We start from the raw sequence: 144,179 nt of genomic DNA, 5'->3' as shown, positions 1-144,179 counted from the left end.
TTTATGATAATTAATCAGTCACAGTATATATTTGGTTTGCGGTAACACCATGTGTGTATCTACTTGCCAGGTAGAGTTTGTTCTTAGAGAACTGTCTTGCTTAATTATAGGTTCAGGTAATCAGTCACAGATTGTTCGGGTAGTCAGTCACATTTATGCATGTGATGTAGGTGTTTCAGTTTACAAGCAGGCTTTTTGCTGAAAATACTTTGGGTAGATTCCTTTGTACAATAACTGTTGTTTCTCTTATTTTGAAGGCAGTGGACACTATTGGTAACTACTCAAAATAACTATTAGCATAAAACCTTTCTTTGTGACAAGTAATGGGGAGAGGTTGATGGTATAAAACATTGTGAGAAACGGCTCCCTCTGAAGTTCCATAGTTTTCGAGAAAGAAGTAATTTTCCAAGAATTTGATTTTGAGACCTCGGATTTAGAACCTGAGGTCTGGAAATCAACCATCTAAAGGCACACAACTTTGTGTGACAAGGGTGTTTTTTCTTTCATTATTATCTCGCAAGTTCGATGACCGATTGAGCTCAAATTTTCACAGGTTAGTTATTTTATGCATATGTTGAGCTACACCAACTGTGAAGACTAGTCTTTGACAATGACCAATAGTGTCCACTGCCTTTGAGTAGCCCTAAAATTTCTAGCCCTTTTTTAAAGCAATTAATCTATGCTCTTCATCGCAGTATCACCCCCTTACACATTGTACTTTTACGACTATACCCCTGATGTACTTAGGGTTTTCTCTGAGGGTGTTGTTGTGGCCTGTTGTTCTTGTCTGTGAACTTGTCTAGCGCTGAAAAAGGAGAAAGGAATTCTTAGGAATTCTTGAACTTGGTAGACTTGGACACACAAGAAGCAGTGTATAATAAAGCTGTCAGCATTTGAGTGGACGTGCACGCTTTTTTTGCTGAAACTACTTTGAGTAGATTCGTTTGTTGCTGGGTTTTGTTTCAGTCCAGTTATTGTTCCGAGTTGCGAGACCCCAGTTCCAGCATTTTAGTCAGAGGCAGCCATTTCTGATTTAAAGAGGCTTTTCAGATTGTTGTGTATTCCATTTGCAAATTATTTGTACCTGCCTGGCCATACATGTAACTGCTCCAAATTTTCAACAATATCTCAAAAACGCTACCACCTATTAAAGCCATTGGACACTTTCGGTAAACAGTATTGTCCAAGGCCCACACTTCGTGTATCACAACTTATATATAAAATAACAAACCTGTGAAAATTTATGCTCAATCGGTCATCGGAGTCGGGAGAAACAAATGGGAAGACCCATGCTTGTTTCCGCACGTTTCGCCGTGTCATGACATGTTTTTAAAATAAATCCGTAATTATCGACAACGAGAATTGATAATTGTTTTAATGTTTTCTCACAAAGTAAAGCATTTCATTGAGTTAGTCTTTCACCATTACCTTCTGTGAACTCTGTGAGTTATTTGTAAATCTGATAACCTTTTGTTTTTTCTGTTCCGAAAGTGTCCAATGGCTTTTAAAATAATTTTTTTGCAGGTTAGTTTTTTATTTCTAACTTGGATTGAAATAAACAGTGGGTTTTTATTACCAAAAGTATACAATCCCTTTAAAGCGAACGGTTGTTTGAAGTACAATTGAATGTACATCAACACCTCTGAATCTACAGATCTTTCAAGCCACTTTCACACGAGAGCAATTTAGCAAGGGTCCCTTGCTAAATTGTAGCACAGTTATCATGTACAAAATGTACCTCGTGTGAAAGGACAACAATCTTGTCTACTGTCCAAGTTCTCTTGCAAAATCTTGTCAAACATTGCTACATTTTACAACCATGCTAAAATTAAGCAAGGGACCCCGGTTAAATTGCTGTCGTGTGAATAGCACTTAAGAATGACTTCACCTGCGGAATTACCTGCTATACCAATACAGAGCTAAAACCCAGACTTTATTCCTTCACCCTTGGTCTGAGAATAGAGGTATGAGATTGCTGAAGTTCGTGGCATACATTCAATTTCTTGTCTGATCCATCTGATCCATCAGACGCTTGTACAACAATGTGTAGGTCTGTATTTTAAGTGACTGCACATTGGGGACTGCTGTGGATGATTACTGTCAGATTGGTTAAAGGCAGTGGACACTATTGGTAATTGTCAAAGACTAGTCTTCTCACTTGGTGCATCTCAACATATGCATATAAAATAACAGACCTGTACAAATTTGAGCTCAATTGGTCGTCAAAGTTGCGAGATAATAATGAAAGAAAAAACACCTTTATCACACAAAGTTGTGTGCTTTCAGATGGTTGATTTCAAGACCTCAAATTCTAAATCTGAGGTCTCGAAATCAAATTCTGGGAAAATTACTTCTTTCTCGAAAACAAAGTTCAGAGGGAGCCGTTTCTCACAATGTTTTATACTATCAACCTCTCCCCATTACTCATTACCATGTAAGGTTTTATGCTAATAATTATTTTGAGTAATAACCAATAGTGTCCACTGCCTTTAAAGTGAAGGTATCTGTTTGGTAATCACTTCTTATAAAAAAACAACAACAATAAAAAATTTTGGTTTGAAGCCTACAGCAGCTTTTGATAGATCCAAGGCAACGCGTTCCTTTAAGGAACTCTGGCTTGATGTGCACTCTTTTCAGTGAACCAAAAACTCAGGGACTAGAAAGTCTCATCAGGGGAAGTCAAGTGTAAACTTCTGTATCATCCCGGCTGGAAACTCATGTCTGAAGGAGGAAGGTCACTAATGTCCCCAGGGAAGAACTCTCCTGTAGTTTACAAGATACAACAGCCTGTGAAATAATCTGTGGAAAAATAAACTTAGACAATTACTTTTTGATTGCTTTTACCTGGAAGCTCGCTGCTTATAATGTTTAGACCTGTAGACATGTACCACTCTTCGTGAGAAATTATTTCATCTCAAACTGTGTCAAAGTGACTGGAATCTGGGTCTTCATTCTCAGAGCAAAAACAGCCCAAAAGTTAAGCTGCAGATAGCAGGTCTGGAACTTCATCTTTGAACATGTTTAAAGGGCAGGGCAACTTTCATTTTGTAAAGGGCACTTCCATTGGCAGGCCTGGAATTCCACAGAGGCCACAAAGGCCCTTGCCTCCGTTGCCCCCTGGTCTTGGGCTTGGTGCCCCTTCAAAAGTGTCCCATAGACTTTCAGATTTTACAATGAAAGTGCCCCTTTGCAAAAAGAAAATGGCCTTGCCCTTTCAAAGATGAAATTCCAGGCCTGCTTGGAGTATCTTAAAGTCAATGGGAATCTTTTGAAGGGCACCAAGGCAAAGACCAGGGGCAATGGAGGCCATGGTGTACAAAGACCAGGGGCAATGGAGGCCATGGTGTACAAATTCCAGGCCTGGATATAGTGTTACTTCTCATTTTGATACCGGTCTTGTATCACATTTTTTGGTATGTAGTAAAGTTTTGAGCTACACAAGCCCTGCAGTTATGGATTTACCCCCCCCCCCCTCCCCCCAATTCAAGCCCTTTAGAAAGCCATACTTCCTGCAAATCACATTCAAAGCAAATTTTGACGACAGGTTTTTTTTTCCCGCTGCAAATGTATCGCGGAAGTTGAGCACATTTCATGTTTGTTGCGAATTTGTATTGTATTCACATTCGCAGGAAGTAAGAACCGGGCTTTAGACACTCTGTCTTCCCATTGGGCTTGTTTTTCATGTGTATGGGCAGAGGGTCTCCCACTCATAGTCCCTCCAGTATGAACCTTTACTCGTAGCTCCCGCATCTTCGCATCCCTTCACTCACCGTCGTCCTTTCTTTGTGTAAAGGCCACTACGGTGAGATATTCAACTAGCGTTTTCCCTCGTGCTGCTGCACTTTGGAACTCCATACCTGTATCTTGTTTCCTACCATCTTGTAATCTACTCCAGTTGAAGACAAATGTCCACAGATATCATGTTTCTCTGTAACTTGTCTCTAATTTTGTAGCCTTCACCTCTAGGCGCCCTTTAGCCTCGGGTGATTTTTTGTTTCAGTTTGCCCGTTTGTAAAGGCACAAGGATTAAAACTGTTTTACGGTTACTCACTCAAAATAATTGTTAGCATAAATACTTACTTGGTAACGAGCAATGGAGAGCTGTTGATAGTATAAAACATTGTGAGAAACAGATCCCTCTGAAGTAGCGTAGTTTTTGAGAAAGAGGTAATTTCTCACTACAATTATTTGAATTTGAGAGAGACTTCAGGTTTGAAGCTTTCTCAGGCGTCTGAAAGCACACAATTATTTTTTTACCCATACACCGATTCTATCCTTTCGAACCGTGCACAATTAATCAAATAATGAGAGTTCCACATGGCAACACAGCTATAATTCTGGTATTCAATTCATACACCCATCAAAAGGTACTTCAAAACAAAATGGTCCATTGCTTTTGTTAAAAAAAAAAAATTGACTGTCGGGAAAAATTCCATGGCTTCCATGTATACAGAGATGGAATTAGCTCAAGTTTTAAAACTACCCTGTGTTACAAAACAAAATGGTCTAGTGCCTCCCGCAAAAAGAAAGAAAAAAGTTGGTGAAAAAATTCCATGGTTTCTATGCGGTATACAGAGATGAAATCAACTTCATGTTTACAGCTACTCTATTTCTTTGATATGATGTATGGCGGTGAAAGAAAAGCAAGAAAATTAGTTCCAGCCTTTGGGAGTTGTTGAGTAGGTCTTTATACCTGTAAATCTCTCTAACCACCCACTGTTCCAGGCTAGGCAAGCCAAAGAGGATTCCGCAGATCAAAAATGATTATCAAACATTTTTAGCAATATGCATAAATACCAGCGTTACTCAGTCAACCCACTTTAGCATCCCAGATATGCCAGGACTTTTTTCATTAAACAGGACCCGATTATCACTCTGTGTGAACCCAAGCAGGCCATACCTGTCTAGATTAAAGTTTATAGTGTCATTCACATGTTCTCTTTATTACACACGCTGTTTTTTTTTTCTCTCCTGGGTCAAGAAACCCTGTGTGTTAGGCTGATTTAAGGTGTTGTCAGAACTTCCGACTGGGGATATATATTAACATGCCTGTGGCTCTTGATAGGGATACTTTAGAAACAATATGTGATTGATTGCTGGGTCTCCTGATTGGTCTGAATAATTCATAGTTTCAGTCGGTCGTTTGAATATTCTGAAGAGGGGGTAATACATTAGGTAGTTGCACTTGAATTATACTGAGCACATCTGGTCGCGAGCCGTGCACGCTTGTGGACTTGACACTGCATCGGTCATAGTATTGCCTCTCTACTCTTCCCCTTTGATACAAAGGCTCTTGATTACACCCGCTGTGAGGAAAAGAGCATCTACATGCCAGCAATTTCACCACGGCTTCACTTTTCCATCAAAATCTTATTAAAAGCCGCTGCTGACTTCTCAAGCGTCGACCCAATCGGAGAGGCATGAAAAAGATAACTCTTGGTGTTAAAACTGCTCGGCGATAAAATAAGAATAAAAACAACGTTGTGTTTGTTGAACAAGCACTCGGCTGAGCTGAACGTGTTTTTTATTCATGGACTGAGGGCTCCATCCATGTGGAAAAAAGTTAGTGACGTCTTTTGATGAGAGAGGTTGACACTGACAGCATGGACTCACAATCAGTTTGTGTCCCTAGATTGCAGGACTTGTTTTGTTTTCACTAAGTAGGTCAGAGTCCAGCGTTCTCCTGAAGACGATCAGAGGATACTAATCGAAACGTTGAGTCATTAAGCACCGGTTCTTTTCAGAAACAACACTACTCAAAAGAGATATTCACATGGTGTTATCGCAAACCTTAAACCGCTAAGTCAGACACAGCTACTTGCTGAAACAACAACTTCAATTTCAAATGTGGGAGTTTACGCTTCAGATCTTCAACACTTGCTCCGTCGCAAATTGTCAAGGTTTTGTGGATCAATAATAGTGTGTCATCATTGATTGAGTTATTCTTGAAACAGCAAACTCAAAGATTTATCGCCATGGGTCGAAGCACTGGGAAGAAGCGCAACGCTAACTCCACAAACGGATTTCAGAAACAGTGTAATAACAACAACTACAGCAACCATAACTCACACCTTAACGGAAAGTCAAACGGATTTGAACCCGCGAGGAATGGACGACCGCATTTTCAATCGCGGAGTGCGAAGCAAAACTCGCAGCAGTCGTTTGCATGGATGAAATATGCATCGTGGGCGTTTGGAGCGACCCTGGCTGTGTATTTGGGATATATGAACGCTTGGTATTTCAACACTCTTCACGAGAACAGACTGTGGTTCTCAAACATTAAGGTAAATATTTCTCAGAAGTTTTAATTATTTTCTGTCTTGTAAACTTTATTTCTCAATTAAAATTATTTGAGTTAAAAAATACACATCACTTTTTATCAGTGTTCTCCAACATGTAAAAAAAAAGCTTGGTGCACCACCATGCTTTCTCTGTAGCACCATGGAGGAATAAATTGTAGCACCAACCATGTTTAAAATCCATTCCTCCATCTGCCACTTTTTGTCTTCACTTCTTTTTTTCAAATTCATGCTATTCCACTGAACCCCTATAAATAAGCCCACTCTTCTCTTACCTCTTCAGTCTCCTGACGATGACTAGAGCAAGCTAGTCGAAACGTTGAGACCAATTTCAGAACTGACTCCGCGGCAGTACAGTTAATTACGATCCTATAAGCTAAAGTAGTAGTCCAGTCTAATTTCTATACCATCCGCCCGGGTAATAGTTAAAAAGCAGGACAGTTCTTTTTAGAACTGAGAAGTCTCCCGAACCTCCGATTATCTACTCCACGGCAGTAGAATAAAGCAAGACAGTTCCCTAAGAACAACTCTACCTGGCAAGTAGATACACACATGGTGTTACCGCACACCAAATATACATTCATGCTATTCGTTGTTCAAAACCTTTGCCAACGGAAGTCAGGAGGAAGTGGCCAATGGCTTCTGTTGCACGCTGTCTTGGCCTTGGTGCTCTTGAAAACTGCCACACAGACTTTCAGATTTTACAATGGAAGTGTCCTTTGCACAATGAAAATGGCCTTGTTCTCCCAAAGATGAAGTTCTAAGTTCGGGGAATTTAGTAACTTGAGCATTCATGCGCAAAGTTTAAAAGCACCACATGTTTTTTTTATAAATAATTTAGTTCATCAAGTCCTCAGCATTAAAGGCACCCGACACCTTTGGCAATTGTCACAGACCAGTGTTCTCACTTGGTGTACCTCAACATGTATGCATTAATTAACAAACCTGTGAAAATTTGAACAAAACTGGTCGTCAAAGTTCCGTCCGAGAGAATAATGGAAGAAAAAACACCCTTGTCGCACAAGTTGTGCGTTTTCAGATGCTTGAATTCAAGACCTCATCAAAATCAATTCAAATATTTTAGTGAGAAAAAATTCTTTCTCAAAAACTATGTTACTTCAGAGGGTGCCGTTTCTAACAATGTTTTATACTATCAACAGTTCTCCATTGCTCGTTACCAAGTAAGTTTTTATGCTAATAACAATTATTTTGAGTAATTACCAATAGTGTTCACTGCCTTTAAGTTGACATGGTTTTGTCTGGAAATATTAAAGATGGAGTGGGTGATCATCAGCCCAGGCTTGGTGATTATTTTGCCTCATTAATTATGATATGGTCAAAGGGGAAGATTAAATTTAACAACTTGGTCTGTAAATATTCCAGAGGGTGCTAATGGTAGTAATAAGCAGGTGCAAATGATGGATGCATATTACACATTGCAGAACATATAAACAAGGTATAATCTGGACAATTTTATTTGACGGGGCAAACTTCAGGTTTTGGACGAGCGAGTTCAAAACTATTTGTTTTACTGGTTTCTTATTCCACCATGCCGGAAAACCTGCCCGACACTCAGGATTCTCCAACCACTACTGGAAGAACTTCCTCTGTTTCAAATTGTTTAAATTACTCTTGCTATTTCCTGTTCAACAAAATGTAAAATTGTGTATTTACCAGTAACAAAATTGTTTCTGAAGCCATTAATTATTTTGAGCACTTCTTTGATTTGAGTCTATTTATAAGATCTACCATGTGTATGTAACTGATGATCCATCTCGCAATGGTTTCCAGGGGAATTTTTTTTTAAACCACTTAAGAAATACTGGGCGTTACAAATGTTGTGCACCCTTTAAATTACTGAATGTTCCTCCCTCTCTGTGTAAACAACTCGCTCTTACTCCTGGGTCTTACCCCAAGGGTAAACTCATACCAAACATATGTAAAAAAAAAAAAAATTCATGAAAGATGGTAAAAACCTTCGAATCTCCTACATGTATGTCTCGCCCCAAGGGCGTCAATAATATCTTCCCTTATTGAGGATGTTTTTTTATCAAATTAAATCAAAACCGACCCAGAGAGGTTTGCAGCTGAACGTGAGCCAGTCAACATTTATGTACATCAACGCTGATCTTAAAGGCACTGGTTGGTCAGGCCTGATACTGCACGGAGGCAACGAAGGCGATTGCCTCCATGCCCCCTGGTCATTGCCTTGGTGCCCTTGAAATGCTTCAGTAAAGATTTACAATTTCCTCATGGTGCCCTTTACCGAGGAGAAAATGCCTTGGTGCCCTTGCCCTTTCCAAAACAAAGCATACAGGCTTGATTGATACTTGGTCCAAATCATTATTAGCAGAAAAACTTACTTGGTAGCGAGTAATGGGGAGCTGTTGATAGTATGAAACATTGTTAGGAACGGCTTCCTCTGAAGTAACATTCGAGAAAGAAGTTATTTCTCACTCCAAAAATAAAAGACTTCAGGCCTGAAGCCTTTTATTAGGCATCTGAAAGCACACAAATTTGTGCAATGTGGGTCTTTTTTCCTTTTTTATTATTCTCTTGCAACTTCAATGACCAATTGAGTCAAAATGTTCACAGGTTTGTTATTATATGCATATGTTGAGATACACCAAGTGAGAAGACTGCCGTTGATTTCTCAAAACTCTTCCTAACTTAGGACTTTGGACGAGTCCCAACCCTGGACTGTAGCATGCAGACCTTAAGATTAATCCTAAGTTAGGCGTCCTAACCTGCCTAACTCGAGATAAGACGAGTCCTAACTCTTTGTGAAATCGACGGCTGGTCTTTGACAATTACCAATATGTGTCCAGTGCCTTTAAACCCATTAAACCTCTGAAGGAAACCTTGGACTTGTTGATGTGTGTATACTGTGGAAAGATTGATTTTGATGAAGATTGATAAAGAATGTAAGACAACAGGGCGAAAGGCCCTTGGTGTTTTCATTCTAAATTCCTGTTGATACAAACAGAGACGTCAAACAACATCAAATGCCTTGAACTTTGTTTATTATATATAGAGTAAATAAGAATGATTGATATTTGTTGAGATGGGTTCAAATATTTAGGAGCTAAATAGGCATTTTTTGATTTTGCAGACTCCCTACCAACCAAATTAAATATCAAATAATAATTAATAATATTATTCTCTTGCAACTTCAATGCGTTCAAACCACTTTTATGGTCCAGTAATCCATCCTTTCATACTAAACATCCTTTGTCCTCGCCACTTTACTCCTATTGGTTCATAGCCACCAATTGTTTCTGAAATAGAAACTTTGATTGGCTGTTATTTTCCCGCTTCTTTCTGGATCCTTCCCTTAATCCTTTTCCCCTCTCTTTTTCTATTAATAGATATGTGTTTGTTTGTACTTGTTTTATGCCTCTAAAGACGGTCCGGTTTGGATCGAAAGCTAAGGCCATGTACCCTATTCATTATTAAATAATAACAATATTTACATAAAAAATTAAAAATTAAAATAATAACACAGATTTGTATCCAAAATCTATATTTATGACTACAGTTATACATATTCCAAGGAGCTTGAAAAAGGAAAAAAAACAGAAAAAAATGTACATTACAAAATACTCTTAATTGTACACTACATTATATACAGTCCTTTGAGTTCAAGAGATATCAAGTATTAACGTCAGTCAAAAACAGTGCTGAACAAAATTGCTTTTTCTTTAGTTTTAGTTTAGTTTTATTAGACTTTACACTGGCATAACAAATATAAATATACAGATCGATACATAAAGAAACAAAGAAGCAAAATAGCTAAAAAATACCAAGCCAGTGAGTGGCGAGGAGGAACAGTAGACCAGCACCTCTACAAAGCTGTCCTCTAAGAATGTCCCCTAATACCCCCCCCCAAAAAAAAAGGCTCTTCAGTTTAGGTTCTTCAGTTTTCTACCCTCCAAAAAAATCAAACAATTTCCAAATCTAGCTGTTAAAGGGAAGGTACACGTTTGATAATTGTCAAAGACCAGTCTTCTCGCTTGGTGTATCCCATCATAACCATAAAATAACAAGCCTGTAAAAATTTGGGCTCAATTGGTCATCGAAGTTGTGAGAAAATGATGTGAAAGAAAAAACACCCTTGTCGGACGAATTTGTGTGCTTTCAGATAAGAATAAAAGACTTCTAGCTAGAATTGTTTTATTATTTTAGTGAGAAATTACCTCTTTCTCAAAAACTGCATTACTTCAGAGGGAGTCGTTTCCCACAATGGTTGATACTATAAACAGCTCTCCATTGCTCGTTACCAAGTCAGTTTTTAAGTTTATATTTGTTTTGAGTAATTACCAAGCGTGTACCTTCCCTTTAAACTCTGTATTCACATTTGGGTGATAGTTTAGCTGACTGCCAAAGGCACCTTTGCATGCTTATGGCTCAAACGCATTGAAGCCCAGCATTTCTGAAATCAGCTGTGCGAGTAAGGATGATTAAGCTCTCAATTTATTATTATTTTCGCAAAAACATAGGATTCAAGCTGCCTCTAGCTACAGGGCAATCTCGGTAGTCTAGTTGGTAAAACACTGCTCTAGAATTGCAAGGGTCGTGGGTTCGAGTCCCACCTGAGTATCCCTGTGATATTCTTTTACAGGACTCGGGAAAGTACCGAGTATATAGTGCTAACACACATTAGTGTATGGGTAAAAAAAAACAAAAAAATTATTTTAAGATTGCATCGGGGATAAAGAATACTAATTAATTTTTTTATCCATACACTGATGTGTGTAGCACTGATACACTCAGTACTTTCCCCCCCGAGTCCTGTGAAAAAAAAAATCACATGCATCCCACCCGAGTGATATTTGTTTTCACAGGACTCAGGAAAGTACCGAGTATACAGTGCTAACACACATCGGTGTATGGGTAAAAACCAAAACTAGTATCATATTATTTTATCAAGTCTGTCTTACTGCCATAAACATAGCACTGTCAAGTACACATTTCTACAAGTACGTTTTGGTTCAGCAGTGATTTTTAAAAGCTTTTTTATTAAACTAATATTGGCGGCAATTTCAAAGTCCGAAATACTTAAACGCGACCACTTTCGGGATTTCATCAAGTACATGTAGACTAAAAGCATATCATTGTCAGATTCTTTGTTCTTGAAATTTACTTTTATTCAGAATTTATCCCAGCCTCTATGCTTCATTGAGCATTTGATTTGTCCATCCAGTATTGTCAATTTTCAATTATCTTTTTTTCTTATAGAACAGAATTTGATGCATTAGTAAACACATTTCTGAAACCAAACTAGCAACATTTCTGAAACCAAAATAGCAAAATTTAAATGCCATTAAACCATGCATATCTTGTTATTTTGTTCATCCAGTTTTGTCCATTTTCAATTAGTTTTTTTTTAAGAACGGAATTTGATGCGCCAGTAAAGACATTTCTGAAATCTAAATAGGTCAATTTAGATGCCATTAAATCATGCATATCTTTGTTTTTTTGTTTTTTTGGTATTTTAGTTGTCCAGAATTGTTTATTTTCAATTATTTTTTCTCTCTTTAAGAACAGAATTTGATTAGTAGTAAAAAACTTCTGAAACCCAAATCCTAAAAATACAAATGCTATCAAACCTTGCGTATCATCCTTTTTTGGTCATCCAGTATTGTTCATTTTCAATTAGATTTGTTTTCTTCTTTCAGAACGGAATTTGATGTAAACACATTTCTGGAATCTGAACAGTTTAATTTAGATTCGCAGCCATGTTAAACCCACACATGTTTTTGTTATTTTTGGCATTCAGTTTTGTCAATTTTTAATGATTTTTCTTCTTCTTTCAGAAAAGAATTTGATGCGCCAGTAAACACTTTGGCAGTAAACACATTTCAGAGACCTATAAATAGCAAAATTGAAATGCCTTTAAAACAAGCATACAATGTATCATTGTATTTTGTCGCAGTGAGATTCCTTTTTATAAGTTGTTGATAATGACCTTATCTCGAAAAACAAATTTTTCTAAAAATAGATTCTTCTGTTGCCACTGAGTTGGATTCCTTTATTGTACTCTAACTATGCATTCAGTCGTGTTTTTAATCAACAAAATATATCTGTTTCTTTGCAGTTGGCTAATTTCTCATTTTGTCTGCAATTCTGGGTGTAAACTTATACTTTGAATCTACCTTTTTATACTTTCTTTGAATATGAAACCATTTATAAGCATGTACATTTGTACATTTTTTATTTTGTTTATATTCACCAAGTACATGTAAGTGTTCCGTGTCCCTCTTTTATTACGTGCTTGATCAAGAAAAAGTTGCATCCCTTTTTAAAGGTGATCCCATTTCTGCTGCTTCCCAGGTTGTATTGTAAACCTCGCTGTACTGCAGTGTCATGTTGTTGAACCGCTGACAGGCAGTGGCAGGTTTTTTTTTTTTTTTTTAAGTGACCAGTATAGAACAAACAAATTCTAAAAATCCTGTAAGGCTTAAAAATTCAGGTGTATTATGATCGTAAACTTTAAAAGAAAATAGTATGCAGTTTCCTTGGAAAAACAGTTCAACTTCAAACATGATTTTCTACAACACAAATATATCTTGGCTTCGGGACTAATTTGTCACTTCATACAAAATTGTGATGATATGGCAGGCAAAATACGGGTTTCATTTATCCAACTACTTTCTTAATAGACCTCCTGCAGACATTGCAACTGCACTGACGTCAATCGTTAAAGGCACTAACCCAAAGTTACTTGTCTTTAAGCCTGAAGCCTTTTAGGCATCTGAAAGTACACAAATTTGTGCAATAAAGATGTTTTTTCTTTCATTATTCTCTTGCAACTTCACTGACCGGTTGTTTAAAATGTTGACAGATTTGTTATTTTGTGCATACATGTAATGTTGGGATATACACCAAGTGAGAATACTTATCTTTGACAATTTAACCAAAGGTGGCATGTGCTTTTTGTAGTCCCCTTGCGTACATTGCCACAGCACTGACGTCAAACGTTAAATCAGATTTCATGAGCCAATCAGCAATGTTTCTCAGTACATGTACCTCCCTCCCAGGGGTTAGTGACGAGAGGTATCGATACGGCGTGCTGCCCATGGTAGCGAGGCTGGTCCAGTGCCTTTGATAGTCCCCTTGCGTACATTGCCACAGCACTGACGTCAAACTTTAAATCAGATTTGTAAGTTTCTATAAAGCTCAGTCAGGATGTCTTTATTTTCACAAGCCTAGAGGAGATCCACAATCCTAGAAGAAAGCTAGAATCCATTGAGTTTTTCTGGAACGAGCAACAATTTTTATGTCTATGGGAATGTTCTCCCACGTCAAATATTTTTGTCACTTTGAAATATTGCTATAATAATGGAAACATTACAAATGGTACTTTCTTGGTATATTTATTGCAATCAGCTACCAAGAAACATAAAGGGATGGTACGTCATTGGTTGTTGGAATAGTACTTAAAGGGTGACTGCTGTGTTTTTTTTATTCATTTAAATGATTAAACATTACTTTTTAAACCTGAAATATGTTTTATTATTTGTTATTAAATGCGCAAGTCTTTTAAAAATGGTTTTCAAGAGATTAAACGTGACGTCATGTCGGTAACCTGAGCCGTCGGGCCCCCTGGCTGTGTGCATATAGAGACGTGTGCACTGTGTGGCCTGGTACCTAGGCGCGCGTGTAGTTAGGGACCAGACTCTTTTTGCCGACGATATGTTTGAATCCCGACATGACGTCGATGGTAGGGGCGGTAACAATCCACAAAAGGGGGGGGGAGCATGACTTATTCGCTCATTACGCAAGTCAGATATGTCGGGAATAAACAAAACACATTTTATTGACGTTCAATACATATATCAGAAATAAATGACAGCAAACTTAACTGTTTTATTTTAATTCACTGTGACAGCATCCCTTTAAACTAGATGATTGGAATGAATGTACTCTTTCAATAGCCAATGATGTACCATCCCTTTATGATGGGGTTCTTGCAAGCTAAAAGATTGAAATAAATGTACGCCTCCATAATTAACGATCCACCATCCCTTTTTGATATGTTTCTTGATAACTATAGAGAAATGAATCGAATGCATAAACCATTGATAAGTGAATGACGGATGGTTGGTATTTATACGTACATGTGTGATTTTATACATGTACTGGTCATAAAATATGTTTTTTTGTAAAACTAGAAGATTGAAATGAATAATGTACTCTTCTGAAAACTAATTATTCAGCGTCCTGTTATGATAAGCTTCCCCAATACTAGACAACTGAAATAAGGGAATCAATGTGTGGTGAAGAGGTTTTCAACTAGTGGTTTAATCCAAACGAGGCCTGGTTCTTGATAATTTACCGAGACAAAGTAAAATAAATGCAAAAACACACCCCTCCAGCTATGAAATGTTAGAGCCCTCCGCTGCCCTCGCGTAAACAACTCCTTGTAAGGGAATGCTGTGCGCGTCGCGCGTATCGCGTGATGTTGCACAACTGTTTCAGCCGTTGCTCTCGACCAATAGGAATGAAGAAACTGTCTGATAAGAACAGGTGCAAGGTCGCGTGTCACGCTTATGAATTAACACTTTTTACCGGTCATTAACAAAAGGTTTGTGCACACCTACGTGACGCGCTCTCCACCAATAGGAGTAGAGAAACTGTCTGGGGTATTTATGAATATTATATAATGATTGGTTTGTGGTAACACCATGTGTGTGTCTACTTGGCAAATAAATGTTCTTCTTTAGAGAACTGTCTTGATATATCTACTGTGCGGAGTAGATATTCGATATTCTGAGACTTTTTTTCTGAAAAGAACTGTGCTGCTTTTTAACTTCTACTTGGGCGAAAGATAGAAAATCGGCTGGGACTACTACTTTAGCTTATTGAGGACCGTTATTAACTTCACTACCACGGAGTGAGTTCTTATTTGGTCTCAATGTTTCGACTAGCTTGCTCTAGTCATCGTCAGGAGAAGTATACTCTCATGCTGAAATCTTTGGATGTACAACTCCTTTAAAGACACTGGACACTAAGAGTGTCGTGGCCGAGCGGATAAGAGCACCGAACTCAAGCTCTGATGCTTCTGTTCAGCAGAGTGTGGGTTCGAATCCCGGTCGTGACACTTGTGTCCCTGAGCAAGACACTTAACTATAATTGCTTCTCTCCACCCAGGGGTAAATGGGTACATGTGAGGGCAGAGATGGTTCTTGTGATTGATTTAGCCGAGTAGCGCATATTAATGTTGCACAGGCTGCATACTCCGCACCGGGGAGCTGAGATGGTTTAAGGAGTGAATTAAGGCCCAGTGACCAGGGGTAATAATGTGAAGCGCTTTGGGCACTCTCCGGGTGTGAAAAGCGCTATATAAAAATGGGTTATTATTATTATTATTATTACTAATGGTAATTGTCAAAGACCAGTCTTCTCATTCGGTGTATCTCAAAATATGCGTAAAATAACAAACCTGTGAAAATTTGAACTCAATTGGTCGTCGAAGTTGCGACATAACTATGAAAGTAAAAACACCCTTGTCACACGAAGTTGTGTACTTTCAGATGCGAGATCTCAAAATCTAATTCTTAGGTCTCAAAATCAAATTTGTGGAAAATTACTTCTTTCTCGAAAACAACATCACTTCAGAGGGAGCCGTTTCTCAAAGTGTTTTATACTGTCAACCTCTCCCCATTACTCGTCATTACCAATTAAAGTTTTATGCTAATAATTATTTTGAGTAATTACCAATAGTGCTCAGTGCCTAAAAACTAGACAGCTGAAATATATTCTCATGCTGAAACCAGTGGATGTACACATTGGATGGGCAATCCCTTTAATATGGACAGAGGTTTTATCCAGCTGGGAGTAAAGTGAATGGGATTAGGAAGGAATTCCTTCCCATGGCGCGGAAGTGTCCACACTTCAGAAGGTCCATCTCGGATGCTTTTTCTTTCTTTCTTTGAAGCCAACTATTCTTAGGGCGCAAAATAAGAGCAAACTTTAGCTTGTTTAGCATAAGACAATGTTTGTCTTGCTAAGAAGAATCAAAACATTGAGTATAAGTTTTATTCTTCTGCACACACAAGTCCAGTGTACATGTACATACATGTATGTCAATAAACCATTGCTGGTCCTACGAATTAACTTATATGTCAACCATTACTGTTTTGTTATTATTATTTTTTTTTATATATATTTTTTTTTAAATGCAAGTCGCCAGACTCACAAAGCCTGAAGGCCACTTCAAGGTGTGGGCTACAATTATTATTTTCCAGAGGCCATTGCCACCTACTCCTAGGGCTGAAACAGGGTTACCCCTTATACAGTCCATACGGATATAGGCTTGGGTATCTACTATCATCAGTCCAAAGCCTGGCCGGGAGAGCAGAAAGCTCTACCTCCCCAATTTTACGTAGCAAGTGTCACGACCGGCTTTCGAACCCACACTCTGCTGATCAAACACCACAGCTTGAATCCGGTGCTCTTAACCGCTCGGCCATGAACATGCCAGACACATTTTGGCAAGTTTCTGTACTGTAATTAATAGTTTCTGAATGACAAAAATTAGCAGTATTGAATCACCAGATTTGCTGTTTGTGTTTCCACAACATGATGTATCGCGATAGACCACTTTTAATTGGATGAACAACCTCCTTTTGACCTCTAGGTGAGGGCGCCCTACTGAAATGACGTCATGTGCATAAGGTCTATTGCAAAGTTTAGTCTGAAGCTTTCCCAAAATCCAGAGAGATATAGGCCTATAGCCTTTTCTCCAGGCCTTCGAGAGAGCTTAGACAGCTGTTTAACCACTAAGAGACTGGGACTGGAGACTACATTCAGTAGCGAAGCCATAATGACCTTTTCCAACGTAACTTCTTGATTGTTGCTACCTGCCCTAATTTAGTAATTGAATGTTGAAACAAAAATTTTTTATATTTTTTTCCCCTTTGCTTTTCTTGCTCAGGAGGTTGAGCGAGAGATTTCCTTCCGGACAGAGGCCGGTTTCTACTACTCGTACTTCAAACAGATGGTGTTCGCCCCGTCTATCTCGGAAGGTAAATCACCAAGGGGGGGGGGGGGAAATTGGTGATTTTCGTGGCTTCACCATATTTTGTGTTTATAGTTTTAAAAGGCTAAAAGTATAGGGGTACAGATTGCTTACTGAGCCTCGAACGTGGTTGCGGGCACTTCTCAATGGGGAGGTGGATGCATGCTCTGGGTGTTGTGGTACCTCAATTTTTGCGGAACCCTTACTTCCACATAATAATGGACATATAATATTGCGTTTAAGGGTGGTTAAAGGCAGTGGACACTATTCGTAAATACTCAAAATAATTATTAGCATAAAATGTTACTTGGTGACGAGTAATGGGGAGAGGTTGGTAGTATAAAACATTGTGAGAAACGGTTCCCTCTGAAGTGGAGTAGTTTTCGAGAAAGAAGTAATTTTCCACGAATTTGATTTCGAGACCTCAAGTTTAGAATTTGAGGTCCGGAAATCAAGCATCTGAAAGCACACAACTTCGTGTGACAAGGGTGTTTTTTACGTCATAGTTATCTCGCAACTCCGGCGACCAATCGAGCTCAAATTTTCACAGCTTTGTTATTTTATGCATATAATGTTGTGATACAGCAAGTGAGAAGACTGGTCTTTGACAATTACCAATAGTGTCTACTGGCTTTCAATGGAAGGTACACGTTTGGTAATTACTCAAAACAAATATTAACTAAAAAACTGACTTGGAAACGAGCATTGGAGAGCTGTTGATAGTATTAAACATTTTGGCAAATGACTCCCTCTGAAGTAACGTAGTTTTTGAGTAAGAGGTAATTTCTCACTAAAATAATAAAAGACTTCTAGCTAGAAGTCTTTTATTCCTATCTAAAAGCACACAAATTCGTCGAACAAGGGTGTTATTTCTTTCATCATTTTCTAGCAACTTCGATGACTGATTGAGCCCAAATTTTCACAGGCTTGTTATTTTATGCATTAAGATGGGATACACCAAGTGAGAACACGGGTCTTTGACAAATACCAAGCGTGTACAGTGCCTGTAAATTGCTGTATATTTTTGTTGAAAACCCTTTTCAGGAAAGGTCAAGTTAGTACATCAGATGAGTCCGCCGAATTTTCTAAGGACATTTTTGTCCTACAAAATTTAATATTTTGTTGTACATTCAGCTGAAACGTTCACATGTGACTTTTAATAAGGGAATCAATGTGTGGTGAAGAGGTTTTCAACTAGTGGTTTAAACCCTAGAGGCCTGTTGCTTGATAATTTTACCGAGACGAAGTCGAGGTAAATTATCAAGAACCAGGCCTCGGTGGATTTAAACCACTACTTGAAAACCGAATCAACACACTTTGATTCCCATTCATAAATACCTTTTCGGTCAAAAACATCTTCACTTTTTGGTCAAAAAGTAAAATAAATGCAAAAATTGTAATTGTTCAATGATTTCTTTCAACATAACACCCCTCCAGCTATGAAATGGTAAAGCCCTCCGCCGCCCTCGGGTAAACAACTCCTTATAAGGGAATGCTGTGCGCGTCCCACGTATCGCGTGATGCGGCACAACTGTTTCAGCCGTTGCTCTCGACCAATAGGAATGAAGAAACTGTCTTATAAGAACAGGTGCAAGGTCGCGTGTCACGCCCATGAATTAACACTTTTTACCAGTCATAAACAAAGTTTTATACACACCCACGTGACGCGCTCTCCACCAATAGGAATAGCGAAACTGTCTGAGGTATTTATGAATGTATTTTTCTGTATAAGTATGCCTTTAAATCAGGATTACGTTGACTAAGACCAATCTATCTATGACTCTCTCTTTAATGCTGTAAGCTGTCAGTACAATGTAAGCTGATATAGTAAGCTGTTATTAAATCAAATCCCCTATATTATATTTATGCAGATAGGCCATTCCAGCGTCACGTGCATTTCACTTTTTAGCATAGTGATGTATCTTTTTAAATACTGGGAATTACTCTTTCATTTTTGGTATGGATATACATGTACTCAGTATCTAAGGCATCAACCTAATGGTATCAAAAAAATAACCCGATACTAAATTTGAGCAGGACACTGTTGGACAAAATCGTCACTCGCATTTCATGAAAAGGACATGCCAAAATATGTCTCTGTTTTATTTGAAAAGTTTCCTCAGACGAGATGTACTACAACCAAATTGTTATATCTACTAAATACCTACCCTACTGAAGTATAAATGAGGGTAACACGAATCTAAAACAATAAACTGTATTTAAGTTAGAGGGGAAAAGGGCCGTCACTCGCATTTCACTTTGTCCGCTCATTGAGTTGCTTTGCCTCCACAATTCTGATCAAGTCTTGGCCAAGTCTTTTTAAAACAACCTTTCTAAACATTTTAAGGGAGCTGAGTGCTCAAAATACTAATTACAATAAGCAAAATGTATTTACTTAAATATTTACAAAACAATGAACTGTAATTAAATTATCCGAGCAAATGGTTTGGCATTACTCAATATAAGGCACTAACACAATGGTATTAGAAAAATTAAACAACACTAAATATTCATCAGCAAGACAAAGGTCACACATTCACATTTTTGGTTCACAATCGACCAAGGAAAATTTAGCCAGGATGACTTTGGAAAAATGGTGCTTCCGACCTAGGAATCTCCCAGAATCATGCGAACTCCTCTCGTGTATCTGCCCATGCATCGAAAGGAAGCTTTTATTTTTTGTTTGCCTTTACTGTGTTTCCCTGTGTTCTTGTGATCATCATACTTTCCTGCTGATTTCTTTTTTTCAATGTAACGCTTCTGCCTCATTTTGCCAGTCAACGCCATTTCTGAAATTACATGGGATAAATGTAATAAGATTATATTAAATACAAGAATTTATATAGGCCTAATACAATAAATGCAGAAAGAAATTAAATCGTGTAAGTCATCCCATAAATACCAAATTATCAAATTATATTTGTATTAAATCAGAGCAACTGTTTTACTTACTATAGTTTTTAACACCTAAAATAATATGTGAGGGCGATCTGAACAATGAGAATATTTGCATTATCCATTTTCAAAGGGCTACCGTTTTTAATTTTTACAACCATCAATACCACAAATATTATCTTGTAATTACAACAAATAATATATATTTATTTACTTTGGTAGTAAGCTTCTACATACAACGTACTACACATATTAATGATCAAATTAAATTACCTTTTGTTTCAATACAACCAGACTGGGTAGCAGAGAATTGTAGAAAGCGTAAGGATCAGTAAACTGCAGAAGCGCATGTCCTAGTTAGTGCTACATGCGGCTTTGCGATGACGTTCCTGTTGAGATGCAATGCATCCTGGGTACCACAAATTATGCCTGCCCTCTATAGGCCTAAAACAATAGGCTGAAGTAATGCTAGTACATGCAGTATACTTTTTTACACATTACTTCCCTCAAATCTATCTTTGAACACATTCTTATAATGGAAAATGGTACCGTCAGTCGCATTGCATGTCGTCGCACGCATTTCTCGCCACTCACCTTTCAAGTTTCAAGGGCCTCCTATTATAATGTGGTTGGTATTTTGTTTTAATACTTGGTGCTTTTATACTTGGTATTGGTGGGAGAAGCAAATTTTCAATTGCCAACAATACAATCACAACCAGTTGTGAAAAAATAAATAAAAAAGGGAGCTTTCCGTCACTCGCATTTCATACCTCTCTGCATCCAACAACTGTGCACCTACAAATCTTAAAGAAAAGTCATGGGCAAATTTTGTTTTGATTTGTTTAAAGGTTTAAGGTCAAACTACTAAATTTCATGAACATTTTGTAAAACTGCTTTTTTATGGGAAAAATGCAAACAAATGAAAAAAGTGCACAAAAATATGTTATTTTTTAAGCCAAACAAGGAAGAAACAAGGAAGAAACGTGACATATTTCATAGAAAAACATAACTATCTGACTAAAAAAGTTATTTTCCTGGTCCTTACATTCGATAGCAATAACTTAAAAATAAAAAGGAAGTTCAGGGGTGAATTTGATTTTGTGGGGCTATGTCCCTGTTTGCTTGGAATTGCCCAGAAGCTTAAGAAAAGAAAAGTAACGAAACTACAGCATAATAAAAATCCAGCATGAAGCCCCACAATGAACTTAAAACCATGTAAATCCCTGTACATCAATCCCCCTACCAGGGGCAGTGAAATTGTACCCACCACCCCCGCCCTCTAAATTATATTCGCCAGACACATAATGGTTCAATGATCCTTGTCTACCCCTGAACGACATTTCGAACCCCCAGAAGCTTAACCCGTCAAGAAAGAAAGAGTGACCCTCTCTGATTCAAATTTTGGCAGTGACAAATAATGCAATTACATCTCTTTTCAGCTTTTTTTCCCTTCATTTTCTTTATTTTTATATAACATCTTGGTGCCAGAAGTTGAAACTGACTCATTCCTAATTTGATTTGTCATTGTGTATTTCTAGCTGATAACATTCACCTACATAATGCCAAATCTATAATTCCTATTCAGCTTTTTTTCTCATTCTCATTTTTTTGTTTACCTTGGTGCAGGAAGTTGAAACTTACTCATTCCTAAGTTTATTTGTCAGAGTGTATTTCTGGCTGATAATGCAAGATCTATAATCGGGAGGAGAAAAACCCCAGGCCTGGTCTAGTGTTGGCCATTTCAAGACACAATGAACTTGTTTAAAGGGAGGGTATACTGTACCTTTGGTAATTTCTCCAAAACTTCATGACCCTGTACAGAAAGCTTACTAGGTGAGGACCTCTGTCACTTGAGGAATTTTTTACAGGCGACTTAGAGGCAATCAACTGCAGTGCTTGCTACAAAATCACTTTGGTAGCATAATTATTCAAACAATTTGTGACCAACCCCGAGAAAAATCTGTGAGATTTCAGATGTTAATGCATTTTCTTCATGGAGATTGCCTTGAACTGGTTGCCTGTTGATTGCGTCGTGTTACATGGGCCTTTTTTATTTTGTAAATTGTCCAATGCACCAGAGGCATTGGACAATTTACAAAATGTTATGGCATGGAAACACTTGAACAAGACCTCAACAATGGCTTTGTCAATTGCTTTCATTAAAGACACTGGAAACTTTTGGTAATTGTCAAAGACCAATCTTCTCTCTTGGTGTATCTCAACATATGCATAAAATAATAAACCAGTGAAGCTTGAACTCAATTGGTCGTCAAAGTTGCGAGATAATAATGGAAGAAAAAACACTTGTCACCAGAAGTTGTGTGCTTTCAGATGCTTGATTTTGGTACCTCAAAATCTAACTTTGAGGTCTTGAAATCAAATTCGTGGAAAATTACTTATATCTCAAAACCTACCTTACACTTCAGTGGGTGCCATTTCTCACAATGTTTTGCTCGCCTCCATTGCTTTGAGTAATTACCAATAGTGTCTACTGCCTTTAAAGGCGGTGGACACTAATTAGTAATTTACTCAAATCAATTTTTAGCATAAATACTCACTTGGTTACATGTCATGCGAAAGAAAACAACCCCAACAATTTTTTCCAGAAATGTTTTGCTTGAAAGCAGATATGAACAAATTAGCATTTCTTATTCACGAGCCTTAATTTACAAAGTAGGTGGTCTGCGGCTTTTGTCACATTTTATAAGATACTTCCACGATTTCTTGAATTCTGACCCAAAACACTCTGTAAAAACCTTGGACCGAAAGTCATTTCCAATTCCATTGATAATCATTTATTTATAAACATTCAGCTAAGTAAGACGATTAACTGGTCCTAACTCGAGATAAGACTAGTCCTAACTTTTTGTGAAATCCACCCCTGGAAAGCCAAATCTTGCTTAGCAGGAACTGGTTACCAGCCAAAATTCCATAAAGTTTACATTTGCTAAACAGCTTTATAAAATTGAGCCCTGGTGATCCACAGATAACTCGATTGCAACCTGGAAAGCCTAGAAGTCTTGTGATAGCCAATGGACCCGGCCCAATAGATATTGTGTGTGTTTTTAATGGTGATGGGGAAAATTGTGTAACGTTGAAATTGTGTAAAATGATACCTAATATTTGTACTACTTCTATCTTATTTTCTTTGATTGTAGGTTTGTACGCATTGACGCACGACAATGACACTGAAAATTGGAGGACAATTAACACGCTTGAACGATTTAACATTTACCAAGAAGTCATCCTCAGCATCGTCTACAAAGCTTTGTCTCTCGTTCAGGTAAAAATTGTAATTTTGTCTTGAAATTGGCTATGAATCCGAGTAAATTATTTCCTGTAATTCTTTTTTGATTAGCTACAAGCACAAGGTTAATGGTTTGATCGGCCATTTCTTTGTGAACAAGCTAGAATCTCTGTAGAAAACTTTCTTGTATCATTTCTACATGAACATGCTAGCACCAGACAACCACTTTCAAGGAATGATAAGGCCAAGTGACCAGGGTAAAAATGTTGAAACCCTTGGAGACAACTTTCAGGTGTAAAAAAAGCTATAATAAAAAAAAATTACTATTCTTGAAGTTGTTTTTCTTTGTGGACCAGCTAGCACTTATATTGAATTGCCATTTAAATGAACATTCCTGAAAAGTTGAACTGGGTAAAAGAAACCTTTCTTCTTTCATCACCTCACGAACAAGTAAGTGTCCCTTGCTGCTGAGTTTATTAAACTTGTTAGCGCAAACATGCTTAGCACAGAAAAGTCATGCTAAGCAAAAATAGGTTACCAGCCAACCATGTCTTGTGTACTGTGCAACTGGTTTCCTGCTTATTTTTTTCTAAGCAGCAATTTGTTAAGAGGTGTGCACAACATTGGTAATTAAGATTGTCCAGGTGAAAAACATACATTGATTTTGATTTCTGAAGACTCCTTTTGTTACCAAGTAAGGTTTTATGCTAATAATTATTTTGAGTAATTACTAAGTGTCCAGTGCCTTTAAAGGCAGTGGACATTATTGGTAATTACTCAAAATAATTATTAGCGTAAAACCTCACTTGGTAACGAGTAATGGGGAGAGGTTGATGGTATAAAACATTGTGAGAAAAGCTCCCTCTGAAGTGACATAGTTTTCGAGGAAGAAGTAATTTTCCACGAATTTGATTTAGAGACATCAAGCTTAGAATTTGAGGTCCCGAAATCAAGCATTTGAAAGCACACAACTTCGTGTGACAAGGGTGTTTTTTTCTTTCATAGTCATATCGCAACTCTGACGACCAATCAAGCTCAAATTTTCACAGGTTTGTTATTTTATGCATATGTTGAGATACACCATTTGAGAAGACTGTTCTTTAACAATTACCAATAGTGTCCACTGTCTTTAAGACTTTTCTTTATTATCCCCCTTCTTTTAGAATGTTCAAGCACCCATCTTCTTTTATGTCAACACTGTGTTCAACCTTCACGGCCTGTACCTCATCTCTCTCTACTGCACTGCCTGGCTGCTCAGTGGATCATGGCTAGCTGGGGTCCTAGCCTCGGCATTTTATATCCTCAATCGGTAAGCAGGGATGTGATTTCTCTGTTTTTAACAGGAAACCCGTTTGTTTTTCAAACCCCCACCCCCTCAATCAACTGCCGCTTCCCAGGTTGTATCGTAATTTGGGTGTGATCCCTGGCTACACGGCAGTTAACGGTTGTATGGCTTCTGACTGGCAGCCCCGAACAAGGATATTGACAAAATATGGACACTGCCAATATAGGGCTAGATAGCTCAGTTGGTAGAGCGCCGGCCTGTTAATCCAGAGGTCATTGGTTCGAATCCCACTCTAGTCAATTCTTTGTTCAACCCAAAAAATCAAAAAAATAATAATTTAAACATTCACGTCGGTAGTACACAAAAATAATGGTGAAAACCAAAATGAATATTCCTTATCCACGATGCAAAATTAACATCTTTTCAATCGTTTGCAGTACCTGCTGCTAAAACATACGCTTCGAACTGCCTCTAGCTACCAGGCAATCTTGGTAGTCTAGTTGGTTGCAAAGGTCGTGGGTTGCAAAGGTCGTAGAATTGCAAAGGTCGTGGGTTCGAATCTCACCAGAGTCATATGCCTGTGTTTTTTGTGGTTTTTTTTTCGCAGAGCTCAGGAAAGTACTGAGTTTACAGTGCTAACACACATCGGTGTATATTATGAGTAAAAACCAAAATGAATATTCTATCTATTACAAAAAATCACCTGAACAAAATGTTATTTTTTTTTAAATTAGTAATTTTAGAACTAAGATCAAATTCATGAGAATATGAAGATAAAACCATATGGAACACCCAATATTGCAGGGAAGGCCTTTCAATATTAAAGATAAATGTATGTACCTACATAAGCAGGCTTCGCCCTTTGAAGCTTTCACTCTAGCAAGCTTTCAGGCTTCGCTCTCGCTTTGCGCACATTTATTATTTTTGTTGCCTATCATATCCCTGGGTAAGAGAACACCAGTAGTAATATACTTTCACTATACACTCCACTGGGGTCCAAGTTCCAGGGAAATTTATCTGCCAGGCAAAACGCAGCAGGGCATATAGTCCCAGTGACAGCTGTGGAAAACAAATGCCAGTAGAATTGTTTGTGGGTGTTGTGTTGTCATTTTAGCATTTGAGTAAGACTCTGCTTTTGACCCAATTCACCTGACGTCATCATCAGGGCCCAATTTCTTGGCTCTGCTTGCCATAAGCACAGAATTGGGGCTTACGGAAGCTGGGAATTCTGTGCTTACGGCAAGCATATTAAACGGGTTAGCGGCGAATTCGGGCTTCTGCACGTGTGTACTCCACGTTACTAGGCATTCTACGCTTCCACGGCTAGCGCAGAAATTCGGCGCTGGCAAGTAAGCGGGGAATCGCGATCGTGAGCGCAGAATTCGGCGGTAAGCAGAGCCATGAAATTGGGCCTGTAGGATTCGAACCGCCTCTAGCCTCCCCGCAATCTCGGTGGTCTAGAATTGCAAAGGTCGTGGGTTCGAATCCCACCGAGAAACATGCCTGTGATATTTTTTCACAGGACTCAGGAAAGTACTGAGTATAGTGCTAACACACATCGGTGTATGGGTAAAAAAAAAAAAAAAATATTTTTTATCCCCGATGCAAATTTAACATCTCTTATATTGTTGCGGTACCCGCTACCAAAACATAATGTAGGATTCGAACTCCCTCTAGCCTGCGGGCAATCTCGGAAATATAGTTGGTATGACACTGCTGTAGAATTGTAAAGGTCCTAGGTTTGAACACCACCCAAGTCGCATGCCTGTGATATTTGTTCAAAGAATTCAGGAAAGTTCAGAGTATACAGTGCTAACACATACATGTATGTGTATTACAGGGTTAAAACAAAATTAATATCCATTATTATTATTACTTTTATTTTATTACTGTTTTCAGAGAGTTAATTTACACTTTTGTTTATCGCTTGCAGAGAAGACACAACACGAGTCGACTTCACCATCCCATTGAGGGAGAGTTTTGCAATACCGTTCATCCACATCCAGATGGCGTTAATCACGTACTACCTCAGACCGACCTTAACGATCGCTAAACAGGTGCGTTACACTTGTAACATAATAACGTCTGGAGTAAATGAAGTCGAGATGGGGTGGTTTTACATCTGAGCATTGGCTGTGACCTCATTTCAAAGGATATCAAATGAGAAATGTTTTAAGAGGGGCTCAAGGTCAAATTTAGTTTTGTGATTCATTCATTATGTGAGACATAAAGTGCCAACCAACAAATTATCAGTATTTGAAAAATGTGTGTATGATCACACACTTGAAAGTTACTTCAGAAGTGTTTTATCATAATCAGCACAAATTAAAGTCGGGTTTGGTGTAGTGGTGTCTTGCCTCGCCTTCCACCTCTGGGACCCTGGTTCAGGTCCCACCTGGCAATGCCTGGTGCACTATGTAGTTTGGGTTTTCAGTCCCTACTTGACAAAAACACACTGGAGCAAATGGTGAATGCAGTAACGTTATTAGATTATCCTCAGGTTTGGTGTAGTGTTGTCTTGCCTCACCTTCCATCTCTGGGACCCCGATTCGAATCCCACTGTGGGCACTATGTGGTTTGGGTTTTCAGTCCCTACTTGACAAAAACACACTGGAGCAAATGGTGAATGCAGTCACGTTATGAGATTATCCTCAGGTTTGGAGTAGTGGTATCTTATCTTGCCTTCCACCTCTAGGACTCCGGTTCGAATCCCACCAGGACACTATGTGGTTTGGGTTTTCTGCCTCTAACTGACCAAAGACACACTGGAGCAAATGGTAAATGCAGTCACAGTATGAGATTATCCTCAGGTTTGGAGTAGTGGTATCTTATCTTGCCTTCCACCTCTAGGACTCCGGTTCGAATCCCACCAGGACACTATGTGGTTTGGGTTTTCTGCCTCTAACTGACCAAAGACACTGGAGCAAATGGTGAATGCAGTCACAGTATGAGATTATCCTCAGGTTTGGAGTAGTGGTATCTTATCTTGCCTTCCACCTCTAGGACTCCGATTCGAATCCCACTGTGGGCACTATTTGGTTTGGGTTTTCTGCCTCTAACTGACCAAAGACACACTGGAGCAAATGGTGAATGCAGTCACAGTATGAGATTATCCTCAGGTTTGGAGTAGTGGTATCTTATCTTGCCTTCCACCTCTAGGACTCCGGTTCGAATCCCACCAGGACACTATGTGGTTTGGGTTTTCTGCCTCTAACTGACCAAAGACACTGGAGCAAATGGTGAATGCAGTCACAGTATGAGATTATCCTCAGGTTTGGAGTAGTGGTATCTTATCTTGCCTTCCACCTCTAGGACTCCGGTTCGAATCCCACCAGGACACTATGTGGTTTGCGTTTTCTGCCTCTAACTGACCAAAGATACACTGGAGCAAATGGTAAATGCAGTCACAGTATGAGATCAATAGAAGGTTGGCTTAGTGGTATCTTATCTTGCCTTCCACCTCTAGGACTCCGATTCGAATCCCACTGTGGGCACTATTTGGATTGGGTTTTCAGTCCCTACCTGACTGCGTTGGTTTTCCATGGAATAATTCTCTGGGGTTTTCCTCCCACATCTAAAACTAAAATTTCTTCATGATCTTATCTCTTCTTGGTGGCTCTAATAAGAGCGTTGAGAATATATATCCGAATTCAAAAGATAGAAATCTCCTTCAACTGAGAAAGAATTTGGCTTTGGAGACGGTTAAAGACACTGGACACTATTGGTAATTGTCAAAGACCAGTCTTCTCACTTGGTGTATCTCAACATTTGCATATAACAGCAAACCTGTGAAAATTTGAGCTCGATCGGTCTTCGAAGTTGCGAGATAATAATGAAAGAAAAAACACCCTTGTCACACGAAGTTGTGTGCTTTCAGATGCTTGATTTCGAGACCTCAAATTCAAAATCTGAGGTCTTCGAAATCAAATTCGTGGAAAATTACTTCTTTTCTCGAAAACTACTTCACTTCAGATGGAGCCGTTTCGCACAATATTTTATACTATCAACCTGTCCCCATTACTCGTTACCAGTTTTATGCTAATAATTATTTTGAGTAATTACCAGGTGTCCACTGCCTTAAACACATTGTGATTGGGGTTTTTTTTGGAAAAAAAATGTCCTAAGGGCAGGCCTTGAACTTTGAGCTTGAAGGGGCATGGCCATTTGTGATAAGGGGCACGCTATGAGGAAAATGTAAATTTGTATTGGAACTTTGCAAGGGGCACCAAACAAATAGCACAAAGCACCATGACATTTGCTGTGAGTGCCGAACACTATTTCAAGGCCCACAAGGATTGAAAAAAATGTTCGCTAATTTGATAATCTTTCATAAAAATGTCTAAGGAAGAACAGGTGGGGCTTGAACACGAAAGTTTGTTTTCTCAAAATCCTCATGTTGGAACATTCAACACCAAAAACGAAACCGACATGAAGAAATTGTCCTCCGTAATTTTGTCCAGAAACTCAATTATGTTGGGCAGTAATTCCCAGGTTTTCTCTGGCTTACCAACACCTGCTGCAGCTGCTAGGAGAACTTGGGGGAAAAACATCAACTGGAAAGATTTGAGGGGAATTGTTTTCATCAAACAACTGAGATTTGTTAAATTAAATTTGGAGAATGTTTGGACAGGTTTGACCTTGTGTACTGAGAGATAATCAAATCTTACAGCATGGAACTTGGGAGTTGCATTGCTGGAGAGAGGTAGACTCTGTTTTAAAAAAAATCGCGACTGAGAAGTTCTAGACCTGATATTCCTACTTTAGTCTGATTTCCGAGTAGTTTTTCGCTCTTGGAAAAATCAGACAAACTGTGACTAACTGGCTTGAAATGGCTGTTCAGGCCTATGCATGTGAACATGTGGTTAGCCCTTAATCAATACAGTGTTTCTACTTTTTCCAAGGACCAAATATCATGCCAGAAGTTCATAAAGACTTAGTCTTAGAATCAAGACCTTCGCTTTTTGCTTTTAGCCAAGCTGGATCCATTCCAACCACAGAGGGCACTATATATTTTTATTTGACTTGTATAGCGGTTTGTGAGTGAGAGCAGTTTGTCATGGGATCACCATTTGGACCTCAGTCAACCATCATAGTCTGTGATAGTTGGTGGTGCTACCTTACTTGGTCCAATTTTCTCAAAGCCTGGAAGCACAATAACCAGATAATAGTATCGGTAAGCAGAAACAGGTTACCAACCAAAGTTACATAGTTTGCATTGTTGTGGCTGGTGCCCCACTCAATTTTTGCTTAGCAAAGAAGTATTTTCTGCTTAACAACTTTTCGAAATTTGGCCCTGGCAGCACGTTCTCCAGTCATTCCTGTCGCTTCAAAGAATCTTTCAACCTCTGTATCTTCATTTACCACTCGTCTTGAGTGGCAGATCTTGACAGTGTACAATGTATGGCAAGTTGGTGGGGAATATAAAACCGGAATGTAATAATGCATCTAATGTGGATTGTATTATCAGTGTGTGGACTATTTTCCCATTTGGCTTTTCCTACCACATCTAAAACTGAACATTTCTTCTTGATTCCTATCCACCCTGTTAGGCCCGGCTCATACTTCCTGCAAATACGAATGCGGTATGAGTTTTGACGTCACGAATATGCAACAAATAATTTGCATCAGTTGATCTTTTAGCGAAAAAAGCCTTGTGACGTCAAAATTGGCATTCGCATTCGCAGGAAGTATGGACTGGGCTTTATTTGCTTGAATGCGCTGTTGGATGTGTAACAAAATAAATAATATAGAATAACAACAATGTTAAATGACAATATCTTTTTTGCAGAGAGTGAGTCTGGTCCTGATTACGCTGAGTTCGTTTCTCTTCGTCCTAACCTGGCAATTCTCCCAGTTTGTGCTCTTACTCCAAGCCATAGCATTGTACGGCTCCTCATGTCTGGGTATGGTCCCAACAAACAAGGTACCAGTCAAATTCAGTTACATCACATCAGCAAGTTCAAGTGCACACATTTGGTCAACCCATGATTGACCACTAGCTGACAGCAACGGACATTGCGCAGTGACGTACTCACTCGAGCAACTTGTCTGAAAGTTTAGTCAGCCATCAGGAACACTCCATTGCCTATCCGCATTTGTTGCTGTATTGTCACTGGTTCCCTTCACCGCTTTAAACATATTGGCATTGAACAGGCTTTTGGGTCCATGGAAGAAACCAAGGGCTCGTGGCTGGTACCAAATGGGCAACCACAGTAGTCAACCAATGGTCGACCAGCCTGGGTTTGAGTCAAACTTTTAGTTAACCACGGGGCGCACTCGAACTTGTTCTGTGCTGTACCCACTGCTAAATATAGTGGTTTCAGGAAAACTTTGTGTTCTTTTGGTTAAAGGGACACATTGCCTGCGCATTTGGTTTTTATGAAATGAATATTGTTTGGACGACGTTTTAAAAGCAGAACATAATGAATCACACAAATGTCCTTTGAAATATTGTGCGGTTTTCCAGTCAATTTCAGTTACATGGTACATCATCTTAGCTTCAGTAAATATTATTATTATTATTCATTTTACCAATTCCAATGGATGAAAAATGGTGAACTAACTCACAATTTTTTCAGTGACGTTTGAACACCACTTCACTAGTGGCTCCATTAGACTGGCAACTCATCACAGCTGGTTTTCTCCTTTCATAGTTATCAGAGACATTTATAGAGGGCATGATGAACTGGTTGTAAAAGTTTTGTCGGCTCCCCCTCAAAGTTGCAGAAGCCAGAAAACATTTTTTAAAATGTTCTCATCAGTTCAAACAAACTATTCGCAGGGTGAAATTCATCTGAATCAACTGACCTCATTTTCCTTAGGACACGTTTGTAAACTGGCACATATACTTTTTCCAAACTTATTGATTGATTATGTGAAGCTTCTCAATAATAATAATAATAATAATAATAATAATAATAATAATAATTGTGGCTTCTTATACAGCGCACATGTCCGTCACCCAGTGACGCTGTAACATACAGTATTTCCTGCCAGATGTGGCACTACGTTAGAATTATGAGACCTAGTTCTGATAGCAACATGTATTGCTTTTACAAGGTGCTGTGGCGCAATTTGCTGCCGATCGGACCAGGAACACCGGGGCGAACCCCACCTCTTTTCGATAAGTGCACTGGGTTCTTTTACATGCGTTACATAACACATGGGACCACTGGCTTAACGTCCCATCCGAAGGACGAAGGTATTGTTAAGTGTCTTGCTTAAGGACACAAGTGTCACGGCTGGGGATTCGAACCCACACTCTGCTGATCAGAAACACCAAAGTTTGAATTCGGTGCTCTTAACCGCTCGGCCACGACACTTCCTCAAGTAGAGTCTCCTCTGTCGATTGATAATTGTATCACTCTGAGGTTAAGAATTTGAGCAGATATTTTTGTACTCGTTATCCCCTTCTCAGGTCAATCGTCTTCTGTTGATCCAAGGCGTCTCAATCCTCTCAGTGTGTGCGCTGCAGTTCTTCAATAAGATGCTCCTGGGATCTCTCGCCTTCAGTTTCATCTTAGCAGCTCTTCTAGATCTCCGGCTCCAGGTAGGTGCTTAAGATAATGGTTGGGTTTAAACCCTTGGAGATACCTCCAGCAAGATATATTGACTGGTTTAATATTTTCACATCTTTAAGATTGTTGTGGTGCCCACTGCTTACACATAGGATTAAAACTGTCTCCAAATCCCACCTGAGTGATTTGCCTGTGGATTTTTTGACAGAACTTGGGAATGGATGTCATGGCCGAGTGGTTTAGAACATCAAATTCGAGTTTTGGTGGTCAAGTCATCGGAGTGTGGGTTCGAATCCCGGTCCTGACACTTGTGTCCTTGAGCAAGATGCTTATTGAGGTGTTGGTAGAGGTTGATATTGTGTATGAAAAAGCCTTTTGAGCGCCACGGCAGCCCGGGGCTTTTTACTCCTCAGGGAGCTGAGAAAGATTTTTCAGAGTGCACAACCTTTTTAGGCATTCTTTGCTTTACACAGCGAGCACAGTGCTTGCAGAGTAAGTGGAGAATGGATCAGTCTTAAACCCGGACTTTGGCGGTAAACAGAGCCATGACATTGGGCCCAGGTGTCTAGAGTCTTTTCGAACACATTCTTACATGTAAACTGATTATTTTGTTTTACAGGAACGACGCCCATCACCCGCAGGGATGTGCACCCGGGTAGCCAAACTGCTCTGCCACATTGTCACATGTCTAACTCTAATGGTCATCATAAATGTCTCCATCAAGGTACATGTAAAGGGGTATCAATATATTTCTCAACCCCCCCAGTGAAAATACACATAATTTGATACCACTAGCAACCCCTGGCATGAAGATACAAAATACAAGTACCTCTATAGTGGCGCACTTTTAAAGCTTAAACAGGATCTCTTCTACTAAAGCCTAAGTCTACTTGTCAAAGCCTATTCAGCATCTAGACAAGGGTGCGGCTGCCGATGGTGGATGGTTTGTGTGCTCAGTGGGTGCCAAAATATATACAAAAATAGAGATACATGGAAGTAAAAGACGACGCTGGCCTACTCGCATCTGATGGCCTCCTTGAACTGCTCCAAGTTGGGCAGCTTCATGATGTCTTGAGGAAGCTCATCCCAGTCTTTAATGGTGCAAGGAAAGCAGCTGTATTTGTAGACGTCTGATGATGTTCTCAGTAAATTGTAGGATAATACAGAACTGTATGAAACTCTAACTATCTCAAAATATCACAATCCACAAAACTCGGATAGATAATAGAGCTTTTTTGTAACAGCTGACCAGCTCTATGACAAATCACTTACTTTCTTCGTTGTCTGTTCTTTAGTTTACTATTGGTGTGGACGCGGACGAACACATCTTCAAGTTTTTGAAGGCAAAGTTTGGCATCGATAACACCATGTAAGTGAGATCCCTTTCCTGTAATGTAAAACTTCCTTGTGGAGCTTTAACATGAAAATATTGACCCCCCCCCCCCCCAGCACAAACATATTTTTGAGTTCTGTATTTTGGAAGTAAAATGTGTGGCGAAAAGATCTTTTAAAAACAATTTGAATGAAAAATAGCCTTACATCACAATGCTGGATGGTCACGTCAAAGTGAGGGCTACACTTAACTGATTTGGGCTCTCAACCAAATTTAACTGTCACCAACTCCTGGGGATGAAACAGTGTTAACTCCATTCACAGTCTGTAAGGATGTAGGCATGGCTATCATCCACTAGGAGCATGACTGGCAGAGCAGAATGCACTACCTTCCTAACCTTTTTACAAAACAATTACAGTTAAAGGGAAGGTACATGTTTGATAATTGTCAAAGACCAGTCTTCTCACTTGGTGTATCCCAACATAAGCATAAAAATAACAAGCCTGTGAAAATTTGAGCTCAATTGGTCATCGAAGTTGCGTGAAAATGATGAGAGAAAAAATAAATCCTTGTTGGACGAATTTGTTTGCTTTCAGATAGGAATAAAAAACTTCTGGCTGGAAGTCTTTATTATTTTAGTGAGAAATTACATCTTTCTCAAAATCTATGCTACTTCAGAGGGAGCCGTTTCTCACAATGTTTTATACCATCAACAGCTCTCCAATGCTTGTTACCCAGTCAGTTTTTAAGTTAAAATTTGTTTTGAGTAATTACCAAACGTGTAACCTTCCCTTTAAGTACCTTGCTCAAGGGCACAAGTGACATGACCAGGAATGGAATAATAACATAATAATAACTTTCGATTTATATAGCGCCTAAAAACTAACACTTAATTTTCTAAGCGCTTTACATTAGTGCCCTGGTCGTAGGGCCAATAACATCCCTTTTTAATGTTTCTCAGCTCCCTTGGGAGTATACAACCTGGGCAACAGTTTACATCGCTCCAAAGGCTTTTTCATTCACTATATCAACCTCTACCCTCGCAGGTACCCATTTATTCCCCTGGGTGAAGAGAAGCAATTATAGTAAAGTATCTTGCTCAAGGACACAAGTGTCACGACCGGGATTCGAACCCACACTCCAGTGAAAACGCACCAGAACTTGAATTCTCTTAACCACTCGGCCATGACACTCTACAACACTCTGCTGCTGATAACCCCAGAGCTTAGGTCCAGTGAACTAGACCCCCCCAGCCAGGACCTACCACTTGATCTCAGCTTGCCCAACCGAAGTGGCCTCCATATATGCAGGGCCCAATTTCATAAAGCCTTTAAGCACAAAAATTTGCTTAGCATGAAATTTCTTCCTAACAGGATTACCAACCAAATTCCCACCTTTTTTTAGGATAAGCAAGCAACAGCTGAATACCAGTAACAAGCAATGTGCAACAAATGGAAATTTGGTTGGTAATCCTGTTTTTATAAAGGAAGACATTTCAGTTTTGTGCTTACAGGCTTTATGAAATTGGGCCCAGGTGACAAGGCCTTCTCAGTAACTGGACCCAGATGCTGGAACTCACTACCTCTCAATATTCATACTTGCAACTGTATTTATCAATTCAAATGTAAACTCAAGTCATGCTTGCATGCTTTAGTCGAGTGGTGTCTTTGAATCACGATGGTTCCCCAACCCTTCCTGTCCCCCATTGCCGACCTGAAATCTGTTGATTCAAGTCCCGTGTCCATTTTGAGAATGTCAGTGTAATTTAGTGCCGGTCTACCAGGTTTCCTCCTCCCATGCTTAGGGGTCCACAGAACAATATTGGACACTGGTTGGTTGTTGCTCCTGTAGCAGTGGCCAGCAAAACGCATCCTTCTCTGTCTGATTTTTGCTTAGAGTTTGGGTAGTCAAGTCATACAAACGCAATTTATTAGTTTTTTGTTCTCGAAAGCCTACTATATCTGGCTCTATGAGCAGCAAGTGTTGGATTGGTGTCTTATCAATTTAATGATTTAATTGATTGATTTTATTTCGAGTACTACTTTGAAGGTATCTTTGTTCCATGAGATTCCATGCTTCTTTTTTGTTAAGAATGTTGTACCAGTAATTTTTGTCCCCTTTTTTCCCTCAGGGATTTTGATGCTCGTTTATACTCCTGTAACGGAGCCTTTGTCTTCTTACCGATGGACACCATATGGCGGCTGACTCGGAGACTAGTCTTCCCTCTCTATGTGGTTACACTTACTGGTTTGTTGATGACTCTAGCCGTAGCGGTCTACCAGAACTGGAGGTTAGCAAGTTCACTCTTAAAGGAACACGTTGCCTTGGATCGGTTGAGTTGGTTTTGCAAAAAAGCGTTTGTAACCATTTGTTATAAAATGCACGTTAGAAAGATATCCACACAATCTTGTGATCCACACAAGGATGACATGAAATTGCGTGGTTTTCCTTTTACCTCGTCGACTAACAGAGTCGGCCATTTATGGAAGTCAAATTCATCTTTATTTGTAACAGAAGTATGTATCATGTTTTCTCTGCAACAGAAAACAAGCTGAGATTGCCAAAGGCAAGAAAGACGACGAAGCCCCCATCATAGACACCGACTCCTCCCACGTACTGAGCGACCGTCCAGAGTTAGCATACTTGACCATCCAGACGGTACTCTCAGCGGGCCTGGCTGCAACCATATTAAGACTCAAGTACCTCTGGACACCGCACATGTGCGTCCTGGCTGCGTTCGGAATCTGCGATTATCGGATATGGAGGGCGCTGTTGCAACGATTGCGCATCAGTTCAGAAACAGCGGTGAGAGAACATTTTCAAACATCTGCTGAAAACTTTCCTGTTTACTCATTAACTTTTGTAAAGCGCTTCGGGACTGTCGTGTGAAGCGCTATATAAGTGCCGTTCATTATTATTGTTATTAACAATTCCTTACGGGAACAATTTGATAAAATGTTGGACAAATGTTGACCTGTCTTGCATTTATTTGTTTAAGGGTTGGGCATCACTAGTTTTGCTGAACATTGAAACAGAATGAGATTCAAATTTCAAGGGTGTCCATTTGGGAATGCTAGAGATGCAGTTGGTACCCTCTGTCACTTTGCTCAATGCTGGGGAAATTACTGGGCCATTCCTTTTTTGCTGTTACTCAACAAGTAGACACTTTATCAGTCAAAATCTTTTGAGAATGTTGCCTAGAAATGAGCATTATATTGGCAAAAACCAAACCGATCTATGAACCTGGTTGGAGAAAAGTTAGGAACTACACTGCAACCCCTTTCTCACCGAAGGTCTGTAGCCAGCCTTTGCGAGTTTTACAGATATTTCCATGGTAAATGTTCCACCAGTCTATCTAACCTTGTTCCTCCTGTCAGGGTGTTTGAGTGCGAGACCAGGCTTTCTGCTTGTTCTCATCCTTATACTGTGGCTGTGCCGAGATGTAGAACAAAGAGCTACTCCAGTAGTTGTTTCCCTCGCACTGCATCTCTTTGGTACTCCTTGCCTGGTGCATATTTCCCTTCATCCTATGATCTTCCATCTTTTAAGAGGAATGTCAATTCCTACCTTCAGCTCCACTGAGTTTCTGCATGTCTATCTTTTCTTCCTTGTAGCCCTTAACCTAGAGTGGCTTTTAGCCTTGTTTTGGGCGACTTGCATAAAAAAAAAAAAATTAAAAAAAAGACCCTACCTTTAAAGACCATGGATGAAGTAATTTAGGTCTTCTAAAAGCATTTTAGAGGCAGTGAGTTCTGACCTACAAGTCGTGTGTCTAGTGGACATTTTCTTGAAGCAAGAGTCTTGTTCTCCATTGTTGTGTCCCGTCATTAACAGATCTTTTTTGTTGTCTTTCATCACTCCTAGATCCAAGGAATCAGACACACCGCTACGCTGATTGTTCTAGCTGCACTACTCTACATTGTAAGACACCATTTATCATATTAACAATAAGGGAATAAAAGGGTAGCGACGAGTTCTTCAACGTGCGTTTAAAGCTGGCAGGGTAGGCGCCCGTGTGATAAAGCATGGCAACGACCCTGCAAGGTTTAAAACAGACGTTGAAGAACGAGTCACTACTCTTTTATTCCCATTCATAAATGCCCTTTTGTTAAAAAACGTAAACAAATACAGTTATAGACACTTAAACAATTGAAAATTCAAGGTTTGAAATATTTCTTTCCAAAACTCTGTGAAGAATATGTTGGAGGCACGTGAGTTGTTTGTATGCGCGCGCGCTTAGATTACGCGCTGATCGCTATGATTTGCGCGTTCCGCGTGATAATCTTGCGCGCCCGACACGCGGAAGCCAGCTCAGTGTGCATAAACAGAGCTCCAGTGTGCATTAACAAAAGGTTTATGCACACCCACTTGACACGCTCTCCACCAATAGGAGTAGAGAAACTGTCTGGGGGTATTTATGAATGATTATTTAAAGCCATTGGACACTTTCTGAACAGAACAAAATTTCAAAGTTCACAGATTTACAAATAACTTACAGGGTTTACAGAAGGTAATGGTGAAAGACTTCCCTTGAAATATTTTTCCATGAAATGCTTTACTTTTTGAGAAAACATCAAAACATTTATCAATTCTCGATATCGAGAATAACGGATTTATTTTAAACACATGTCATGACACGGCGAAATGTGCGGAAACAAGGGTGGGTTTTCCCATTATTTTCTTTCGACCCCGATGACCGATTGAGCTAAAATTTTCACAGATTTGTTATTTTATACCAAGAAGTTGTGATACACGAATTGTGGGCCTTTGGACAATACTGTTTACTGATGTTGTGCGATTGCTTTACCATTAGACCAATATAACATGAATAGTTGAGGGTTGCGATAGCACCCTGTGTAAATCTGATTTGAGTAGTTTTGGTTCTTCTCAGAACACTTTCACTTATGCGACAGTCTACTCTGAATGTGTATTTAATAATAATAATAATAATGGACACTTAATAAAGCGCCGGTATCCGCCGCAAGCGGCGCTCATGGCGCTACTCTACAAAAGAACAACAAGCAATGAAAGTAGCAAACAACAAAATAAGAAAATAAACTTAACAAAAAACGCCTCTATGAAAATGAGTTTTTAAACTGTTCTTGAATGTGTTAAGTGATTTGGAGAGTTTCACAGTGTCCGGGAGGGAGTTCCAAAGCTTTGGTGCTGTGCTCTGAAAACTTCTCTCCCCCCATACATGTACATGTTTAGTTGTTTTTTACCTGGAGGAGTTTGTGTTTTGTAGATCGTAAGCCACAATGTCCTGGGGTGTATTTGTGTGTTTATCCTGTGCGTGATAACTGGCGTCAGCTATGGCTAAATATACTGACCGAGACGCTGGTATGCGTAAAGCACTGGACACTAAGAGCCTTCCAGAGTCCTGTGAAAAGAAAAAATTCACAACTCGGACTGCTTCTAGTTACCGTGCAGGCTCTGTGGTCTAAAATATCAAAGGTTGTTGGATCAAATCCTTCGCAAATAATAAGCCTGTAGATTTTGTCCATAGGACTCTTGGAAATTAGTACTAAGTTTACAGTGCTTACACACAATGGTGCCGCGGTAAAACCAAACAATTATATTGTTTTAATTTCACTGTTATTATTTTGTGAGTGGGTGGTAGTGGACACTCCTCCCTTACCGCCTGGGCCCAATTTCATAGAGCTGCTAAGCACAAAAATTTGCTTAGCATGAAATTTCTTTCTCGATAAAAACAGGATTACCAACCAAATGTCCATTTGTTGCATGTTGCTTTCTCACTGGTATACAGCTGTTGGTTGCTTGCCCTAAAAATCAAGTGGAAATTTGGTTGGCATTCCTGTTTTTATCAAGGGAGAAGTTTCATGCTAAACAAATTTGTGTGCTTAGCAGTGTGCTATGACAATGGGCCCTGGTCATGCACCCCTGCTTTTTAATAAAATATTTTGTTCTGCTATGATGCTGTCATCACATCATTCCAATTCTTATGGTATATTCTCGTCGTTGTTTCAGACTCTTGACAAAGTCTACGCCGATCTTGAAGAATTACGTGAATTCTATGATCCTGACACTGTGGAACTCATGAACTGGATCAGGTAAGCGATTGCCAACATGGCCTGTCATGACAGAGTGGTCAAGGGCACCGGACTCAAGCTCTGGGCCCAATTTCATAGAGCTGCTAAGCAGACAAATTTGCTGAGCATGAAATTTCTTCTTCGATAAAAACAAGATTACCAACCGAATTTCCATTTGTTGCATACTGCTTGTTACTGGTATTCAGCTGTTGTTTGCTTATCCTGAAAATCACGTGGAAATTCGGTTGGTAATCCTGTTTGCATCAAGGAAGAAATTTCATGCTAAGCAAATTTTTGTGCTTAGCAGCTCTATGAAATTGGCCCCTGGGGTTTCTGCTCAACAGAGTGTTTGTTCAAGTTGCAGTCTGGACACTTGTGTCCTTAATGGCAGTGGACACTATTGGTAATTACTCAAAATAACTTTTAGCATAAAAACTTACTCGGTAACTAGCAATGGAGAGCTGTCGATAGTATAAACATTGTGAGAAACGGCTCGCTCTGAAGTAACATAGTTTTCGATAAAGAAGTTATTTTCCACGAATTTGATTTCGAGACCCCAGATTTAGAATTTGAGGTCTCCAAATCAACCATCTAAATGCACACAACTTCGTGTGCCAAGGGTGTTTTTTTCTTTCATTATTAACTCGACCAATTGAGCTCATATTTTCACAGGTTTGTTGTTTTATGCATATGTTAAGCTACAGCAAGTGAGAAGACTAGTCTTTGACAATTACCAAAAGTGTCCAGTGTCTTTAAGCAAGACACTCACAAGCATTATAACACTGGCTCCCTGTCAAGCTACGCATCATCTTAAAACGCCTTGGTACAACGTACCCTTGTATCACCAACACCTCATCCCTGTTGTACCTGCAGAGGCTTCTCCCACCGTTCAAGCCCGTTTGTCAACTAAGATCCAGTAATGCCGACTTGCTTGTTGTTCCACCGTCCAAGTTGAAAGCTCACAGGGATAGACGGTTTTCAGTTTCAGCCCCCTGCCGGTAGAACGGCTTGCCTCTCACCCTAAGATTACAACCCAACATTCTTTCATCTAATCTCACAACCTACCTCTTCAGCCAAGCCAACCATTAAGTTTTCCCTGGGTCCTTTAGCGCAGTGAATGGTTTTTCTAGATACAGGCCCTTTAAAGCCATTGGACACTTTCGGCAAACAGTATTGTCCAAGGCCCACACTTCGTGTACCACAACTTATATATAAAATAACAAACCTGTGAAAATTTAGGCTCAATCGGTCATCGGAGTCGGGAGAAAATAACGGGAAAACCCAACCTTGTTTCCCCACGTTTCGCCGTGTCATGACATGTGTTTAAAATAAATCCGGAATTCTCGACATCGAGAATTGATTTTGTTTTAATGTTTTCTCAAAAAGTAAAGCATTTCATGGAATAATATTTCAAGGGAGGTCTTTCACCATTACCTTCTGTAAACCCTGTAGGTTATTTGTAAATCTGTGAACTTTTGATTTTGTTTCTGTACCGAAAGTGTCCAATGGCTTTAAAGCGATGAATATTTATCTGTTTGTATATATCTGTAAATTGTAATTTTATTCTTGTTGTCTATTTTTGCTATGCCTTTCTTGTATGTAACGTATAGTCTCCTTTACACAGGGAAGACAAATTTCATGTTTTTTATCATGACAATAAATGTTTTTAATCTTAATCTTTGAATAATGTTGTCTTGCAGGCAGCAAACTCCCAAAGCAACCGTCTTCAGTGGTAGTATGCAGCTCCTGGCAGGGGTCAAGCTTTGTACGGGACGTCGTCTGACGAATCATCCTCACTACGAGGACAAGGAGCTAAGAGAACGTACTCTACAGGTGAGTCAGCAATCAGGGTTTCGACGCAAGACAGGCACTGTGACAAGTGTATCATCTTGTCTAGCGCCCTCAGTTGGCAGCTTCTTCAACTGTATAGTTTCTAAATTTCAATATAAACCACAAGGTAAACTGACTGAGTAAATTTTGAAATGATTTTTGGGGTTGAACAAAGAATTGACTAGAGTGGGATTCGAACCAATGACCTCCGGATTAACGTGCCGGCGCTCTACCAACTGAGCTATCAGATAGATCAGTTGGTAGAGCGCCGGCACGTTAACCCGGAGAACCCCTGACAAGAGCTTAACGAACAACCACTCACTGCTCTCACAGTGACGTCGTTTACCTGGGGCCAGCCCCCAAGTGACCCACTCCACAAGCAGGGCACTGGGGGCTGACCTGGGTGATCCCCTGGAATGACGTCAAAAGCTTTTTAAATGCACCGGGGCAGACCAGGGATGACCCAGGGAAGCTAAACGAATGCACCCAATATAGAATTTGAGGCATTGCATGGTGAGGTATCAATATATATTTGGTTTGCGATAACACCACGTGTGTATCTACTTGCCAGGTAGAGTTTGTTCTTAGAGAACTGTCTTGCTTAATTCTACTACCGCGGAGTAGATTGTTCGGGTGTTCGGGCGACTTCTCAGTTCTGAAAAGAACTGTCCTGCTTATTAACTATTACCTGGGCGGATGGTATAGAAATAGGCTGGGACTACTACTGTAGCTTATAGGATCGTAATTAACTGTACTACCGTGGAGTCAGTTCTTGAATTGGTCTCAACATTTCGACTAGCTTGCTCTAGTCATCATCAGGAGACTGTTTGAATCCTACTTGTCTTATTTGTACATGTACTGGGAAGGATTTCACAAAGGTAGTCCTAACTTAGGACTAGTCCTAGGCAGTGCTAAGAGATAGGACCAGTCCTAAGTTAGGATGAGTTACTGGTCCTAACTTAGGACCAGTCCTATCTCTTAGCGCTGCCTAGGACTAGTCCAAAGTTAGGACTACCTTTTTGAAATCCACCCCAGGTGTATGTAATAATTTGTGTGAATTGCCAAATAAATAATACTTATAAAGTCTTGAATTGTTGTTCCGCTTTGATTCAGTTGTATCAGTATTACGGTCAGCGTACACCCAAAGACGTCTATGACATTCACAAAGCCACGGGGACAGACTATATCATATTGGAAGACAGTATCTGTTATGCAAGGGCCTCACAGCAGGGATGTAGGTTACCAGACCTCATTGACATGACAAATGGACATGTAAGTACATAATATTAGTCAGGGGTCAAAATTAAGTGTTTTTTCACGGTAGTCAGCAGGGCTAGTAACCAAGAATTTTTAGTATCCATCCGTCGATTTCACAAAACTCTTCCTAACTTAGGTTAATCTTAGGACTTAGGACGAGTCCCAGCCCTGCACTGTAGCATGCAGACCTTAAGATTAATCCTAAGTTAGGACGAGTTACTCGTCCTAACTCGAGATAAGACGAGTCCTAACTCTTTGTGAAATCGACGACAGATGAGATTTTGGTAGCCCGAAAAGCACATTATGTCTTGAGTGACGGCACAAACTTTACTATACATCATTAGCACAGTTCATTGCTGTTTGTGGTATTGATTTTTGCGTAAGTTTCCCACTAGTCCGCTGGGCTATCAAACTGGAAAAGTTAGTAGCCCAGCTGTACGGTGTAAATCTGGTAGTCGCGGGCTAGTGGCAATTTCCACCCCTTTTTGTTTGTAGAAGTGGGATCAAAACTTCTCTACAAAACCCTAGGCATTTTATTATTTGGGTTGAGCCATACGCTGATGTGTGTAAGCACTGTATACTCAGCACTTTCCTGATTCCTGTGATAACAAATCCACAAGCATATGTCTCCGGTGGGATTTGAACCCGTGATCCTTGTCATTCTAGAAATGTATAACATGTACCACTAGTTCACCAGGAGTGCCCGGTAGCAAGATGAGTCCTATATATTAGCAGTGGGTACGTCTGCAAAAATTAAATAAATGTACAATTTGCTTTAGGGGATACAGATCATGGTCTTACCCTTTAGAATGACAAGGATCACGGGTTCAAATCCCACCGGAGACATATGCTTGTGGATTTGTTATCACAGGAATCAGGAAAGGACTGAGTATACAGTGCTTACACACATCAGCGTATGGCTCAAACCAAATAATAAAATTCTTAGGGTTTTGTAGAGAAGTAATTATGATCCCACTTCTACAAACAAAAAGGGGTGGAAATTGCCACTAGCCCACTAGCCCGCGACTATCAGGTTTACACAGTAGTATATTGTGAGTATTTTTCTGATTCTTGCGCCTGGCATCCCTGAACCTTATGTGCGTTTTGGTGGCACGGTTGGCTTGTGCGTAAAGCGCTCGCCTCTCACCAAGGTGACCCCGGTTTGATTCCCGGTCGGGGCCATATGTGAGTTGAGTTGTGCGTTAGTTCTCTGCTTTGCCACGAGGGTTTTCCAGACCATCTGATTTTTCCCCCTCGGGGAAAAAATCGAACACTTTCGATCTCTGGCTCGGCTCCGTGGTCATAATGGGTTGATGTGGCTGGCTGCCATAGGCGCCCTTGCATGCCTGCTTCTCGAACACGTTGTAGCCGCGTCCTTCGCAATTCAGCTCTAGCTGTGAGTAAGGACGATTAGCCCCCCCCCCCTCCCCAAGTGTCTTGCTTAAGGACACAGGTGTCACAACCGGGACACGAATCCACACTCCGCTAAACAGAAACACCACCAGTACAGTGCCTATATCATGGAGCTGCTTAAGCAGAAAATATTACCTAACGTTTTCTGCTAAGCCGAAAAAGGGATACCGGTCACAAATTGAACATGTGACATGATGTTTTGGCTGGTAGCCTTATTCTAGTTAGCAGTCTTTTGTTTCGCTTAGCAACTTTTTGTGCTGAAGCAGCTCCATAAATCCGGGCCCAGGGCTCAAGTCTTATCCGCTCGGCCACCACACTCCATTACATGTGATCATACTCTCAACCCATAATTTGCTTCTTTTTATTTTTTTTATAGATGTACAGCGGAGCCAAAGCTGATGAACTACACTTGCTCAAGAAAGCGGAGGTCGGTCGATTCTGTGACGTCATTCAACGCCAGCAACCCGAGTATACACGTTATTTTGTTTTGGTGTTCCAGAACAAAACATTCCGTGTTTACCAAGTGTTATGACATCGCTGACAAACCCTCAAACCATTCTGGAATTTCCTCTTTTATTTTTTAAAGGAAGGGATTCATTTTTGGTTTTGGAATGAACAAGGTGCAATCTTGAAAACTAGGAAATAGGCCTTTATGAAAAAATATTAATTGATTGAAAGTGTTTAAAAATGCTTTATATGGATTTAATTCATTTTGGGTTTGAACATTGTGCTGTTTTTGAAACTGAACTGAAGTAACTTGTTGTTAATATTTTGTTCTTGTTTAATTCCTTTTTATATTTAAAGAGTTTTTGCCCCAAATTAGTTGAGTATTTAATTCCACTTGGATTGGGCATAATTATTATGTTTTATTGTTCAGATGTAAAAAATATTATATTGTATTTCAATGTTATGAATTTGTTTTGTTCGTCCAAAAAATGCGATAATTATGTGAAAATTCTTCACATCAATTGGTTCACTCTTTGAAAATGAGCATTTTCAAATGAAATCAACATGCAATCAAACTTAAAGTAGGTAAGACACTGCTCTAGAATTGCAAGGGTCGTGGGTTCGAATCCCACCCGAGTAATATGCCTGTGATATTTGTTCACAGGACTTGGGAAAGTACTGAGTATACAGTGCTAACACACATCGGTGTATGGGTAAAAAACAAAAATTAATAAGCATCCAATTTAGTTTGAAAACTGTTTCTAGTGAGAGTTGTTGAGTCGCCATGTACACGAAACACTCTCTATGAATTGTAATGGTCCTGAACAAAAAAAGGCGATTTAAAAACTAATGGTGTCGATCAGTGTGCTCTTATTTTCTTCAGGGGAATGCTGGACTTTGTTGCTGAGAATTTAACTAATGTAATCGAAGGAGGGGCCAAATGTGTGCTGCACTGTTTTTCCATGTTTATGAGTTAGTTTTGAAACAGGAATGTACAAATTCGACAGTCTATAGGAATGTATATTTATAGGAGTATTTCTGGATAAAGTGTGATGTTGCAATTCTTTGTTTGTACATAATACGTTAAGAAGAGATTTGAAATTGTTTATTAACCATTTATCATTTATTGTTGTTTGTTAATATTAAAATTAATATTCTTTATCCCCGATGCAAATTTAATATCTCTTATATCGTTGCGGGACCCACTGCCAAAACATAGGATTCGAACTGCCTCTAGCTACCGTGCAATCTCGGTTGTCTAGTTGGTAAGACACTGCTCTAGAATTGCAAGGGTCGTGGGTTTGAATCCCAACCGAGTAACATGACTGTGATATTTTTTCACAGGACTCGGCAAAGTACTGAGTATACAGTGCTAACACACATCGGTGTATGGGTAAAAACCAAAATTAATATTCTTTATCACCGATGCAAATTTAAAGGAACATTACAGAATTGGTTTTTGCTAACAAAACAGTTGCTGGCATTGTCAGCACTTTATGTAATCCATCATATACATTATACTGACAAACCTGTAGAAGTTTGAGATCGATCGGCCATCTGGGTCACGAGAGAAAATTGAAAAAACTATTACAAATTTTGCATTGCATCGATGCAAAATAAAAATGAAAAAACACTCACTGAGCGAGAAACTCCAAACGCGAAGTTAGATTATTTATTTCTCATCAAATATGACATTTCAGACAGAAATACTTCAAGGGATGTTTTCAACTATCATCATCATTAGACCTTGTTAGTTTTATGTAAATCTGTGATCTTCACGATTTTTGTGTCTTACCAATTCTGTAACGTTCCTTTAACATCTCTTATAAATCCATTCACATTACAAACACTGTACTCTGTCTGGGTTCAAAGGAAATGTTCATCAGCAGCAATTACAGTTTTCATCAACTTTACTCACCATCAACAATGTGTTGTTATTGTTGTTGTTTTTAACCGTAAAGGCAGTGGACACTATTGGTAATTACTCCAACCAATTATTAGCATAAAACCTTTCTTGGTGATGAATAATGGGGAGAGATTGATGATATAAAACATTGTGTGAGAAACGGCTCCCTCTGAAGTGAAATAGTTTTCGAGAAAGAAGTAATTTTCCACGAATTTGATTTCGAGACCTCAAGTTTAGAACTTGAGGTCTCGAAATCAACCATCTAAACGCCGCAACTTCGTGTGACAAGGGTGTTTTTTTCTTTCATTATTATCTCGCAACTTCGATGACCAATTGAGCTCAAATTTTCACAGGTTTGTTATTTTATGCATATGTTGAGATACACCGACTGTAAAGGCTAGTCTTTGACAATAACCAATAGTTTCCACTGCCTTTAAACCCCACCAGGTTTGTGGTGAGAATGTTCTTCAGAGCTGCCGACATATTTGTATCTCGGGGCCTTTTTCAAACCTCAGTTTTTTGGCTCCAGCTCTGCTTGTTGTGAATAGTAAATGAGCAAACAAGAAAATTTAATAAAAATAAAACATTTGAACACAAATTTGTTAGTTTTGGTTCACATTTATTTAATTAGCAAATATAAATAGGTGTGGCACAGTTCTTACCAACCAAATGGACCTATATTTTTTTCAAGCGAAAAGTTCACAAGGAAGCCTTATGATTTTTTTCAAGCCTTATGATATTTTTGGAGCGAAAAGTTCACAAGGCTATAACCTTGTGATTTTTTTTGGAGCGAAAAGTTCACAAGGCCTTATGATTTTTTTATTTTTTTTTTTGGAGCGAAAAGTTCACAAGGCTATATTTTTGGGTTTTTTGGAGCGAAAAGTTCACAAGGCTATATATAGCCTTGTGATTTTTTTCGAGCGAAAAGTTCACAAGGCTATAAATAAGACTTATGATTTTTTGGAGCGAAAAGTTCACAAGGCTATTTTTTTTTCGAGCGAAGAGTTCACAAGGCTGTAGCCTTATTATTTTTTTCGAACTTAAAGTTCACAAGTTCACAAGGCCTTATGATTTTCAAGGCTGTAGCCTTATGATTTGTTTGGAGCGAAAAGTTCACAAGGCTATATAACCTTATGACTTTTTTGAGCGAAAAGTTCACAAGGCTATATTTTTGGGTTTTTTTCAAGCGAAAAGTTCACAAGGCTATAGCCATATTATTTTTTTTCGAGCAAAAAGTGATTTTTTTTTTAGCGAAAAGTTCACAAGGCTATATTTTGGGGGTTTTTTTGGAGCGAAAAGTTCACAAGGCTTATGATTTTTGGGGTTTTTTTTTTGAGCGAAAAGTTCACAAGGCTTATGATTTTTTTTTCGAGCGAAAAGTTCACAAGGCTATAGCCGTATGATTATTTTCAAGCGAAAAGTTCACAAGGCTATATATAGCCTTATGATTTTTTCAAGCGAAAAGTTCACAAGGCTATAGCCATATTAATTTTTTTCGAGCAAAAAGTCATGTTTTTTGAGCGAAAAGTTCACAAGGCTATATTTTGGGGGTCTTTTTTGGAGCGAAAAGTTCACAAGGCTATATGTAGCCTTATGATTTTTTTCAAGCGAAAAGTTTGTTTGTTTGTTTAGATGATCTTTCCATCAAGGGAACTCGGCAAACTCCCACAAGGGGGTAGGCTATAAACACCAAGTTCACAAGGCTATATGTAGCCTTGTGATTTTTTTCAAGCGAAAATTTCAGAAGGCTTTATGGTTTGGGGTGGTTTCTTTTTGAGCGAAAAGTTCACAAGGCCTTATGATTTTTGGGTTTTTTTTTTTGAGCGAAAAGCTTATTATTTTTGTTCAAGCAAAAAGTTCACAAGGCCTTATGATTTTTTTCGAGCGAAGAGTTCACAAGGCTGTATACCTTATTATTTTTTTCGAACTTAAAGTTCACAAGCTCACAAGGCCTTATGATTTACCATATTATTTTTTTTCGAGCAAATTTTTTTTTGAGCGAAAAGTTCACAAGGCTATATTTTGGGGGTTTTTTTGGGAGCGAAAAGTTCACAAGGCTATAATGTAGCCTTATGATTTTTTTCAAGCGAAAAGTTTGTTTGTTTGGGTAGATGATCTTCCCATCAAGGGAACTCGGCAAACTCCCACAAGGGGGTATACACACCAAGTTCACAAGGCCATATGTAGCCTTGTGATTTTTTTCAAGCGAAAATTTTAGAAGGCTTTATGGTTTGGGGTGGGTTTTTTTGGAGTGAAAAGTTCACAAGGCCTTATGATTTTTGGGGGTTTTTTTTTGAGCGAAAAGTTCACAAGGCTTATGATTTTTTTTTCGAGCGAAAAGTTCACAAGGCTATAGCCTTGTTATTTTTGTTCAAGCAAAAAGTTCACAAGGCCTTGTGAGTTTTTTTTCGAGCGAAAAGTTCACAAGGCTATAGCCGTATGATTATTTTCAAGCGAAAAGTTCACAAGCTATATATAGCCTTATTATATTTTTTTTCGATCGGAAAGTTCACAAGGCTATAGAAAAAAATCATAGCCTTGTGAACCTTTCGCTCCAAAAAAATCATGAAGGCTACAACCTTATGAACGTTTCGCTCGAAAAAAATCATATAGCCTTGTGAACCTTTCGCTAAAAAAAATCATATCTTGTGAACTTTTCACTCGAAAAAAACCCACAAGGCTATAAAATTATAGCCTTGTGAACTCTTGCTTGAAAAAAATCACAAGGCTATATATATATAGCCTTGTGAACTTCTCGCTCGAAAAAAATCATATTCTTGTGAACTTTTCGCTCGAAAGAAATCATAAGGCTATATTTGGTAAAAATGTTGGACTTTACCCCTTATAGTTTTTTCAAGTTTTGCCCCAACTTTCAAGTAAAAATACAAAATAACAACTCCCTAGTTATTGCTTCAAATATTATTATTGGCTTCTGTTCAATAAAAAGGCTTCAGAAAAGCCTACTGCATCATAAAGAGAGCACAACATCGCACCTTAAAAACAAAATAGGCAAAAGTTGAGAAAAGTGCTGGCCTCACCCCCATGATCCTTTCAAATTTCGGCCAAAATAAAAGGATGCCTCTCGTACTACGTTACGCACATGCAAGGCATGATGGGAAAAAATGGCACGGCGAGATTGATCACCCCTGGGAACGAGGTTTGTGCACCCCTTTACCCCCCGCGGCCATTTTCTTTCTGAGCGCGGGCATCGTGTGTTCAGTTCCACGTGTGTGGTGAAAAAGCAGATTTTCTGCAACATTTTACATCGAAAACCGACATCAAAATTCAATAACTTCCACGATGATAACTGCACGGATGTTCATAGAATCTTCTTAATCAGGTAAGTGATTCATGTGTTGATGCAAACGAGGAACTTTGAGGGGGTTTCTAAGACAAGATTGTCGTGGCAATACCATGGAGGTCTACATCCGTGGCAATACAGTCAAATTATTGTCCAGCTAATGATATAACCCAAGACAAATCGAAGAAACGTAGATTGTGTTAAAACCACTGAATTCTCGCTCAATATAAGTGAGGAAAATATTGTTAGGGGCAGATATTTTCGTTGAAACATTGACCCACATCGATTTTGCTGATGAATTATAACGCTTTGCACGAACATTTTGTTTCTCCAATTCCTTCAATGCAAGTGTTAGTTAGAGCGCAAATAGTTTTCTTTGAATTGTTTTCTTGTGTGTTGGGAATAAGATTTGACGACATGAAGTACTGTACAGTTCATGTATATGTGGAGACAATTTAAAGGTGCCCTTAATTAACACGCTGTCCTGAAGTAGTTTCCCAATGCCGGTACTTTCTATATCCCCTCATAATGTATGAACACTAATTTACATCCATACTCTAAATATAATTTTGTTCTTTTTCAGAGTTCGTGGAATCTGATGTTTCCCTTTCATCAAGTGTATGCCGCCTCTCCCTGCATCTTAGCAGTCTTTCCAGCCACAGCAGCAGTCACTGAGGTACAAAGCCTCAACCATTCTGTAAGGCAACCAAAATGTATATTTCTATTACTAGATAGGGCCATAATAATTTATACCAACACATTTGCCAACATTTCTCTCATACTTTTTTCTCCTAAGACCCACATTATTTATGACTTCTTCTTTTTTGTGGGGCCTCTGAAGAATCAGTTAAATTTCTATTAAAAACTTTCATTTAGGTCAGCCCCAAGGATTTTGAGAGAAAAAAATTAGCTTAATAATAAAGCATTCTATTAAATAGCAGCACAGTTTATCTGAAACATGGTAGTTACTCCAAAAATTAATTACCATGAAAACGTTAGAGCACTGGTCATATTACAAAAATGTTGTTGGAAAAACACACTTTAAACTAAAATGTAGTTTTAGGGAAAGTGGTAAAAAAAAAATTCACACCCCAAAATTTTAATCTGAGAAAGGCTTCAGGCATAAAGCCTTTCTCATGCATCTGAAAGCACACAATTTCAGGCATGGAATATTGTGTTTTCTTTCATAACTTGTTTTCAACTTTGATGACCATTTTAGCCAAAACTTCCATTGGTTTGTTATTTATGCATTTATTGAGGCACACCAAGTGAGGAGACTGTTTTTTGATAATTACCAAAAGTATCCCTAACCTTAATTATTTTCTAAAAGTTATTTTTAATTAATTCATCAACACCAAGAAGGCATCAGAGTTATAAGCTATTCATAGAACCAATAATTTTCAAAATATTAGGATTCATCAGAAAATAATAAGCAAACCAGGCTAGATTGTTTATTTGAATTTTAAAGACTTTATTTGAACAAACTTTAAATGTCTTCCAAAGAAACAAAACAATAACACTCAATTAGTGCATCCACACTGCTAGACATTACCCCCACCCACCCCAACCTCAAGAACTTGATTATGACTATGTTGTATGTTATGTTTCCTTAATGTTTTAATTAAAACAATTTTTGTTTTTGTGGGTGCTTTGGCACTCCTATTGCTTCCTTACTATTCATTTTGATAGTTGCTTGAATTGATGGTTGGAAATATGCCAGTTGATGTATAATTACTTTTTGAAAACCTCATTGGAATTATTTAAAAATGTTTTTTTTTGTAATGCACTTGTCAAGTGCCACAACTCAAAAATTGTATTTGTAAAATCAAACACAGCTTTCAATTCATACTTGTTTTTATTAAAAGTATTGCAAATGTGTATAGTTTCAAAATTCAACCTAAACCCCCAAAATATCCAAGAAGAAATATCAGCTGGCAAATGACAACCACAGCTAAGAAATATAAATGATCAACCAAGGAAGAAATGTAACCTGTTTTATCCAAAAGGAGTCCACATGGCTAACAAAAAAACTAGTCTCATGAATTAACTATTTGGTTTCTGCAAACTTGCAAAATATTTTTGTGTGCTTTTTCTTCATCTTACAAGAACTCAGAATATTTACAGAATCAAAGCGTTTTTTTTTGTTTCTTTTCAAAACAAATCTAATTAAATTTGACTCCTTTATGGTTTACAGGTTGCATTTCTTACTTATAAAGAAGGTACAACATTGGTATTCATATACTGTATATAGAGTGCACAAATTTCGACACAAAAAACGTTATCTCAAACTTGCAGCGTTTTCAAAACAAATTTATTTATTTAATGTTTAACTCAATACAGTTTTTACATCAAGTGGACATTTAGATGAATGTTTACTTGCATGCTATGCATATTCACTAAATTCCCGCATTCAACTTATAAGTTCAATTCACAATAGCGCAACTACCAATGTTGTATCTTCTGTAAAGGCCGCATCTTATAGCTTGTTCTGTGACTTTATAATCTCAATCTTGGAAAGTTTTGAAAATAATTACCAAGTGTTTTTGTCAAAAAAATGACTAAGTCCAAAAAAAAGACTAAGTACAAACAATGACTATGAGTTTCTGGTCAAAAAATTACTAAGTACAAACAATGGCTAGTGATTTGGTCAAAAAATGACTAAGTCCACAATAGGACACAGAAAGTCAATAATTACCAAGTGTTTTTGTCAAAAAAATGACTATGTCCAAAAAAAGACTAAGTACAAACATTGACTATGAGTTTCTGCTCAAAAAATTACTAAGTACAAACAATGGCTAGTGTTTTTGTCAAAAAAAATGACTAAGTCCAAAAAAAGACTAAGTACAAACATTGACTATGAGTTTCTGCTCAAAAAATTACTAAGTACAAACAATGGCTAGTGTTTTTGTCAAAAAAAATGACTAAGTCCAAAAAAAGACTAAGTACAAACATTGACTATGAGTTTCTGCTCAAAAAATAACTAAGTCCACAATAGGACACAGAAAGTCAATAATTACCAAGTGTTTTTGTCAAAAAAATGACTAAGTCCAAAAAAATGACTAAGTACAAACAATGGCTAGTGATTTGGTCAAAAAATGACTAAGTCCACAATGGGACTCCATTTTATTGTTATTTAAAGTCACAACAAGCTATAAGACGATACCTTTAATAAGGGGCTGTATTCCATTTTGATGTACCTAGCTATATAATCTAATGGTAATTTGAATTTGACGTCTTGTATAAGTGTCATGTGCAAATTTCTAGTTGATTACATTGTTGGTGTACATTACTTTGGGATACAGTCTCTTCTGCACCCCTATAGGGGGTGCACTTGGTTGATCAATATTTTAATAATAGGGGGGGTAGGGCCAAACTTTTTACGCAGTTAATTTCGAACCGTACAACGGCACGAGAAATATTTTTGGCTGACTTAGTCTATATAAAAAAGGCGTTTTTTAAGGGATTTTTTTGATTTTTTTAAGCACCACTGAACTGTAGAAGCAGCAGAGTTGCGCAAACGTGTGTACCGGTCGGTGTGGCCAACTACTATCTAGAAAGTGAAGCGACTTAATGATCTAAGTATTAATGGAAGGAAAGCATTTTATTAAGTTAAATCAAGTTAATGTTTCATTGATAGTCTGTTTTACCAATGTCCTGCCTTACATGATTGACAAACTAAAAAGATTGTTTTTTAAAAGTCCGAAGCCAAAAACAAACTTAAGATTTTTTTTTCAAAGTCCAAAACACAAGTCGGAAAGGATTCTGTTGCCCGTTAAAATGTTTGATGAATCTGTATCAAGTGTACCATCGGACGTCTCCCCCTGTTCGGGCAAACACGTCGCTAAGTTCTTGGAGTAAAGTTTCAAGTTTGAATTTTGGTTGAAGTGTAAAAGGACGCTCCCACTCCGTCACCGATTGAGTCCTGTACCATCAGAATAACGAAGACTTCAACCCAGATGATGATGCGCTGATCAGAGAAACAAGATTCCAACATGGCGGCTGAACTTGAACAATTTTGTGAATTTTTGTGACAAGCTCAAAAAACAGAACAGCATACTCAGGAATGTATTGGTTTCACTTGCATTAGAAGTACTACAAATTTTCATAAATTTGTTTCAAATCAATCATAAGTTTTGGATTTGTTAAAACATCGCAACATTTTAACAGTGTGTGTGATTACACGTTCAAATGAAGTCAAATTTCAAAGTCAAAAATGAGGTTATACGCAAACATCAGATTTGCATCTTCATTGCATTGAGTATCATTACAGGAGATATTGTAGATGACATTGGGTTTATGGAGGATAACTAGACTGAGAAAAAAACAACTAACCTATCTCTAAACAAATTCTAAACTCTTAAGTACAACAAAGTTTCAAATCCTACGGAACTACAAATTGCTAATAAAGTCCCAATAAAGTATTGAACATCTAGGATCAACAACTACTCCTACTGATTAACTTCATGTAAGCCTGCAAACCAACAACTGCATGCTAGTGATTTTCGCACCAATTTTAAATTACAATGTTTTTGCGTAAAAATGAGTCCGACGTCGATGTCGGAAAATTAAGGTTTTATCAGAGACGATAAGATCCTAAGTACAACAAAGTTTCGAATCCTACGGAACTACAAATTGCTGATGAAGTCCCAATAAAGTATTGAACATCTAGGATCAACAACTACTCCTACTGATTAACTTCATGTAAATCTGCAAACCAACCACTGCATACTAATGATTTCGTACAAATCATAAACTACAATGTTTTTGCATAAAAATGAGTCTGACGTCGATGTCGGAAAATTAAGGTTTTATCAGTGACGATAAGATCGCTGATAACTTGGTGTATTTTCCATCTAGAAAGACACCTGTGATTCTGCAAACAGTGCATGACTAAAGTAACAAAGTGACGTCTTATTTAGATTACCTATTCCTGCTGTGTCTTTTTGGCATAATATTCATAACAAAATCAATCTAACAAGCAAATTGAGAAATAACTAATTTAGTTATTTGTTTAATAATTCTACACTAATACTGGACTAGTGTTTATGCTTTGTATAACTACCTAGCCATGTGACAAATTACTATGTTTGTTCTGAGGTTATTTAACTGAATAAGTCTACACTAATACTGCTAATACGCTAATAAACACCTAGTTTGATCCATTGTACACTTCGTTATTGTACATGTTGAGACGTTCTCATGTTAACCATAAAAGAATTAAAATTATTGATGGACATCGCACAAAAATTGTCTCGTTTCAAAGAGATCTTAAAAATAAAATAAAATACAATTGTTGTACTGACAAAAAACTAGTAGGTTGCATTTGTTCCCAACAGTTCTACGGGTTACATATCTTAAACTTGCCAACTCTTTTTAGAACCTGTCAAATATTAATGACCAAGTGTCTTTGTCACTTTAACAGCCTAAATAACTAGAGAAACAAGATTCAAACATTGCGGCTGAACAAATTTTGTGAGTGTTTGTAAACCGCCTGAGTGTCGTCACCATGTTCAGCTGGAAAAGGGTTAACCAGTTGTAAAAACTGTTCACAATTATCAATAATTAATACCCTGAAGGATTGAAAACACCTACTGCAGCTAAATTACTATGTTTATGAAAAATGTATACAAATCATGCACACCACAGTGGCAGTATTTGTTAAAAAAGCAATGTCTATTGGTCAACATCATTTGTAAATCATTTCCTCAACCGATTGTCGTTAACATACCTACTGTAGAATCTGTTAGAATCTGTCATAAAGCTGACCACTCAAAACCTACAATTTTAACTAAATCTAAAATCTAAACACTATTCTAACTGACGAAGGAGTGTACATACAACCTACTGTGGCTGAGAATAGAACCGGTCACAATTACCTAATGCACAACGGCATCTATCTAATCGACGATGTTTCTTCTACAAAGGACGCTGTTAACTTCCTACACAATCCCAATGTCATCTTTGATATCTCCTTTTGATACAGTCAAAACTTCTTAACACAAGTGAAACCAATGTAAAAGCCTGAGTACCTGATTGAAATGTGAATAGCCATGTTCAGAATCTCGTTTCTCCGACCCTCGCACCAACATCTGGGTAGAAGTCTCCGTCATCCGTCAAGTTCAGAGGCTCCCTCAGATCAGAAGAGGATGTCCAGTGTAGAGAAGTTGCTCAAAAAGTAGACCCGTTTACACAGGAACAGTATAGAGAGACGGGTACCAACTTAGGATAACAAAATGATCAGGTAAAAAATGTGCAAAAAAGTGCAATGGTCCTCAGTCCTTGACACTTTTGATAAAGGCCCCCAAAGACTTCAACAGGCAACCAAATCCTTTCTTTCTTAGGTTTCGTTTTTTTGTCGGAGATCGAGAAAGTTGAAATAGTTTGTCAATCATGTAAGGTAGGACACCGGTAAGACAGACTACCAGCGCCACATTAACAAGATTTCACTTAATAAAATGCTTACCCAACCATTAACTCTTGGATCATTAGGTCGTCACACTTTCCAGATAGTAGTTAGCCACACCGACCGGCACACACGTTTGCACAACTCTGCTGCTTCTACAGTTCAGTGGTGCTTTCTACAGCATTTAATGAATGGTAACCAATTAATTTACTACATAATTTTTCAAATTATAAAAACAGCCAAGTACAACATTTACAATCCTTGAGTTGAAATAAAGTTATCTCTGAGATTAGATTTTTTTTTGTATCAGCTGATGCAAAAAAAAACTCAATAAAATTTAGAACTGTTAGCTATTACTGTCGCAGCAATGCAAAGAAGAAAAAAAAAACATTTTCAAATGAAGTTTGTGACTGTTTCGTAAAAAATATTGTACTTTTTAATTTTGAATTTGAACAGGTGTAAATCACACTCGTCCAAACATGTCATGCCTAAAATGAATAAATTTGGTTAAATTGATGACGTACTCGTATTTCATTTTGAGTTTGGACAGGTGTGCATCACACTTATCCAAACATGTCGTGCCAAAAAGGAATAAATTTAGTTAAAATGATGGCGTACTTGTATGTCATGAAGATTGGTCCCAAGAATACAACTTTAGGATGTGTTCCGCTTGCATTAACTGTATTGAGTGCAAGTTGTACTTGGCTTCACAATCATCAAAGTATCAATATAGGACCAGAGACACTCCCACAATTTGAGTCACAAGCAAATTTTACAGAAAGTTTTGTTTTCCTAAACAGGAAAACAAAAATTTATGTAAAATTTGCTAAGATATTCCAACTCTGGGAAAAATCTAGAAAAGAAGAGTTTTTAAAGTGAGCAAAAATTTAAAAGTAGTAGCGGGAAAAAAAATTGCCAAGAGAGTACAAAAAAAAATAAATAAGAATTTAGAATTTTCGAGCGTTCTATATGAAAAATGTACGCATTTTGTATATAAAGTAATGTGAACTCATTTCGTGGGAATGTCTCAATAAAGTGTTAAGATAATTTATGTAAAATACACAAATATTTTGCAGTTGTGACCCAAATTACCAAAAAGGACAAATCTTTTGGCATTGTCGTATTTCTTGTCCCAAAATTAAGTTTAAAGCCAAAATTAAGAATAGCTTTGACAGTAATTTATTTTGCGTGTGTGGCCAACACAAAGAATGATAAGCGAAATGTTTCACTTAATGATTTGTCTTCTTCTTTTTGTGAAGTTGGATCACAGATGCAGTCAAATGCGCAATCATGAATAAATCCAGGCCTGATACTTCACGGAGGCAACGAAGGCGATAGCCTCGATGCCCCTGGTCATTGCCTTGGTGCCCTTGAAATGATCCAGTACAGATTTATAATTTCCTCATAGGGTGCGTTTTACCAAGGAGAAAATGCTCTGGTGCCCTTGCCTTTTCAAAAAAGTAGCATACAGGCCTGTTAGTCTATAAAAACAATTCACAACACATGATTCAAGATTTATCACTGTGTTATTGCAACAAATACCCCAGGTGGAAAGGGGGGGCAGAGGTAAAATGGCAAGTGGCCATTTCTGACATACATCCGCGAAGGTTTACAGTAACCTTACCCCACAGAGGAAGGGTTTAGAGGTCACACGGCAGGTGCTTTAATAGAAAGTACCAATCATTTCCCCCAGGTAGGAAGGGGAAAAGGTCATGTATGTACATATGAACCTCAACATTTAGTTTACTGCGACACAACAGTAAGCCACTAATGTAAAACGTTACTAAGTTTGCTGTGACCCAATCCCTAGCAGAAAGGGATGAAAGTCACGTGTGATGGTAGTGGTACAACAGTAATCCACTAAACTAATACTTTACTAAGTTTGCTGTGACCCAATCCCTAGCAGAAAGGGATGAAAGTCACGTGTGATGGTAGTGGTACAACAGTAATCCACTAAACTAATACTTTACTAAGTTTGCAGTGACCCAATCCCTAGCAGAAAGGGATGAAAGTCATGTGTGATGGTAGTGGTACAACAGTTAGCCACTAATGTAAACATTACTAAGTTTGCTGTGACCCAATCCCTAGCAGAAAGGGATGAAAGTCATGTGTGATAGTAGTGGTACAACAGTAATCCACTAAACTAAAACTTTACCTAGTTTGCTGTGACCCAATCCCTAGCAGAAAGGGATGAAAGTCATGTGTGATGGTAGTGGTACAACAGTAAGCCACTAATGTAAAACGTTACTAAGTTTGCTGCTACACAATCCCTAGCAGAAAGAGATGAAAGTCATGTGTGATGGTAGTGGTACAACAGTAAGCCACTAATGTAAAACATTACTAAGTTTGCTGCGACACAATCCCTAGCAGAAAGGGATGAAAGTCATGTGTGATGGTAGTGGTACAACAGTAAGCCACTAATGTAAAACTTTACTAAGTTTGCTGTGACCCAATCCCTTGCAGAAAGGGATGAAAGTCATGCACTATGGTAGTGGTACAACAGTAAGCCACTGCTAGAGAACACGCTGATAGGTTCCTAGTTTGCTATGACGCAAACCCCTAGCAGAAAAGGACAGCTCAGTCATTTAAACAGGGCAAGTGCACCAAGGTGGTTTTTCTTGGTAAAGGGCACCTCTATGGAACAATTGCAAGAACATTTCAAGGGGCACCCAGGCAATGACCAGTGGCAATGTTGCCTCCGTAATGCATCAGGTGTTTCGTAGTAACAGTATCGAGGATGACATTTGTGCAATGACCAACTCTCAGGCAAAAGGGAGTTTTAGTCTTGTCATGACCCATAAGTTACTAAGTAAGCCATAATCCTAACCAGAGCTAGAAGGCTTTTATCATAAAAGGTGTGCACTCAAGTTTCTTGTTCGTTCTTTCAATCGATCAACCCACCCCAGGGGTTAGGGGAGGATCGACCAACAACAACAATTCACGACGGTTAACAATTCAATTTCAGATACTCATTTTTTGAAACAAGCTATAAAGCACGAGTTATCGCAAACTTATGTAAGCAACACTGACAGTTTCATAAAACACCTTTATCACAGTTCGGCCATTTTGTCTGGTTCCTGTGTACCGATCAAAACCCGCTCGAAACGCTCAAAGTTTAACAAAAAGGAACCAGATTTAATTTTGTTGTCAAGCCTCATTTTGTTTCTTGAGACAATCTTGATGGCACTGTCAGTGATAAAGGATCCTTATCTTATTTAAGTACCCATACTGGGATGGATGCTCGGCCTCCTCATCAGTAACACATCTCTCTGGCATCAGGTGGTGGTCGTCGTTGTCGTCGGTGGTGATTTCATCTCCTTGTTCCAGTGCGCTCTTGCCTCGAGTTCCTCTCAGTGTAGACCGATCCGAAGATGTTGATTCTCTTCAGGAGTACTCAATCTCTTGATGCCTGTAAATAAACAATAAAAAAAATAAAAAAATTACTTTTACATAAAAAATGAACCTTTGACCCTAACCATCTTGGGGTCGATTTCACAAATGGTTAGAAAAATGAAATAAAACAGTGAAAGTTTCAGCAAAGTAGGTTAATTGGTTCTACTTGCTGAGAAAACAGAAAGAAGCAAACCCTGTCACAGTAGCGATGAATTCAGCCGAGGTAAAGAATTCGATACATCAACAAATTATGTTTGCTTTTTTTCCCAAACATTAAAAAAAAAAATTGCCAAGGGTTTCCATACGGACACGAACCCTTTGTCACTGATTTTTGCTCCTCTGTTTTCACAGGTAAAATATAAAACCTCTGAAATAAAACGAACCTATTTGTATATCAAAATATTTGGAGGGGTTTCCTGTCATTTTTCAAAATTTACAAAATGTCAACTTTCAATTTGAAGTGGTGCAATTTTCAATCAAACACAATTAAAAAATCGGCCAGGGGTTTCCTTACGGGTGGCGAACCCTTTGTCACTGAATTTTTGCTCTTCTGTTTTCAGAGTTCAAAATATAAAACCAAAAAATAGGGGGCTTGTTTTTCAAAACTTATAAATCACCTTATATGAAGTGGCGCATTTTTCAATGAATAAACCAGTCAAAAAATCGGCCTCCTCATCAGTAAGACATCTCTGTGGCATCAGGTCATCATCGTTGTCCTCGTCGCCGGTGGTGATTTCATCTCCTTGTTCCAGTGAGCTCTTGTCTTGAGATCTATAAGTGTAGACTGATCCGAAGATGTTGATTCTCTTCAGGAGTACTCAATCTCTTGATGCCTGTAAATATAAAAAAATATATAAAAAAATTACTTTTACATAAAAAAATGAACCTTTGACCCTAACCATCCTGTGGTCGATTTCACAAATGGTTAGAAAGATGAAATAAAACAGTGAAAGTTTCAGCAAAATAGTTCTACTTGCTTAGAAAACAGAAAGAGGTTCTACTTGCTTAGAAAACAGAAAGAAGCAAAACCCTGTCACAGAAGCGATGAATCCATCCAAGGTAAAGATTTCGATACATCAACAAACTATGTTTGCTTTTTCCCCAAACATTTAAAAAATAATTTGCCAGGGGTTTTCTTACAGACTGTCACTGATTTTTGCTCTCTGTTTTCACAGGTAAAATATAAAACCTCTGAAATAAAACGAACCTATTTGTATATCAAAATATTTGGAGGGGTTTCCTGTCATTTTTCAAAATTTACAAAATGTCAACTTTCAATTTGAAGTGGTGCAATTTTCAATCAAACACAGTTAAATAATAGGCCAGGGGTTTCCTTACGGGTGGCGAACCCTCAAAATATAAAACCAAATAGTTGGGGGCTTGTTTTTCAAAACTTATAAATCACCTTATATGAAGTGGCGCATTTTTCAATGAATAAACCAGTCAAAAAATAGGCCTCCTCATCAGTAAGACATCTCTGTGGCATCAGGTCATCATCGTTGTCCTCATCGCCGGTGGTGATTTCATCTCCTTGTTCCAGTGAGCTCTTGTCTTGAGATCTATAAGTGTAGACTGATCCGAAGATGTTGATTCTCTTCAGGAGTACTCAATCTCTTGATGCCTGTAAATATAAAAAAATATATAAAAAAATTACTTTTACATAAAAAAATGAACCTTTGACCCTAACCATCCTGTGGTCGATATCACAAATGGTTAGAAAGATGAAATAAAACAGTGAAAGTTTCAGCAAAATATTTCTACTTGCTTAGAAAACAGAAAGAAGCAAAACCCTGTCACAGAAGCGATGAATCCATCCAAGGTAAAGATTTCGATACATCAACAAACTATGTTTGCTTTTTCCCCAAACATTTTAAAAAATAATTTGCCAGGGGTTTTCTTACAGACTGTCACTGATTTTTGCTCTCTGCTTTCACAGGTAAAATATAAAACCTCTGAAATAAAACGAACCTATTTGTATATCAAAATATTTGGAGGGGTTTCCTGTTATTTTTCAAAATTTACCAAATGTCAACTTTCAATTTTAAGTGGTGCAATTTTCAATCAAACACAGTTAAAAAATCGGCCAGGGGTTTCCTTACGGGTGGCGAACCCTTTGTCACTGAATTTTTGCTCTTCTGTTTTCAGAGTTCAAAATATAAAACCAAATAGTAGGGGAGCTTGTTTTTCAAAACTTATAAATCACCTTATATGAAGTGGCGCATTTTTCAATGAATAAACCAATCCAAAAATAGGCCTCCTCATCAGTAAGACATCTCTGTGGCATCAGGTCATCATCGTTGTCCTCGTCGCCGGTGGTGATTTCATCTCCTTGTTCCAGTGAGCTCTTGTCTTGAGATCTATAAGTGTAGACTGATCCGAAGATGTTGATTCTCTTCAGGAGTACTCAATCTCTTGATGCCTGTAAATATAAAAAAATATATAAAAAAATTACTTTTACATAAAAAAATGAACCTTTGACCCTAACCATCCTGTGGTCGATTTCACAAATGGTTAGAAAGATGAAATAAAACAGTGAAAGTTTCAGCAAAATAGTTCTACTTGCTTAGAAAACAGAAAGAGGTTCTACTTGCTTAGAAAACAGAAAGAAGCAAAACCCTGTCACAGAAGCGATGAATCCATCCAAGGTAAAGATTTCGATACATCAACAAACTATGTTTGCTTTTTCCCCAAACATTTAAAAAATAATTTGCCAGGGGTTTTCTTACAGACTGTCACTGATTTTTGCTCTCTGTTTTCACAGGTAAAATATAAAACCTCTGAAATAAAACGAACCTATTTGTATATCAAAATATTTGGAGGGGTTTCCTGTCATTTTTCAAAATTTACAAAATGTCAACTTTCAATTTGAAGTGGTGCAATTTTCAATCAAACACAATTAAAAAATCGGCCAGGGGTTTCCTTACGGGTGGCGAACCCTTTGTCACTGAATTTTTGCTCTTCTGTTTTCAGAGTTCAAAATATAAAACCAAAAAATAGGGGGCTTGTTTTTCAAAACTTATAAATCACCTTATATGAAGTGGCGCATTTTTCAATGAATAAACCAGTCAAAAAATCGGCCTCCTCATCAGTAAGACATCTCTGTGGCATCAGGTCATCATCGTTGTCCTCGTCGCCGGTGGTGATTTCATCTCCTTGTTCCAGTGAGCTCTTGTCTTGAGATCTATAAGTGTAGACTGATCCGAAGATGTTGATTCTCTTCAGGAGTACTCAATCTCTTGATGCCTGTAAATATAAAAAAATATATAAAAAAATGAACCTTTGACCCTAACCATCCTGTGGTCGATTTCACAAATGGTTAGAAAGATGAAATAAAACAGTGAAAGTTTCAGCAAAATAGTTCTACTTGCTTAGAAAACAGAAAGAGGTTCTACTTGCTTAGAAAACAGAAAGAAGCAAAACCCTGTCACAGAAGCGATGAATCCATCCAAGGTAAAGATTTCGATACATCAACAAACTATGTTTGCTCTTTCCCCAAACATTTAAAAAATAATTTGCCAGGGGTTTTTTTACAGACTGTCACTGATTTTTGCTCTCTGTTTTCACAGGTAAAATATAAAACCTCTGAAATAAAACGAACCTATTTGTATATCAAAATATTTGGAGGGGTTTCCTGTCATTTTTCAAAATTTACAAAATGTCAACTTTCAATTTGAAGTGGTGCAATTTTCAATCAAACACAATTAAAAAATCGGCCAGGGGTTTCCTTACGGGTGGCGAACCCTTTGTCACTGAATTTTTGCTCTTCTGTTTTCATAGTTCAAAATATAAAACCAAAAAATAGGGGGCTTGTTTTTCAAAACTTATAAATCACCTTATATGAAGTGGCGCATTTTTCAATGAATAAACCAGTCAAAAAATCGGCCTCCTCATCAGTAAGACATCTCTGTGGCATCAGGTCATCATCGTTGTCCTCGTCGCCGGTGGTGATTTCATCTCCTTGTTCCAGTGAGCTCTTGTCTTGAGATCTATAAGTGTAGACTGATCCGAAGATGTTGATTCTCTTCAGGAGTACTCAATCTCTTGATGCCTGTAAATATAAAAAAATATATAAAAAAATTACTTTTACATAAAAAAATGAACCTTTGACCCTAACCATCCTGGGGTCGATTTCACAAATGGTTAGAAAGATGAAATAAAACAGTGAAAGTTTCAGCAAAATAGGTTAATTGGTTCTACTTGCTTAGAAAACAGAAAGAAGCAAAACCCTGTCACAGTAGCGATGAATCCATCCAAGGTAAAGATTTCGATACATCAACAAACTATGTTTGCTTTTTCCCCAACAATTTAAAAAATAATTGGCCAGGGGTTTTCTTACAGACTGTCACTGATTTTTGCTCTCTGTTTTCACAGGTAAAATATAAAACCTCTGAAATAAAACGAACCTATTTGTATATCAAAATATTTGGAGGGGTTTCCTGTTATTTTTCAAAATTTACCAAATGTCAACTTTCAATTTTAAGTGGTGCAATTTTCAATCAAACACAGTTAAAAAATTGGCCAGGGGTTTCCTTACGGGTGGCGAACCCTTTGTCACTGAATTTTTGCTCTTCTGTTTTCAGAGTTCAAAATATAAAACCAAAAAATAGGGGGCTTGTTTTTCAAAACTTATAAATCACCTTATATGAAGTGGCGCATTTTTCAATGAATAAACCAGTCAAAAAATCGGCCTCCTCATCAGTAAGACATCTCTGTGGCATCAGGTTGCATCGTTGTCCTCGTCGCCGGTGGTGATTTCATCTCCTTGTTCCAGTGAGCTCTTGTCTTGAGATCTATAAGTGTAGACTGATCCGAAGATGTTGATTCTCTTCAGGAGTTCTCAATCTCTTGATGCCTGTAAATATAAAAAAATATATAAACAAATTACTTTTACATAAAAAAATGAACCTTTGACCCTAACCATCCTGGGGTCGATTTCACAAAGAGTTAGAAAGATGAAATAAAACAGTGAAAGTTTCAGCAAAATAGGTTAATTGGTTCTACTTGCTTAGAAAACAGAAAGAAGCAAACCCTTTCACAGTAGCAAGGTAAAGATTTCGATACAACAAATTTGATTTCTTATTTCCAAACATTAAAAAAAAATTGGCCAGGGGTTTCCTTACGGGTGGCGAACCCCTTGTCACAGACTTTTGCTGTTTTCAAAGGTAAAATATAAAACCTCTGAAATGAAACGAACCTATTTGTATAACACAATATTTGGGGGGGCTTACGTTATTTTTCAAAATTTACCAAATGTCAACTTTTAATTTGAAGTGGCGCAATTCTCAATCAAACACAGTTAAAAAATTTGCCAGGGGTTTCCCAATGGGTGGCTAACCCATATCACTGAAGTTTGCTCTTCTTAAGAGTTAAATATAAAACCTCTGAAATAAAACTATTTCTAACCAAATATTTGGGGGGAGAGGGTAATTTTCAAAAACTACCAAATTATAAAAAAAAGTCGCCTTTTAAAATGAAGTTGTACATTTTTCAATCAAACACAGTTTAAAAATTGGCCAGAGGTTTCCCTATGGTTGGCGAACCTTTATCACTGAATTTTGCTGTTTCTTTCAAACAATTTCATGATTGACCAGAGGTTCCCCTACAGGTGGCAAACCCTTTACACTGATTTGTTTTTGTTTCTTTCCTGAAATAAAATAAAACGGTGAACTTAGATATTTTGGGGGTTATTTTCTAAAAAAAAAAGAAAATGAAATAAATCACCCAATAAATTTCATCTATTGTGCATCTTTTTTTTCATGAACCAATTTAAAAAATGGCCAGAGGTTTCCCTGTGGGTGGTGAACCCTTTTCACAGATTTTAATTGTACATCTTTTTTTTAAATATAAATAATGAAACCTCTGAAAGAAAAACAAAAACAAAATGTTTTGGTGATTATAGTATACACTAATTTGAATCCTATCCGTAAACGCGAATTCCGTTTTTTCTTAACCGGATATCCGCAAGGGGCGCGAATACCTTTTTATAAACCGGATAGTCCTGTAACTACAACCAAGTAACCGGATATTCTTTAATATCCGAATATCCGCGGACGTCGGGCGACAACTGATAGCAATGTTTTGTCTGAATCCTTATGAAACTTCTATTAGGACAGCATAAAACAGCATAAATTAAGTATTTAACTATGCTCACCTCCGTGAAGAGTTAAAACAATGACATTTCTGACGTAATTTGTTCAACATTACAAAAGTTTTCCTTCACGTAGAGTCAATCACGATCAAAAGAAAAAGCAAATCGCCATATTTAAATTAGATCCAGTTATTTTTATGAATGAACCGAGTGACACTGTGTAAAACTAATATCAATCCGCCTATAAGATCTCATTCACAAACGAACAGCGACCTCTAGCAGCAACATTAATTTTTTTTTTTTTTTTTAAATAGCGCCTGTAGCGGCGGGAAAAAATATTTGAATATCTGGTTAATTTCGGATAGTTGGCCAGCGATTAACCGAATACCAAATTTCACTAGTATACCCAATTAAACAACAATAAAGTACAAACATTTCTGTATGTAACCATTTTGGACATTTCTTAAGTGTTTCACTCACCAGTGGTCCAAGGTCTTTCTGGCCGACGACCTCGTGACGACCTTCAACATTCTTGCGAGAGTTGAGATGCAGGTTTGAATGATAGACCACACCATGTAATGCAGCTGTAATGAGAAGGAAGACCAAAAGTGACTTTTCATTCATTCAAAAAAATGCTGTCTGTGCTAATGATAGTGATATGCGGTCACCGTAGCCCTTGTACAGTGGCACTGACTGACGTCCTGGGTATAAAGGTTCTTTACAATGCGAACACAAGTTACTTTTTACCTGATTTGAGAAGCTGAAATTCCGTTCATATATTCATAGTGTCCCTCACTATATTCTCAAAGAGTTCACAGCTGACAAATAAATCCACGGAAGAAATTATATCCGAAAATATGTTCTGCACTAGCGAAGTTCTGCACTAGCGATGTTGATCATCGTGTACCAATTGATGGTGTGAGCCCAAGTGCGCATGGCTTTGAGTACAGTGCATTATCTTGCCGCTATTCGCCGTCAAAACAGGGTAGGTGCCGTTAACTTGCCTTCAACACCTCCAATATACATTTTAAAATCCAGAAGGCATAAAATCTTCTAGCTCAAATAGAATATTTTATAAATTTCAGGTTGAATTTCGGTTACAATAACAATTTCTTGTAAAAAAAATTAAAATAATTCTAAGCGTGCAGCAAAAATGCCGGCTTCTTGCTTTTTCACATTTGCTTCTTGTACATGTGCGGACAACAGAGGGCGCTCTCCCGCACGTGTATATTTTTTTCCTTGGGACGGTTAGCATGCACTAATTTATGGTAAAAAGTTGCCTCATTTGTCCTAGGAAAAAAATACGCTTCCGGCTCATGGAGTCTTGGCACAAGACGTCAATGCTCGGTATCGCATAGTTCTGAGCTTTGTATAAATTGATCACCAACTATTATCCAGCTGCTTAGTGTTTGTTGACAGGGATTTGGCTGCAAATAGTAGGCCCCCAGTGATCAGTGCAAGAAAGTGTTTACATGGAAGTTAGTGCACGAAGTGGGATCGGAACACGCTAATTTCAATTTTCTTTTCACAAAATATTAACACCAAAGGAGAAAATTCAACAGTTTTAAATAATGCGAACTTTGAGTTCCAACTACAAGGAACATGTGAGTAAAAGTTCAGACTCCCGAGTACGGTAGAAATATTTTTAACAGATTTATGAAAAATTTTCGCAATGGTACGGGACCTTTATACCCTGGACTCCGTCGCGTTGCCTGCAACGGAGGAGTCCAACCTGGGCTAGCGGTCACCGCTGAGTGATACAAAGAGAAAAAAAATTCACTGATAATATTAATAAACACAATTTCACACCCACAAGTGTTACAGTTTGTTGAAAATCTGTGAATGAAAGGAATGTAATTTTAACTTTAAAAAAATTGAAAAAAAACGTGTTTTAGTTGATTTTGAAATCATGAGTGCCCGGCACCAGCAGGTTGCACAGCACAGACCATGCCTCATCATAAGATTTGAAAATCTGAAGCATTCATTTAAAAAAAACAGACAAGTCAGACAGTCAATGGGGATAATTGAAAAGTTTCCGGACGGCGCCACCACTTTTTTATTCGATATGAAATAATATAGTATCTAATTTACCTCAATGAGATATCCCTTTTTGTAAGAATGAGTGAAAAGGTAGTGGCGCCATACGAAAAGTTATCCGGGATAACTTTCCATATGGCACCATCACTCATTTGGAAAACTTTCCGTATGGCGCCACCACTTTTTGCTTCGAAATAAAATAATAACGTATCTAATTTACCTGGTTGATATATCCTTTTTTGTAAAAATGAGTGAAAAAGTGGTGGCGCCATACAGAAAGTTATCCACTCATTTTTACAAAGGGATATTCTCATTGAGGTAAATTAACCGATATAATGTAAATTACAAATTAATATTGAAATTAATAGTCTACTATTTTATTTATAAATGTTTGTTTTTTTTTACGAAAAAACAAAAACAAAAAAAAACAAAAAATTGAGCTGAATTTGCATTAATGTATTTAATATACAAAGTCTGAGTGTTGCGATCATGCATCAGCCTCCTCCCCCACCGCCTCCTTGACCACGTCCCGACCCCGCCTACCCCTTATATAAATAACGCACAAGTCAAGGGGGTTATCACACACAACTTAACAAGCTCCGGTTTCCACAATAAATATATATATTCCAAACTTACTTTTTGCATTTACTTTGTGAGGACATGTCTTGCATTTCATAACTACCGTTCCTTATCAGGAAACGGTAAAATGGAGCCAAATTGCGGGCAAAATTGTCTCGAAGAAGCAAGTGACTCCTCTCCGTCCATGTTTTTGAAAAATTCTGATACCGCATGCGTTTCTGAATAGGACACACGTGATTTATCAAGCTTGACTTCATCAATACGTTCAGCGTTGAATTTGGTTTAGGGTATCTGACTAGGTATTAAAATAGGAATCGCGCCCTCTGTCGGCGGATTGTAGAGTCTCCCGCGCTAAGTTAATGAGGTGTATTTATTAATTGATGCACCTGCTGGGTGATTTTGATTAATTCTGGTTGAAAATACCAAGCGCAACAGATAAACAATGAAATTAAACAAACATTATCCCCAAAATGAACCACACCACATCACTATCTAAGAGATATAAATAAAAATCGCTTTAAATTGTTTAAAATAATCCCTAGAACATTACAAAAGTTGTCACTCACAAAGATGTAAAAAAACAAAGAAACAATAATATTATATGATTTTGTTTAACCATGATTATGCTAAAAAAGGGAAAGGTTTTGTCCCTTTCTTTTTTTATGTTTAAATGGTCTTTTCATGGGTGTCCTCAAATTAATTTTGTCATTTTTAACCACAGGGGTAAGTTTACATAATAATAAAAAACAGGAGGGGCGTAACAAGTTAATTTAGTTGCTGCTGAGGGATTAGCGAATTGTTTTTGGTTTGAAGTTTCTAATTCTAGATTCGCTCGCAATTCTTGGATATTTTAACTAGATTTGGTGAGAGCAGACAAGTGAAGGAGACCGTTGCAAATACGCCTAAAATCAAGCAATAACATTTTGATGTCACAAACTTCCATCCTGCGCCTCTTGAATTTCACCCACTGTTTGTAGCAAATTTTCCCCATAATTATTATAGTTAGATAATAAATAAGTTCGATGTAGAAAGTACATCGATGGCACCATGAATGGAGGACCTCCGTGATGGCGTTTAATGAGCGTTAAAGACAGTGGACAATATTGGTAATTACTCAAAATAATTATCAGCAAAAAAACCTTAATAATAATAATAAATAATAATTTATTTTTAATATAGCATCTTACATAACAAATCTCAAAACGCTGTACAGTGTTTTACATTTTATAAACATTAAGCTAAAAAGAGTAGGCAAAATACAGCAAAATTACATTGTACAATAAGAACGACAAAAAGCAACCAATGACAAACACCAATCTGAGACAATCAACAAAATTATAACACCATAGAATAGGCAATGAAAAAACAAATGTAAAAAGTTAGAGTTACCTTACTTGATAGTAATAGGGAGAGGTTGCTAGTAAAAAACATTGTCAGAAACGGCTCCCTCTGAAGTGATGTAGTTCTCGAGAAAGAAGTACTTTTCCACGAATTTGATTTCGAGACCTCAGATTTAGAATTTGAGGTCTCGAAATCAACCATCTAAACGCCTACAACTTTGTGTGACAAGGGTGTTTTTTCTTTCATTATTATCTCGCTACTTCGACGACAGTTTTGTTATTTTATGCATATATTGTCTTTGACAATAATTACCAATAGTGTCCAGTGTCAGCCAAGTCATGAACCCAAAGCTACAAACGTACCTTTCTCCAGACATAAAAACTTTCAAAAAAAATTTGCACTTACCGCAGTTCAAGTAGTACAAAAATCATCTCCAAACACCAGCGGGCACTGCGGCGACCACGGTGTACTGGATAGTTCCATTGTGCGTGCAATCCAGAGCTGGGACACCGGTTCGAATCCTACCCGAACCAGGTAGACATGACTTTTACTGCTTGCACCAGTAATGGATTGGGGTCCGTCATATCTATCCCCAAATTAGGTGTGGATGATTTACTGTGCTGTGTGGGAGAGTAAAGGAGGGACCGGGATGGCAAGTCCCTGAAGGGTTCTAATGGGTGATCACCACGCTGGTTTCGGCTAGACTTTGAGTCCCCTGAAAGCCTGGTTGTCACTCTGACTAACTCTTTGCACAAATTTACTTTAACTTTATTTAACTTTAACACAACAACACCAAAATATTGAACAATATTAAACAATTCGAGCTACAAACTGAAAACAAAATTTGACAAGTAGGCCTACACTGAAGTCCTTGTAGACTTTTTCAAGCAAAATTTGACAAGTTCACAAGGCTATGATAGCCTTATGATTTTTTTTCAAGCGAAAAGTTCACAAGGCTAAGTTCACATGATAAAACGACTGGACTTTACCCCTTGTCGCTTTTTTCAATTTTGGGCTAAAATTTTATAAAACGACTGGACTTACGACTGGACTGTCATTTTTTTCCATTTTTGGGTTAAAATTTGGTAAAACGACTGTTTTTTTTCTTCATATTTTTGGTCCAAAATTGATAAAAATGCTTGAGATTTTGTCATTTTTTGCCCTCATTGAGGGCTCAATAAACATAGACTTACACCTTGGAAAAGAATCTGCTATGGGGGAACCCTTTGTAAATCTCTGAGGTTTTAATAATACAACCTGAAAATTCAGTGTTACTTTCGACAAATGTTTTCCTTTAATCAATCATTGGTGAATTTACAAATTGTGGCCTCTATTGAGTCCTACTTCTTTGCCTTACTACGGAAGAAAGACAAAGCTTGTGCTATAGAGTCCTCACTAACTACCTTAGCTCCAATCCCTCCTCGTCGGAAATCTTCTCCTTGGTTCGATTCCCCAGCCTGTCTTCCATGATCCTCAGATTTCTTGGACTCTAACGAAATCCCCTCTTCGGAAGTACTTGCAGACACACCCTGTCTCATGTTCCACTTTGCAGAATTACTTGGAGGAGCGAACTCCTGCAGCCGTTTTGACGTGCTAAGGGTGTCGTCGTAACTTTCCGTGGACGCAAACTTGCTCTTCTTTGGAGTTTGTCTCGTCGATGGCGTCATCCAGTTGTACTGCTGTGGAGGAGCAAACTCTTGAGGGCGCTCTTCACGTACTTGCTTCTTCACCCTGTCCCATTGCGACTCTTCTGTTTATAAATAAGAATTAGAAACATTTCAAACAAATTGTTAGTTTTAATTGAAAGCTACCTGATTATTAAAATCATACAAGTTCTTCAATATCTTAGGTTGACATCAGGGATGCGTTTTGGCGATCGAAACTAATACCTGTTTGAACTTACCATGAGTTGACCACTGGCCATTGACTAAAACAGTTATGAGTTACGACCGCCAAAACGCACCCCTGTTCTATAAAGCACTAGAACACCACATTCGGAGACCTCCCTCCCCCCCATAAAACACTGTTGCTTATTTTGATTGTCGCAGAACTGTGTATTGAGCGAGTTGCGAATACTTATGACTCCGCGGTAGTACAGTTTATTATGATCCTTTAAGCTAAAGTAGTTGTCCCAGCCTATTTTCTATACCATCCGCTTAGGTAATAGTTAATAAGCAGGACAGTTTTTTTCAGAACTGAGACGTCTCCCGAACACCAGAACAATCTACTCCGCGGTAGTAGAATAAAGCAAGACAGTTCTCTAAGAACAAACTCTACTTGGCAAGTAGATACACACATGGTGTTACCGCAAACCTAATTATATACTTATAATTTGAAGCCATTTTAAAAACAAAAATATGTGCGCACACGCGGGGCCAGATTGAACTGCACATTGATATGTGCTACATTTGGACTAACAATTTGGTTCAGCATGCAACACCGACCAAGAAGACGAGACGTCCCTCCATGCAATTTTCTCAAAACACAGCCCTGATACAATATTGTTATTGTGGTGTAAATTCCTTCTGAATCGTTTATTTCAGCAAAGAGGATGTGGAAGGTTTTAGGAAGGTTAGGTTCCAAGGGGCTGTGTTATACTCAACAGGCCTGTAGCTTTAAACGGATTCATGAATTACTGTACATATATGTGACCTGTCACAACGAAATGAGCTATAAGTCGCATTGTGCCATTTCCCATTACAGTCGGTCAAAGTAAAATCTTTCTCATTAGATAAGTGAGAACTCTCTTGTTTCCACAAGCTCTGTCGGCTTAGAGGATTATTGTTACCCCAAGTGTGAAAGCTCTTAATCTGCAGAATTCAGAAATGTGAATAGCTAATTTATTTTAAAGGAACACGTTGCCTTGGATTGTTCGAGTTGGTCTTTGAAAAGCGTTTGTAACCGTTTGTTATAAAATGCATATGATTATATAGAAAGATATTTTAAAAGTAGAATATAATGATTCACACAAGTATCACTCGAAATTGCATGGTTTTCCTTTGACCTCGTCGACAAACACGGTCGGACATTTATTGACTCCCATAAATGGCCGACCGTGTTAGTTCGCATAGTGAAATGAAAACCACGCAATTTCATGTGTGTGGATCATTGTATTCTACTTTTAAAACATCTTTCTAATCATATGCATTTTATAACAAACGGTTACAAACGCTTTTCAAAGACCAACTCGACCCATCCAAGGCAACGTGTTCCTTTAAATTCTGACTTTAAGCTCATTTTGTTGTGACAGGTCACGTGCCCTCCCTCGTTATCATATCTACGCCGAGTGCACGCAAACATGCAGGTGAGAGTTCATGATACCATGTACAGCCACAGGTCTGCTTTGATCAAGAAACAGCCCCTTTAATCACAAGAGTCTGAAATCCTAACTCTCTACAAGGTTTAGTGCATGTTCTTCTTTTACCATGTTAACACGGTTCATCAACATACAATACATGACATGGTTTCATCGGAAGAGAGGGGACAGTAAAACAAAGGAACTCAAAACGAGCAATGCTGTCCTCGCACTGGACTCCTTCGTATTTTTATATCCTTCCTTTTTTCTCATGCTGTTATGGAGAGCTTTTAGTTAGAGGGACAAAGGAAAGTCCTCACAAAGATAGCGACAAATTGATGTATGTTTCTACAAAAACAAGTTCCCATTGGACTGTTTTTGGTTTTTAAAAGTACCGCAACTTCTCTGTAGAATGACATAATTTTAACAGAGAAGTTGCGGTACTTCCAATGGGGATGCATGATAAACTGACCCTCCGCAACTGTAATGTAAAACTAACAGGCGGAAAGAGGGCGCAGAGGACTTCCGCACAGCCACTGTAACTTATCTAGAAAGTCCAATGGGAACAGCTCCTCGCTGTAAACCTACCGCGACCACGCTGTAAAACGCTATGTAAACGTTGCGGAATTTAAGTCTAGGTGGGAACGCACTGTAGAATTACTCAAGAGCCAGTCACAGTAAATTTCCACGTGGCAGCTAAAGGAAAACTTCAATGAGAACATGGCTTTAATGTACTGCGAGTCTAATACTTTGCTTGAGCTTTCCGCATCAAGAAAACGACACCAAACGTCGAAAGAAGAGAGAGCAGATGAAGAAGAGTACCCTACCTTTTCCGATATCCCAAGGTCTCGCCGGCGCCGTCTTGCTCAGCCTCTCTGCTAACCTCTTTTCATCCTCCTCCTTCTGTCTCCGTCTCGCTGACACCGCCTCCTCCTTTATCCTCGCATCTTCCTCCTCCTCCTGATGGTCCTTACCGCCCTCCTCCTCAACTATCTCCCCCTTGGCTCTCTTACGCTGCTTCACTTTATCCAGTCGGGCCTTTAGGGCCGCTTTGCGTTTCGCTTTCAGCTGTTCACTCTTGGTTCTCTGATCAAGCGTCTGAAAAAAAAGAAACGATCGCACAAAACGATATTTCAACTGTATTCTTGAAAAAACATCTGTATCAATGTGCATTTGGAACTTTTAAGCTTGATTTCTCACACCGAGGCCAACTGGGGTAAATTTCACAAAGGGTTAGGACTTTTCCTAACTAAGGACTAGTCCTAGAAGATATTACAAACTGACGAGTAACTCGTCCTTACTCGAGATAAAGTCAAGTCTTAACTCTTTGTGAAATCCACCCTTGGTCTTACGAACTTCATTAGAGCGTTACTTGAGTTGTGGACATCCTACCACTAAAAATAAAACAGTTTTGAACAGAGCAGAGTGTCCTCTTAAGCTTCATGTATTTACATGTAACTAAAACATTATCCATTTCACTGTGTAATGGTTTTTCCCTGATCGCATCTAATTTATTCCATGATGGGAGGTTAGTGTTGGTTTTGAAAAGAACTGGTGGTTGACAATCGTTGAGTTGTCAACCAACGGTTCTTCTCAGAACCAACTCTACTCAGAAGAGATTTACACATGCTGCTAACACAAACCTCATAAAGGCACTGGACACTATTGGTAATTGTCAAAGTCAGTGGTGGGTTGTAGTGGGATATGGGTTGTGGGCTCTAGACTAAAGGCCCGGTCCCACTGCAGCGATAACGAGAACGATAGCGATCACGACGCAAAGAGAACGCGTTCTATTGCTTGAGTTGCTCCACGCAGAATACGCACACGCTCATTCAACCAATAGAATGCGTTCTCTTGGCGTCGTTCTTGTTATCGTTCTTGTTATCGCTGCAGTGGGACCGGGCCTTAAGGGGCTATGGGCTGTGGATTGCGAGTTGTGAGCTGTGGGTTGTGACGCCTACCCCAGTGCTTACCCACAAGGTACCGTACAAACCAGTAAGGCTGCAGAGAAAACATCACCTCAACTATTTTCCCATAAAAATGTACCCCCACTTACACCATGCAAATCTCCACACTAATTTTTGAATGAGTAAATAAAGGTATTGTGTACCAATATAGTTTACTATCTCACAAGTCGAAAATAAAACTTGATCGACTGTAAATGAGCTCTTACTTTTAGCGACACAAAAATCACTTCATCTTATTACCTCGCCTCTAAGATGACTCAACATCTCCATCTGACTCTGTCTCTCTCCCTCATCCTTTGAGAAGTCAAAGTAGCCGACGCCCATCTCTCTCACCTCTGAACAAATACAACATTAAGATGAAAATGGACACACAAAAAAAGGTTATCACTCTCAAGAAAAATATGTTTGAATCTTGTATTAACCACTTTTCTGTGATCACTTTGCACTATTTTAATTTATAACACACCTCTTGCTTGTTCTGCATTCTGGTTGGCTAGAACACAGTCACGTGGGATGAACTTATATAGTCTAGTGCTCGCGCGCGCGTGTTTGCGGGAACTAGTGCCCGAGCGGGCACTAGTCTTTGAAAATAGTGAACTTGAACCGTGAACAGCAACTACAAAATGTTCTTTCTTTTCCAGATTTCTGTTCTTATTTCACATTTAAAACCGAGCTGTGTTATAAAACACATATTGACTGGCATAATTCGGTAACTAGTGTACGTCTATCCCCCCTCGGGCCTGTGAGTGACCAGAAGAGGGGCCTATTTCCCTCGGCCTTCGGCCTCAGGAAATAAATCCCTCTTCTTACCATCAAACTTGAGGTTCTGGTAGTGAAGAGGGCCCGGACCTCGGCTCCTCATTTCTTCCTCCTCGGCCTCCCATTTCTTCCTCATCATCTCCCGATGCATGTCACTAGAGAGAAGATCTGGCAGTGCCTCTTGCTTCATAGCTTTCTCCTTGTCGTCCTTCTCTCTACGATATGCAAAACAAAAACAGGTAAAGTCAAGCATCACATCTCCACCCGCCACTAGAGGGCGGTAGTCCTATCCATCATAGACAATACTGGGGCGCGCGCATATATCTTGGAATTAGGTGCATTGTGGTCTAGCTGGTGATCAAATTTGATCCATATCTATCCCAGAATGCACCTCATTCAACAGTCTGCGCTTGCGCAATGGTATTTTCAAATACCCATTGCGCAAGCGCTAATTGTTGAATGAGGTGCATTCTGGTCTAGCTGATCCCTAGCTAGACCAGAATGCACCTAAATCAACGCCTAACGTGCGTGCCCAAGTATTTGTGACAAGGTCTATGCCTAACTAAACAGTTGAATTAAAGCTCATATAGAAGTCTCAATCCTCTATGGCCACATGCCAACAGATATTATCACTAGAGAGAAAATCTGGAGGTGATTCTTGCTTCATAGCTTTCTATTTGTCTTCCTTCTCCCTGAGAATTTTCAAACAAAAACAGGTAGAGTTTAAAGGTGGTGTTAGCGCTGGTGATGACTAGAGCAGACTAGACAAAATGTTGAGACACTGTTGAAGTGCAGTGAGTCATGCGACGATCGAGACCTACATTAGACCAAGTCCTCCTCTCTGAAACCAAGACTTAAGCCCGGTTCATACTTCCTGCGAATGCGAAGCGAATTTGACGTCACACCCTCCTTTGCGCAGCGATTATTCGCAAGGGAGTAGAGCAGAGTTCAACTGCTGCGAATTGTTCGTTGCGAATTTGTGACGTCAAGATTTGCTTCGCAATCGCATTCGCAGGAAGTATGAACCGGGCTTAAGACCTCCCTCCAAGATCAATATCAAGAACCTTTGTATGAGAGAGATTGGTTGTTGCCAGCTTGGTGTTTATACATGTATCCCCTTGTGGGAGTTTGCTGAGTTCCCTTGATGGGAAGATCATCTAAACAAACAAACAAACAAACAAACAAACACGACCTTTATTTTAAGATCAAATCCAAGACAAAGACCCTCCCTTCGAAATTGAGACCAAGACTGAAACCTTCCCTCCAAATTCGAGGCAAAGACCAAGACGTACAATGAAACCTCCAAGAATGAGACCTAGACCACGACATTCGCTTTGTTTAACAATCAATGTTAATATGGACTTACTTGAATGCCTGAGGATTAAGACGTTTATCCATGTTGATTAGCTCGGGAAGATCTTTCTTCATACAGCGTCTTGAGCGTCCTAAAGTGTCCACATAGTCCACCCTGAGAAGAAGAAAAGAAAAGACAAGGACAATTTCACAAGCGTACAAGCCCCTCTAAAAGTGCATAAAGAAAAATGTTGGATTTTATTCACACTTTTCTACATAGAGATACTCGGATATAAATTAAAAGTCCCAATGCCTCGACCCAACACCCCAGATGATTTCCTCACCATTGGTCTTCAGAGTCGACTGGGCCAGGTACATCCGTGGCTCCCATCTCATACTCCGGCCCCGCCCTTGCTGCCGCCTCCTGTTTCCCCCCTCCCCCCTCCCTGGATGATTTCCTCACCATTGGTCTTGAGGGTTGACAGGGCCAGGTACATCCGTGGCCCCCATCTCATACTCCAGCCCCGCCCTTGCTGCCTCCTGTTTTCCCCTCCCCCTCCCTGGATGATTTCCTCACCATTGGTCTAGAGGGTCGACTGGGCCATGTACATCCGTGGCTCCCATCCCATACTCCGGCCCCGCCCTTGCTGCCTCCTGTTTCCCCCCTCCCCCCTCCCTGGATGATTTCCTCACCATTGGTCTTCAGAGTCGACTGGGCCAGGTACATCCGTGGCTCCCATCTCATACTCTGGCCCCGCCCTTGCTGCCTCCTCTTCCTCCTCCTTGAGTCTTCTCTTCTCCTTCATGTCACCGATGGCCTTCTTCTCAAAGTCCACCAGGAAGTGATCTGCAGCATCGTCCTCTGTGTAAGACGGAATGTGACAAGATAACTACAAGAAGAATTTCAAACTTTGCATGGTGGAAGTACACATGTAACTAAGAGATGTTTGCGGTAACACCATACCATGTGGAAATCTCATTTCTTTTGGATATGGGGTAAGTTTGATCAGCGACCATTTTGTCAACTACTAGTCAGTTTTCCATGGTTACCTTTGCATAAAATACATCATGGTTACCAGGCAAAATCGCCCAATGGTCAACAATAGTCAACTTTAGTCCCTTGATCGAACTTGCTAAAGTATGCTCTGATCGTCTTCAGGAGAATGCCAGACTCTGTTGCAGCGTTTTCATGAAGATGATCGGAGCAGAAACGTTGAGTTGTTAACCACTGGTTCTTTTCAAAACCAACACTCGTAAAAAAAAAAAAAAGAAGAGGTTTACACATGGTGTTACTGCAAACTTCTCTTTAGTTATAAAGATAATAATAATAAAATTGAAGTATTATATAGCGCACATATCTACCAAATAAGGTACATGTACTCAAGGCACTAAGTATATACAAACTTTCAGAAAGATAGGTTATTGCAGTGATGGATTCTGAGACCCAATTACATGTAGTTAGCACCTTATATGGGTTTACAAGGTGCTATGGCGCAAACAGCAGCCTGAGCCAGGAACACTGAGGCGAACCCATTCTCTTTTCGATAAGTGCACTGGGTTCTTTTACATGCGTTACACAACGAACGGGACCTACCGCTTTAAGCCCCATCCGAAGTACGAAGCAATGGTTAAGTGTCACGGCTCGGGATTTGAACCCACACTCTGCTGATCGAGATAATAATCATCAGAAAATTTGCAGTGACACCAAGTAGATAATTTTCTTTGGAGTGATGGTGGTTCTGAGAAGAACCGGGGAAATTCAAAAATCACCTCAAGACATATCTATTTCGGAAACAATAGCCTCCAAACTTTTAGTTGTCTTGTGTCATTGTGTATTAGCAGAGTTCTCGTTTTTTGCGCCAGGAGTGTCATCATTGACAGGTATGGCTCCCTAGAAATGTTCATCATTATTATTATTGTTATTATTTGTACAATTGGCACACAACGGCACCGGAGTTTGCTCAACTGGAGGTTGCTGTAGACCACTATCATGCTGCCTCCATCTTGGTCATGTTCCTTGTATCGAATAACAATAATGAATGCTACTAATCATTTTGCATATAGGAACCAGACTATTTTGTTCTTCCAGCCTCGGTTTGGTTACATTGATATCAATGGGGAAAATTCAAGATGGCTGCACACCGTGATAAAGGTCTTTATACTGTACCAAAGTTTGCCCTGAACCAGAGTGGCAAGTTCATCCAGAGGCCAGAGGTTTAAGTCATGCTGTAGTTAAACCTTCCTTGTCAAACTAAAAATAAGTAAAACCTGGGTTACAATGGGTGTGTTCGATTAGCTTCCCCGGGTCGACCCCGTTCTGTCCCCGGTACAATCGAATAGCTTTGACGTCATTCCAGGGTCTCACCCACGTCAGCCCCCAAGTGGCTTGGGTCACATTGGGCTGGCCCGAGGTGCATGATCGTTCGATCAGCTCTTGTCAGGGGCTCATCCCAAATGAGCACCGCGGGATCGACCCAGGGAAGCTAATCAAACAAACCCTGTGTTCTGTTTCTAATCCTTGAAAGTGTGTTGACATCTGCTGTGTTTACAGATGGGCTCATAGCTCCGATTGGAATGGGTAGCGTTAAACGTCCCAAGTTTTGTTTTTAACTTTTTCAGGGACTAAAGCGTAAGTGTGCAACTCTTTTATTTACCTGCTGTCAGAATGGCTCCTTTTGACATCTGCTCATACAGCTTTGTCTTGGCCTCTAAGGCTTTCCTGAAAACACAACCACAGAAAAATAAGGGAATAAAAGAGTAGCGACTCATTCTTTCACAGCCGTTTAGAACCGGCAGTGTCTTGCCATGTGATAAAGGCCCGTGCCGAAGGCGTGGGCCTTTATCACACGACAACGAGGTTTTAAACAGCCGTGAAAGAACGAGTCACTACTCTTTTGTTCCCATTCATAAATGCCTTTTTGGTTAAAAGGCATAATAAAGTAAGAAACTCTGTAAAACTTATCCATTTCAGAAGTGCTTGAGCTCTTTATGTACACAATGTACACGTACGACATCCATGTGTTGCATTGTTATGACTGAGACGCCTCTATTTCCGACAGTTTCCGGCTCCGTTCGTGCGCAAGCGCGTATAGTCTTGGTGCAACACGCTCTTGTTTTCCTTTCACACACAGCGCGGTCAACTCACCGACTGCACCCGCATCGCCTGTAACAAGAAACATCTTGCACCAAGACTAGCGCGGAGTATCTGCTCACAACCGGTTATAAACACTGGTCATTATCAAAGGTTTAAACACCCCCACATGACGTGCTCTCCACCAATAGGAATAGCGAAACTGTCTGGAAGGTATTTATGAATAAAGCTTTAAAGGCATTGACACTATTGGTAATTTCTCAAACTAATTATTAGCATAAACCTTACTTGGTACTGAGTAATGGGGAGAGGTTGATAGTATAAAACATTGTGAGAAACGGCTCCCTCTGAAGTAACATAACTTTTGAGAAAAAAAACAATTTCTCATCAAAAAAAATAGGTTTCCAAATCAAGCATCTGAAAGCACACAACTTTGTGTGACACGGGCGTTTTTTTCTTCCATTATCCTCTGGCAAATTCGACGACCAAATGAGCTCAAATTTTCACAGGTTTGTTATTTTATGTATTATGTTGAGATACATGTACATCAAGTGAGAAGCCTGGTCTTTGACAATTACCAAAGGTGTCCAGTGTCTTTAAGCACTGTACACTCACTGTAAACAATGTATCAGAAATATCCACAGGCAAATCATTCAGGTAGGATTTTAACCCATGACCTTTGCATTGCAACCATGGCAACAGCAGATTATCCTAAAAAGATACATTTTGTCACAGAAATCGTGGAAACAGCATCTTGTTAACCATCCGGCCAACATGGTGCTATGTTAACAGAGTAGATCTCATAATTTGTTATTATTTATTTAAACGTAGTCCACATCCTTGCAGGAAAATTGTATGTTAAATCACCTTGAGTGTCACTGAGTGACAGATATGCGCTAACGTTATTACCGTAATATGCGCGCTATATAAGAAGCCACTATCTACAGTGCTTAAAACACATTGCAGTGTATTGGGTTAACAAATTATATTATTTATCGCCGATGCAAACTAACACTTGGAACAAAAGAATTCTCGATAGCTTTTTTGTTTTAAAACAGGGTTACCCCCTTTACAGTCCATGAGCATGTAGGCATGGGTATAATCCACTAGGAGCCTGGCTGGTAGAGCATAAAGCACTACCTTCCTACATGTAACTGTTAACAACACAAGACCACGGACGGCCACTTCAAGGATTGGGCTACACTGAAAGGAACACGTTGCCTTGGATCGGTCGAGTTGGTCTTTGAAAAGCATTTGTATCCATTTGTTGTAAAATGCATGATTAGAAACTTATTTTAAAAGTAGAATATAATGATCCACACAACTATCACTCGAAATTGCGTGGTTTTCCTTTTACCTCGCCGACAAACACGGTCGGCCATTTATGGAAGTCATGAAGTAAAGGGAAAACCACGCGATTTCGAGTCAAATGTGTGTGGATCATTGTATTCTACTTTTAAAACATCTTTCCAACCATTTGGATTTTATAACAAACGGTTACAAACACTTTTCAAAGACCAACTCGACCGAACCAAGGCAACGTGTTCCTCTAACCGATTTGGGCTATCGACCCAAATCAACTGTCACCAGGGGCACGTTGCCACCTACTCCTGGGGCTGAAACAGGGTTATCCCCTTCACCGTCCATAAGGATGTAGGCATGGGTATCATCCACAAGGAGCCACCTACTCCTAGGGCTGAAACAGGGTTACCCCCTTCACAGTCCATAAGGATGTAGGCATGGGTATCATCCACTAGGAGCATCCTACTCCTACGGCTGAAACAAGGTTACCCCCTTCACAGTCCCTAAGGATGTAGGTATGGGTATCATCCACTAGGAGCCACCTACTCCTGGGGCTGAAACAGGGTTACCACCTTCACAGTCCGTAAGGATGTAGGCATGGGTATCATCCACTAGGAGCCACCTACTCCTTGGGTTGAAACAGGGTTACCCCCTTCACAGTCCCTAAGGATGTAGGTATGGGTATCATCCACTAGGAGCCATCTACTCCTAGGGCTGAAACAGGGTTACCCCCTTCACAGTCACTAAGGATAATGGCATGGCTATCATCCACTAGCAGCCGCCTACTCCTAGGGCTGAAACAGGGTTACCCCCTTCACAGTCACTAAGGATAAAGGCATGGCTATCGTTCACTAGGAGCATGGCTGGTAGAGCAGGCTGACTCCCCATCCAATTTGAACACGTTGCCTCTGATCGGACGAGTTGGTCTATAAAAAGCGTTTGTAAACCGGTTTTTAAAAAAATACAATGGTTGGAACGATGTTTGAAAATTAGAATACAATGGTCCACACAAATTTGCCTCGAAATTGCGTGGTTTTCCTTTTACTGTGCGAACTAACACGGTCGGCCATTTATGGGAGTCAAACATTTTACTCCCCTAAATTGGTAAAAGGAAAACCGTGCAATTTCGAGGCATGTCTGTGTGGATCATTGTATTCTACTTTTACAACATCTTTCTAACCATATGCATTTTATAACAAACGGTTACAAATGCTTTTCTAAGACCAACTCGACCGATCCAAGGCAATGTGTTCCTTTATTTACCTTGATTTATCCAATGCATTTTCTTCTTCCGCTGTGAGAACTTTATCCTTCTCAGCTCGGGACTGGACTCCAGCATTCTTCTTGGTCCAGATACTTGCTTTCTGTAAGAGGGAAAAAAGGAAAGAAAAAGAAATGAAGACAAATTACCACGTGACGCTTTCAGTGCAAAGGTCGTACATGTACAATCTATTTTATGCATTCATAAAGTGTACCTCAAAAAGCTGGTCAGTTTAGGTTCAAAACGCAAACAACAGTGGGCACTGAAAGAGTTAAGGAAGCTGACTGCGTAAACTTTTTAAATAATTTGTAGTTCAACAAAGACAACTTTACTTGAGCAGGACTTGAAATTTTAACTTGAGTGTTATTCCTGGCTATACGGCTGACTGGCACCCCAAAAATAAAGATAATGACAAGACACGGAGACCGCCAAAAGTAGTGCTTAATGCCCAGTTGAAAGACGGGGTGCTGGCATGTTAATCTGGAGGTCACAGGTTCAATCCCACTCCAGTAATTAGTTTTTGTTCAACCTCAAAAAAAAAAAAAATTACTTTGATAAAAAATCGGTCAGATAGGGATGTCGGAAAATGGCAGGTCGGGGTGTCGGAACAAAGTGTGTAGCTTCAGCTCTTCTGAGGCCCAGCCTACCTTAGGAACAGGTTTAGCCTTGACTGTAGTGGAGTTCTGTTGAAGTCGTTCTTTGCGGAGTGCCTCTTGCTTCCGGAATAACTCCGCCTTCAAACCCACAAGCTGCAAAAGAAGAATTTAAGAGTACGCATTTATTAAAGTCCAATGACTTTTTTTAAATACAGCATGCTGTTTAAGTAGTGTGAACTTAGACAACAAAATTGGGGTGCTTCAAAAGCATGGAGGTAAAATTTGTGTCAGCCAGTGGGCCAAAATTGTAAGTGTGCTGAAATAAACTTTTGTCCACAAATACATGTTTCATTGCCAGATACACTACTTTGGCGGTAATATCCATAGCCCCACAACAGGGGAATGTGAATCAGCAGCAATCAGCGCGGAGTAAAACAGCGATAGGCATACGTACTTATTGACACAAAAGGAATATCCAATGAATAAAATCACGGCTTGTGATCATTTGTGAACATCATTCATTATTATAGCGCCAACGATGTTTATTGAGCGATATGAATTGGGTTAAAATTTTTATTAAAATAAAACCAGAGTAAACTGTTTTTAGTGATAAACTTCATAATAAAGTAAGAGGAGGTTATCTGCTGACTATGTCCTGAGTCTGTGTTCAGCAGGAGAGTTGCAATCATAATGTATTAATTTTAAACTGGTGCAGTGGTGGAAGCCACAGTGGAATTACATTCATCGAGATCGACACAGCATGACAGATCAACAACAACAAAACAATCACAACTTGAATTTCAAGAAAGAGGTCTTACCGAAGAAGAATTCACCTCTATTTTCTTGCCCGAGTTCATGTTTCCACTGAGCTGTGGTCTAGCTAGGATGAGTATCTGCAGGAAAACCACACTTTCAGATGTCCATGTGGCTATTGCTGCTAAAATACATATGTTGTTGGCAATCAAATTCAGTTCAAGGGGGCCGCCATCTTTAAATCTAAACCGCGGTATTGCATTTATCAACAATAGAGGGCGCTTTACGCCAAGAGCGGTGGTCAAGAGGAGGGGTAGACGGGACGGAAAAGGAGACCCAGTAGAGGACGCACGTCATGGACTTTGGTCGTGTGAATAAAACATGGCATGCATAATTCATGTTTGATGTCGGGTCAGATGTCAAATCGAAATCGAGGCAAAGAGGGTTAGGGTTAGGGTTAGGGTTAGGGTTGGGGTTAGGGTTGGGGTTAGGGTTAGGGAATGACCTGACCTAAATGTTTTATTCATATTACGGTGATGACGTAGGGTCCTCTACTGGGTCTCCTTTTCCGTCTACCGGTCAAGCGGTCGTGTAAAATTAAGTAATTGAGCCTAAAGGGGCGGGGCGGGGCGAGGCGGGGGGTGGCGAGGGTGGTCCTGAGACCACGCCCATCATATGTATATTCTTATACTTGGTCAACATTCAAGGACTCGAACTGGAGACAAATCTACCTGCTGTATTTCAAAACTTCAGCATTCCTTTTTGAAATTGCCAAAAATTATAACTTGAAAGAACCCTCATGAATCACCCTACCCTCCCACAAATTGATTTGCCCTTAAAGGGAAGGTACACGTTTGTTAATTACTCAAAACAAATATTAACTGAAAAACTGACTTGGTAACGAGCATTGGAGAGCTGTTGATAGTATAAAACATTGTGGGAAACAACTCCCTCTGAAGTAACGTGGTTTGTGAGAAAGAGGTAAATTCTTACTAAAATAATAAAAGACTTCTAGCTAGAAGTCTTTTATTCCTATCTGAAAGCACACAAATTTGTCAAATAAGGGTGTTTTTTCTTTCATCATTTTCTCGCAACTCCGATGACCAATTGAGCTAAAATTTTCACAGGCTTGTTATTGTCAATTACCAAACGTGTACAGTGCCTTTAAAAGGTTATAGAGCACTTGCGACACATTATAGGAGCTCTATCTGTTGTTAGAGGTGAAATACCAATGACTGCCATTCCAACAAGCAAATGTTTTGTTATACATAGTGATGACAATGGCCATTGTCTGCACTGATCTCAAAAGTTGCTTGCTGAAATGGCATCCAGTGAACATTTGAGAGCCCCCATCTTGAGCCTTCTGCACTTTTTGGTTGAGCCACACGCACACAAACACAAAATAAACTTAAGTGACAAAAATGCTTCATAATTTTCTAACAGTTTTATTTATGTACAACTATGTATTTTTACTAGGTCCACGTTCACCAAGGTTGTATGTAATAAAAATGCATTGATAAAATAATACAGCATGTAAAAATAATCATGGTATACTACAATGGAATTATTCACAAAAAGCCATATGCAGTCGAGATTCACCTAGTTATTACAGGGGTTGAGGTTTAAATAATTATTAGCGGTACCATATCTATGTTCCGTAACCCCTTTGTCATTACACACTGAATGTATTTTCCTTAACCCTACACACAAGGGTTTAGACTTGTGGACAAGTTGTTAATGGTCCAACGCGGTGAGATAGTCGAGTTGCAGCGGTGCTCTTGCCAGATCACTGATCGCGCAAGAGCAGTGATCTGGCGAGAGCACCACCGCAACTCAACTATCTCACCGCGTGGGACCATTAACGACTTGTCCACAAGTCTAACAAGGGTTTAGTGGAACAGATCAATGGTGGAACATCAGGGTTTCAGACCACAGAGCAGTCACTAAAAAAATTGTCAATCCTAAGTCTTTATAATAACAATAGCTTTTTATTATAACTCAAGTGACGCTCAAGACTCTTAAATTACAGTTTTTTTTCCCAAAAGTTAGGTGGGTCTACATTTTAAACTTTGAGACCTACTCCTTTAACACAGCACCATGTAATGGTTTACAAGTTGCTGTGGCGCAATAAAATGCATTATTTAATTAGCATTTGGGGCAATACAAAATAATAACAATAAACAAAATTGTCCAGCTGCTTGCATATTTCATGTTTGCAAAAGGAACCAGCTGCATGCTTCCACAGTTATACAAACTTCAGTATTGGAAGTATTGTTTTTAACAAAATGAGGCCAAACTCATGAAAAAAAAATATATCCACATAGCATCTGAGCTCCTCCCATTAATGCATTGACCAATCACATCCTCCTCCCATTAATGCAGTGACCAATCACATCCTCTGCCTATGCATTAACCAATCACACCCTCCGCCCCTTAAATCCTTTGACCAATCACATCTGCGGCCATGTGCCCATACTTCAGGCAGCTCAGTTGGAACAAATTTGGAAACAGCAAGAAGAAAAAATGAAAAACAATAATGGACCGAGAAAGCAAAACAGATTTTTAAACTTTCAACTCCGCATTAGAAATCGGTACTTATGTTTTCAAACCTTTGCCCCCCACTAACCCAAGAGTCAGTCCCCATATGCCCATGAATACAACATAACTCCTAAAACAAAACAAAAACCAACTAACCTGAAACCGGTTTCTACATAAAAGTGCATCACTCTCACTCTCATGACTGACACATTATTTGTTACATGCGATAGCTTTTAGTACCTGAAGTGTTTTTTTTTGCATCGCCCAAGCTAACTCTGAAAGCGCTGGGTTAGGTTCTTATATCATACATGTACATTGCTTCAATAAAGGGTGAATGGATTTCACATTTTGTTTTAGATAAAACAACGGCATCTGTCAAAATACACTTGGGTGAAATCATTTGGTCTTTTGGTGAAAATAAAATGGGTGGTGCAACTTTGTAGTATTAATCATGATTTACGACTGATGCAAGAAAAACATCTACACCTTCTACAAGTTTAACAACATACCAAGGCTGCCAAGAACTGAACATTCTAAAAACATTTTGAAAATTCTTGTTATTAATTTCATTATTCTACACTGAATCAAACAGTCAAAGTACAAATTGCATACTAGATTCATCCTCTGTTTTTGTTCACACTTTTACCAATTTAACTCTTTCACAATTTGCTTTCATTTTTGTAATACTGTTATAACCCCTACCTAGGTAAATACAAATACAGAATCAGAAAGTAAAAAAAAATCAACTCCTGGGTCACCAAGTAGTTACTTAAATTTCAAACAGTGCATTGATATTACAATAAGTGTTTTTCCCTTGCACCCATGTGTGCCAAGCACTGTATAGACGATGTGACCTATGATTACATTCAAACTGCCCTCTGTTGACAAAACACGCCGGGCAAAAAGTCTTGGTAAGACTGCATGTACTTTCTAGCTGGCTGCCAAAACCCAAAGGAGTTGCCCGGCGGTATGTGCGTGAATCATGTTATGGTTTTCGAGTGACGTCAGAGGTCACATCGTCTATACATGTACTTCATACTTTCCCCAGTCCTGTAAAAACAATCCATATTTAGAATATGAGCTGCCTCTAGTTACTGGGCAAGTCTGGTTGCCTAGTGGTAACTGCTTTGGAATGGCAAAGGTAATGGGTTCGAATCCCACCAGAGTAATCATGCTTGTGGATTAGGTTTTCACAGGACTTGGGACACAGTATACAGTTCTTAAAGGAACAAGTTGCCTTGGATCAAGCGAGCTGGTCTATGCAAAGCGTTTGAAACCGTTTGTTATTTTTTTAGAAAGACGTTTTAAAAGTAGATTACAATGATCCACACAAACATGCCTCGAAATTGCACGGTTTTCCTTTTACTGTGTGAACTAACGCAGTCAGTCATTCTTCACAGTCAAAATTTGACTTCACACAAAATAGAGTGCCATGTTCGTTCACTTATAAAAGGAAAACAGTGCATTTTCGAAGCATGTAATTGTGTGGCTCAATATTTTCTTCTTTTAAAACCTCTTTCTAACCATATATGCATTTCATAACAAACGGTTTCAAATGCTTTTCATAGACCAACTCGCCTGATCCAAGGCAACATGTTCCTTTAATACACATCCGGGTGAAGTAAAATTCTTTATCCCCTTTGCAAATTTAACAACAAAACAACCCTTGCATTGATACAAACTTTCTGGAAAGGCGTACAAGTAGTGTATGCAATCTACTTTGATACAAACTTTCTTGAAAAGTTCTGATGCGTTGATAGTGATACAAATTTTCAGGCAACATGTACATTTTTTAGTGTATGCAATCTATGCAGTACACAGATTAGTTCTGTGCAGAGTTGTGCTACCCTACACAACCCATGCAGTCAGAGAGTTTCAAACTTGCTGGAAAATGGTTCTAATAGTAGGAGGGTTAACTCAGTGAATACAAGAGTACTTTTTAAAAAAGTTTTCATGAATGGAGAGAAGACCTCGGATCGGTGACATCACTTGTTTACATATGAGCCACAAAGCCTGGCCTACCGGCAGGCATGATTTGTACACAGCTCAATTTTGTAACCGACATAAATTGATGTGATGGAGATAACATTTTTTTTTTTTCAACTTTTGATTTGTAGAAAGGAAGGTACATACATCTCAAAACTTGTGCAACTGCTTTTTCTTAGTTCTTGAATTTATAGTTTGGGTAAAAAAAAAAAAAAAAAAGCCTTGAAAGGGACCTGAATAAATGCCCTCCGGATTTTAAGTACCGGTGCTCTATTAACCGAGCTATCCAGCCCTATGTTGGCGGTCTCTCGGTTAGTCAATATCTTTGTTCGGGGTGCCACTCAGAATTTGTGTAGAAATTATGACACAAAATGTATATCCCATATGAACAGTGTAGTATCTTGCCTGCCAGGAAATGACCTGAAATGTATCTCTTTTCGTAAACAAATGTTACATGGTCGAGAGATTGTATGTCACAATTACTTTTGAAAACACTGTGAAAGAGTTTTTTCAAATCCTCTTTTTCTAGCAGCAAAACCCAGGGTGGTCAAAATACAGTTTTTCATGTTAACTTTACAACCAGTGAGCTTAAATCGAACACAACTTTTTACAAGCGTACCTTGAAACAATATTACACAATGTTAGTTTGTTTGTACGCGAGAACAGTGATGGATCCTAAATAGCCATTATAGGCTGGTTTTGAAACATGGTCAACTAATCAGACTCCAGGGGTTAAGGGTCAGGTAAGCAATGACCTTCAAACCTTCCAGAATCGCTCCAAAACCACAAGTTTGTTTTTGACTACATTTAATCAGCCAGTCAAATTGGATTCATTTTAACAAGACTCGTAAAGATTTTCCCTTCCGAGTGGGTATCATGAACGTACAGAGCTCTTCATGACCGTGTTAGTTAAGGTCAACAAATTATAACTACTGTCATCATTATTTTGACTACTGTTTTAGACCCATCACTGTATATAGTTATATTTACCCACAACATCGTAGGAGTCAGCACTACCCAAAAGGATGCTCTGAAAACAAACACAGAGACAACAAAAATGAATCCACTTGTTGCAAAAGAGAAGAGAAGGCCTGTTTTCAAGTAAAACATTTCGACATTTACTTGGTGTTAAAGGTAGAGTCAGAGATTGGCAAATTTTAAAGTTTGGAAGTTTCAGCTGTAAACAGTACCGAGTGTCTACTTGCTAAGAAAACAGCAAAAAAAATTCACTGTCATTTCAGAAAAACTTTTAGTCCATCCGGGTATTAACCACATCTCTGGCCACAACGTACATGACTCGACACCAAACCCTCAGAAATATATGGAGCCATTCAAGCATGAATTGTTTCTCTGATTGAAATGTTTTGGGGTGAAAAATAAATTCTCAGCAGATTAAAATGTTGCAGGGTTTTAAAATATAGATTCCAAGAGAATCCGTTCTCAAAGTTGTTTATACTTTCAAGGGTGCTTCTCAGCAAATAAGTTTTTTATGGTCATTACTTCTTGGAGTATTCACAAATCTATGACCCTACCTTTAAAGACAATAAACACTATTGGTCATTGTCAAAGACCAGTCTTCTCACTCGATGTATCTCAACATATATGCATAAAATAACAAACCTGTGAAAATTGGAGCTCAATTGGTCGTCGAAGTTGCGAGATAATAATGAACATGACGAAAGAAAAAACACCCTTGTCACACAAAGTCGTGTGCTTTCAGATGATTGATTTTGAGACCTCAAATTCTAATCCCGAGGTCTCAAAATCGAATTCTTGGAAAAATACTTCTTTCTCGAAAACTACGTCACTTCAGAGGGAGCCGTTTCTCACACTGTTTTATACTATCAACCTCTCCCCATTACTTGTTACCACGCAAGGTTTTATGCTAATAATTATTGTGAGTAATTACCAATAGTGTCCAATAGTTTGTGACAACATTCACAAAAGATGGTCGAACTTAAAATGCAACTACACTCTTCTTCTTTGCGCATAAGAAAGACTTGAAACCCAAAGTGCAGTGACGACCTTTACTATTTGGACAAACATTTACCAAGAGACAAAAAATCATATCCACCTTTATCTTGAGCTATCCCTGTGTTCTCGACCAGACCTCTTACCGGTGCTGCTCCTACGTGACCTATCAGGTGACCCTTCCCTAGACTCGGATCTTTCCTTCCGCCTCTTGTGACGATCGGACCGCTTCTCTGTGCTCCTCGACCGAGACCTGTCTCTCCGACTGCTCTTTGAAGACCTGTGCTCTGCCGATCTGGACCTGGAACGCTTCCGTCCCTTCTGATCCCGGCTTTTCTTATCTGAACTTCTCGACTTGCTGTCATCGTGGTGTGATGATTTACTACGGATGCTTTTCTCCTCTTTGTCGCGACGGTGCGTCTTGCTCCGCTTCTTGCGCTTTGAGCTAGATTTGGACGCGCTCGAGGAGCTATTAGAACTTTCCTCAGAGTCCTCGCGCTTTCTGCGGCTGCTGCTTTTCCGCTTTTTACTTGATTTGGGAGTCGGACTTCGATGGGAGCTTCTGTGCGACTCTCTTCGTTTCCTCTCGGGCTCGGGGGAATGCGAGACGCGCTTGCTGCGGTGAGACTTCTCCCGACTGCTAGACCTAGATCTACTGCGATCTCGACTTCTCCTTCGCTCATCTTTGCTTCTGTGACGGCGTTTCTCTGGAGTTCTTGAGCGTTCCTTACGACGTCTCTCTCTTGAACGCTTTCGCTCCCTACTTTTAGATCTGCTGCGTGATCTCTTCTTGCGCTTATATTGGTCTCTGCTGCGTGATCGATCTCTGCTATGTGAACTACTGCGGCTGCCGGACCTGCTGCTGCTGCCGCTTGTGCTGCTGCCATCGCTTGAGCTGCTCTCAGAGTCTGAACCGCTGCTGCTTTGTGAGCTATCTGTTCGCTTTGCTCGCTTTTCTTTATTGCGACTGCTTTTGTGGCTTTCTTTAGCAACATTCGGTGATTTGACTTGTGCTGCAGGGCTTAACGTCTTCTCTTTTCCTTGGGGCTTCGCTTCCTTTTCTGGCGATCTCGTCTCTTCCTTTTGGTCCTCTTTCTGGTCATCCTCATCTTCTTCCTCCTCAGACTCTTCCTCAACTACAAAGGGTTTTATAGAACACAAAACATTGTCGTAATTTTGTGATGTGATGGAGTAAATTGAGTCGTTTGCCCACCCAGGTCATTATTTATCTTTCTTACAATTGAAAAGAGCATAATCTATGCTTTACTACTTTAAAACCCATCTTAATACCACTATACCTTTATCACACTGTCACCATCTTGGTCATGTTCCCTGTTTCCAATAAACAGTAATGAATGCAAGCAATCATTGCGCAAACAAGGCACCACACCATTATTTCGTCCAGCCTCAGTTTGGTTACAACGAATTGGAATGGAGTAAAATCAAGATGGCCACACCATGATTAGGCCTGGGCGAATTATTCAAATATCCGGTTAATGGCGAATAGGTTTTCCTATCCGTAACCGCGAATGCCTTTTTTTTCTTAACCGGATATCCGCATAGGGCGCGAATAGCTTATACTAGAGGGTACAGGCACCTCACAATGATGTGCGCTATGAGAGAACGATTAATTGTCTTCGGAGAACTTCAGGGCCCAATTTCATAGAGCTGCTAAGCACAAAAATTTGCTTAGCATGAAATTTCTTCCTTGCTAAAAACAGGTTTACCAACCAAATTTCCATGTGATTTTCAGGATAAGCAAACAAAAGCTGAATACCAGTAACAAGCACTATGCAACAAATGGAAATTTGGCTGGTAATCCTGTTTTGATCTGGGAAGAAATTTCATGCTAAGCAAATTTTTGTGCTCAGCAGCTCTATTACATTGGGCCCTGATGACAACAACAGAGGTTCTAAGAACAGTTTACAGAGCTCAACATTTGGTGGGAGATTCCACAAGACCGTAACAGAAATTTCAGCGAGCTATAAAGTTAAATTGGCATGGGAAAGCGGTGCTGGAAACCTGAGAATCTAGCACATGCTCTCAGCAATACATCTGGACATGCTGGAAGACTGCTACAAAGAACAGATGGCTACATTTTATCACAGGGTTACATGTACACTGTACATCTGGTTAGTGCTAAAGTATGCGCAAATTTTTTGCATGAAGTATACAATAAAAAATAATTTCTAGCCCCTCAAAGTAAAAAATATATAGAATAAACCTTCTTAGGTTCATAATAAACCAGTCTCGAGAACCCATCAAAAATATTCCAAAACAGACGGAAAAAAAATTCAGAGATAATGGATTCTGTTTTCATGGCGTGTCTCTGACCCTCAAAGGAAAAATTGGAGGCCCAGTCTCGAACATTCAACCACTCTTCCTTCGTCCTCAAGATGGGGCGTTAAAGAGTAGGTCCCAAGTGCTGTGTAATGCACATAAAAGGACCCAGCGCACTTATCGTTTTAGAGTGGGGGCTTGCCATGGCGCTTTCTGGTATGAATTGCTGCAGATTGTGCAACAGCACCTTTTGGTGCTTTCTAATTAACTGCGCACCTTTTAAAAAGATTTAGGAGCGCTCTGAGACGCTCTCGGGTGTTATAAAGAACTTAGTACTACTATTACCTTCTCTCTTTCGTGTAGCCCAAGCTCGATGCTTCTCTTTGATGCTGATCTGAAGTTCCTCGTCACTGTCCACATCGTCGTCACCGTCGTCCTCGTCAGTGCCACTGCCGTCGTCACTGTCAGAGTCATAGGACGTCAAACCACCTGAGGGACAATTCAATTCAGGTTACAGGTTAATATTTGTGACAATTGTAGTGAAAGGTCAGCTTCAAAATTCAATTTGTCTCTTGATTTGAATACTGTCATGTGTTGACCCCTCGTCACACTCAAAAGAAGCGCAATCCCCGAGGCTAAAAGGGGACACATCATTGCCGAAAGCTATTCTTTGTGCGTTAAGACATGCGCGTGACCTCAGCATACTTTGTAGGGTTTTGGTGATTATGCAAGGGGGTCGATGTGCTGATAGCGGCCTTCACTGCAGTGTTTTAACTTGATGCTTGACAAACAACAGTCCAAAGCTTCAACGATTGTCTTGGTTTCAGGTTTGAAAATGAAACAAACAGCTGTGTGGTAGCGCTCGTTTCCAAGTTTTGAAAACACATTCTTTTTTTTCAAATGCTATTTTCTTAAAAAATCTACCATTCTTGATCTAGGCATTTAAAGGGATACGCTTGGTAATCACTCTTAAAATTATTGGCACAAAAATGTTTGGTTAGAAGCCTACAGCAACTTTTGATAATAAAAAGCATTTTGAGAAACATTTCACTTCTCACATTATTAAATTCAGATTTTTGTTCAGCCTTACATGTATCTTAAAAACATGACCACCTTTTGAAATGAAATTTTCACATATTGTATACATCTACATTTATATAGGATTAAAAAAATCAAACGGTCCCAAACCCAAAAGGTATACTTTGCCTTTAAGAGCATTAAAAACGAAAACAGGGGTACCAGTTAAACATGGATACCAGTAAAACACTCACCTAGTCCTGTGATGGAGGCCAGTGCGGACGTGGTGGACACTGATAACACCTTGGTCTGGGCTTTAGTGTCACATGACAACGTACAGTAACAGTCGTTAGTTATGCAAGCACTCTCCGATATATACAGTCTCAAAAAACACTAAAATCATCATCAGTAAATGCACACAAACTACACTTGGGAAAGGTGACTTAGATGAAACTTGACAAAATGAACCCAGGAAGAAGGGACATTAAAGAACTTTGGTACTTTTTTGTTGTTGACCCCAAGACTGTTCAGATTTCATATTGTTCATTACTGCTGCACAATATTGCTACTTTACAGGCAACATTTTCAAAAATTGGTCAAAAGCTTTCTGTGTTTTTAGTCACAACAATTTTGGCCATCACCTAGAGGCCGGTCCAGTATGACCTGTAAGTGTCTTAGGCCCGATACTTCACATAGGCAATCGGGGGATCCAAGAGCAAGTTACTACTTCCTCAAGGGGGTACCCTTTACCAAGATAAAAATCGCCTTGGTGCCCTGCTATCAGATAGTAATTTGCAACAAACTTGTCAAAAACTACAAAACATACAGTAAAGTATGAACATATACTGAAATGTAAACAAGCCCCTGTCTGCACACTTTCTGACGCCCTCTGTAGTTTGAGGTATGCCCCCCTCCCTTCCCCAAAAGAATGGCTACATTTAATCAAATCCAAACCAGTCTACAATCATTACTGAAATGCTGGGTGGATCTAGTCCCTTTATTTTTATGCTGTAGGGAAAAATGAGATGTTAGCAACAAACATAAATAAAAAACTCATTGTGGTAAACTTCTCAGAATAATTGTGGCACATATTTGTGGCAGGCTCTACAAAAAAGAGTCGCTTGTCGCACAACCCACTTTCCAGTACAGGGCTGTTGAATGATGGGAGGGTGATTTTTTTTTTATTATGTGGTTTTATGCTTCTTTTATTTTTAGGGGCTATATTTGGACATTTTCTGAAATAAAACCTGTATTTTTGATCAATAAAGGTGAATAAAACAGACATCAATAGTTGATGCTTTTATTAAACAGGCTGTGTCCCCAGTATGGGTTATTCTCCGATTGTGACCTAATCTATTTTTCAAAAGGTCATAACTTTTCAAACAAACTTCATACAAAGTGTGTAAGACATGTCAAAATGAAGCTTGTTGTATGCTCTTTCCAGCCATGTATAAAACCCAATAAGTAAATTTTCCCCCCTGTGACTCATTTTTGCAGAGCCCCCCCCCCCCCCCGACCCTCACAAATATCACATGCGTAGCTGGTGTAAAAGACACCACATGAGGGATGTTTGAAGCTTGGCAAGGTGTGGATCATAAGAAAGACTATACACGTAAACTTGAGAAAACGACCATGTAAACAACTCTTTTTGTGTTGCACCTGTTCGTCACAGCACCAAAAACTTATCTCAAGAGTTTTATACATGATTGTACCCACAAGTTTGTATAACGATAACCTTAAAACATCTCAAACTATTTGCTTCGAAAGCCAAAACCTTTTAAAGTAATTTCGTTGTATATAGGCCAACCCACAACAGACTGAAAAACGGCCTTAAAACCCACATGACGGTATGAAGCTAAATATTTTCTAATGCTTTCATATGTTGGTTAATAAATTATTGTTCCAGAACTCTATCCAATTTCACGTGAAAGTAATATTTTCAAAGTACAAACAAAATCAGCATTAAATTAAACAACTGTTGTTGTTAGAATTTGGACAGTGTGAAACATCAATGTCTTTGTGAGTGACTAAGAATTTGATAAGCAAAAAAAAGAAGCGTAAACTGAAAAGGAAAAACCATGACAGATATCAAAAAATGTCCTTCTATATTCTGGAGTGATGTATTTCTGTTGAATATGTCCCATGAATACCTACCTTGTTTTGCCTTGATCTTCTCTCTCTTGTAAACCTCCTCGGCAACGGCTCGGATTTCTTCCGTCGTCACGGTAACCAGAGTTTCCACCATCAGCTGCTTCACTTTCATCATCTAGGAATGAAACAAAGTCAGGAGCAAGAGTCAGTGTTGAGAAAAATTAAAACAATTATTATAAACTCACTGGGTCCGTTTCCCTTGTGGTTTATAACTTGAGGAACGATTATCTTAACTTAAAGCCATTGGACCCTTTCGGTACAGAAAAAAAAAAAAGTTCACAGATTTACAAATAACTTACAGGGTTTACAGAAGATAGTGGTGAAATACTTCTCATGAAATATTATTCCATGAAATGCTTTACTTTTTGAGAAAACAGTAAAACAATATCAATTCTCGTTAACGAGAATTACAGATTTATTTTAAACGCATGTCATGACACGGCGAAACGCGCGGATACAAGGGTGGGTTTTCCCGTTATTTTCTCCCGACTCCGATGACCGATTAAGCCCAAATTTTCACAGGTTTTTTATTTGATATAGAAGTTGTGATACACGAAGTGTGGGCCTTGGATAATACTGTTTACCGAAAGGGTCCAATGGCTTTAAAGGAACATTACAGAAAAACCTGTAGAAGTTAGAGATCGATCGGCCATCTGGGTCACGACAGAATTAGTGAAAAACCAATTACAAATTTTGCATTGCATCGATGCCAAAACTAAAATGAATAAAGCACTCACTGAGCGATAAACTAGATTATTTATTTCTCATCAAATATGAAATATTTCAAGGGATGTTTTCTACAATCATCATTAGACCGTGTAATTTTTATGTAAATCTGTGATCTTCACGATTTTTGTTTCTTACCAATTCTGTAACGTTCCTTTAATATCTACATTGTGTGTAACTGACCGTTCAATATCCACTGTGGTGTTGAACGGTAGATACACTATAAGAGCCTTCAATATAAGTAGGATTTGAAACTTTGCATGGTGGAAGTAAGATATAGAAAAGTTTGCGGTAACACCATGTAATAACAATCTCTAAATGAGTTGGGGTGGTTCTGAAAAGAACCGTTGGAGATCTCTAAATGAGTTGGGGTGGTTCTGAAAAGAACCGTTGGATTAATCCAACGGTTCTTTTCAGAACCACCCCAACTCATTTAGAGATTGTTATTACATGGTGTTACCGCAAACTTTTCTATAGCCTTCAATATGGTAAATGCATCCACCACACCCATAGACCCATTGTAAATCTGTGATCTTCACATTTTTTGTTTCTTACCAATTCTGTAACGTTCCTTTAAAGGAACACGTTGCCTTGGATCGGTCGAGTTGGTCTTTGAAAAGCGTTCTGTAACCGTTTGTTATAAATGCATATGGTTAGAAAGATATTGTAAAAGTAGAATACAATGATCTACACAAATATGCCTCGAAATTGCGTGGATTTCTTTTTACCTCGTCGTCTAACACGGTCGGCCATTTATGGGAGTCAAAATTTTGACTCCCATAAATGGCTGACCGTGATAGTTCGCGACGTGAAAGGAAAACCGTGCAATTTTGAGTGATACTGGTGTGGATCAGTATATTCTACTTTTAAAACATCTTTCTAACCATATGCATTTCATAACAAACGGTTTCAAATGCTTTTAATAGACCAACTTGTCCGATCCAAGGCAACGTGTTCCTTTAAAGTAACAATACTTTTTACACTGAGCTAGCCAGCCGGACAACTTTGAGTGAAGTTCGCCTGGTCCCCGGGTTTTTTAACTGGCATTTGGCCAGCGGACCACTGGTAAGGGACAACCAGTGTAGTAGCTAGACCTATTTCAGCGGTTGGCAATAAATAAAGAATTTTTAAAGTCCACCAAGGGCAAGCAGATCAAAAAGTTTTTTGAAGTTTAATTATGGGGCAATCATTGCTGAACACGTTTCCAAACTGTTCATGTTATGAGGCCATGCAATATATTCAAGTTGAATGAATGGCCTTTCTCTGTAACATTTGATGCTCCTTATCAATAGCTGTGTCTCAAATCAATGCACAGTGGACACCATTTTGAAACCTGTGCTGGGCGGCACAATGTGTTTTGCTTAGAGTGCTGGGCTGCCCCGCCCAGCACCGCCCACCGTGGCTACAACACTGGGGATATTGCCGACTTCCTAATTGTGTAAACCTTGGGGGTGTCTTACCATCTCAAGTCTCTTCTCTTCAGCTGTCTTAGGCACTACCTCCTCCTCCTCCTCCTCCTCCTCTTCCACCTCTTCCTTAACCTTCTCCTCCTCCCCAGGGCCTTTGGCTGCTGGAGAGGACGCTCCTTCTTTGGGCTTTGGTTCCTCTTCTTCATCATCCGTCACCTCAGACGTCACCGAGGTCTCAGACTCCTGATCGCTGTCCTGTTATCATAAAAGGAGAAAAACCAAAGATCATAAAGCACAAAATCGGCCACTAAGCACTTCTAAAAAATAGTGCCCTGATTTGTTTCTAAAGATGAATAGCTTGCTCAAGGCAGTCGCATTATTCGCTCCGAAAAGACGCCGCTGTAAACCCACCCGTATACCCTGTGCGTGGTGCGTGCGATCACACCGCATGACCCACCCGTATACACACTGTCACATCGTACGACTACTGTGCACACAAGTCATCCGCACTCGTACCACTAACCACATGCGGAGGCCGTCAGGCCGACAGCCTGTAACTTCCGGGTTTAATGTGTTTCATGAATTTTTTTTATATTTATAGTAATGTAGCTTATTATAGTAATGAGGTCAGTTGCTTCAACACAGACCCTACTACAAGGCTGTCGGCCTGACGGCTGACGCATGCGGATAGTGTACGGGGCATTGTGTCGTGCGATGTTACGCACAGTAAATACGGGTGGGTTTTTATACAGCGGCGGTCTTTTTTCGGAGTGAATAATTAGACTGCCTTGAGCAAGGCTACCTGTATGATGGAAGCATTATTTTAACTTACATCATATTTTGATATTGGGGGAAGCCCCTGAGCCAGTCGGATCTCATTCTCAACCTCTTGCTCAGCCTTCTTTCTTGCCTCCAGACGTTCCCGCTTTTCTTTATCCATTCGATCTTTCTCGATCTTCTTCTGCTTTGAGCGCTCCATACTGTCCAATCCTTCCCGTATCCAAGCTGGAAGCATCTTACGCTTGACGGCATCTGTAAGCAAAATGAGTTTTTAGACATGTTAGAGAGTTATTATGAGACAATATCCAAATTGGCGCATAACCTTTATGTGGGCGATTCCACTGGCCTCACTTCCCAGGTTGTATTGTAAGTTTGGGTGTGATCAGCAGTCAGAGGTTGAAAGGTTTCTGACTGGCACCCCTGAATTTCAGCAGAGGGCTTTTAAAACCAAGATATACACAAGCAGAAATCATTTCAAAGCTTGTTTTTCAATTCAGCGTACTCCATCTAAACTTCCAAAACTAAAACCAACGTGATGCGATCAAGCTACACGAGTCAGTTGTCAGAAACATTGTTAAGAAAGAAGCCAAAACAGGCCAACAAGTGAGGATTTTTCACAAATATCTTACTTTGGCAACTTCCTTCCTGATAAATAACATCAAAAAGGGGTTTAAAAAAATATAAACATTGAACGAAAATGTGCAGATGCATGTTTAATAATAAACTCAACGATAAAACCTTTTTATCTCACTATCATCTGATCCTTCCCTCTCGTCTCTTGGAGGTTCAAAAGGTAGTATCAACATGGGATTTTAACAGTATTCAAGGATTCGGGTACTTTTTCAAAATGTCCACAGATTTACATTAAACTTACAGGGTTTGAAGATAATGATAGTGGAAAGCTTCCCTTTAAATATTACTAACTAAGGTTGTGTAGTTTTTGAGAAATGAGTAAAACAAGTCACAAAATAATTTTGGTCTCATGAGACCAAAATTATTTTAGCATGTAAAATCCCCTTAACCAGTTGTGATATTATACCAAAACCATAGCATAACTGGTTAATACGTTTTTACATGCTAAAACTGAGATGAAAATTATTACTTTTACTCATTTCTCAAAAACAAAAGCATCTCAGTAAGTAAAATTTTAAGCGAAGCTTTCTACTATCATAATCTTCAAACTGTGTAAGTTTAATGTAAATCTGTAAACATTGTGTTTTTTGTTAGGAAAAAGTACATATATACCCTTTAAGGCAAAGATAATGCTTTTTCCACGAGTAAAAACAAAACAAAACAAAGACCTAGGTCGACAAACGACTAAATTTTGCTTGATCACATCACAAATGTAACACTCGAGAGGTCGGCAGCCCATCTGACTTACCGAGTTCTGCAGCAGCTGCTAACGCCTCCTTATCCTCAACACCACCACTGTGTCTCGGGTAGCTCCGTCGATTGTGTCTGTCCTCGACGTAGTTCCCGTGTCTGTCCATCCTCATCATGTGATCCACGTGAGGCGGCATCGCTCGTCCGTTGTCGCGATTATGATGCTGATTGTCTGTGTGGGAGTCTTGGTGCCAGTCCTGCTTGTAGAAGTAGTCTTGAGTTGGCGCGTAACCCTGTGAGAAAGATGGCACGGTTGACTGGTCATTTTCAATTTTATTGGTTAAATAAGCACATCTTTATTGAAATTATTGAAGTGGTCTTACATTTTGACGCTAGAAAAGTTTTTTTTTACAGGAGGAAAAAGCCTTAAAAAAATATCAGGCCACTTATAGTCCTCTTTTGTTGCATTGATACTCGGTCCTTTTAGTAAGTATTTTGCAAGAGGCAATTCTATTTCCCAATTTATTAATGAATGTACAGGTTTGTTTTCAGGTTTTCAGGTTGCAATTCAAGATATGACCTTGTTGCACAGACGCAACAAAATGTCTCTCTCATACTCAGCTTCTTTGGAATAGTCGATGATACTAACCTCTTCTGGGTACATCTCTTGATGATGCGGGGGATGCGGGGGATGCAGGGGAGGTTGAGAATGAAAATGTTGATATGGGTCCCCATGATCATGATGTTCATGAGGTTCTTGTGTCTTCTCCGCCGGGCGTGGTTGGTTGCTGTACTCATAGGGATGATTCGGGGAATCCAAGTGGCTCGGCTCGGACTTGATTGCAGCGATGCCGTGGTTATGCTCGAAGGTCACCGGTGCAACATGGCCGTTACCGTGGGTGTTTTCGTGGGCGTGTCCGTGGGTGTTTCCCTGGGTGTTTCCGTGCGTGTTCCCATGGCCGTAATCGAAGGTCTGCACGGCGGGTTTCTCCTCAGGGGGAGGAGGGTGATGCGGTGATGACTGACTCAGAAGGGGCGGCGGAGGCGGGAGGCGAGGGGGAGGATGAAGAGGAGGGGGCGGGAGGTGGTGGGGCGGAGGATGATGCATCGAGGGCATCATGGGGAATTTGGGCTCATGGGGATGCCCAGGGGGTGGTATGTGGGCGTGATGGGTTTCCCAGTTGTCATGGTGGAAGAAACCTTGAGGAGGAGGCGGAGGCTGGTGTTGGAGAACCAGTTTCTCTCGGTTCCAGGAACCAGGTCCTGAGAAAGCAAATTATAGTAACAACATCAACTTTATGAAGCACACTTTTAGTAGAATTTGAAACTTTGCATGGTGGAAGTATAACTTAGAGAGGTTTGCAGTTACACCATGTGAATATTTTTTTGAGTAGTAATGTTTCCGATTGAAACAGGCGATTCACGACTCAATGTTTTGGTCAGTATGCTGATCTAGTCTCCTGAAGTTTATGATCGAAACAGGCACTGTACCTGTACCCACTGGACCATTGGCAGTGCTCTTCCTGAACAGTTCGCTGGGCCAGCAAACTGTTAAGGGAAAAACTGCGATGAAACGAAAGTGGTTCCACGTTCAGGCCGTTTCAAAATTATGGGAAAAACAAAATGCAGGCCCGATACTTCACGGAAGCAACAATGGCAACTATCTCCATATCCACAAGCCATCGCCTTGGTGCCCTTTGAATGCCACAGTAGAAATTTGCAATTTCCTCATATGGTGCCCTTTACCATGGAGGAAATGCGTGGGTGCCCTTGCCCTTTCAAAAACAAACCACAAAGGCCTGAAAATGATAATCTTACCTCTGTCATCTTCTGGGGGAGGGCGCGGGATATCTCGGCGGTCCCCTGGCAATGGAGGGGGAGGCTGATCTGGAAGAGGAGGACGTTGGGTTTCTTGAGGAAGTGGAGGCGGACGATGATGGTGTTCCTGATCTCTTGCCTCCTGGGCTAGGCCATCGACGACGACACGCTGCCGGATCCATTCCTGGGCGAGTGCTCCCCAGTCGGTACCTAGAAAGTAAAGGAACATTACAGAATTTGTAAGGAAAAAATTGTCCAAGATCACAGATTTACATGAAACTTACAAATTGAAAGATGATGAGAGTAGAAAACATTCCCTTGAAATATTTCTGGCTGAAATGTCACATTCGATGAGAAATAAATACAAAAGACTTCCCATCTGGAGTTCATCCCTTAGTGAGGGTTTTATTTATTTATGTTTTTTAATCGATGTTGTGCAACAGGTGTTATATTGATTTTTCACTATTTTCTTGTGAACCAGATGGCCGATCAATCTCAAACTTCTACAGGTTTGTCAGTTTATGGGTATACACTGTATAGCATAAAGTGCCTACCCTGCCAGCAACTATTTTGCTAGCAAAATTGTTTAGCGTGCACAACAAAATTCTCTGGACCTACTGATACCCATAAAAGGGTGTTCGGAGTCAGACTGGCAACTCAGTCCTTCCACTTAACTACTTTCATGGTTGGGTCATAACTCAAATTCAACTCACCTTCGTTCGCGAAGTATTGTTGCTGGGCCTGAGCCCCCCACTGGCCCCCATGATGGGCGGGCCACATTTTATGCACAGTGTGTTAACCTGATACCAAGGAGATCAATGACCTTTAACTACTTGACCCCTCTGACCTGACCCTGCATGGGGTCGGAGGTCAGGGTAGAGCTTTGTACTGTACCTGTCTGGAATGGGCGAGTAGGGTAGAAATAATGTGTCAATTAAATGTAAGCATACAAAATGAATAAGTCACAAGGTGTAATATGTACTATCAAATATAAGTAAACAGAACACTCCGTCTCATAAAAATATTGTACAATGTAGTAGTTGCGATAACGTAACACTCCTCCCGGCGGCCGGCCATGGGGAGGAGGGTAATGTCATAGCAACTAACAAAACAGATGAAACAAAAACAGAAATGTTTGATTAATGTTAGGTAACACACTTCAATTAAATGACCTGCTTTAACAAATTAAACAAATAGAGAAAATTGTGAATCAAAATAAGTAGGAATCTTTTTTAACAAGACCCAAGTGTAATGGTAAGGTTGACCACAATCTCATTTTTGATAACTGGGAAAACTGGAATATAGTTTGTTACTTACAATGACTGGGCTTAAAATGCAACATTAGTTGAGTATAAATCAGTTACATTACAAGTTTTGTGTATACATACATGTACAGATATCTTAGGAAAAGTTTCTGTACCTGCCACCACTTTTTAAAAAAAAAAATGAAAGTGTCAGATACGGACATTTTTCCTTTAGAATTAGATTAAACAGGTAATTTAAACAAAAGATCAGCAAAATCACACAATTTCACCAGTTATTATAAGTCTGGTTTATCAAACGCGAATGCGAAGCGAATTTGACATCACAACTCTGTTTTCGCTGTGAATGGATAACTTTCCGTATGGCGCCACCAATTATTCACTAATTTTTACAAACAGGGATATCTCATTGAGGTAAATTAGATACTTAATTATTTAATATCGAATGAAAAAGTGGTGGCACCATCCGGAAACTTTTTCCTGTGAATATTTGCAAGAGTCGATCGTGCACAGCTCATGCTGCAGAATATTTGTTGCGAATTTGTGACGTCAACATTTGCTTTGCATTTGCACTCACAGGAAGTATGAACAGAGCTTAACCTTGAAGAAGACTCTGTCCGACTCTGAATCTGATAAATTTAATTAAAAACTAATAATAGGGGGGCCTATACTTATAGTATTAGTTAGAGGGCCTTAACAAGTAAGACTTAAAAGTAAAAACAAGCCCCAAACCCAACCCAACCCAACAAAAACCCAAAATATAATCAATACAAAACAAATAATTAATATTTAAAACACTCACAGGACTATGGACATTCCAAACTGAAACATGGGATTTCACAATTATTTCACTATTAAATAACATTCAAGCGGTTTTTATTTTATTTTTTTTGTACACACTGTCTGTGACGTTTTGAATGCCGAATGTGTAGTGATTCGTACGTGCACAAATCCAAGCCAAACTTTGGTGGCTTCGCTTCGTGTAGATTCAGCGTTACATTTTGTTTAGCTTTTTCTGCAAAATTACCGGCATTACCTCACACTCTTTATCGTGACAAATGCGCCTGGACCCTGCTGTGTTCCTGAGCCTGCATGAAGCCTGTGTTGTCTTGCGTTGTTAGGAGGTTTATGTGGAATTTACAGCCTACAAAATGTCAGCTAAATTCTCCAAAATTCGCCGCCATGCTGAATTGTAGAGAACGTCTGCTCTTGAAATTCCGCAGGGGCAAACAGTTCTAAGCTGGAACAGTATTTAAAAAGTATAAAGCGCCAACTCGTTTTACTCCTTTTCAGTAAAATTCGTTCACTTCCATTGTTAAAAAATTTGTATAAACTTGTTAAATTATTCTGGTCCAGTATAAAGTATCTGCTCACTCTTCCTTGAAGACTGTTTTCGATTTCAGTTTCACATGATATCGCCTTAAACAGTTCCGGGAATATAACAGCCAAATTCACCCGATTGGTGGCGCCCTCTCTATCGGTACACGTAAAACTTAGCGACTCCAGCTGCTGCTCTTGTTTTCAATCCTTTGTATAATAATCTTCCGTGAATCTCATCATTTTGTGAATTTTTAATAATCAATCAAATCAATTAATAATGAGAAAGCGTTCAGTTCATTAATTTCTTAGTTTTCTATTTCTCAATGTCGAACTAGGGTGAACGAGGCCAATTATTTTTGATTTAACAGACCTGAAATTTAATCTGAGGGGGGCAAGGGGGAAGGCAATGCAAAGGGCACTTCTTCCTTTGGAAAATACTAAAAAAGTATTTTGTTTTTGAAGAGCAACCAATGCTAAGATCAGGGCTGGGGCAACAGAGGGCATGGCCCCGGGCCATGGCCTTTATGCCTGATTTTAGGAAATCCATGTACGGGGACAGATGAAACAGGCAGGGTGGGGTGGTGGGGACTTTTAGGGTATCCTCAACACACAGTCCCGTGGGATGGGTGAGATATTAGTTTGGTTGTATAAACAGATTGAGCATATTAATTTGGTTTTGTTGTGATTGAGCATAGTTGCTAAATGGAAGTTTCTTTGAACCCGCCCGGTGTGGTCCTTAAAATTGGGGGGGGGGGGGGCGGGGTCATCAAGTTAGCTTTTCTTTCGATTATTGGCGCTGGCGCGTTTAAAACTCTCCCGTTTGCCCTATCGTTCTGCTATATCAGTAGAACGAGTACAAAAGTAACTCGTTGTAACTTGTCACACGAAATTGTGGGCTTTCAGATGCTTGATTTCGAGACCTCAAAATAATTCTAAATCTGAGGTCCCGAAATCAAATTCGTGGAAAATTACTTCTTTCTCGAAAACTACGTCACTTCAGAGGGAGCCGTTTCTCACAATGTTTTATATCAACAGCTCCCCACGTTACTCGTTACCAAGTGAGGTTTTATGCTAATAATTATTTTGAGTAATTACCAATATAGTGTCCACTGCCATGAAGACGTGAAATTACAATGGCTCTCTGAGCCGGCTTCTGATTTAAATTATTACACCATCATCCAAACTAGGCCAACCGAGAAAAGTGCGGCATGTCAAACGTTCACTTTTTTATTGTGTACAATTAAGTTGGGCATGCTGATGGTGCATGCACAGCAAAATAATGACAAATTTATTTTGATAACACGACAAACCCATGGAGCTATAGACGATGTGATCTGTGTCCAATGTCCTTAAGATATTTAAAACAAAATGGGGAAAAACCCAGGTGAAAGGCTGACCGCTGAGCAAACCTGCTGTGTGGGGAAGGGGGCTACATGTGTTAAATTGCTAACAAAACAGTTAAAGTAGGCCTACCCTTGGCATTTCGTCGGTATAGGCGTGTCTCTTCACAAAACAACTTGTGTCAAATAAAAAATAGGCACACAATCTTAAGCGATTTTGTTAAAAAAAAAAAAATCTCCCCAGCAGATTAGATTATTAATATTATTATTATTTGGATGGAATAAATAGCCCACACGTACTGTCACGAGTACTCACGGGGGAGTGAGCAACATGCAGAGACTAACGGGCCAGTCTAGTTCGTGACCGGAATGTCAGTGGCAGGTTGAATCACTGAACGTCTGCTGCACGTGGGGGAAACGCAACGGCTTTTCCCGCGCATTTCATAGTGACCCAGTATTCTGAAGTGTGTATACATTGCGGACAGCATGCATCCCCCCCGTCATCACACCAACCCACGAAAATATGCATCAACAACAGGGCCTTAATGTGAAATTCATTACCATTCTCTCTCTACACCCGGTCCCTGTGTACTCCCTACCGTACTTCAAACCAAACACATGTTTTTATGTATGAGCAGAGGCTAGTTTGCACAACTGATTTTCCATTGTGTATTTATTAAAATGCACGATATTCATTGAAAAAAAAAAAAAAAAGATCCCGGAGTGTTGCTAGTTGACTGTCGTGCCACTGCATAAAACAAGACCTACTGGGCAGGGAAAAGAGTGTACCCTCACAGCCGTATACATGCCATTATCATTACAAAGTCTGATAAGAGAAGGCATGGTCTACATTATGTTATCGTCCGGAATATCTTCCCGCCATTTTTTCACCTCGAAGTCGAAAATTTTGAGGCAAATAATTCATGGCGGCCAAATGGTCGTACACATTGGTTACGCTAATTACTTTTAAACGAAAGGCTACTACTTCTCTTCGCGTTCAAATATAAATGACAGCTCTTATTTGTCTCGTCTCAGATTTGGATTTTAACTGGATGCTTTTAAACCCGGTAGTTTGGTGGGAAATCTGAAACGACAGTTCGGCGTCTGTCGTCTGTGCTTGCAAATAACTCCAGTTGCCAGTTACGATTTCGGCGCTCGACAAATCTCGGCAGCCATTGCTCCGAACGTACATTAGAGGTAAGCGACTTTCATAGAATTTCTTATTCTGTGTATAAAAGCCCATAAGACTCGGGCCTCGTTTAGGGGGTTAAATTTGGTCTTTATTACACCTATCCGGTTTCTAATGATACCCTAGATTACATCTAATAATGGAAAGACGTCAAGTCGCCCCATGTACGATGTAATTAATTAGGGCCAGTGATAATTCTAAGCTCATTTGTCGGGCCCAGTCGTGGCTCGTTTGGGATCTAATGTGCGTTGAGTGTTCTGGACGTCGAGTGGCGAGGACGGGATAAACTCGGCGTGATTTGGGGAAAGGCACGTGGAGGGAAGATGGGTAAATGACGGTATGAAGAAATGGACCTTGGTACGCTGACGATGATGGTCAGAAGTATAACCACAGAGATACAAAAACACCATCATCCCATCGCAGCCAAATTCATCACCAAAAAAGCAATTTGTGAACATTTTTGCCGGTCAAAACATCTTTGTTTAGGTTGAATTGGCCAAATGACGAATGGTTATTGGTTAAGGCCGCCAAAACGTGCCCGTACGTTTACGGCTGAAGAAAACAAAAGCAAGACTCAATAGAATAAAAACTTCGACTTACAAGTTACATTTTTGCAACTACTCTTGACGGTGTAGGCATATAGTTTAACAAATCTCATTATTTTGTAAACGGTAGATAAACGGTAGATAAACAATACTTGTTTGCCACAAAGTAAATTTCGATATGAGAACTGTGTAATAAAGTCGGTTGAGGGACTTAAAAGAACACGTTGCCTTGAAGCGTTTGTAACCAATTGCATATGTTAGAAAGATGTTTAAAAGTAGACTACAATGATCCACACACATTTGCCTCGAGATTGCGTGTGGTTTTTCTTTTACTTTGCGAACTAACACGGTCGGTCATTTATGGGAGTCAAAAAATTTACTCCCATAAAATGGCCGACCGTGTTTGTCGACGAGATAAAAGGAAAACCACGCAACTTCTAGTGATACTTGTGTGGATCATTATATTCTACTTTTAAAATATCTTTCTAGTCATATATGCACCTTATAACAAACGGTTACAAACGCTTTTCAAAGACCAACTCGACCGATTCAAGGCAACGTGCCCCTTTAATGCAGGCTTATTAAGCTTAAATTTACATTGCTATAACATCTCGATTTCTCGTCGAGTAAAAATATGCTAAGTTTAGAACTTTCTGAGAAAAGGGTAATTAATTAAATTGCCTGAGAAAGGTACACAAACTAATCGAATATTCATTACTATGGGTCATGTGACCTGTGACATCAAGCTTACAAAAGAGCCACATAACATACCTGTGGCCGTCAATGAGACACGTCTGTATACAGCTCAAATACATTTTAATATTTTTCCTCCATTGAACCTCAATGGAATTAGAAAAAATACCAAAAATGTATTTTTATTGCTGTCTGATTTTTATCAGCTTTTGGTATACAGAAAAGGGGCACAAACTTGTTTAGCTGTTACTGTTTTTTTTTGTTTTTTTTTAAACACTTGTTGTGGGGAAACTCTGTGTTTCTCGCCTAAGGCCCTGGATTGTTAAAAAGGTCTTTAATTGGATATATTACATTACGACAAAGATATCTGCACCCTACGAATGTTCCATGTCGTGAAATTAGTAGACTTGTATCAGTCAATTGAAAGTGCAATCGACATGCCTACCAATGGCTCAAATATTTTCCGAAGGATTTGTTTTTGTCAATTTCAATTACTGTGTGTTTTAATATGTGTATGGAGTCTCATAAAACTTGCATTTAAAGAAGTTTAATCAGTGAAACGATAAACACTGACATCATTTTTGAGACAGGTATTTTCGAAGCTCCGAAGTTTAAGCCGAAAGCATAAAGCCCGGTTCATACTTCCTGCGAATGCGATTGGAATTTTGACGTCACATTTGGCTGTTTTCGTAGCGAATAGTTCGCCTGGAGTTAAGCACAAGTCAAAAGTGACACGAATTATCGATACTCAGAATCAAAGCTGGACCCCAAGCCTAAGCCAGATCATAAGCCAGAGTCGGGCCAGCCTTGGCGAGGTCATGAAAAGACCCGTCGGCCCAGGATTATAACCGTTCGCCATTAATGTACATTAAGGATTTCCCGTTATTGCGGACTTATGGTTTTAAAAAAATGGTTGAAAGGAAAAATCATTATTGCGGCTAAATGGGACTAATAATCCCTATACTTTAGGAATGTTCCGGTTGTCAATCATACAGTTTTTAATGACATGGCATTCTGTTAACTCCAAGTACATTATTATTGACAAGATCACCAGGAACCGATTCGGAGTAGTGGTGGTTGCAAATAGTTTAAGAGTTTAAAAAAAAAAACATGTTCTTCCGATCCATGGGACGGAGTTAATGGGAAGCTGCGAAAGGAAGTGACGTCATCGTACGTGGTACACGTCACCTGACGTCACTTTCCGGAGAAGCCTGCGAGCATATTTCGATATTTATTTTAAAGTCCCAGTTTGCGATCAATTCTACTTAAGAGGGAAATTAGTTATTGATTCGTTTATGCAAAATACTTCTTTTGTTTTAAAGACTCCGTGTGGTTCGTGTCAAACTCCACACAAGCAGGTTTTTTGTTGTAGAAAAAACGATTTGTCTGAAATAAATTGTATTTCTTTCCAATCTTGACAACAATCCAATGAATTTGTCCGGGCAGATATGACAAATCCAGTTTTTAAGTGTGAACTTCTTGACAAGTGGCCCGGGTCTATCGGTGCTTCAGTCCCGGGCGGGCCATGCGTTGGCGTCGCCTATTAGTCTACGGAAGCGATTCGCTCGGGCGGTGAAGCCGTCGCGTCCCTAGGGGACACTTGGCCCGTCGACATACCATTAGCGCCCGGTCGCGCGCTCGATCCCTTCCCTGCCTGTCAAACAGAAAGGAAAAAATATTCAAAAAGAAGGAACACAAAATCAAAAATATTTGATGAGGCACTGTTTCGCACCAGATTATGTACTGAGCACGATTTGGGCATTTTTGTGGGTTTTTAGATTGCTCTGGCTCTCAACGAACAACAACAACAACAACAACAACAACAACAACAACAACAACAACAACAACAACAACAACAACAACAACAACAACAACAACAACAACAACAACAACAACAACAACAACAACAACAACAACAACAACAACAACAACAACAACAACAACAACAACAACAACAACAACTACAACAACAACAGCAGCAGCAGCAGCAGCAGCAGCAGCAGCAGCAGCAGCAGCAGCAGCAGCAGCAGCAGCAGCAACAGCAACAGCAACAGAACAGCAACAGTAACACCAACACCAACACAAACAAAACAACAACAACAACAACAACAACAACAACAACAACAACAACAACAACAACAACAACAACAACAACAACAACATACTTTCACCCCAAATTTGACTCTGAGAATTACACATTATGCAACATGGGTGTTTTTCTTTTCCTTATTTTCTTGCAACTTCGATGACACAATGAGCCAAAATTTCCACAGGCTTGTTATTTTTCTCACCCCAACAATTTTGCCTTTCTTAGGCATCTACAGGCACACAATTCTTTGCAACAAGTGTGTTTTTACCACTGTAACATGAATGTGATTATGTTTTCACAGAGCTCGGGAAAGTACTAAGTATCGGTTTGGGTAAACCCAAAATTAATATTGTTATCCCCGATGAAAAATTCCATATATTTAAGTGTGTTTTTCTTTCATTACTTTGTTGCAACTTGGATGACCAATTGAGCCCGAATTTTCACCTATGCATGTAATGGGATATACTTTGTGAGAAAACTGGTCTTTAACAAGTACAAAAAGGTAATGCCCTGCCCTTAAGGGAACACGTTGTCTTGGATCGGTCGAGCTGGTCTTTCAAAAGCGTTTGTAACATTTTGTTATAAAATGCATGATTAGAAAGATATTTTAAAAGTAGAATATAATTATCCACACAAGTATCACTCGAAATTGCGTGGTTTTTCTTTTATTCGTCGAAAAACACCGTCGGCCATTTATGGGAGTCAAAATTTTGACTCCCATTGAAGCCGACCGTGTTAGTCGACGAGGTAAAAGGAAAACCACGCAATATCGAGGCAAATGTGTGTGGATCATTGTATTCTACTTTTTAAAAATTATATCTTTCTAACCATATGCATTTTATAACAAACGGGTTATTATAAAACGCTTTTTATAGACCAACTCGTCCGATCCAAGACAACGTGTTCCTTTAAGCACATGTAGTCTGTTTAAGCAGCTCTGGGCCCCCGATTGTCGTCACAAAAAGACTAGCCCCATTTTTGCACTCTCTAAAAACACAAGCCCATAAACCCGGTTCAACCACTCCCATAATCTAATTAGTCTTAATGATGTCTAATGCTTATTATGTATGCACAATTTGGAGTCACGCAAAGCCAGGGTGCACATTCTATTAATCCGGGTTTCAATGAGCTAAAACATTTGCGTATTGCACGTTAGTTTGTTTTCATGTCAAGCAATCAATAAATATTAATTAGTTTTACAATTAAGTCTATTAAAAAGGGAGGGTTTATGAACAGAAATGTTTTCCAATAATCACAATTAAGTTTAAAAATCGGTTGTATCTGTTGGTTGTATGGTACATTGTCTTACACTGACAAGACTTAAAGGGAAGGTACACGTTTGGTAATTACTCAATACAAATTTAAGTCTGGTACCCTGATCGATTGTAGTGTAATCTTGTAATGGACAACGACGGTGCCACCTTGTTGCTACTGAGTAAATATCAAGAAGTAAAATGACAGACTATGTTCAGGATCGATCATCAAGATGTGTCTCATCGAATTTTAATGAAAAAAATGAAAATGATATCATTAATCGATCACTTTTTAATTTGTTTATTGCAGTATCATTTTGGGATATATTACAATCAGCAGACCGCTGTTTAGCAAGGTACTGTATTTATTTATTTAGGGATTTAGTTATTTCGCGTTATGCATTATAGTTATTTTAATATTTACTTTTCATACCAGGAAAAGGAATTTGATGTACTTTTTAACATTTTTATTTTATTTTATTTTTTATGCAAGTCGCCTACAGACAAGGCCTGAAGGCCACTTCAAGGTGTTGGCTACTATTATAATTTCCAGAGGCCGCCTACTCCTAGGGCTGAAACAGGGTTACCCCTTTCACAGTCCATACGAATGTAGGCTTGGGTATCATCAATTCAATTGGGTAACATAACAGTAACATATTGATTTGAATTAACCTAAGAAAGACTCCCTCTATATTGGTTGATCACCTTTCGTGACAAAACCAGAAAAAAACGGTTAAGTGCACAAGCATAACATTCTTAATTCGATTGCCATAATCCAAATAAGCCTAGGTGAAAACAACGATGTTAATTTCTTAACTTGGACATCCTGTGATGAGCAGACAGAATGACATTAAGACTAAACTTAAATCTCTTGAGGATTGGTGTTGGGTTGACGTTTATAATTATTAGCCGACCCAAAGATTGAAACTTACCATGGATTTCGATAATTACTAATCTTTGTGAGTTTAGCTTTAGTTGATATCTTGCCATTATAATAAATCGGGGGATTACGAGCGAAAAGTCACAAAGAGTGATTTTCGAATCTCTAAGGCCTCCATTGATTGGGACGAGGGAATATTGTGAACGCAGCAGATGGTTGGAGCAATTTTCTGACCTCAGTAATTCTTGTCAATTTATTTTTTGATGGATCGAGGACGGGGGGAAATTTAGGTAAAGTGGATGATACAGACCTAACTGGGATGTAGTGCCGGCTTCCTTTAGATGAGATGAGCCGTTCGGGTACATGCACAAGCGGGGAAACAAAATCCAATATCTTACAATGGTGACAGAGCACCCATGTGTGACAATGATATTTCTTGAGTGTTTTGTTTTTGTTTCGATGATATTTCCTTGAAAGGAACTGAACCAAACACCACGCTGACAACAGCCAGTCTCCATCCCAAACTTTGGTTTACGTCTATAATTATTATAAAACGTACAGATCAATATGAGTGATTCAGTTATAGACGTAAGTATTTATTCTAGCTATGTGAAATAAGCAAATGGCTGGGTAGGATTCGAACCCACAACATAGTAATTGCAAATCATGACGTCTAATCGAGTTTCTGATGGATCGAGGACGGGGAGAAATAAAGGTAAAGTTGACGATACAGACCTAACTGGGATGTAGTGCCGGTGTCGCAAGCAATTATGTACTCCATGCAATACTATCCGGAGGACATTATTGCATATGCAATCGTGTCCGCCCGGACGCTGCTGCATAATGCAATTGTGTCCTGTGTCCGCCCGGGCACATTTGCATATGCAGTTGTGTCCTGTGTCCGCCCGGACACATTTGCATATGCAGTTGTGTCCGCCCCGTGCAAAACCGTCCTTGCAGTAAATTAAACGCCCTTGGTCGACGGAACACGTTCGCCATTTTTTTTTTACAAGCTAAGTGCATGTCATGAATGACATGGGAAATATTCGGCCGTTGGGTTTTCGCTGCAATCATAAAATACGTGAATATTCATGCTGCATATTATACGTATGTTCAGTGCATGCACGCTCGCTATACGCGCGCACATACATGTACAGTCATGTACATGTCCAACGGACGGTTTTTGCATAGCCCCAGACCCGGTACGGACAGTATTTCATGACAGACACAATTGCATCTGACACCGGTTTCTTTTTGATGAACCGTTCGGGTGCATGCACAAGCGAGGAAACAAAAATCCAATATCTTACAATGGAGACAGGGCACTCAAGTGTGACAATGATGTTTCTTGAGTTCGTGTTTGTTCTTTTTCATTCTTGTTTTCGCTTTTTTTTTTTTTTTTTTTTTTAACTAACTGTCAATACAAACGTGAATCATGTGGCATCACATTCAAGGTAAACAAATGGTATGATCCTCCCACAGCTCTCAGATTGCAGAAAGAAGTCAAAAACAAAATTTGTGGCAAAATCGTTCGAGATTAATGTTATTTATTTAGTTTTTATCAGTATAGAGGAGGATTTTAATGAAACAATAATGGATTTCTGATACTAATTTGTTTTGGAGGAAGAGAGAGACCTTCCCAAATTAATTGATCTCCCATGTCTTAATGAGTATCGCTTCTTTCTTGCCGGTTGGTAATTTTAATCTTAATTATTTGTGGCTAGACAAGGGATGTTTCTCCCGCCTCCAATGATTGCCAATTTGGAGCAATCATAAGAAAAGCAATTGCCCGACTCGTCCCCCATCAAACAGCCGTTGGTTTTAACAAGTACGAGCTCGAGCGCTGTGTGATGTAATTCACTCATAACGCCTACTTCACACATGTTTTTTTTTTTTCATGACGATTATTTTGAGAACTTCTTGTATTGGAAACTCATTGAGAAAAGTTTTTGTTTCAGGATTTTTACTCGAGTTCTCAATATGTTAGTGTTAACGGAAATTTTGCATCGGGGATTACACATTAATTTTGTTATTACCCATAATGTACACCGGTTTGTGTTTAAGCACTGTATACCCAGTACTTTCCCGAGCTTTGTGAACAAAATATTACAGGCATACTACTCGGGTGGGGTTTGAACCCACGACCGTATTCATGATAATTGCCTTCGACGGTGACATCGGGCTGCTCTAACCCCCTGTACCCAAATTTCACAGAGCTGCTTGAGAATAAAGTATTACTTATTAATACTTTTCTGCTAAGCAGAAATGAGTAAGAAACCAGTCACAAATTGTCCACACGGCATTGTAGTTTGGCTGGTAACCTTACTAGGCCTACGGTAAGCAACATTTTGTTGCGCTTAGCTACTTATATTCTGCTTAAGCAGCTCTATGAAATACATAGACAACTTGTTTTTGTATGCAGTAAAGTTGTACAAAGTTTGTTTGTTTGTTTGTTTGTTTGTTTGTTTGTTTGTTTTTCTTTTCTTTCTTTTTTGTTAAAGGGGAGCCCATACTTGTTTACCCTAAACCGAATACCCGATGGAGCCTTCTACATCCGTCAAGCGCCACCTAGCGGTTGAATCAAGCCATCCCCGTCGCCATTAACTTACAACAGTCTTTTGTTTTTCACCCTCCCTCTCCCCTCCTCACCACAAATCTGTGGATTGCTCCATTTGTCACGTTCGTCTCGCCGTGTTTTGTCTTCTCCTCACACGCGGGGCCGAAGAACCCATAAAACGTTAATGGTATATAAAGCCACTGACCGCGTTAAGGGGAGCCTATATAATTACTCTCTGAACAAACAAGGCCCGGCAGATTGTAGCAGGAATTAAATCACGGCCTAGTACCATTACGGCACGGAGCCCCCCATCGTCTCTTGTCTACCGACACGGTGGCGGTAGATTTCTCGTTTTAGAGTTTTCAAGTTTTTTTGTTTTGTTTCCAAGTGCTGCCTTGTTGGGTTTCGATTTCAGTTTGGGATATTTGTTTCGTTTTGAGCCAACTCGATTAACCTTTTTTTGCAGCAAGAGGTTGGTAGGCCTATACAACAGTAAACGTGCTGAAGTTCTCCTTTCATAGTATAGGTGTAACTCATTCATAAATTAAAGTGAATATTTATAAAATAATAGGCCAATATTACAAATTAGAGAGTTATATATTGGACGAGTAATATGACATCATCTCGTGTTCTGAGAAAGGTATTCTTATTCTATTGCAGTTTGTTTTTCTGTTGAGAAACATATCTTCGAAAAAAATAATTAAAAATGAAATAAGAATGAGCTTTTGTGACTAATAGAACACGTGGATTCAAGCAATATCTCGAGCCACGAGATTTTCTGGTGGTTCAGTGTTGATATCTGTACAATTAATGGCGAACGGTATAAGGCTTGACTTGGCGACAACAATCGTCGATTCATTGGATTTTGAAAGGGGAGGTAGTCTGTCCACCTTATTTGTCTCCTGAACATTAGTATTCATTTGAGTCAGTGCACACGGGGCACCAGACATTGATAGTGGCGGCACAATGACTGTGCAAACAAATACAAATCAACGAAAGTGTCCGTTAATGATTTTGTGATTGGATTTATATTTCAGGAGATGGAATTGTCAAAGAATCCCCCCTCCCCCGTCAATCGCCATCACCGAATATCGAACATTAAGGGTCGATAAAGATATTTTGATTGTTAACTTTGAATAATTTAATCGATGGACACACATTTTTTGTATAATAGGATTGTGGAGCTGGCAACAAGAAAAAAAAGAACAAAAAATACAATGTTTACGTTTTGCGATCAATCGCCATACATTTGGGATTTTGGGATTTATCCGTTCTGAAATGAGTCAAGAGAAAATAGTGAAAGACGGTTAAGATGTAAACACCCTTAATTGTGGTTGTAAAAACTAAAATCAACTGTTGCGTGTTTTAAAAATGTTTGGTGATTTTTTGGGGGTATTGTTTTCCCGAATATGACTTCATTCAGAAAGAAACTTCACACCACAAAATGGCTTCTAAATGGACTTCCTAATCAGTAAACATTCAGACAAGAAAAAAACAATGGTTATCCCCAATCCTGTATTACATCTTTAAGATGTGTGTTCCTGGCCCCACCTCTTCTGTCACATCCTCATAAAGACCGGGTTTTCCTCCGTCTACACGGCTCAAACCAAAAACCACCTGCCTGAAATTTGTGTTAATTCGCCCCGTAGCTCTTAGCGTGTGAAGTCCTCATCCTTAAGCGTTGAAAAAAGGGAGCATCAACCTTCAATTCTTGATACTGCCCAATCGGATCTAATTGGCGTTAGAGGCATGTCTTAATTGCTGACAAACATTATTGAGAGAGGGGGAAATGGGGGTAGAAATTGGGTTTTGAAATTACCAGAGTTAGAAATAATTGATGGGTTATTGTTTCAGGCTTTGAATAATGCCCGTGCGTGTTTTGTAATGTCATTTGTGTTGCGTTTTACCCCGATATGTGACAGTTACCAGTGTATGTGTCATTGATTTCGACTACACACAACCTCATGGACTTGGTTGTGGAGTCCTGCTATTTTTGTTGTTCTTTTATTCCTTTATCTGAATAATTCCTCGTTTTGGGTTCAAGTTTGTAAGATTTATTGGTTAAACTATTTTAATTTATTCAGAGTAACTTTTGGGCAGCGCCCTCCATTGGTGCTATTTTCCTTGTGGGACAAAGGTGTTTCCCCCACCCCCCATTATTCCCAGGCAACTTCGATGACCAATAAGGTTCAGAACTGTGAAATACTTCCTTCTGAAAATAGTCATATATTCGAGAAAATTTTTCTGACCCCCCCCAAAAAAAACCAAACAACGCAATAGCTGTTTTGGTTATATTTCCCCTGACTCTCACTAATCCCAAACTTGCATATGTTTGTCATTTCATGTTTATGGTTGATCACACAAAACATGAACACGGTGTGCGACTATTTTGTCAGCTCTCCCAATCCTGTATAATACCTTTAATTACGTCTACACTAATTTGCAACCAAATACAAAGCCACAAGTTCAAAAAAGTCATCTCGTCGAATGCCAGTTTGAAAAAAGGTGTTCCAATTTCATACCGAGTGTAAACTGTTCAAATTAAAAACAAAATGATATACTTGTTCCATCATTGTCTGGTTATTAAAAACTAATCCCGTATTATGTCATTTAACTGTCAAGTTGTTTCCGTTTTAAATTAAAACAATCAAGAGCCAACACTGGAGTTGCCCTTTAAACCACTATGCACCGGGAGTCCGGGGCTCGCTAAGCGATTGAGCGTGAAAAGCAACAACGTCTGACGGTAGCACAACCGAGGTGTGAACTTAACAGCGCCGCCAATTGACAAGGTGACGGTATTTTGCTACATTCCCAAAATAATGTCCGCAACAACATAACGCGGTGCGGTTTGAAACATAAGAGTTTTGACTTTCACGGCGCGGGGTTTTGGTTTTTGTTTTACCCGGTATGGGTCAGGGGTCACTCGATGGAAACATTTCACGGCTCGTAAATGAGAGTTGTTCGCCATAAATCAGTTCGGGTTTAACGCTTGTGTGATGTGATAACCTTGGGAAGCGTTACCGCAAGTAATTATTAGGGACTATGAAGAAATAATCATAGAACGGAAGATTTTAGATTACAAGAGGGGAATGTTGCACCACCGGGGGAAAACGAAATGTGTAAAAAGTTATTGGCGGAAATTGTTCGGTGACATTCGCAGGCGTTGCACACAGTTGGGGTCCGGGGGGAAAGTGTGGGGAAAACGTTGTGGTTATGGACTCGAATATGTGTCGATTAACACCATAAATAAAATACAGACAAAAAACTTTTTTTCTGTTTTTTTTTTTTAGACGACAATTATTAATCACATAAAAAAGACTAGGGTGTAAAAGTTTGGAGCTTTGCTTGGTGGAAATAATTTATAAGTCACGCAACACGGTCGTGTAATATTAAGATCTGCCCGGTCGATTTTAGAAAAAAATACAATTTGATTTTGAATCATTGAAATACATTAAAATTAACACGTTTTCATCCACTGACAATTCCACACTGTGAGTAAAATATAGATTATAATCTATAGACGTTTACCATGCTGCCTCCATCTTGGTCATGTTCCTCGTATCGAAAACAATAACGAATGCTAATAATCATTTTTAAAATGGGAACCAGACTATTTTGTTCTTCCAGCCTCGGTTTGGTCACATTGACATCAATGGGACACATTGGAGATGGCTGCACCATGATAAAGGTCTATAAATTAAGGCACGAGCCACCTTTGGTAATTGCCAACGACCAGTCATCTCGTCGAAGTGGTCATCTCGTCGAATGGTCGTCGAAGTTGTGTGCTATCTAGGCTCAATGCACGCCATTGTCTAAAAGCTTAGCTTTTAATGGATCCTTTTGCAATACCAGATTATTACTGTATTCTCATCTCTACGATTTCAGTACGTTACTCTCTTTAGTTTAAAGACACCGGACACTATTGGGAGTTGTCAAAGACCAGTCTTCTCACATGCTGTATCTCAACATTATGCATAAAATAAAAAAGATGTGAAAATTTGAGCTTCAGAGTGAGCCGTTTCTCACAATGTTTTATACCATCAACCTCTCCCCATTACTCGTTACCAAAAAAAGGTTTCATGCTAATACTTATTTTAATAATAAACTACCAATAGTGTCCACTGCCTTTAATTTGTGCAATCAAATCTGAAATCTGAATCTGAAATCAAAGCAATCAGCGGCGACTTGAGGTGTGTATTTCTCTGGAGAGTTGTACCGGATAATGAATTCATAAGAATTGTTTTCAGAAAGTAATCAAAATTTCGCAGCGTTGCTAAATCTTTGTTTTTAAACTGTTAACGGCCTGACGTTTTGACCCTAGCGGAGACTCTTTCTGGGAGGCTTAAACCTCAGTAGTTCAGGCAAAATATTATCCAACCAGACTCAACTGCAACATTGTACTTCTTTTCACTACAACTGTTTGTCTACTTTTCGTACAAACATTTTCTTTACCTCCTTTTAACAACTTCATTTACATCCATGGCATTAATAAAAATAATAATAATGATTACATTTAAATAGCGCTTTATACTAAAAAAAAAGGTTTCTAAGCGCTTCACAAAAAAAAAAAGAAGGATGTTAGGATGTTCATGTAAGTTTACACAATTATCATTGGTGTTTATTTGGTAATTGATGAGGTAGCTGTTTGCAGAAAGATTATGGAGTTTCTTATGTGATAAGTTTGTGCTTACTGCCTTAAGTGTTTAGTATGTACTACTGCAGTAGGTTTTACAGAACTGAGGAATTTGTATACATTTTTTGGGAATTTAACTTAACGTTAACACATTTCCATTGCAAAAAAAAAAGCGTAGTTTAAAATGCGTGTAATAAAAACGAGCAGTTTCTTTGCCCGTCTGGCAAGGTTCAACAGAGGGCGCTGTCGGAATATGTGCTGATTTAATGATCGGGGCTAACACACGGTGTACAAATTGGACTGTGAAATTGGAAACACGGTCTCACTGTTCCGAATGACCTCATAAAAAACTGCACCTCAACAAACTGCTCCCTCTTATAAAGAGAAAGACGAAAAAAGAGGGAAAAAAGGGGGAAAAGTAATTTGGGAATGACAAGTCTTTCCCTCACGTCCTAGCAGTTAGAATCAAAGAGACCGTGCACGTGGTTGCAGACCGTCGCCAGTCGTGACGGTGTCATTTCAGGGGCGAGACCGGGAAGCGACAAAGTCATTTACCCCGGCGTTACGGCACCGCGAACCGGGGCCCATGCTCAGCTGGACACGGCAGTCGAGACGTGACGGAGTGGTCTGCGTGACACAAACGCCATGATTGGTCGCAAGGCAATTGCGTTAAAGATGCTAGGTAAATTTTTTGGCCCCAAACATTAAAAAGATTTTTTGAGTGAATGGTATTCCAAAGAGTATCATCCGCTCTAAAGAAAAAAAGTTTACTTTTGTTTTTAATGGCCAGGAACCATGACAAAAATTTTAAACGTTTCTTATAAAACATATAATAATTGGTCACGTGATATGTTGTCGGGATCCCGACAAAAACTAATTTTGAGCACTTTATTTCACTGCTACTAATAATTGGCGGACTTTTACGAGCAATGGCTCAAATGAAAGCTTGTAACTTTCTCGACCCCCATCAAATTACTATTGAATTTTATATCAAAACTTTTGGGTCAAATCGGCCAAAAAATCTGACATAGCATCTTTAAAGGGGGTTAATTATAATAGATTTTAAATTTTCATCGGAGATAAAGAACACATATTTTGGTTTTACCCATTATGCGCCGATGTGTGTTAGCACTGTTCACTCAATTATTTCTCGAGTTCTGTAAAAAAAATATCACAGGCATAATTACTTGGGTTTCGTATAGTAAACAAGTAGTTGTTGTTAATAGGTTGACTACCTGTTAGTGTACATCCCCGGTGATAATAATTCGTAGGTAAAGAATTTCAATAACACCATCAAACATGTCAAAATATATTGCAAACTGCTACCATTACAATACAATGTATGGTATAAATGAAGAAAACAAAAGTTAAAGGCACTGTACACTATTGGATAACTACTAAAAATCATTATTAGCATAAAACCTCACTTGGTAACGAGTAATGGGGAGAAGTTGATAGTAAAACATTGTGAGAAACGGCTACCTCTGAAGTGATGTAGATTCGAGAAAGAAATAATTTTCCACGAATTTTGATTTCGAGACCTCCGATTTAGAACTTGAGTTCTCAAAATCAAGCATCTGGAAGCGCACAACTTCGTGTGACAAGGGTGTTTTTTCTTTCATTATTATCTCGCAACTCCGGCAACCAATCGAGCTTAAATTGTCACAGGTTTATTACTTTATGCATAAGTTTAGATACAGCAAGTGAGAAGACTGGTCTTTGACAATTACCAATAGTGTCCACTGTCTTTAAGGAGGACTAGACTTGTAATATTCATCATTTTATGTTTATCTTTTGTATCTTTCAAGTGACTGAACACAATAAATAAGTACAAACTCAATCCATGATGTTAGCAGAAGATTAACCGTCAAATCTTTTTTAAAATGCAAAATTGTGTTTTACTCTTCACCGTTCAAGATCGCTGAGTTCTATTAGGCTCGATTTCACATGAAGAGCTAAGATTGATCTTAACTGTGAATCGATCTTAAATGCTAAGCAAAGTGTGATGTCACTATGCAAATTACTCACCGGTAATCTGTGTGAAATTGAGCTATCCCAGCAGCAAACATTAAAGAGAGGCTCCAAGGTCAAATTCACTCTTTGTCCTCATGAAAATTTGAATAATCGTACATACTCTTTAAAGCCATTGGACACTTTCGGATACAGAAACAAAAATTAAAAGTTCAAAGATTTACAAATAACTTACAGGGTTTACAGAAGGTAATGGTGAAAGACTTCTCTTGCAATATTAATCCATGAAATGCTTTACTTTTTGAGAAAAACATTAAAACAATTATCAATTCTCGCTAACGAGAATTACGGATTTATTTTAAACACACGTTATGACACGGCGAAACGTGCAAAAACACGAGTTGGGTTTCCCGTTATTTTCTCCCGACTCCGATGGCCGATTGAGCCTAAATTTTCACAGGTTTGTTATTTTATATATAAGTTGTGATACACGAAGTGTGGGTCTTTTGACAACACTGTTTACCGAAAGTGTCCAATGGCTTTAAAGTTCCCCTCAGGAACAAAACGCCATGGAAGATAAACACTCAAAAGTAAATAACACTTCATAGCATAGATTTAATTATAACTTGATGTGTATTTCTAGCCGTAGGACAATATTACTTTTGCATCCTATTAAGTTGAGGCTCAACAAGTTGGTTAAAAATGCACCAACTTTTAACAACAATAATTACAGCAGAATGACAGCGAATTTCGAGACAAGGCCTATAATAAATGCTAAAAATGCGAAGTTCTTGGTCAGTTTAGAGAGACCAATAATAGACCAAAGCAGTGTGATTCAGACACTATCTTTGGTCGTGTTCCCCGTATCCGATAATATAAATTAATATCTCCATTAAAATGGAACCAGACTAGTTTTCATTCCAGCCTCGGTTTGGTAACAATGATTAGGGTTGGAGAAAATTCAAGATGGCCATACCACGATAAAGGTCTAGAAAAATACATCATCGAATAATTTCGACAGTTGTCAAAATACCCATTTTCCAAGCAGTTCGTACAGCTCACGCTTACATAGAAAATGAAATATGCTACTCAATATTCCTGCCCAGTCCTACGCTTAGTGTAGGGCCCGCTTAACAAATACCAGTCATATAACCTTCATGTATCGCCCATTAAATTATTAAGCATCGTTTTTCCCTGGGGTCAAACAAAACATAGCACTGCAAATAACCCTTCGACTTTCTCTAATTCCGCACTCTGGATAGTTGCTTTACTTTCGTAGACTACCACCACCCGTCCCTCCCAATGATGATGTCATCAGTTTGCATGGAGCACAATGTGGGGAGCCCCCGTGGCGCGGTGACTCAGACGCTCATCGACTACGAGGGCCAGTCTATGGTTTCATAACGCCCGTAGGTTCTTGACGTATTGGATACGTGCCGAGCCTTGGCTGGGTAAACTGACTCCCAGAAATTAACAAATCGACGTGTTGGCCTAGTGGCGGGAAATTAAAGACACCACTTGGTACAGCACGTGCGCCCTTCGATCCACTCAGATTGTGCGCTCTCGTAAAAAGTCTGCCCGGTTGTTGACACTCAGGCTAAAGCGTCCAGTTCCCCTTCTTTTGGTTATTCTATACCAATATTCGAACCGGGGTGTTCTAGTCGTAGCTTCTCATAAGAGACCAAAGTCCTTTTTTGTCCTCGCAAATTGGTATTTTTTGTAGGTTGCTTTTATACTTAAAGCGCATTTTTTTACACTCAGAAGCATGTACTTTACTGCATACGTGTTGATATAAAATGTCACGCTTGTCTATGAAACAAACTACAGCTATAAATCTAGTATAGTCGGGATTGAGTTTATTTTCATGCTGTGTTCATTGGTCATGCGATAAGCATATTTTATACACTGCAAACAAACAACTTGGTGTTAGAATTGACACCATGGGTTTAGCCACTGACTGTTGCAAGTGATGCTTCTTTTTTAACCAATGTAAGGTTTATAATTTATGTTAATACAACCATTGTTTTAATTAATACAGTCTTTGGTTCACATTGGATGGTATTCGAGGCAGAGTTTACAGCGTGAGTAAAGTTGATGAAAACTATTGCTGCTGAGGTACATTGTCTTTTAACCCAGACAGAGCGTGTTTGTAATGAGGGTGGATGTGTTTTGTTGGTGTGATATCTTTGAATCAAGATAAGGTACAGAAAATATTATTAATGTCTTGGCAAAATAGTGTGCTTGCTTCCTCTCTGTATAATAAGCAAAATCAGAATACATCATTGGTGATGAGGGTAAACGTTACTAACTGCAATGGCATGGTTACTGTCTTTGCATCAAGATAATGCACAGCACAGGTATTTGTGGCGAAAATAATTGTAGACTAGTAGGACTGATAAAAGTAGAAAAACGCGCGTACCACATGACAACTTATCACGATACAAATTAAGCAGGCTTTTATCAGCAAAAGCCGTCGAGAACAATAAATGGAAATTTAAGAGTAATATTTAATTAACATTGCCAGGTAAAAAGTGATTCGTGGAATAATAGTAAATACACACACACCACTACCTCGCACCTTTAATGTTGTTTGACAAAAAATAAATACCCAAACTTGATGATCAATTTCCAGGCAAAACCGTTTTGAACAGGCCTTTCGGCCACAGAAAAGATACTGTGTTGTTTCAGCATTTTGACCTTTGACACCGGAGCCCCGGGTGAATTGTCACCAGATAGAACGTATGTTGTTTAATAACTGACACCTAAGATGGAAGGGTTTCCAAACCTTAGATTTTGTTGTCGGTGATTCGATAGTGGGGAGGAAGAAGTTGATCAGTGGCTTCAAGATAAATCTTAAGGAAAGAGGAAACTTTGGATGGAATATGGCCTGGAAGGTAACACAGAGCCTGGAGTATCTTGAAAGAAGATAAGTTGAAATTGGTTAGATTGGGAGAGCGCCTGACAAACTTTATGCAATTTAAAAACTACAATCGATGTTCTAGTGTTATAACAATATTTCTGGTACAGGCATCATTGAACCCATACGAGCCTAGACTTGACTCAAGTCCCAATCCCGTGCCATCCCCAGGAAACTAACTGTTTTGTGATGCTCTGCATTCCAAAACCTGTTCCCATTCTCGGGGCCACATTTTGACGGCGAGCGCGCACTGTACTGTATATGCTACGGGGTTGTTTCTAGTAAGTTGAGGTAATAGCTTAGGGACCTCTCACACGAGAATGGGACTTGAATCAAGTCTAATAAGAGCCTAATTGCACGGTTTATTCATAGGCCTATTTTGAGGATAAATTGCGTGAGTTTTGGAAGAAATTGAAGGACTATAGATTTTAGTTGTAGGAGGACAACATAGGTTGGGGGGGGGGGGGGGGGGGGTTGAGGGAGACCCATGCAGCCAGCCGGTACTGAAAACCCCACTAGATGAACCAACTCATTGCATGTACTAGGCCTATTAATCAAATTCGAGGTAGCAATTTCAAAACACTGCTCATCAGTGTACTATTCAAGACACTTGACACTATTGGTAATTGTCAAGGACCAGTCTTCTTACTCGGTGTGTCTCAACATATGCATAAAAGACAAATCTGTGAATATTTAAGCTCAATCGGTCTTCGAAGTTGCGAGATAATAATGAAAGAAAAAAACATCCTTGCCACACGAAGCTATGTGCTTTCAGATGCTTGATTTCGAGACCCCATATTCTAATTCTGAGGTCTCGAAATCAAATTCGTGGAAATTACTTCCTTCTCGAAAACATCACTTCAGAGGGAGCCGTTTCTCACACTGTTTTATACTATCAACCTCTCCCCAAAGGTTTTATGCTAATATTTATTTTGAGTATTTACCACCAGTGTCCACTGCCTTTAAAGCATTTTGATTACTGAATTGATATCATTTTCTTCAAATGACGTCAGTTGTTCCTTGCTTCCGATCATCGCTTCAGGCCTCTTGTATTTATCCAATAACGATGTCCGGCGTTTGTAATCTGTATGGTCACTCGGTCAACGCTTTCAGCGCAGACGGTCGGCATTTGGCGCCCAATTCCTTCTGAGGGATCACTGATTGGTCGGGATGATGGATCGTTTTTAATATCCATGTTCACGGGCCATTGTCCACTGGAAATCTGGCTCATTGAACTGGTCAAGACAAGCACTTATCTTAATAAACTCTCCAAGGACTAAAATAACCTCAAAAAAGGGAACACAGCTCCATTTCATTTGATTAAAAAGTTATATAACGTCAGTGGATTTGGAATTGCTTTTTTGAAACGACGCCCGATAAAATACTTCATGAACTGTAAATTGTTGATAGTAGAAATGTACAAAAACAAAACAATATGCATCTATCTCTTTGATAAGCATATTATAGACACTGGACACTATTGGTAATTGTCAAAGACCAGTCTCCTCACTTGGTGTATATCATTATATTATGCATAACATTACAAACCTGTGAACATATTAGCTCAATATTGGTCGTCGAAGTTGCGAGATAATAACGAAAGAAAGAAAAAGCACCCTTGTCACACGAAGTTGTGTGCATTCAGATGCTTAATTTCGTGATCCTCCAATTCTAAATCTGAGGTCTCGAAATCAAATTAGTGGAAAATTATTTCTTGCTCGAAAACTACGTCATTTCAGAGGGAGCCGTTTCTCACACCATCAACCTCTCCCCATTACGCGTTACCAGGTAAGGTTGTATGCTAATAATTATTTTGACTAACCACCAGTAGTGTCCACTGCCTTTAAAGACAATGATGTGCCATCCCTTTATAATATTTCTTGATGAAAAATTTGATTTTTTTTCCAAACACCAACGATACAATTTTTACGAGAATGTTTCTTGTTATCTAGAAAATTTGAATAACGTACTCTTCCAACAACCAATGATCCCTTCTGATATTGTTTCTTGAAAACTGGAGGATTGGAATGAATGGGATACTTTTGGGACGCTTGGTGGCAGCACACTTACCATGTAAAATCCATTGTTCTCGGTAATGTGCGCATGCTCAGAACTACCTAAACAATGGACATTTACCTGGTGAGTCTGCTGCTACCTAGCGTTCCAAAGTCTCCCATTTACTCTTCCAGTAACCAATGATACACCATCCCTTTATGATATGTTTCTCGAAAACTGGAGGATTGAATTGAATGTGCTCTTCCAATAACCAATGATCCTTTCTAATAATAAAGTTTTTTGAAAACTGGAGGATTGGAATGAATGCGCTCTCCAACCAATGATGTACCATCCCTCCAACGAGGAATGGAATGAACATGATTTATTTAAAAATAACCAATGATAGGACTATAGGATATGAATAACTAAATTCTTCCACGAACATGTTTCGATAACTTTTTAATACCCGACACAAATGTCATTACACAATCATTTTGTGACTATGCCTGTCTCACCACTTCACGAAAACAATTGTTTAATCCTCAATACCAGTTAACAAAACCTCCTTCTTTTTTTCCTCGAGTAAGTTATTCATTGTCTTTTGTGTTCAAACTGTATGAATAATTCATCGAATCTTTATTAAATCATATGTTTTCGGAAAATGTCTACCACAGGAGATACAGGTGAACTTTGGTGACTCTGAGGCAAGTGGCTAATGATGTAGTGTAGGGGCTATTTTCATACTATGTGTTCCTATCCTATCATTTTACGCTACGAAGTAGCATTCGAATACTCTGCCATGCTTTAAATTGTGGAGTTAGGCCTTATCCCCCCCTTCGTTCCCCTCACACTATTTTCCTCTCGTACAGACTATCCCCTTAAAGGCAGTGGACACTATTGGTAATTACTCAAAATAATTATTAGCATAAAACCTTTCTTGGTAACGAGTAATGGGGAGAGGTTGATGGTATAAAACATTGGGAGAAACGGCTCCCTCTAAAGTGCCATAGTTTTTGAGAAAGAAGTAATTTTCCATGAATTTGGTTTCGAGACCTCAGATTTAGAACTTGAGGTCTCGAAATCAACCATCTATCGCACACAACTTTGTGTGACAGGGGTGTTTTTTTCTTTCATTATTATCTCGCAACTTCGATGACCGATTGAGCTCAAATTTTCACAGGTTTGTTATTTTATGTATATTGATGAGATACACCAAGTGAGAAGACTGGTCTTTGACAATTACCAATAGTGTCCACTGTCTTTAAAGGATTTGGGTACTTTTTCAAAATGTCCACAGATTTACATAAAACTTACAGGGTTTGAAGATAATGATAGTGGAAAGCTTCCCCTTCAAATATTACTTACTGAGGTGCTGTAGTTTTTGAGAAATGAGTAAAACAATGTCATGGAAATACGTTTTTACATGCTCATAATTTTCGTCTCATGAGACGAAAATTATTTTCATGACATTGTTTTACTCATTCCCCCAAAACTACAGCACCTCAGCACGTAATATTTTCAGGGAAGCTTTCTACTATCATTATCTTGTAACTGTGTAAGTTTGGTGTAAATCTGTGGACATTGTGTTTTTTGTCCTACAAAAAGTACATAGACCCTTTAAAACCCTCAACATTGTTCATGAGATTTCCAGAACGCATTGAAAACACAGGGTCTTTACCTTGGCCACATCGAGCGCCAAATATCGAAAATGTTCACAGATAATGTAATGTTATGAAATATGGAAAGGTTTGCGGTAACACCATGCAATGACTAAATCTCTAATGAGTTGGAGTGGTTCTGAAAAGAACCATTGGTTTCAACTCGACGTTTCAACCACCCAAACTCATTAGAGATAGTCATTTCATGGTTTTACCGCAAACCTTTCCATATCGTATTTCCACCATACAAAGTTTCAAATCCTACTTAATGTTATGTTATTTTATGCACATGTGAGAGTATGTTTTATACACCAAGTGAGACTACTGTGGTTGATTTTTCACAAAAAGTTAAGACTAGTCTTTTAGTGATTTAGGACGAGTTATACCCTTCCTAACTTAGGACTTGCCATAAGGTTTTTAATATCTCCTAAGATTTTTGTCGTATGATAACCAAACCTCAGATTATTGGTTTCGTGTGGTTTCACACAGGGTTTCAACGGGTAAACTCAATACGACTCTACAGATGCACACAAAAGAGTTGTTCTGACTTACAACTGTTCAAAGACTTTATTCAAATAGACTTAAACTGATACAGACCTGACTTGGATCTGAACTAGACTCGAAAACGATATTCAAAACAACTTAATATAGAAAACATACCTCAAACAGAAAACAGAGTTTGAAAAACAGACCTTCAAACAGACTTAAAAAACAGAAAAAAAGTTAGGACTAGTCCAAACTCTTTGTGAAATCATGAAGGAATAAATTAGGTTTATTCCTCCATGGTGAAATCGACCCTAGGTTTTTGACGTAAATTACCAAACGTGTCCAGTGCCTTAAAAAAAAACCGCGGAAACGTATAATGACAAGCAGTTATCGTCTGCTCCACACGCAGAGCACGGCAGTAAAAACATAACTACCCCTATAATATCAACCTTGGTATAATATAATCTTTCCACTCTCTCCTCAACGGGGGCCGACACAGAACCCTTTACCCTCTCTTGAGACATCCACAACACCCATTGTTACGTCTAATTTTCTGCCTCTGTGATTTCCCCAAACTCATTCACAGAAAGATAAAGAGGTTTGCCTCGTCCAGCCCGCCCATTGTGCCATCCCCCATTCCCGGACTCACTAATTACAATACTCAAGCTTTGAATTCTTTTAATGTAACCGGCGTGTTGCGAACAATATTGAGTGTATGAAATAAGATGTGATGGTTGGTTTATTTCACCCGACGGATGTTTCATTAATAAGAAAGTCACAAAGGTGGCTGCTGCTGTTTGATTGACTAGCAAGTGATGTATCAAACTTTTAAACTCCCTGTGGCTATTCTATGACTCTGCTAAGTACCATGATAACGAGACATGTCGTTATCTCGCCAAGTCGGCCTTTTTCTGAGACGACTCGACTTGTCGCCATCTTATTGAACTTGTTAAAACCATGGAGGTAGAATTAAGGGTGAACTGACGTTATGAGTTTTTTTTACTGCAAGACACTAAGTCTGAGTTTCAGTCAGTCGTTTTGGTAAAAGGTTGCTTAGCGTATAAAAACCTCCTCGCTAAGCAGGCCAGCCTAAACACCTAGTACCTTAAATTTTCTAAGCAGCTTAGTTTGGGAGATGGAAAGTTGCTAAATAGTTTAGTCAAATCATGGTCAACGGACCCGAATGGATATATATGTAAAATGATACCTAGTAATGTCTAAACAATTATATTACACAACATATCTTTGACCGGTGTGTTCTGAAGTAAAATGCTTTGTTTTATGATTTTGTTTTTACTTTTTATTGTTATTTTTTTTTGTTTTATTGAAAATAATTATGTTATAGTCTGTTGAAGCTTTTACAGTCCAGCATAAAATAGCCGTCCACCATTCTTAAGTCCAATGTAAGCCAAGGAATCTCAATTTGTTGCGTTGAGATATGATGTTAGCGTCTTTATTAGCTCTATCATTTGCATAATTGCGCCATTGTGGTCCGGCAATCGATACTGGGCACAAGTAAAAGTAGCGGGCAGCGGGACCCCTTCAATGGAATCGGGAGACGCGCGGGCCCCCACTCGGAAACGGTCCTAATGACCCCGGTCTCTCGTTCGGGGTGTGAAGATCGTGGGCCTGGACTGGGTAATTAGTGCGAATTAGAAACAATCACAGAGTCCCCGCTAATCGCATTACGGCCACTCGTTGATGGCATTCAAGATGGCGGCCAGGAAGTACTCGGACACCAGAGTGCGAAGAGGGGGCGGATGAGGATCTTATAAATCCAATAAGACCCCACTTGATGGTGATATCACGAGGAAGAAAAGACTTCCTCTCTTTTATGAGATGGTTTCAAATTGGAAATGTTGGGTCGACCGTAAAGTAGGCTAACTTTAAAGGGAGGGTATACGATATACATTTAGAGAGAAATGGAGAAATGAGAATATGTATAACACTAATAGGAATAGAGGAATCTGACTTAAACATGAAGCACGGATGCCACGTGTGAAACAGTGTTTTCTCATGGGTCACTCATTAGTTTCAACCGCAAAACATGTTGTCAAGTGGACATTCATAAAGCAATTGACCCATTGGGATTTTCGCCAAAAGGGCAGGTCATTCAGAATTCCTTGTGTGATACTGCCAACGCTCTTTCCATCGTTGTTATCATAATAGCTCTTCTGATGTAACCCGGACACGCAGTCGTTTTTGACCATTACGTGAGGACACCTATAGTGTGCTTTCTGTTGTTCCTGGCCTGAAAGCCGTCGCTGTTGGTTTTGTACACAAATGACTAGTGAGAACCCATGAACACAGAGAACCGACTAGTGAGGACCGACTAGTGAGGACCTATTGTCCCTATTGTGAAATGTCCTCGGAGAGTAGGCCATACAAACCCCCGCACACACATCGTCGTTTTTAACCATTACGTTAGAGGACACCTATATTGTGCTTTCTGTTCCAGTTGAAAGCCATCGCTATTGGTTTTATACACAAATTACTACAGGGATGAAAACAAAGAAAAGACTCGGGGAGGACCTTTGTCCCTATTGTAAAATATTCGCGGAGGGTAGACAATACAAACACAACCTGACGGATCCGGTATGTGGGGTCCTGCTATTGTTGTTATATTATTATTCCCTTTTCCAAAGAAACTCTCTTGTGTGGGGTATATTGTTCTAGTGTATAGAAGACCACACAGGGGCACTCCCGTAAGCCCACACTAAAACATGTACTTCATCACAATGTTAAACACAAACGCCAGAAGGGTGACAACTGTTTGTTATTTCAAGATTTCCAAACAGTATGAATGTGAAATTTATGAAAATCGCTCTCTGCGGTCCCCGATGTTGAACCAAACCCCACACTATTTTTTACCGTTATCCAATATTATGTTAATCACATTGGCTTTATTTAGTCCTTCTTCTTGGGTGTAAAAGCTTACATTAGTAACATCAATTTAACACTGTCCCCTACATCAGGCTCTACGGTTTCTCTTTTCCCCGTAGTAGTCAATTCTTTCTCCCCGCCCCCTTCCCCCCTCTCTCTCTCTGCCAACAATTCCTAGCCGTCATCCCGAAGCCGCACGGGACCCTTCTCGGCACGATCGCACCCTCCCGGGGGACCCGGGGCTCTTTAAATGGGCCCCAAATATTACTACAGATGGGACGGCGGGGCCTCTACGCTGCGATTTGACAGGCGCATCAATCAATGATAACTCCCAACTAATCTAACAACATGGACCGGTCGTTGGCTTGGTACCGACGACTGTTGCATGAACAATGTAGATCTAAAAACAAACGGTGACCTAAACGTACAACGGCAATCAGTGGAACATATTTTTGCACACATTTATTTGATCCCCTTGCATCCCATGAATATCTCTCATTAACCATTCAGTGTTCACACATTAAAGGCACTGGACACTATTGGTAATCACTCAAAACAATTGTCGCCGTACAAACTTACTTGGTAACGATCAATGGAGAGCTGTTGATTGTATACAACATTGTGAGAAACGGCTCACTCTGAAGTAACGTAGTTTTTGAGAAAGATGTAAATTTCTCACTCAAATACATTGTACAAGGGTGTTTTTTCTTTCATTATTCTCTTGCAACTTCGACAACCAATTTAGCCAAATTCTTCAAGTTGTTATTTGACGCAAGTTGGGATACAGATTACTGGTCTTTGATAATTATTACTACTAAATGTGTCCAGGGCCTTTAATCCCTTCGAATGAACAACTCTCGTTCACCCTTCAGCGTTATCACACTTAAAGGGAAGGTACACGTTTGGTAAGATACTCAAAACAAATACTGACTTAAAAACTGACTTGGTAACAAGCAATGGAGAGCTTTTGGTAGTATACAATATTGTGAGAAACGGCTCCCTCTGAAGTAGCATAGATTTTAAAATAGAGGTAATTTCTCACTAGTAATAAAATACTTCTAGCTAGAAGTCTTTTATTCCTATCTGAAAGAACACATTCGTCCAACAAGGGTGTTTTTTCTTTCTTCGTTTTCTCCTAACTCCGATGACCAATTGAGCTCAATATTTCACAGGTTTGTTATTTTATGCATATGTTGAGATACACCAAGTGAGAAGACTGCTCTTTGACAATTACCAATAGTGTACACTGTCTTTAAAATGAAGGGCAAAATGATCTGGTCCCTTTTATGGTATAATGAAACACAGTATTCAGAGGCAGGGAACAAGGCAGAGGATGATGACGACAGACAACCACGTTATTTAACACGGACTGTTATCACAAAGTATTGTGATGCAATACGATGGGTATACAGCGTTCATAGTCAGCACTGCGAGCTACATCATAAATAGTTAAATCCATTTGGGTAATTTAAAAAAAGTATCAAGGCATGACGTGGAATTATGTTATTATTTGTTTGTGTTTCGCACTTTAGATTTGGTTTTTGAACCTTCTTTGTATAGGGGAAGAAAACCTTTTGGAACTGCTTTCCTTGGCATGTATGTGCAAATATTGTACAAGTTTGTCCCTTATATTCTATATAAATGTAATATCTTCCTTTTGGAGATTAATACAGTTTTCTTATGTCTTCTTATCTCTCAAATTCGTATAAGCCAACAGCATGAGGCTTCACAGATCAATTTTATCAATATTAGCAAACATCTTTCAAATTAATGAGCCCATCCAATCCCAAAAATGGCTGCTGAAATGGTTGAATCCATGTGACCTCATAGCATTGATTACCAGAAGTGGTTACTCATTCAGTAAACATATCAGCCCAAATCATTTTCCACTCTATACCCTGTGACCCATAGGGCCACTCTAAACCAAAAATGGCTGCTGAAATGTTTGTGACCTCAGCATTGATTCTCCAGAAGTATTGCCCACTCATTCACCCTACGTATCAACCGAACGAATCTGCACTCCACTCTGTGACCCAAAGGGTCGATCTCAAAATCCAAAATGGCTGCCGAAAAAGTTGAATCCAAGTGACCCAATATAACTGATTCACTTATAGGGTGCGTTCGTTTAGCTTTCCTGGGTCGACCCCGGTGTGTGGCATTTTCTTTTTCCAGGACGAATGTGTGCAGATAATTACCCACGTTCGTCCTGGAAAAAAAAACGCCACACACCGGGGTCGACCCAGGGAAGCTAAACGAACGTACTAGTGCCTAACCCTTCACCCAAATACATTGTGCACTCTTTACTGTGGCCCAAAGGTGCCCTAAGCCCAAAATGGCTGCCGAGAAATGGTTGAACCCAAGTGACCCCAGCATTGACCCCCCAAAAATATGCCATATATAGACCTTCACCCAATACATTTTGCACTCTTTACCGCGACCTAAATGGGCTTTCTAAATCCAAAATGGCTGCTGTGATGGTTGAATCAAAGTGACCCAATATAATTGATTAACCAGTAGTGCCTAACCCTTCGTCCTACGTATCAACCTAAGAAATTCTGCACTCTGCTCTGTTTACCCAGACCCAATCTTCGCAGTCCCGTTCCGGGGGAAATTTATCTTAATTTTTCTCTTCACCAATTCTCGGTTTGATTGCAAAGTGATAAAGCCAGGTCTCTGTCAATCTTTATTGTATTAAAAGAAGAGATACGGAGACAGAGTAGGGGTGGGGGGGGGGTAGAGACGGGTTGGCAGGGAAAGTGATAGGCCTCTTGCACCGTAGTGCAAGATATCAGTGATTAAAAGAGGACATTCGTTGATTATTAATTCTCTTAGACAACACTTTTGGAGGGATTAAAGGGCACGGGGTCGGCACACCATAGTTGACTTGTGAACCGTCTCTTGTATTTATCCGTTAACCGTCTCTGCTCATCTTGTGTTTTAGCGAAAATGAATAAAACAAATGTTTTCAACTGCGAGAACACGCGATTCAAAGATTACTCACAATTAACAGAGCCATTGCGCAAATTTGAATCATACAACAAACCAAACCCCAATAAACCTTTCCCATAAACTTGTACAAATTTAACCCTTAACAAATTGAAAATGGTGACGGAAAACTTGTAGTTTCAAACAAAGTTTAATATCCAAAGAATGAGAACGAGCGGTTTCAACAATTAACCAGTAATAATATGTAAATTGTGTGGTTGATGTCTAGTTATTCTTAAAGAAATTGGTAAGAAACAGACATGGTGGAGATCACAGATTTACCTAAAACTTACACGGTCTAATGATGATGATAAAACATCCTTTGAAATATTTCTGTCAGAAATTTCATAAATGATAAGAAATAAGTAATCTAGTTTCGCGTTTGGAGTTTATCGCTCAGTGAGCGTTTTGTTCATTTTTGTTTTGGCATCGATGCAATGCAAAATTTGTGATCGTTTTTTTCACTATTCAGACGGTCGATTGATCTCAAATTTCTACAGGTGTGTCAGTTTATGTTTATGGTGGATTACATAAAGTGCTTACACTGCCAGCAACTTTTTTGTTATGAAAACCAATTCTGTAATATTCCTTAAAAATATTTATTTTAACCATATATTAATAAGCTCTATTTATAAACGTCATATAGGCCTACTTGTCAGCATGTTGAGCCGCCGATGCGGTAAAAAATAAACCAGAGTTTTTATCTTTTTCCATTAATTAGTAAAAATCTAACCCACAAAAAAATTGAAAACAAGGAAGTAAAATGTATTAGTTTTTAGAACGGTCTTCCGCAGAAAGTTCCCCTTTTCCCAGAATCCAAGCTCAGTCCGTTCATCGACCGGGAAAAGCCCCCGCAAACCGTATTCTCTCTCCCCGATGGCCTGCTTATTTTAAATACACCAAATTGCTTTCCCCTGTGGGGATGAAGCAGTGGTTTTATACATGCAACAGCCGTCTGTTATGGTTTACAATATGTTGTTGTCCGACTGCGTGGGACGCATGTGTGCGCGGTTCCATTACCGAGGAAACTGCTTGCCTCTCTCGGTCCGTTTAGGGAAGAGTATTAGGTACCTGTATAAGTAACGGGGGGAAAAGAACAGCAGAATGAGTTCCAAAAAGTGATGTTTAATTGGGTTAAACTGTGCTGTCGAAGAAGAAATGAATCCTGGCGATGACTACAGCTAGCTAGTCGAAACGTTGAGACCAATAACAACTCACACTCCGCGGCAGTGAAGTTTATAACGAGAAGTCCCCTCGATCCACGAAGCAAAAGTCGATTTTCTACCTTCCGCCCAGGTAGTAGTTAACAAGCAGGACAGTTCTTTTTAGAACTGAGAAGTCTCCCGAAATTCTAAAATCTACTCCGCGGTTGTAGAATATAAAGCAAGACAAGTTCTCAAAAGAACAATCTCCCTGGCATTTTCGAAAATCAAATAAACATTGATACCTCAATCTCTTAATGTAAAATAGTGAAAAAACACTCTTTGAAGAGCCATATGAGGGGCAACTCTTTTCCGAGTGGTCTTCCACTCTTTTGGATCGAGTTTTGCATCTTTTTGAGTGATTTTTCACTCCGTCCTGGAGTGAAACCCCTCTAAAAGAGTGAAATAACCACCACTCTTTTTGAAGAGCCGTATGGAGGACAGCTCGAAATGTAAAGAGTGGTGTTTTTCACTCTTTTACAAATAGAGAGCACTATGCAATGTCTTCTATACAAGAAGTGTAGGCCTATGGCCATGGACGTAATACAGTTTGGATGTTCAGAGGCAAAATGAAATTCTGTAGAAAGATTGGTTCAATCTTCATGCCATAAGAGATATAAGTTCGTTTCTAAGGAAATTACTTTCCACTGTGTACACTCCTTGCAAGGCAAACACACTACATGACGAATTTACTTGTTAATTGCAACTATTCTAAGCACTTAAAGACACTGGCAACTATTGACTATTGTCAAAGACAAATCTTCTCACTTGGTGTATCTCATCATATGCATAAAATCACAAATCTGTGAAAATTTGAGCTCACTTGGTCGTCGAAGTTGCGAGATAATAATGACAAGAAAAAAAGGAATTACCAATATTATCCTTGAAGTGATCAGGAAAAACAGTTGTTTTAATAGCGTGGTCAAACGATATAGCAGATTTATTTTAAATCCTTCTTTTTGAAAAAAATCTTCACCAATGTGAAGAGCTACTTTCTTTTTGTGATCGCGTTTTTTTCGAGAACTGCGTACAACAATTCTTTGCTTTCATATTTTGTTTATACGATCATGTAATGGGCTTATTCCAGTTTGGTATATCGGTTTAAGAACCGAGTACTTGGACAATAACTTATAATAGTTAGGCTTATCAAATGGATTTTGTTGGTACTTCTAGACGTGCAAAGCGTCAGCCCGGTTCGTACTTTATGCGAATGCGAATGCAAACGATTTTTGACGTCACAGCCCTCTTTTCAGTGGGTAACGACCGCGATAACACATCCCCATGCATTCGGTAAGAGGTTGGTGTTGGTAGTGGTGTATCCTGCCTCGCCTTCCACCTCTGGGAAACCGGTTCGAATCCCACCGGAGGCACAATGTGGATTGGGTTTTCAGTCCCTACTTGACTACTTGACTGCGTGGGTTTTCTCTGAAATAATTCTCTGTGGTTTTCCTCTCACAATCTAAAACTGAAATTTCTTAGTCATCTTCTCTTCTCGTTTGGCTCTAATAGAGCGTTGGGAAAACTTCTACGTTTTACCCAACCTATGGGTGTTTGGTTTGGGCTCAACGAGCGTACCTGTTTGGGGCTCACGCTTATGAAGCTTTGCTTCTTAGTGAGCTCCCTTGCATTATCAAAAAGGTGTATTTATTTCCAACTGGCTTAACTGTTTAATTTGGAACATGTTTACGTTATTGCCTTTCTTACAATGTTGCTGTGGAAACAATATTTCTTGAATTGAAGAAAAGGAGTTGACAAAATGGCGGGTCAAAGTCTAACATAGTGGTCAGATCTCCTCTTTCTTTTGGCAAAAAGGCTCTTCGAGAGAGCGCATGCAGCAGAGATCGAGTGTGTATTGCGTGGGTCAGTGACTGCAGTGAGATGCCATACAACACTACGATGATGTCATCTTGCCAGCTAAGAACCCTGTGCCATTGCATGCCGAGTAGTGGGTGTTTACATATCTTCGTTTGATATATAACTGGGTCATGTCAAGCCGACTGTGAAATGCCGTCCGTGTGCATAGATAAGTCTATATATGATAGGCGGTATTACACACTCAAACTTATGTCTATCTATCTGGAGAGGGTGAGGCACGGGTTGGGGAGAGCTGAATAATTTTTATCTCTCTTGATTGTCTTCTGTGAATTGTGATGTCCCTGAACTTTTAGTATAAACATGTCAAGTATCATCATTGGTGAGTTAAAGACACTGGACACCTCCGGTAATTGCCGAAGACCAGTCTTCTCCCTTGGTATATCTCAACATATGCATAAAATAACAAACCTGTGAAAATTTGAGCTCAATTGGTCGTCGAAGTTGCGAGATAATGATGAAAGAAAAAACACCCTTGTCACACGAAGTTGTGTGCTTTCAGATGCTTAAATTTCGAGACCTCAAAATCTAATTCTGAGGTCTCGAAATATATGTGTGGAAAATTACTTCTTTCTCGAAAACTACGTCACTTCAGAGGTAGCCGTTTCTCACAATGTTTTATACTATCAACAGCTCCCCATTACTCGTTACCAAGTAAGGTTTTATGTAACAAATATTTTGAGTAATTACCAATAGTTTCCACTGCCTTTAACAAAATTGTCGCAGACAGTGGTACGTTTATATATAAAATTTACATCAAACAAGCTTGAAAACTTCCTGAAATTATGGTTGTTACAGCAAAAAACAGCTGTTGCCATTTTTGTTTTAGGTTTCAGGTTTCTTATCTGTTTAGACTATCAGGTTTCATGAATACGACTTAATTTTCGAATGAACACTATTTTAAGTAATCCCAGAAGGTGCTTGTGTTCACTTCATAATCAACAAACTTCTCGCCATGAATAATAGTAGGGGAACAAAATCTACATTTAGTGCCTTGTTGAGAATCGAACCGGGAGTTGGGGGCAAATACCTCTACACTTATCTGACCAGCAAGGATAACATATATCGATTATGTGTCAATCTATCAGAATTTAAATCCTGACTGAAATTTTCTTTTCTTTTCCACCTTTATTAAAAAAAAACCTCTTGTCAAAAAACTGTTACCGTAGGGTCAAACTCATCAAACTTCACACACTCACAAGATGTGCAACTATCCCCGGAGCATTTTTATGAAAATAAATTTCAAGCACTTTGGCAAGTCCTTAGAAGATACACCCGAAACCTGTTGATAACTGCACACTAAGGGCGTGAAACAATAGTGTGTTATGGTCCTCTCAATGTGTCCAGAAAAAAAAAAGATACAGAGAATGTTATCTTTAAAAATGCCTGAGTCCATTTCTGGTTGGAGAGAAGTAAAACAAGAATAAAAACCTTAACATCTGATTCTCTGTGAAATCTGATTTCCTCGTAAAGAACGGGCACAGGAAAGACAAAAAAAAACTCACCCTCTTTTTGTCAATGTTATTTTGTTAGTTTTAGGCGAACCCAGCGCGGGGAAACACAAGCCGGAGAGAGTAAACCTCGGCATGAAAATTACTCCAAATCGCCCTGGCTGTGTTATTGCTTCGTAGGCCTTGTCCCTCATAGACAAAATGCATACAATAACATCTCTATATAACCCAGCCTTCGGCTAGGCACTTGATGCACGCTGACGAGCGTTTTAGTGACTGGGTTTACTCGAATCAAATTGAACTAGTTTATAGGCAGTTTTTCTTTCGAGATTCTTGGACATGACACATCGGTGAAACAAGAAGACTAAAACGTTTTTTCCCCTCTATTCTCACCTTTCGGTTCTAGAATATTGTATTTGAAGTGTGAATTGTTCTGACACATTGAACCTGTCATTAGAACTAAATCATATTATTTGGTAAGGTACTGATTTATTGAAATGTCCTTGACATTATTAGCTGATAAAATTGTTTGAACTATTCTGACATGTTGAACCCATTATTGCTGAGTTTACATGCATGTAACTGTCTTCGAGATTTTCTTTAAAATTTAAATGCACTGGACTCCTTTTGGTAATATAGGTTTTCTCGGTCAAATTCGGCAAATGAGCAGTCAATTTCATTTTCATGCGTTCGAATTAAAGCTGTTTTGCCTCTCCAGTTGTTACGGCGTGACACACACGCCTCAAGAAGCGTCTGAGAATTTAAATGCTGCTTTGATGAATTGTTAAATTGAATGAATATTTTGTGAAATCGAATGACGCAACATTACATTTGACTAATCATAAAACGAAATCGAATGACCCTTTTCAGTAGCATTCGATTTCGCGCGAAATAGAATAGCTTGGTGGTTAAATTGGCTGCTCATTTGCCGAAATTGACCGAGAAAACCTATATTGTCAAAGACCAGAATTCTCACTTGGTGTATCTCAACAAATGACAAATGCATAAAAAACAACTCTGCGAAAATTTGAACTCAATTGGTAATCGGATATGCGAGAGAATAATGCAAGAAAAACACCTTTGTTGCACACGAAATATATGTTGTGCTTCCAGGCGCCTACATTCAGAAAGTGTGTGTAACCATGCTTACGAACACGGTGTGCCAGACAAAGATGGCGGCTCCCCTCTCTCACCCTTTCCCTGTGATGTGATAAAGACCACACTCGTTACAAAACACAGGGGGGGCATCCAAACCCAATAATTCACACAATCATTTTGTTGATTTCCATTGTGGCAAGGTTATGACATATCCAAAAAGTGTTATTCTTTCTATCCGGGTTTTTACCCCCCTCATCTTGCCAGTAATTTGCTATTTTATGAGCAATCATAAATAACCGAGCCAGTGTGAGACTCTCGCCCGTAGCAAAAAGCTTACGCACTGGTGTGGAAACGCAGTATTTACCCGCGCAATCATGGCTCTAATTTACTGGAATTAATGATTTTTTTTTCTTCTTCTCGCTTATACCTTGGATAAAAAAGGGAAACAACTGAAAACCCGCCGTAGGTAGGAAAACAGCGTTGAGGGAATTAGGCAGACGGGGACCGCTGGGGTTTCGCCTAGGAACTGCGTCAATCTTAGAGTAACATTGCCGATGGTCCAACTTGAACGGCAGGGGGTATGGACCTAGTCGATAAATCTCGCGCGAAATTTTATTTAGGAGGGAATTAGTTGAGTATATTTCCCCCTATATCTGTTTACTTGAGAGAAGCTATAGGATCTTAACCCTAAACTCCCGAAACTACTTGCTAAGCAGAAGAATCTATAAGTGCTAAGCGTAAATAAGTGGAGCACCAGTCGCAAGCGCTGTACTGTAGTGTATCATTTTGGTTGGTGGTCTTTTTTGCTTAGTAATATTTTAAGTGCTTAGAAGATTGGTGTGATTACAGGCACTGCACACTATTAGTAATTATTTTACTTAAAATAATTGCTAGCATAAAAAAAATACTTGGTAACGAGCAATGGAGAGCTGTTGATATTATAAAACATTGTGAGAAACATTTTTGGAAATACGTATCAACCAATCAACCATCGGTTTGTGACATTTAAACTATCATTGGCAAGCTTTGAGATTAACTTGTGTTATTTATATCATTACACCCACCATTCAATGTATCTGTAATGTAACAGTCACATGAGCAATGATCCTTATTCCTTCAATTTGCAATGACTCATTGAAACCACCTCGAGGTGGGATTGCGCAATTGAAATAATGGCCAGCATTAATTGGTATTCACAGCAAACGTTAAACGCACTGTGCCAACGTGATGGTGAAACCCCAGGGGTAATTATAACAGAAGATTACAAATCTAGTCTCCAAACATGTCGTTTTATCTTTTTATGAAAATAATTTCTGACCGGATATATCTATTGGCGTGTCCATAACAGAGATGCATTATAAAATTTGAATTTGAGAAACGTTACTGTCGGAAAAGACTGTATTCCTATTAAAGATACCATTTTCATTCTTGAATATTAATTATTCGCTCCCGATTTCGCCTATATCTCAAAACGTGATCACCCTTTGAAATAAAATCTTGACAGGCTTTAGTAAGAAAAAAAGAAAAAAAAAACCATAGATGGCTTGAAGATAATGATGATAGAAAGCTTCCCTTAAAGAATTACTTCCTGAGGTGCTGTAGTTTTTGAGGAATGAGTAAAATAATTTCACGAAAATTACTTTAGCGTGTACAACGGAATTAATTTTTTGTTATCTAAGAATTTAACGACCAGTGAAGCTAAAACTTCTACAGCTGAGTTATATTACAGACATATTCATTCAAATTCATGTCATGGCCTAAAACTCTACAAAAGGTATCACAACCCTTTAAAGCAATTATACACTTTCGGTACAATGAAAAAAAAAAGTTCACAGATTTACAAAAAACTTACAGGGTTTACAGAAGGTAATGGTGAAAGACTTCCCTTGAAATATTATTCCATGAAATACTTTACTGTCTGAGAAAACATTAAAACAATATCAATTCTCGATAGCGAGAAATACGAACTTATTGTGAACACATGTCATGACACGAGGAAACGTGCGGAAACAAGGCTGGGTTTTCCCGTTATTTTCTCCCGACTCCGATGACCGATTGAGCCTAAAATTTCACAGGTTTGTTTTTTTATATAGAAGTTGTGATACACGAAGTGTGGGCCTTGGACAATACTGTTTACCGAAAGTGTCCAATGGCTTTAAGAAACGGTAGACACGAACGGTTAGGGTGCAATAACCACATTTGTATGTAAACGGTCAGGCCATAATGTACAGTACCGGACATTTTTGGCAAATTCTCAAAATATCTTAATATACTTAGCTGGTAAATTTACACTTGGTGTTACCACAAACCAAATTAATATACACTGACACCCCACCATGAAATGCCTATTTAGCCGGGTCTGATTATTGTAGCATTTGTACAGTATTGGGCATGTTAGTCTAGCCTCATAAACAAAGATGACCGATGTAGGATATCGGAACGTTAAAACCATTAGTAATAACACTTCAGTCTTTCTGCATCTCTGAATTTGAAGTACTTCGTCCCAAGATCTGACATTCCTCGTTCCCATTCGCCCTAAACGAATCCTCTTATCTCACGTAAACTGTCGCTCGCTCCTTGAACAACAAACGCGTTTGGTTTGAAGGAAGAAAGCAAAAAAAAAAAAGAAAAAAAGTTGTCTACAAGCACTTTTTAAAACACACAGCCACCGCACACCTAGATCGCATTTCGTAAATGCCAATAAAAGCTATGCAACTTGAGCTGAGAAGCATTTCTCTTGGTCGTACATAAAGGTCCTGCAGCTACCCAATTTGAGAAAAATTACCCCCTAGTCCCCCTGGTGTCTCGGTCCCCGGGGGGTGCCAAGCCGGCGACAGGAAACGCTCAGTGTTGCTTACAGGTTAGTAGGAAGTCTAATTGGCAGTGACATCACTCCTAAACGTCCCCGTTTGCCGTACCTGGGAGCTCCCCCCGGGCAACCAGTGGCGGGAGTTTGTTGTGGAGACTGTTCAATCAGCGATCGTTGACCTTTGACCCCCTGAAGGTTCCTCTTGAGAGTGACATCTTTAGCGGTGAGGAGGACAAGGTGATGATAATGATGATGACGATGAGTGTAGTGTTGTGAGGCATGATGGTTGTTTGCCACAGTCTTTATGCGGCACGATGTATACCGAAGAACACGGGGTGTATTTGCTTAACCTAACAGTTGAAACAGGTAGCAGACAGGTTTAATCACAGAACATTGTGTGCATTGCATATAGTTTACCTTAAAGACAGTGGACACTATTTGTAATTGTCAAAGACCAGTCTTCTCACTTGTTGTGTCTCAACATAAACATAAAATAACCAATATGTGAAAATTTGAGCTCAAATTACGAAATCGTGTTTACTATTTTTAGAAAAACAAAAACCCTTGTATAAATTATTATTCTGGTTCGATTGGTAAATTGCTCATTTCACAAACAGTTTCATCATCATTTAGCGGTCACAACCGAGATTCCATGCACAACGTCACGCCAGAGAGGTGTTTATCCCTCATCATGTTTGGAAGGTCCACGATTTCAGACTCCGTACCTCTACCGATCACGTCGATGTAGTTGAGTGGTCGAGGGCCTGTATATGGGCACGTCAGTCTCCAGTGACCTGGCACGAAAGGAGTGACCTGTAAAGCGGACTCCGTGTTGGGCAACAGTAGCAGGGATTGGTGGAGTATCCCCGTAGATCTGGGTCCAATTTCATAGAGCTGCTAAGCACGAAAATTTGCTCAGCATGAAATTTCTTCTTTGATAAAAACAGGATTACCAACCAGATTTCCATTTGTTGCATATTGCTTGTTACTGGTTTTTAGATGTTGTTTGCTTATCCTGAAAATCACGTGGAAATTGGGTTGGTAATCCTGTTTTTATCGAGTCAAAAATTTCATGCTCAGCAAATTGTTGTGCTTAGTAGCTCTATGAGATTGGGCCCTGTTTTTTGGTCA

At 39.2% G+C, this 144,179-nt stretch overlaps 3 protein-coding genes and 1 long non-coding RNA gene across 4 annotated transcripts; 1 reads left to right on the top strand and 3 right to left on the bottom strand.

Annotated features, from left to right (window-relative positions):
* Window positions 1–5,719: 5,719 nt before the first annotated feature.
* On the top strand, window positions 5,720–45,254 carry LOC117296767 (probable C-mannosyltransferase DPY19L3). The gene is made up of 16 exons (XM_033779812.1): window positions 5,720–6,284; window positions 17,239–17,329; window positions 23,376–23,500; window positions 24,628–24,773; window positions 26,683–26,806; window positions 30,538–30,672; window positions 32,167–32,298; window positions 32,886–32,990; window positions 33,562–33,635; window positions 35,731–35,889; window positions 36,143–36,404; window positions 37,464–37,520; window positions 39,588–39,670; window positions 41,350–41,482; window positions 42,593–42,751; window positions 44,526–45,254. The coding sequence occupies exons 1-16, from the start codon at window positions 5,976–5,978 to the stop codon at window positions 44,679–44,681; spliced, it is 2,250 nt and encodes a 749-aa protein (XP_033635703.1). The 5' UTR covers window positions 5,720–5,975; the 3' UTR covers window positions 44,682–45,254.
* Window positions 45,255–64,417: 19,163 nt separating this feature from the next.
* On the bottom strand, window positions 64,418–68,386 carry LOC117297024. Its single transcript, XR_004519838.1, has 3 exons — window positions 68,361–68,386; window positions 66,168–66,271; window positions 64,418–64,451 (listed from the first exon to the last, which is right to left on the bottom strand). It is a non-coding gene; the product is annotated as an uncharacterized LOC117297024 (long non-coding RNA).
* A 2,347-nt stretch (window positions 68,387–70,733) lies between these two features.
* Window positions 70,734–84,198, bottom strand: LOC117296653 (coiled-coil domain-containing protein 174-like). The gene is made up of 10 exons (XM_033779679.1): window positions 84,027–84,198; window positions 83,260–83,361; window positions 82,615–82,715; window positions 79,613–79,677; window positions 77,652–77,820; window positions 77,032–77,133; window positions 75,717–75,880; window positions 75,147–75,241; window positions 73,767–74,037; window positions 70,734–71,394 (listed from the first exon to the last, which is right to left on the bottom strand). Exons 1-10 carry the CDS (start codon window positions 84,063–84,065, stop codon window positions 70,985–70,987), a joined length of 1,518 nt encoding a protein of 505 aa, XP_033635570.1. The 5' UTR covers window positions 84,066–84,198; the 3' UTR covers window positions 70,734–70,984.
* A 4,643-nt stretch (window positions 84,199–88,841) lies between these two features.
* LOC117296436 (arginine/serine-rich protein PNISR-like) lies at window positions 88,842–104,570 on the bottom strand. Its single transcript, XM_033779359.1, has 12 exons — window positions 104,259–104,570; window positions 102,674–102,858; window positions 101,961–102,170; window positions 100,792–101,405; window positions 100,201–100,435; window positions 98,872–99,071; window positions 98,091–98,294; window positions 95,908–96,019; window positions 94,008–94,067; window positions 93,082–93,225; window positions 90,560–91,592; window positions 88,842–89,515 (listed from the first exon to the last, which is right to left on the bottom strand). Exons 2-11 carry the CDS (start codon window positions 102,738–102,740, stop codon window positions 90,562–90,564), a joined length of 2,877 nt encoding a protein of 958 aa, XP_033635250.1. The 5' UTR covers window positions 102,741–102,858; window positions 104,259–104,570; the 3' UTR covers window positions 88,842–89,515; window positions 90,560–90,561.
* Window positions 104,571–144,179: the final 39,609 nt, after the last annotated feature.

Source organism: Asterias rubens, chromosome 11 (assembly GCF_902459465.1).
Source record: "Asterias rubens chromosome 11, eAstRub1.3, whole genome shotgun sequence".
NCBI classification, from domain to species: Eukaryota; Metazoa; Echinodermata; class Asteroidea; order Forcipulatida; family Asteriidae; genus Asterias; species Asterias rubens.
Note: the sequence above shows the minus strand (reverse complement) of the source record. Positions and strands in the feature narration are given on the sequence as shown.

What these genes read in the sequence shown, in the direction of transcription:
- LOC117296653 (XM_033779679.1), bottom strand. Translation starts at nt 84,065, where the DNA reads ATGAACTCGGGCAAGAAAATAGAGGTGAATTCTTCTTCG. An exon ending in AGGCTAAACCTGTTCCTAAG is followed by an intron (nt 82,716 to 83,259) that starts GTAGGCTGGGCC and finishes TCCCTCTTACAG; the next exon opens with AAAGCAAGTATCTGGACCAA. An exon ending in CTTAATCCTCAGGCATTCAA is followed by an intron (nt 75,881 to 77,031) that starts GTAAGTCCATAT and finishes TGCATATCGTAG; the next exon opens with AGAGAAGGACGACAAGGAGA.
- LOC117296767 (XM_033779812.1), top strand. Translation starts at nt 5,976, where the DNA reads ATGGGTCGAAGCACTGGGAAGAAGCGCAACGCTAACTCCACAAACGGA. An exon ending in GCGGTCTACCAGAACTGGAG is followed by an intron (nt 35,890 to 36,142) that starts GTTAGCAAGTTC and finishes TCTCTGCAACAG; the next exon opens with AAAACAAGCTGAGATTGCCA. An exon ending in GCATCAGTTCAGAAACAGCG is followed by an intron (nt 36,405 to 37,463) that starts GTGAGAGAACAT and finishes CATCACTCCTAG; the next exon opens with ATCCAAGGAATCAGACACAC.
- LOC117296436 (XM_033779359.1), bottom strand. Translation starts at nt 102,740, where the DNA reads ATGTGGCCCGCCCATCATGGGGGCCAGTGGGGGGCTCAGGCCCAGCAA. An exon ending in ACAATACTTCGCGAACGAAG is followed by an intron (nt 102,171 to 102,673) that starts GTGAGTTGAATT and finishes TTTACTTTCTAG; the next exon opens with GTACCGACTGGGGAGCACTC. An exon ending in AGCAGCTGCTGCAGAACTCG is followed by an intron (nt 99,072 to 100,200) that starts GTAAGTCAGATG and finishes TTTTGCTTACAG; the next exon opens with ATGCCGTCAAGCGTAAGATG.